General features: G+C 42.2%; 5 protein-coding genes across 8 annotated transcripts; 3 read left to right on the top strand and 2 right to left on the bottom strand.

Annotated features, from left to right (window-relative positions):
* The first annotated feature begins 87,825 nt into the window (after positions 1–87,825).
* On the top strand, positions 87,826–114,884 carry zhx2a (zinc fingers and homeoboxes 2a). Of its 2 annotated transcripts, none has more exons than XM_041942531.1 (13): positions 87,826–88,018; positions 103,036–103,552; positions 103,763–104,461; positions 105,919–106,131; positions 106,856–107,119; positions 107,496–107,711; positions 107,882–107,966; positions 108,203–108,388; positions 109,006–109,415; positions 110,872–111,124; positions 111,252–111,411; positions 111,778–111,897; positions 113,164–114,884. In XM_041942531.1, the coding sequence occupies exons 2-12, from the start codon at positions 103,454–103,456 to the stop codon at positions 111,893–111,895; spliced, it is 2,703 nt and encodes a 900-aa protein (XP_041798465.1). In that variant the 5' UTR covers positions 87,826–88,018; positions 103,036–103,453; the 3' UTR covers positions 111,896–111,897; positions 113,164–114,884. The 2 variants fall into 2 exon arrangements, with proteins under 2 accessions (XP_041798465.1, XP_041798464.1); XM_041942530.1 differs by having other exon boundaries at positions 87,826–88,026.
* Positions 114,885–115,913: 1,029 nt separating this feature from the next.
* derl1 (derlin 1) lies at positions 115,914–122,754 on the bottom strand. The gene is made up of 8 exons (XM_041942532.1): positions 122,449–122,754; positions 120,118–120,229; positions 119,936–120,000; positions 118,903–118,929; positions 117,847–117,942; positions 117,582–117,634; positions 117,389–117,499; positions 115,914–116,646 (listed from the first exon to the last, which is right to left on the bottom strand). Exons 1-8 carry the CDS (start codon positions 122,599–122,601, stop codon positions 116,502–116,504), a joined length of 762 nt encoding a protein of 253 aa, XP_041798466.1. The 5' UTR covers positions 122,602–122,754; the 3' UTR covers positions 115,914–116,501.
* Positions 122,755–124,939: 2,185 nt separating this feature from the next.
* tbc1d31 (TBC1 domain family, member 31) lies at positions 124,940–133,697 on the top strand. Of its 3 annotated transcripts, none has more exons than XM_041942603.1 (23): positions 124,940–125,278; positions 126,143–126,283; positions 126,916–127,031; positions 127,165–127,343; positions 127,586–127,737; positions 127,908–128,067; positions 128,208–128,408; positions 128,513–128,674; positions 128,850–128,929; positions 129,054–129,200; positions 129,563–129,696; positions 129,805–129,938; positions 130,049–130,228; positions 130,344–130,576; positions 130,726–130,798; positions 130,931–131,007; positions 131,113–131,248; positions 131,448–131,540; positions 131,864–131,992; positions 132,217–132,411; positions 132,631–132,700; positions 132,779–132,967; positions 133,127–133,697. In XM_041942603.1, exons 1-23 carry the CDS (start codon positions 125,208–125,210, stop codon positions 133,279–133,281), a joined length of 3,207 nt encoding a protein of 1,068 aa, XP_041798537.1. In that variant the 5' UTR covers positions 124,940–125,207; the 3' UTR covers positions 133,282–133,697. The 3 variants fall into 3 exon arrangements, with proteins under 3 accessions (XP_041798537.1, XP_041798538.1, XP_041798536.1); XM_041942604.1 differs by having other exon boundaries at positions 130,928–131,007; positions 132,785–132,967; XM_041942602.1 differs by having other exon boundaries at positions 130,928–131,007.
* A 1,006-nt stretch (positions 133,698–134,703) lies between these two features.
* LOC121610326 (protein FAM83A) lies at positions 134,704–137,704 on the top strand. Its single transcript, XM_041942362.1, has 7 exons — positions 134,704–134,983; positions 135,142–135,282; positions 135,505–135,623; positions 135,822–135,989; positions 136,900–137,024; positions 137,208–137,346; positions 137,624–137,704. Exons 1-7 carry the CDS (start codon positions 134,704–134,706, stop codon positions 137,702–137,704), a joined length of 1,053 nt encoding a protein of 350 aa, XP_041798296.1.
* Positions 137,705–139,474: 1,770 nt separating this feature from the next.
* On the bottom strand, positions 139,475–143,848 carry zgc:101716 (uncharacterized protein LOC492784 homolog). The gene is made up of 8 exons (XM_041942564.1): positions 143,669–143,848; positions 143,283–143,384; positions 142,300–142,443; positions 141,796–141,846; positions 141,515–141,659; positions 141,231–141,366; positions 140,990–141,122; positions 139,475–140,855 (listed from the first exon to the last, which is right to left on the bottom strand). The coding sequence occupies exons 1-8, from the start codon at positions 143,771–143,773 to the stop codon at positions 140,679–140,681; spliced, it is 993 nt and encodes a 330-aa protein (XP_041798498.1). The 5' UTR covers positions 143,774–143,848; the 3' UTR covers positions 139,475–140,678.
* Positions 143,849–144,179: the final 331 nt, after the last annotated feature.

The raw sequence follows: 144,179 nt of genomic DNA, 5'->3' as shown, positions 1-144,179 counted from the left end.
GATGCGGTGCAGTGATAGCAGACGATGAACCAGTTTTAATTTCCTGAAGCAAAGATGCTCATCATTTGAAAATACCCACAAGCAACATCTGTTGACATTGCTGGAGAACAAGTGAGCAATGATGCGCCAGAGAGGCGTTTTGTCTTCCAGCCTTACCGTGTGCTATTGCCTTACCAAACGAAGGTGTTGATCAGGTATCACAGAATAGGACATTTAGTCTTTAATGGAACAATCTGAAATGCATATAGCATTTTCCTGCCTTGTGGACTTTGTTGTCACAAGAATGGTGGTTTTCATTTAATGTAATATGAGTTAAAACTAATATATCACTAGAACGCAGAAGTCAGAATTAAGCTTGTGAATGTAACGAAATAATACGTGCTAGTCATCCAATAAAATATCCCTCAGTGCTCCATACATTCAGTGCCTGCCATGAGATATGCACAGGGCCCTGCAAGAGAAGCATCAAACAGCAGAGGTCCTTCAAGATTTGATTACTTCCTCTTTCATGTTTGGTGTAGAAGAATGAGAATAGTCATTGTATTACAACAGTTTAGCCTATGATTTTTTTTGGAATCCTCCATAATATTGGGGCTGAATGAAAGACACATTGTGAGAGAATCGCAGATATTATGTAAGTGTGTGTGTGTGTTTGTGTCTTCCAGTAACTGCCAGTAATTCATGGAAGCCGCTGCTTCGCTGCCATGAAATCCACAGAAATCCACAAACTTGGATGCTTCTATTGTATACATCCAGCCAACTCACAAGCAAATTACTACACAGATGCAGGCATGCATGGATGCACAGACCCACGTGCACGCACCCACAGCTGTGCAAGTTTAATTTGGGTTTCAGTTTTCCATGAAAATACAGCAGCGGTTGGGCGCCTATCTCCCCTCTCTGCAGGAGAGGGCATCAGCCAAAACCAACACACTGGCTGTGTGTGTGTGTGTGCATGTGTGTGTGAGTGAGAGAGAAAGAGAGAGAGAGAGAGAGAGAGAGAGAACGAGGGATAGGTGCACAGAGAATACAGAACAAGAGTGTGTATTTACACACGCAGTCATGCACGTGAGCACATGTGTGTCTGTCATAAAGATGGCAACTTCTCAAACCCCCACAGATGTAAAACATGACTAATGCAACTGGGGATCATCTCTTTTTTTTCTCCTTACAGATTGCTCCTTCTCTGCCTCTCTCCTTCCACTCTGCTGGCAGGATATTGTAATTCAGTAATTACCTTAGTTTGAGATGTATGAGGAGTGGCTTACACTAACTGTGATGTTTGTGAAGATCATGGGGGAGGGAAGGAGACTCATGTTTCACAGCATGGTTCCACTTAACGCCACTATGCATCACTGGGAAAAGTCTCACATTGACCAAAGGATATTAATGTTGCTTCTCATTTGCCTGCACCAGGTGAGAGGCGGCAAGATCACCAATACTGCCCATATTGCTCACTTTTGATCTGCAGTAGCGACAGGTCAAAATCATGTAGTATATGGGTAGTATTAAAATGATGATAATAGAGAATGGCAGTCAGAGCAAGAAAAGGATATCCCTGCAAGTTATGTCACAAGAGTTGTCACCTTTATTCTCTAAACTTTTGTCTTGCCTTTTAGGGCTGCTACATTTCTAATAGCAACGGGTCAAATGAACAAGTTGTTTGTACTGATGAACCCATAGATGATTGTCACCTGATCCTGCAGTTCCCCTCAGAGCATCTACAGAGCATCTCGGCATCCTTCAGCTCATTCGCTCAAACGTTTTGGTTTTCCAGCCTGCAACTTTTGGTTCACTTTCACTGTTCTCATCAGGGTAATTTTCCACCACAGCAGGCAACTGTTTTCAGTGAAAACAGTATGCTACCATCACAGCCTTAAACATCAGACTAGATTAGCAACTAATTGATGAAATTAGTGGAGAATTTAGTAGCAGAACACCCAGATGTTTCCCTCAGAAGCTGATGTGAACTACAACAGATCCAAGGAGGAGTGAATATTGGACTGACTGTTGGGTGGCCAGAAAAACAACTCCAAATGAATGCTGGAGTCCACCAATCATAGGTGGCCAACTAAAAAGGGCCAAGGGAAGCCAAACCCAAACCAGCATTTGGTGGGTGGACTCTGGACAGGTCCATCACAGGGCTGACACATAGAGACCGGCAACTTCTCATACTCACATTCACACCTAAAGACAATTTACAGTAGCCAATTAACCTACATGTCTTTAGATTGTGGGACAGAGCCTGACAGCAGGAGTCTCACACCAAATGTATGAGACATGGCGGCCCTGATGCTTAATGGGCAACTGTCTGAGTGGTCTCAATCTTCTCATCTAATGCTCAGCAAAACGGTGAACTCTTCCTTTAATATAGAGTCGCCAAGTAGACACTGTGCGGAATCTTAGTAGGTACTCTAAGACTAAAGGTCTTATAAAAAGGGGGAAAAAGCAAAGGTTTGAGGAAAAACAATGGACACCATTAAGTAAAAGTCTGACATGGTGATAGCTGAACTTTAGTTGGAAAAGAAATGACAAAGGTGTCTCCACTGGTTACTGTTGTTGATCATATTCACCATGATGTCACTGAGCTTAAGACAGTCACACACAGTAAGTTCAATACAATAATGTTCTTGTCTTTTGTTCCCGCCTGTTGCATGTGTAGGTGGGTTGGCATGTCTGTTTATGTTTGTTTGTTTGTTATTGTGTGTGGTGGGGCTAATGAAGTCATACTATAATGCAGTTTGCATCATCCAGCAACAACAGAACACATCGTGTTCATCAGTGTTTCCAGGCCTCTGTCTTTTCTTTGGTGTAGTGTTGAAGTTTGTGAACAGACGCAGCTCTGACTCAAAGGACCCAGATGGTGAGCAGAGAAGGCCATCAGTGGATCAGTGTTTATAAGAGCGAGAGCTTGACCTTGAGCCGTGCACTGTCTGTTATGGTGGAGTCCCTGCACAGCTTTGTCCAAACAGCTTCCTCAGCGTGCTTATATCCACAACACTCTCACTCACACCGCATCCTTTCATCACGATGGATGATATAAAGACGGCCTTGGATGGTGTGACTTTGCCCCACTGCTTCGCATTAATCTTTTATTTATATATTTTTCTTCTTATCTTTCTGTGTATTTATTTTAACTGAGGCCAAATCCTTTTAGAAGTTTAGAATGAACAACACAAGGGTCCTGGATGTCTTCATAGTAGTGATGGGAGGTATTGAAGTGTATTTCAGAGAATGACTGTGATCTTTGGAGGAGGGGAACAGTGGAGCAGAAATGTCAAAGCTTGGATTTTACAGAAAATAAACCATCCACATCACAGATTTGAGCTTGGTGTACTAGAACTTTCACTCAATATTTGTATTAACATGTTTTCAAGCTCTACTCCACTACACAGCTTGGGATCATTTTTTGATATTTTTTGTCATTTAGCTGTTATTTGTGAAGGAGAGGCTTGGAGGTGTACAAAAAACCTGCACCTGCTTCCCTGCAAGTGAGGCAAACTGACCTAACGAGATCACTGCTATTAAAACATGATATTTCATACACCACTGTTGTGATTGGAGGGACTTGTGCATGGAAATTGCCAAAGCAAAAACCAGTGCCTCTATGCATCTGTAAATCATCTGTAAATGCCTCAACCACATAACATTCAATTATTCATCAATCATTCACAAATGTTCATAATTAATTCTGATTGCTTTTAAATTGCCTATAATCTATTAATGATAACAACAACATTCTTTGATCTGTTACTAAAGTCTATAAATGAGTAGTTCATCATTAATAGGTTTTCATGTACAACAAGTACAACAGATGTACAACAGATGTAATTTCATCATTACTCATTAAGTGTAAAGAGGGTAAAAGGCACTTCAGTTGGTTTTCTTATTACAGTAAGGCAACATTAAAGCACATGGGCACTGTTACTGTTCTCTTACAGCTACATCCTTACATTATCATGACTGTGTCAGTGGTTGACAGCAGTAGAAATTGTCCTTATACTATATTCCAGGCATAAACACCATACATTATTCCTTACATGACCACTTGTGTTTTGCTTATGCTCGCCCCTGGCCTGCTTTTCGGTTCACTCCCCACACACAGCTCTTTGGTAATATCAGTTTTCACAGATCTGCTTAAAAGCACGTCCAACAATACAAATCAGTAATGGGGATCAATAAAAACCTAATGGGAGTATATGCAGAAATAGCCAAACACTCAGTGACAAATTGCGCAATCCTTGTGTGCTCACAGCTCGCATCCACCCAACTGTAAGATTATGGACATACATATACACTTGGACACACGCGCACACACATACACATGGTTGATTACCTGAAGACTTAATATGACCTAACCCAAATCCTTAAGATAATCTAAACTCTTAAAATAAGTCTTTAAGTAAATGAACAGTTGAACATTTCAAGAAACACACAAAAAATTTGAGTTTGACAATAAGATCAGTACCACTTTCATGACTGCCTATGAATATGAAGCTAAAGCCAGGAGACAGTTACCTTAGCTGAAGTCCATGCATCATTGCCAGGTTGCCAAGCAACAAGCGGAGACTCAAGGAAGCTACTGCTCCAAATAGTCCAGCACGTATTCCACGTAAAACCCTAACACTAACCCTAGAAGTGCCAGTAAGCAGTTTTTGTTACCTTTGGAGAGAGCCAAGCTAGCTGTTTCCCTCTGTATCCAGTCTTTAAGCTAAGCTAAGCTAACCAACTGCTGGCTCTAGCTTCATAATCAGCGTAGACACATGAGAGTGGAATCAATCTTCTCGTCTGACTCTCAGCAGGAAAGCGTATTTTCCCCAAATGCCTAACTATTACTATATGCTTAACTCTATGGGGACCTGTGTTTGTCTTTAAATGGACGGCGAGTCTGCATAATGACTGTGAACAAGTTCTTGCATCTGCATCAGGGCAGAGTAGGTGCAAAAGCTTAAATAAAACAACACTATAACTCTATTTGCGGTTTTGTAATGGAGGTAGCTGTGAGGAGTTTTAAACACAGAATGTGTTCATTGGAAATGTTTTCATCCTAAATCATTCAATACATATATGTATAATCAAAGGATTTGTCTGATTTTTGCCACACCCCAACCCATCCAAGAGATTATCATGTCTAGCCACCAACTAAAAGTCCCTCAAATCATGTGGATCAGTTACAAAAAAGGTGTTACGCAAGCTATCATGAGGTCCAAGCCTTGCTCTTCAACCGGCCTGAGTGTCCGCCCTGCTGAAGTGACCTTGAGTACCATTCCCATGTAAATCAAACCCTGGATAACAGCAGAAGCAGTCAGAGCCTGGGTCTCGACCTGACCCGCAGTTTGAGAAAGACTGTCTCTCTCCAGCCTTTTTGATTTTCTCACAGTCATCCAGGAGGAACACCCTGGTGAGTATCTCTCTGCCAGACCTCTACATATGTTGGCCAGACAGCAACACACACACACACTCACACACACACATGCATTTGGTCCAGGTCGTGGAAGCAGTAGCACCACACCCTGCAAGACGACCAGCTTGTCAATAAATATGCCAGATACATTTATACGCAGCTTATTGTGCAAATATTTCCTTTATTCTCTCTGCTTTTTGGGGGGATTTTTCAATTAACTGAGCAAAGGCAAAATCTGTTTTTTACAGAAAATGCTGATGCACCAAGTGGAGGGTGTGTGCAGAAGGAGGGGGGAGGCGACACTGTAGGTGGAGGTTCCACAGTGACCTCTTGAAGTTTTAACCTGCTTCCAGTAGACTGGCAGATGTAGGTTAGGATGACAGCAGCAGACAACAGAGAGTGGTTTAGCGAGGTCAGACCGGGGTTAAAGACAGGCAGGGTGGGTCTGTTTTTCCCTGCCAGGGAAATAAAGCTGACATCTGGAAATCCTCCCCCACAACACAGCACAGCAATTCGTTTGCAATAGTTTTTAATAACTTGTCAATATTACCTCTGTCCTGGTTGACTGTGTCATTTGAAAGCCTTGTTGAGGGGCACTTTGACGTTCTGTCATTTGGGGGCTTATTTTGAGGGTCTGTCTAATCAGAATGCAAATGATTCATCCAGCTTTCACAGGGAGAAACTAATAATAATGAGGCCGTTCACATCACCTACTGAGAACATGATACAGATGTTAGAAAAACACACAAATGATGTGTAAAACAAACTTATGATTAAACAATGTGATCACAGACCAGGGGTGGCCTGTCGGAAAAACAGTTTCATCAGCAGGGCCAGCTGTGAGGCGAGCAGTCGGAGCGAGCAGTCAGCCAATGATAGGGAGAGTCGCAGGAGATAAAGAGCTTTAAACTGTTTGGTCTGGCCTGGCTCTGGGCCGGGCTGCTAAAATAGGGTTAAGAGAAAAGAGCCAGAGATAAATGCTTGTGAGAAAGAGAGATGAGACAGAGGGACTGATATTGACCAGAGGTGACAACAACACACACAAACACATTGCGGAGACAGAGTGTCAGTAGCCTGTTGGCCTTTTGGTGTTTTAGAGTCCCACTGAACACAGTTTTACAGACTTCCCTTTGAAAAGTACTCTGACCACAACCTCTGTGTGTGTCTGTGTGGTTTATGATCAGTATCTGGTCAGCAATCACTCTCCTCTCTCCGGGGAAGCAAAACCAGCTCATGAATCTCTGGAGGACTGAAATAAAAAAAATAAAAAAAACCAACAACAACACTCACTGATTGAATGCATCATAAATTCACAAAATCCAGTTTTCACCGTTCACTTTTAAAAACAGTACATGAAGCAGATGAATCTCGCAAGAGATATTCAGAACTATTCAGACCTGTAGCTCATATCCCACCCACCTCTTGTGGGAAACCAGTCCATACTGGTTCACTCAGCCTGGCAACCAGCCCAAAATAACAGTCTGGATTGAGGATTAGGAAATTGTGTGAGATTTAAAAAGAAGTCTGCAACTCAGTTCCGCAACTGGACCAGTGATAGAGTTGTGGTTACTGTAAATCGGCCCTTTGGACATCGTGTTGATTGTGGTTCCAGGGCAGGTCCCGTGAACGGTATGTTTCCGTACTACAGTAAGTGAAATTAGGATAAAATAGTCCTTTGCAATGGTGCGATGATCTCCAAAAGGGTGGAGAGATGATGTGTTGCACTTTGTGAGAGGGGTAGAGATTAATTAAGTGGAGTGGCTGTGGCTCAGGAGATAGAGCAGCTCTATTAATTGCGGGGTTAGTTGTTGGAAATCCCGGCTCCTCCTGACCACAATTGCTCCCGATGGCCAGGCGAGCTCCGCTGCCATTGGTGTGTGAGTGTGTGTGGGAACGGGTGAATCAGAGGCAAAGTTTAGAGCACTTAATCCTGTGAGGTACAAAAGTTGTTTAAGTGTAGTCCATTTAACATACACAGCTTAACAAAACTTTATAAAAAGGTCAAAAAAGGTACGCAAAAGGTCTTAATTCTATTTGGTTCACTTTATTTATGTTTAATATGTGTAATAAAGTTATTATGACCATGTGATTTTACCTTTGGGCCTAAAAAATCCTTTTACAAATCCTAATACAAAAATATTAAACAAATAGAAAAATCTGCCATCAGAACACATCAGCTGTCATCATTTGATGTTGGTCAGCAGAGGCACAACACTCAACTCAGAGATTCCTGTGCGTGAAACCAGAATCCTGCAGAGTCAAGCCCTGACTCCGCCATGAGACGACCTAATCCTTTGACCTCTTCTGAGGCTTCTGCTCCTCGCCTTCACCCTCGCAACACTTATTACTCCGGACCCTCCGCCTGACCGCAATCTGCAGACTTGATTTGGTTGGCTGGCTTTTTTGGACACCGGCTACATATCGTTGCTTGGCTTGCTTATTTGAACAGTGAGTAGTCATTGTTAGGTAGTTAGAAATGCTTAAGGGCAGTTAGGCAGATGATGTCTGACACAGTTTCACGCTCTGAGCAGATTTCACACTTGATGAAAGCTGACCGTGGAAGAGCCGTGGACACACATTAAAGGACTTTTTAACAGGACTTAGCGGTGTCAGTGTGGGTCTGTCAGGAATACTTCCCTTACATGGGATTGTTCACGCTTGTTAGACTTAAACCGCAAATTTTCTTGAACTGTATCCAAGTTTGCTGCAGGCCAAATCTAATATATTATGTTATATATATATATACGGTGTGAGGTGAGGCTTTTTCAGAGCGATAAAAGGGATTTTTCATGCTATCATTTTACACGAAACTATTTGACCTACATTATCAGCATCAGAGCCCTTAAGGTAACCTTTTCTGTACTTATGGTCCACACAGAAGATTGATTTCTCATTTGATATGACTTTATTATTTCATATTCTGCGAATGCATCTTATTCATATTGCATGCATCAGTCCACTCAAGAGAAAGCTCAGAGCAGAGTGAATCAGTATTCATCATATGTGTGGAATAAACATTTCCCATGTCAGCAGAGTGCCATTTCTTGGAGAGAAGTTGGTCAGCTTAATTGAAAAATCCCACAGGATTCTGTAGACGCATGGGAGAATCAAATGAGCTGTGTGGTCTGAAATGTCTGATAGTCACATTTACACATTTATTTCTGCACACACAGAAATATATGCATGTGTCTACAACCTAGAATATGACCAAAAGTGAGTCATTGAAAGAGAGTGTCATGGTTATGTGATCGCCATAACAGCTTCTTAAGGACAGAAATAACCCAAACCTCCAGGCCTGCTCCCCCGCAACTGTAACCTGGTTCAGCGTGATGACATTTGAGAGGAATTACCTTCCTCCTTGTCACGGTGAAATCAATTATCCTCAACATCTCTGTAACATAGGCCATGTTTATGAAAATCAAAGTCAAGCCGTCTGGCTCGACTTCCATCACAGAACTTAGCACAGACATAGAGAGCAGAGAGAGAGCTGGAAGTCCCACTTAATGTGACATAGAGACTGATGAAGAAACGGCGAGAGGCAGACTGTATGAAAGAGAAGAGGACGGTAGTAAGTGTTCAGTAAATGTGGTGCACCACGAAACATAGACACAACAGTGCAACAGTATTTTGAGAAGGCAGCCTTGTAATGAATCCCATGGTTTCACCAGTGAAATTAAATCATTATGTTAGCCAGAGGGAGAGACAAAATACTGATGTGAAAGGAAAGTTAGGTTGTTTTTAACCCTGGTTATTTTTCAATTAGTTGAACTCAAAAATCAAATTCATTTGTGTTTGTGTCAACTTTTGTAGTTATTCAGTCAAAACTGTAATTACCAAAAACACAGGAAGAAATCTAAGTTTTATTGATCTTTCAACTGTGATAGCGTCCCATACATTAGCGTTCTCTGACATGTTCAGTATCTGGAACTAGAAATAGTTGGTAATATCACCAACAGACACACAGGTAGTTATCGAGCTGAGAGCCGACAGCGTAATCCATTACTTCTCTATGATTTGAGAACTCCCTACATTAGACCATGACTCAGCAAGTTAGCTACTCCGTGTCATGTCATGATTCGGATCACAGGGAACAGAGCGCTGAGGTTAAAGGACAACCTGCTGCTCTGACCTTTGACAGTGTTGACATTTGTTCTCACCACAACTGGACCTCAAAGTGCAACGTGGGACGAACACACAACACGCTGTGTAAGAGCTGCTGATGACTCAGTGTGACTAAAAAGCAGTTTGATGCTAATGTTACCAAGCTAAGCTAACTGTCTTTAACTTTCTGAGTTCGGGAAGCTAGCTAGCCTAGCTTGCTAACTTTCACTGTTCGAGTGGAATAGAAAATTAGCAGCGCTGTGAGTCTCACCAAATGTTGAATGTTCTTCAGGGGGAAATGTATTAAATCACTATCAAGGGAGAAAAAGCATTTAATGTCAATGTTCATAAGCTATACAGAGCAATGACACGCTCCAGCCTATAGCACACCACAGAAGCCGACAGCAGTTTGCCGCAAATGTCAGTCATCCTAAGGCCTGAGGTTTTAGACGCTGTTTCCACAAGTCTATCCAAAATGGTTTGTCCTCTTTTGAAGAATAGAAAAATTACTTGCAATATTTGTAGTATCTACACCTCCTTACACAAAGAATGAGGTGAATTCAAATTTTTGTTGTTCGTGGTCGTCATAGTTTCCCAAGAAACAACAAGGGAGCGGTTTTAAAGCCTACACAATTGTCCATCCATCACCGCTTACTCCTCTGCAGGGTCACGGGGGGGGGGGGCTGGAGCCTATCCCAGCCGTCTAAGGCAGGGGACACCCTCGCCAGCCTACCACAGGGCTACACATAGAGACACCTCTCATTCACACCTACGGACAATTTAGAATCAGAACGGGCATGTTTTTGGACTGTGGGAGGAAGCCGGAGAACCCGGTGAAAACCCACGCTGCACAGGGAGAACATGCAAACTCCACTCCAGACAGAAAGATCCCAGGCGTCCTTACTGGGACGCGAGCCACCGAGCCACCGTGCAGCCCCCTACACAATTGTATCCGTCTAAAATAGTTATCGCCGTCCCCTGATCCTGAGGGCCACGGAAGCTGTGTTGTTAAGAAAAGTGTGCCGATATTCAAGGATAAATAATCAGAGAACAACGATGTCGATCACTGGAGCCACTGTTGCTTCTGAGACAGACCTCCATGTTCAGCACAACCTGCTGTTGACTGAGGCCCAGTGGACCGCAGGTGACCTTGTGTTACATAACGTACGCAGACAGGCCCAGCTTTGTATCATGTGGCGCAGAATATCCATTTCACTTTGGGGACTCGGCTCTTCTCATTTTCCCCTTCTTCATATCGAACTGTCAGATCGCACTTTCTCCCTGCAGGTCTGCATCGGCCCGCCTGAAGGATAATAATATTAGTGTATGTGGGTTCTATAATAACCCCGCTACGCTCCCAAATATGACCTAGTTTTTTCCTGTCGTATCGCTCTGTCGATCTGAGGGGCTGCCTGTATTGAGTTAGCGAGATTGACGGGTTGGTGTATTTGGGAGGCCTAAGCTGCCTTCTGTGTTACCACACACTGTCAGGCCTGGCTTACATATCCCATTAAGAGAGATAGGCAAAGAGGGGATGAAGGAGACTGGAGGGCCGGTAAGAGTCACCAGAGAACGATGAGGGGATGGATAGATGAATTAAAGTGGACGGGGTCAGAAAGGAAGGAGAAAATTGGAAGCAGGGAGAGGCCCAAGGATAGGAAAGATGGCGATGTGGTACGGAACAAAGATGGGGATTAGAAGAAAACTGGTTATTCTGATTATAATTCTAGCTTTTCCAATCATCTTTTAACTCCCACTGTTCTGTAATTTGTTTCCATCGGCTGATGTCTCTCATTTTTCTGTGACTGACTCTGTATTGAGTGTTTTGTCAGACTGGTGGTTACTTTGGGTACTTTAGCTGTGCGCTCTCTCTCACATGCTGAGCTGTTTTCTCTCTTGCTTTGCTCTCCGCTGGACTGCTGCAGTGCGTAAGCATCATCTCTGCTTCTCACAGCAGAAGGCTTTATGTGGTTTTCCAGTTTCATTCCCTCATGGTGAATATTATTTTTACTGTCTCTGTGCACATGATGTGCCACTGTGCTGTGACGCATGGTGAGGTATGGACTCGTTATTGATTTCTTGTGAAGTGGGTGTTTGTTTGCGATCATGGGTACTGGACGGACACAGTGGGGCATGGACCGCATCCTGCTTCGTCCTTGTCCCACTGGCGATAGCCTTAGTCTATATGAAATGAAGAAAAGCTGTTTTTGGAGAACAGTTTCCCCAGTCAGATAGCATATTTATCATTACTAATTCCAGATCGAATGTTAAAGCAGCCTGTTTGATGTGGCCAACACAGCCAAGCCTGCTCCTTGTAGAATAAATAACAATGGAAATAAAATGACTATATGCAAAACTTGTTGAACCTGTCATAATAGTTATATATAGTAATAACAGATGCTACTCAGCATCCGAATGGGCGCAAGTTTTCACCACCTCTTGCATTTGCCTTTAATGTTTTAGCGCATCCACAGCTGTTTTTTCATCCTTTTCTTTTCTTTTCTTTTTGGTAAACAAGACCAGCAGCATCACACACAAAGCTTCTGTCAGTTCATTTGACAGTTGCTTCACCCGCCTCCTGGATAATGTCTGATCTTGTGTGTGAAAATAATACGTGCTGTGATTGGACGGGGTCATACATGTAGTCTTTTGCCAGACACACAAGATCTTATAGTGCTGTTGTCATAAGATCTGACACAGCAATGACAAAAAAAATCGTGTAGACTGATCCCGGCATAACTCAACCGCCGACTCACTCATTCACTCACTCATAAATCACAGACTTTGGCATTTCTAGTGCTGGACCCAACTTTGCTGCAGTCCAGCCAGAAAGTAAACGTAAATAACTTGTGCTTATCTGTCATGTGGAGGGCAGAGGTAAATGAGAAATGAAGTTAATATTCATAGGGCAGACATGTGACCATGATTGTCAAAGATCATACCACCACTTTTCAGCTGTGGCCAGCAGCTCTATAGCTCACTCTGTGAGTTGGTCCACAAAACTTCCCCTCCCCCCTTCCTTTGGCCGCAGTTTTCACCCTAGGGTGGATTCACATAATATGACCAAGCTTTGTAAAAACACACACACAGGCACATGACATACATAAACACACTATTTTGCCACATCCCCTTTCATAATTCATGAAGCGGTTGTTGTAGACACTTGTGTGAAGCATCATTGAGTTAAAGCAGAGTTCCTTAATCATTGCTGTGAGTTTGCCCCAGTCCCTGTAGTTTAGTCCCGCACCCCTTTCATAACTCATCAACCGCCTTGCAGGAGGTGTCATTGGACCCAGCAGCCCCACAGAAGTCTTTCCCTTCAGTGGTCCATAAAGCTGTGTCCACCCTACAGCAACCACAGCTTTCTATGTATGAGGTTGAAATTTGCCGTGGAGGTGTGTGAATGCATGAATGCATGTGTGTACGAGGTTACGGCTACTGCAAATTTGCGTCCCTGCTGCGCCTAATCTGTGTCAGATTAGGATATGATCACATGGGTCATTTTGAAAGGCAGTGATAAACTACTGTATTTTGTTTTTAAGTTTGGTGGGTTGTTAAAGACAATGAAGGGAAAATATTGGGTTAGATGATAAGTACAGGGAAAGGTCGAGTAGCAGAAAGAAGCAAGAGTAACAAGGTGACACAGGGAAGACAAACAGGACTGGAGGGAGGGAGGGATGGGAAATAGGGCAAAGTCGAAAAAGAGAGGGTAGTGGGCTAAAGAGGAAGGGGAAATGGAAACCATGTGCAGGCACATAAAATTTGTGTCAACCTCTCACTGAGAGAAAGAATAGGATGGGAGAAAGGAGAGAAGGGGTGTTGAATGAAAGCGAGATATCAGCAGGGTCAGTGTTGTGGTTCCTCTTATCCTCAAAGGCCCTCTTTCTCTCTCAGTGAGATACCACCATCTCAAAGTGAGCCAAGGGGGGGAAACACACATGGAGTTAATGCCTTTAATGATAAATAGTGCTTGTAGGCTGCTCTGGTTTTCATTTCTGAAAGTAAAAACACACCCCAATAAAGACCAAGGGGCCAAAAAAATGTTTCTATATTTTCAGTCAATCACTCTCTTAAACCTTAAAACTGATTCTGAGATGCCCCAAAATTAATTTCATGTGTAACTTACTGATTTGCTGAGGGGAGGTTAAATAATTCAAGTCATAAAAGGCGTGATGGGCTTATTCAAAAAAAATTCAAGTACTGCAAGAAAAAATGCTAAAAATACATTAATAAATCAAGAAAACAATACAAGTCAACCACACCATGTTTTCCACAGTTGTAAATGATTTTGCCTTTTCTGTTCAAAGCAGTATTAGTATTTTCTATTAATTCATGCTCTGCAGGAAATGCAGCAGAGGAGGTGCCTGGGGACGTGGATCAGAAAACCTCCCGCATGGAGGGATTAGAAAGATCACAAATAGCTAAGATATTGAACTAAAATCACATAAAATTCAGCTTACCTTCGTTTGAACGTCGTAGCTGGGGTCCATATTTCACAGGGATTGTCATGGTTAATTTCACTGATGATGTGCATTTACTGGACTTTATTTCTCTTTTTACATTGTTTAAAGCACATTTTTTCAGACCTGGGATTAAATATGTGGATGTAGGTGTGCTGTTAAGTGCTCAGAGTTAGTTAAGGCTCTGGAATAATCATGGTTTTGACAAATAAAGTGGCAGCACTGCCCACAAGGTCCAAGGCTCAAACCCACACTCCCAAGAACCATCACACCGCCCCCACCCCTTTACTTTTCCCTGCATTTTATGAAATTCATTCCTACTTCCTATTAAACATTGCCTGTAAATGTACTGTCAACCGCTAATGTAGAATTGCTGTATATTGCCAAGTCATATAGGAAGCAGGGAAGGTCAGTTGCCGAGCTCCTGTCTTGGCCACCTGCATACAGTATACTGCAACTTGCAACTGGCTGCCTTGTGTTCCTGATCATGGCGCTGAGGGCTTGAGCGCGGGATTTTCAGTCGGAAAGCCGTCTGTTCACGCATGTTAACCCGTGGCACTGTCAAAGCGGCGCATTAAGCACACAATGATCTGCTCTAACCCTTTGACCTCTGAGTGACCTGCACAAGGATCTGACTCAACCGTGAAGAGTCCTGCTGAGTCACTTCCACATGCTTGACACGGACACCACTTCCAAGAATGAGCCACATGTGCCAGCTGTGCCATCTGAAATCAAGCATTTTCCACACAAGAGATAATGTTCTCCAAGTGAGTCTCAGTAGATTTAGCAGACAGTGTTAGCAAACAGTTGAGCCATGCACATTTTTACTGACCAATTCTTAGCCCAGCTAGCTTTCGAGTGAGCTGTCAAAGCAGTGTATTTGATCACAAGGCTTATATCATTCCTGCTGGACCATCTGCTCCTTTTTGATGCCCCAGACGCTGGCGGGCCATAAAGAGTACACATATACACACAAGACATAAATTTTCCTATAGGTACTGAGAAAATGATAGAAACCGGCCATTGTTAAGATTGATTGCATATGTCACCCACTCCCCTTCCCAGTTACAGTGGGTGCTGTGTAGGGGAGCAACAGTTTGCACTTGAGAACACTAAAAAGAAACATTTTAAATAGAAATTTGGCCACTGAGTCAAGTCCGTTGACTAATGTGCAAGTGGTTAGTGATGTTATGTCTGTGCATAACCCCTGCTGACTCGTGCTAGTTAAAAAAAATCAAAGTTACAGGAAGAAAAGGATGGCGATGAAGCCGGTGTAAAAATGCTTTACACACGCCGTCTCAATTTCAACGACTGAAAAATTCATCAAAGTCCGACCACTGCTGGGAGGTGAGATGTGGACATTGATCACTCAGACTCCTGCTGGCTTAACCTGGTGCCCTCATTTCATGATTCACGAACAGGGTCTATTTAAGTTCAGTTTGGCCACCGTTTCAACTTCTCTGTTTTGCCAAAAGGCCCATACATAATACAGCATACACTGAACTTGGTCTTACATAAGAAGCTTTGAAATATAATATAGTATTGCCAATTAGACCCATGCTGTTATTGTTCAGTGGCTTTGACACTAGAGGAACAAAGAGAACAGATTTTGGATGCTCTTAAGAAGAAGAAAATTTGGGGTGTGCCTATTTGCGCCCTGACAATATTTGTTCCAAATTGCTCTTGTTGTTAGCAGTAGTGTTATTCCTGGAAATACTTAGTGTTACTCAATTTCACTGGGAAACCACTCAAGGCTTCCTTGAAATATTTGTCCTCTAATGTGCGGCTCCTTAGCTCAGAACCCTCATTGAATGTATTGAGCCTCATCTCAGGATCAGGTCTAATGAAACTGTCCAACCTCTCTTATCATCCAGAAACAGTTAAAATGATTTAACATAATATTACTTTTCATTTGCTGACGCGCAGCCCAACGCTCCACAGACAAACTTTTGTCTTCAGCAGTGGTTCAGGAAGCCAGCGGATCCAAAACATTTTGAATCAATTAATAACTGGGGTGGGGGTCACAGTGTGACGTCGCACTATAATACAATACAGCACATCTGCTGGTGTGTGTGCTTGTAGCTCTACATCTGCCTGTGTGTGTGAATGAGTTTCTCCCAGCATTTATGTCCCTTTCTGTGTGTGTGTGTGTGTGTGTGTGTGTCTACATCTGTGTGCATACATACATGTTACTTTATATGTTTTTGTAAAAAGCTGCTTTGATGCTATAACTCTCTCTTAATCCTGTCTAACATAAATAGAGAAACAGCTGAATTTCTCAGAAATAACAAAGATCTTCTGATAAGAGCTAAAAAGTTGCTCACCAGCTCTTATGTATCTGTAGATGTGGCATTTTGTGCGTGGCACAAGGCTTTTCCAAAAAACTATTAAAGACAGAAACATCTCAACTGTTATCATGAGAAAATAATGTTTCTCACATCATGTCAGAAAGTGGAAAAGATCCACACTCACAACACTGGGCCAGAACAGAACAGCTCCTGAAACATTATTCTCAAATTGGCAAAAGTAAAACTTGGTGCAAAAACATCTGGGTTTGTCTTCGTTTACCCTTTGTTTCAAAAAATGTCAAAATTATTGGAATCCTTCAGAAGAAACCTTCCTAGCTGAACCAAAGCAGCTGCTAAAAATGTCGTTATCATGTTTTGTGTTCTTCCTCTCTAAGTCCATTAGACTGTAACTGTTCTTCACTAAAATCATTTCTTATTATCTTCATGTCGTGATATAGGTGCTTTTATAAATAGACTTTGTTCCCCTTTTACCTGAGGATGGATTCCTACAGACAGGTTTTCAACCATGAACAATGATTCAGCGTATCACAGATGCTGAAAATGTATTGCGAATATTTCAGTGATGATTGACTCTTTTTTTTATCTGAAGCGATCAATCCTCCCATTTATCCACACAGCAGCCAATCAGTGATCACAGTTCTACTAATCAGTGGAATTAGCCGCACCGGTGCCAAGCTGCTTCCAGCTCCAGACACTGACGCCATGCAGCCTCAACTTTCTCCACCAGCACCGATGCATCAGGACTCTGCAGAGAATCACAGTGGCAGTGCTCATTGATCCTAAAGTAGATGAAGTCTAAGTCTTTTTATCAACGCTTTATAAACTGGTCTCGTCTGACTGAAATATTGCCAGGTGTAAAGTTTGAACACGCCGCTCAACTAGATTCTACATGGCCAAAATGGATCTAAGATAAATGGAAGCGAACCGAGCCCAGTTTCTGTTAGCACCACTCTCCTGTCCCCAGGCAGCCTGTAGTAAACTGTGAGTGTGGTGGATGGATGCTTGGAAACAGATACATCAGCCGCAGCTCACCTCATTAACCCCCTCGTGCCTCTGATGTCCTCATTCAGCCTGACCTCCCTCAAACATGAGGTTAACTACCACAGCTTTTTGAGAGGCAACGTTGGTTAATTTAGGGACTCACAGCGTGGTAATGTCAACCTTTTGACCCTACACCTTTTTAAATTTAGATGGAAAGCACGGCTGATTGAGAAAACCTGAGCACAGCTTAAAAAAATACAGCATTTACAGAGCTGAGTCCTTCTCTTTCCGCAGTGTTTGAATCTGTCATCAAAGTGGCCAATCTGTGTTGACTTTTTTAACAGCTGCGAGGAGGAAGGTTTCAGAAATGTCAGATCTAAACAACCCGTCATCACTGGAGACGTTACCATCCACGTGTCCTTGTTTGTGAACCAGAAATATATACATACATATATAATAGAAATATTTGTGTTCAGTAATTGCATTGGAGAATTAAGCAGTTCAGAAGATTATTTGCCCTGGCTCTGCAACTCCCAAATGTGTCCAATTCCAGTTTCCATTTCTCATTTGTTCACAGGTCACACATAAATGTGGATGAATTTAACAGAGATCTTGCACAGTAAGACCTTGTATTGTGAGTTCAGCCAATCCTTGAGCGAGAGATAAAAATAAATACTCAACAACATCCATTTCAAGTGATCAGAGCCACCCAGGACCGGAGAGCTACAAGCATGCAGATACAAATATCCACAGTAGCACTGGTTGTAATTATGGCTGTGCTTTATGGTTGAGCTGCCATGTGTTGTCCTATTTATCGCAAAGGAAACCACAACTTGCTATAAATGCTGTGGGCATATTAGTTTGACTTTGAATTAAAGAGTCAATAATGTGGTTTCGACTCATTATCACCAAATGCTGTAAGATTTCCCATTCCATCTGTGGCAAAACATTTTGCCAGAACATAAATATTTGCTTGTTATTGTTCTGGTAAAAAAAAAAAAAAAAAAAAGAGTGTGTCGGATTCAGTGGCATCTAGTGCTGAGGCTGCGGATTGCGACCAGCTGGGTACCCCTCGCCTCACCCCTCCCTTTCCAGCCATGTAAGAGAACCTAGGGTGGCTGTGAAATTGGTTTGTCCACTCTGGGCTACTGTAGAAACATGGCGGACTCCATTAGAGCTCATTTGAAGGTAACAAAAACACAACAATTCTTATTTTCAGTGGATTGTACACTCATGAAAACATACAATCATATCATAGTCCATTTCTCTCAATAGAGCTCCCTAATTCTTACACAATGGTCCTTCAATAATGGAATGCCTATGTGCCTGTATTTATGTTTGTGTGCATAGAGTTCATGCATTCAAATTCAGGGAATTACCACCCCCCAGCAAGAAAATGCTGTGAACAGATCAAGTTTTGTTTCTGTGAAATTGTGTGTTTAAATCTCCCAGGTCGGAGATTACTGTTGTGCTAAAAATGGAGCTGGCTCATCAAATGCCAGAAAAGAAAATTTCCCAACTCCAGTGCACAAAAAACACCACAGGCCTCTCTGAACTGGATAAAACCAAAGCTCCATTTGCTGACTTCATGGGAGTGACTGTGGCTTAAACAGACATCAATCATGGTTAAAACCTCAAAAGTCTGCAATCAAAGCCAGTTAAAAGCTCTGCCTCACCTTTAAGCCTCAGACAGCCATGTGAGTGCTGACCCTTCAATCAGATTGGTTTTCAGAGACGTTTAGAGATTTTAAAACTGCTTCCTGCCTTAGAACACTACGCCATTGACTTATAATAAGTTCTCATAACCAAGGCTGCATTTAACTCATTTCAGATTTTGCTTCATCGAAACACATTCAATTTTAAATTGTGTTGCCAATGACAGATTCTTAAAGTCAACCTTAAATAAACTGATATAAACAATCGGTGTATGTAGGCTATTTTTTGCTGTTATGTGAGCTTGTTCAAAAGGGGGAAAACATGTCTTGTTTTAACATTCATAGGTAATCAGAGCTATGATATGCTCGATTTAACAGACCGCCACAGAGGTTGACAGCATGTGTTGCAGCGTCGCTCCTCAAACACTCTGTATGCTGTATGAAGGCTTGATCCTGAGGATGAAAAGTGCAAGAATATGCGAATTGAGGTATCGTTCTACTTAATATTTTCTTGGACTAACATTCGGAGGATTCAGATTTCAGTGCCAGTAAAATGATTTACTCTTGCTGCTGACTGCCTCTTCTTATTGCATGTGACAAAGCCACTATGTCCAAGCAGGCATCCTTCTCTAAACCTCTGACAGAGAACTGTGGCTCAGTGAAGGGTTTAAAAGTTGCCAAAGCACTGAAAATTTCCAGGAGCCCAGGATGTCTCAACATTTGAAACCCCTGTGACTCTTCCTAGAGCTAATTACTGTGTGCCAACAGAAATAACCCCCGCCGCCTCTGTGCCAGCCTACACGCACACCATTGTTCACACTCGCTTACGCACAAACACGGCGTCCAATTTTGTCCCTTTAGCATTCAAGTGGTATATCAGCTAAGGGTCACTGCTGCCGCTCCTGCCGCCTACTGCACCTGATAACCACCCTGGGAGCAAAACACGAGCACACACACAGAAACGTCACCGTATCTCATTGTCTGACACACCAGATAGAGAGCAGCCGCTTTTCCATTGGGCTGGTCGCCGAGTGTGTTTACCTCTTGTCTGCCACACGCACAAACATCTACTGTACAACGAGAGCCAGGTGACTGGTAGCTGTGATAATTAAAGAACACAACGGTCATGTGTTTTCCTTGTTCTTGGTGTTTCCTTTCCAGCCAGAGGTCTTAACAACGTCCTTTCCAAACGTAACAGGAACCAACAGGAACCGTTGCTTTAGGTGCTCTAGTCAATGCTGTATATCGAATATAAGTTTATTAATAGTGTCAGGCTCCAGGCTAATAAGCAACAGGGTCAGAGAGAATTTTTCAAGCTCTGTCCCTAAGGATGATCACACCTTTAAATGCATTTATACCTTAATACACTGGAGGCTGAATACAGGAGATAAATGCAAAAAGCTGCAGCTGACAAGTGCACCAAAGGCACAGAGGAAGTAGCCTTTTAATAACTGATGTCAAATTAGGTGGGAGCAACATAAAAACTTCAGGGAATTTGTTATTAATAAATAAACGAGATGAGCAATTTCATCAGTCAATCAAAAGCTGAAAAACTCCCTTGAAAGCTACTCTGTCAACCCATAAATCATGTGCTATGAGCAAAAGTTGCAGTTTATTTGATCACTTTTCTTTTGATTAGCTTCAAATTGGCAGTGGGATTTGTGGCCCTTATGAATACAGCCATTGATTTAAATTGATTGGCCATAGTTTCAGCGAAAAAGTGATGTGTGTTTCTAGTTATATGAAGGATACAGACATATTACTGTGTTTGGTAATGTAGCCACTGTTATTGTGGAACCTTTTTTAAATACCTGGTTAAAATCATTAACTCACTCTCGTTCCAGTCTAGTGGACTGTAATGTGACTATTATCACTATTATTATTCTTTAAAGTTAAGTTAGAGGAGTGTTGTGCACATTTTCTGAGAACTGAATGGCTTTTTTCTCAGAAGAATCTCTCCCAAAAGGCCACCCACCCAAAATTATATCATTAAGTTCGGTGACTTGTGAACTAAGTTGACATTAGTCAGGTGAAATGGTGAAAACGCATGTCTACATCCTATCCTACATCCTACAGCCATAATGACTACAGCCTGATTCTACAGATCCCTCTTTAACTTTCATGGCTGCAATTTTGTGTGTGATTACTTCCTCTCCTCTAAAGATGAAAATGGCTTTCATACACACCAAAATGTCATTTCATTATGAGGAGTGGAGCTCCCAGGCTGGAGGGCCCTGGTATGTGGGCATATATGTGTGTATGCATGCATGCAGGTTGACGGTTTGTTTGTGTGTTTGTGTGCATTTGTGTCCATTAATGTGTGTGTGTGTGTGCGTAACAGCTGGTTCTCAGATCCATCTGTTTGAGCTCCCTCTGCCTTCGGGCACTGCAGCTCAGTCAGGGTCAAGTGTCTTTTCGAGGTTAACATTCGAACTTTTCACTTTTCACAGTGCGCAGTTGAAACTGGAGGTGCGTATCTGACACAATAACCTCAAGACAATTCCCTGGTTGCTGATTTATAATCTGTTATACATTAGAAATATTTGAAAGTTACAGATGAGAAGCGGTGACGTCCAGGTAAGGTTCAAGCCAGATTCAAAACACTCAAAACCATACAAATTCACTAATTCAGACTGTATTACTGATATCTTGAAAATGAGGATGAGAAATTAAGTACTACTACTGGTCCCCGCAGATTTTTCATCTATTTCTTCCTCGTCATCACCATGTAAATGTACAGCAGATACATAATAATACTGTATACCTAAAAAAAAACTCTATTGTATGATTACTTGTATTGAAGTACAGCATCTTATAAATCAGGCACAGCAGGAGCTTGAGAAAAACACTGATTTTTTGACTATTAGGACACTGGCACGGCAGACCTTGGCCCGTGCTGCCTGTGGGATTAGCTAGGTTTCGGGCTGCAGAGCTGCTGATTTGTGCTGAGAATCAGCTCAGCATTTAGTAGAAAATATTAGTAATTTTAAGCGAGCGAGCATGTAGCATCCAAATGTAGAGCAGAGAAGTGAAATATAGTACAGATGTTTCTGAAAAGTCACAGTGCTGTTTTTTTTTTTTTTTGCTGTGACACAGGGTCATCATTGCATCTGACAAGAATTTAATTACCAAGAATTAAAAGCAATAGTTCGACCTGTTTGAACTATTGCTTGGCCGGGGCCAGTTGCCCGGCAACCAACGAAGGCTCCAGCCAAGAAATAGTCCCTCTCACAACCCCCACTAAACAACCACTTTTTTTTGGACACATTTAACAAAGATATAGAGTGTTAATAAATTATCTTAAGTGGTGCTGGAAGGTTGTGCTTCCAGTATCTCATTAATTTTTACTCTCAGCAAGAAAACAAATGAGCCTATTTCCCACTTCTCCTTAAGATGACCACAGGCATAAAGGACAAAACTGGCAACTTTTAACACCCACCTTGCAAGCCTACAGGGATTAGTTGACACTAAGAAGCATTTTGGGTGGGGTACAGTTTTAATGTTGTTGGAACTTTTGCCATGCTTGTGAAAGGATATGTCACCGTTTTTTGAAAAGCCGGTTTCAGCCAAGGTTTTACAGCCGAAGAGAACTAAGATCTCTTGTCAATTAGCACACAAAGGTTACAAAAGGTTAAAAAAGGAGAGATAATGTTGATCATTGTGAAAGGAGACAGATGCAAAAGAGCGACCCAGAGAGAGACGGCAAAGGAAAGGTGAGGGGGTTCCTGTGACCAAACCTGAGATTAGTTTTGGAATAGTTCCTGTAGTAATTTTAAGGGGATTTCCCCTCTGAGCTGTACAGCTGATTACAGGAGGGCTTTAAACTTTAAAGGGCGATTGAGGAGAGAGAGAAGGACAGTGAAGAAACTGATACTGACGGCGTAAGAGAGGATGATGTTTGGATTACAACCATGGAGGTAGTGGTAGATGATGGAGATGAACATGAACAACAGCCTAAGATGAAGGAGGAACAGGGAAAGGCTTTGAATACTGATGATGTGGATATGAAGACAATATTAAAAATAATGATGAGGATCACTGATGCACTGATCAAAGAGGAAATCGCGCAGAGGTCGATCCTAAAGTAAACAGTCCCATGACCCACAGCAAGACTCATATGTTAAGACTTAGACTGCGTATTAGCTTGAGGCAAGTTAGCAACATCTAGTCTACCTGTCTGTCTATTTCTGCTTAAGGCTAAGATTAGAATGGCGCCAGTCATATGGATGCTCCAGGTGTGTGTGGTACAGGTACTGCTTTTCTAGGATAAAGGCAGGAATCCCCTTTTAGTGTGTTCGTGTGTGTTCCTCTGTTAATTCATAGAGTCAGAGTTAATGGGTCGCAGATCTGGCAGCCGACCTTCGCCTCCACCACCTCCAGCTCTGACACACACACACACACTCACATGCATTCACATAATGCAGGGCCACCCCTTATATAGCAGCTGCTCCGCAGCTCCAGTCCCTGGCATTGTTGGCCGTGGCCCTTGTACCATGACAGAGAATGTCAACAGCGAAGGTTCGCTCCAATTGGACAACTGCTGTCCAACCGGCACAACGCCGGCCAACACTGGTTGTGCTGTTCCCAATGTTTGTAAAGTGTGAAATTGAGCCCAGATGATCAATAAAGCAGTGGGAACAAGGATATTATGTTTGTGTGTGTGTGCTTGTAGACCACAGAGTCCCGGCACAGGATTATTCATGCCAGAGTCGAAACAATCGCATCAGTCAGCCGTGTTTTCAGTACATTGTTTCTTAAAATCAATGTTGAATCACAACACAAACCAGAGAACATCTTGCAGTGGGATCAAACTCCAGCGTCTGACCTTCCAACACTTGAGTACTCACATTATGACATGAGTGCTTAGTGCTCATGGGTTGCTCATAGTTTGATCTCAGCACAAGGATCTGGTCTCCAGGACCACATTGTGCCATGATGGCACACACACGCCCCACTGACACAGAGGGCAAACACACTTATCACATAAGACGCAATCGATGTGTAAAAAATATGTGTGAGCAAGCTCAAAATCAACCCTCCTCTCCTCTCACCCTCTCTGGCATGTACTTGACTACATTATTTCCGATCTCGTCACTCACCCTTAATTTTCCGTCTGATCTGGACCGGAGAGGGGTCAGAGACACGCAGAGGAAGTGCTTCCACTGGAAAATCAGCTCACGAGACGAGGAGAGAGCACGTTAAGACGCTCCAAACATCTGCTAATCACCAGTTAGAAAGGAGTCACATTGGTTGCCTATCTGTGTGTGTGTGTGTGTGTGTGTGTGTTTGTGTGTGTGTGTGTGTGTGTGTGTGTGAGTGTTATCCACTTCCTTCTGTATTGTAATTTTAGAAGGAGCCAGGATGGTTTCCGTCACTCAATGGCCTACACACCACACACACACACACACATTTAGATACTCATACTTAAGTGGACTCCCCTGTTTTTTGTCTTGGACGTGATTAAAGGGCCTCACTTTCTCCAACTTCACCTGTTTTCATCTCACCCTCACATGCAGTATGTTTCCAGCTCCTATCTGCCCCCCATTTTAATTGAACGCACCACCGAATGAAGACCTCAGAACTGATTCTGAATCATGAGACTGCAGCCATTTCAACTGCTTCTGGTCATTCTCACATACAAAGACCCCTCAAAGGAACAACGCTCACTCCACTTCACACCGATTTGTGATATATAATTGTTTACACTGGTGGGCGCCAGCTATCACTGGTCTGACTGGGCTTCTTATCCCCAACCAACATGTGCACCCTCAAGATCACTCCTGTTCCACTAGAGGAGACAGAGAGTCTTATCCAGTCTTATCTGGCTGACCGCTGCCCACTGAGATACAGCTGCCAGGCAACATAGACCGTTTCTGTACAGCACATCAATACGAGGTGTGTTTCTCCAGTATACAGGACAGAATTAAACTATCCTTTAGTGAGGGTAGACATAAAAAGCCTCTTGCGGTGTTAGAATAAAATTAGACAACTGTGACATTTAAAATTTGGGTCATAACCTCTTTAAGCAGATTTGATAGGTGGTCAACTTTTCTGCACATGCATCATGAGACTATGACGCAAGTCCAGCTTATATCAACAAATAAATGATGTAATCATGAGTCATATAATCTAAACCTTATCTTTATCTTGGTGGTGGAGTATGTCAAGGGTAAGATGAGAATATAATATATTATAGTATATATTAATATATAGAATATATTCAAATGTCTGTCCTTTATACAGCTAGCAAAGATCTGCCAACCAACGGCTCTAAAGCTCACCAATGACTAAGACACATTTAATCAGTCCATAACGGAAACATAAAAATAACAAGTTGTGGTTTTATGGGGAGGTCCATGTTGTAACTGTTTCATATAAGGGAAAGCCTGAAGCCTTGTTGTCACTAAGCAGTCTCCTGATTGGGAGAGATCCACAGCTGACTGTTCACCAGCTGTGTACTGGACGTAGAAATCACTGCTCCCTGGTGGAGCATCCATCCACTGTGAGGACAGCACTGTCAATAGATGAGCCTACATTTCCTGCCATGCAGCATTTTTCAATGTGTTGAATTCCCCAGTCAAGAGCCATTCAGATGTTTAAGTGCAGCTACGCATGTCAAAGCTCAATCGATTTATTAATGTGCTCTTTGTGATGTGGATGACTTTCACCGTGTTTTAGTGTATGTTAAAGGATGCGCATTTTTATCTGATTTTGGCTGTTTAACTTGACTAAATTGGGAAACATGCAAGCAGCAAACACATATGCTGGCTTGTGAATGTGTGTGTGCACGCGTGAAGGGGGGGAGAGATAAATTGAAAAACAACTTTGCAACCAGCATGACTTCACCACGGGGTGTGAGCCCGCCTTCAGTTCCACTTCCAGTCGTGGCACGCATCCCATCCGCTGCGCGGGCCAATCGCAACTGAGTAATCATCGCCGTGGAAACATGCTGACAAATAGGCTGATGTAGTGGGAGCGACTGTGATTAACTAAGGTCAAAACAATTAGCTGGGACAGCCTGACAGTTTATTGTGCTCAGTGAAACAACGTATGCATTGGGACAATCTTCATTTATAATGTAAGGCAGGTTGTCCATGGAGTCAACACTCAGTGAGGCCAGCACAGAGCGCTCAGCTGCAGCACATACACTCCACAAAAACACTCTCATGGCCAAGTAAGCTGAAACTTTATGTCTTGTAATTCTGTCTCTGTAGAGTTGGGTATTACACTGTGTGTTGTAATGGAGTTGGGCTGGTTTTATATACATGTATTGTATTCCACGTGTTGCTACCCAAGTTCTTAATACTCTACGCCGGCATCTGATGCCAAAGACACCAATGTTAGGGAGCAGCAAGGGCGATTGGACTTGACTCAGACCCATCCAGCAGAGTGAAACACTACCAAATGTCACAGAAATTAGTTGGGACAGACAAAGCCACATGGCTAACAAGTGGAGGGGAGTCATAGTGCCTGAGAGCTTCAGCAGTTGGCATCGTAAATGTTTTTAAAATGACTGAACTGTGAGATATAAACGTGTGGCTTCAAACACGGAGAGCTATGCCAGTGTCATTTCAGTCGAATAATCATTAAATAAATAACTTTAAAGGTGGCGTCACACAGATTCATTGCAGTTGATGAAGACTCCCCTCAGTCCCACAGTGACGTCATAGATCTACAAGGACTTGCCAACCTGTCAGTCTGTATTGTGTGAATCAGTGTATAATGTGATTAGCATATTTCGTACCCGCTTGAAGTCATCAGTGTTATGTGGTGTTTGGCATATAAACATTACATTTCAAGCTCAGTTTGGTCTCCTGGTGATGTTTCTAAGAAGGGCCATCCTGTCATTCAAATGAAAAGGATTTATTGCCCTTGAGAATATTTCCGATGTACTCGGTAAACTAAATGGCAATCTCCCTGTTAGTGTGCAAACTCTTCTATGAAAAGATGACGTTTTGCATTCAAAATGAGGTTTCTTGGGGGTTCATCCTCTCTGAGCGTCAACATGAATGTGCTTTCATGAGAATCTGCACATCAGATATTGGTATTTTTTTCTGTGTGAGTGAAAGTTGGAGTCCGATTGTTGTGTTGTGTTGACTTGACGATGGTGTTAGAAGACCAAATTTCACATACAGTAGTCATTGAGAAATGTTGCTCTGGATCCAAGACCAACACCTGACCAACCAACATAAAACAAGGCTCTAAAACAGGAGTCTGCAGCCGTGCTAGCAGCTCTGTAAGGTTAAATGCTAACAACAGCATGTTAACATGCTCACAATGACAATGTTAACATGCCGATGTTAAGTAGGTATAATGTTAACACCACGTTCATGTTGAGCATTTTAGCATGTTAACATATGCTAATTAGCACTGAGCACAAATTGCAGGTGAGGCTGACGAGAGTGACATTTATTTTGCAGGTATTTGGATCACCAACGTAAGAACAAGTCATCCAGAGGGGGGCTTGACATGTGTTGCAAATGTAACAGCAATCCTCCTGACAGTTGTTGAGACATTTCACAAAAACCAACAAACGACAACCTCGCGGTGGCAGTGGAAGAAATAAGAAATCACCACAAATAACACTACCAAATATTTCACAGGATACATGGAAACTTTGGCCTGCTTGTGGCGCTAGAGGATCACCAAAGTCCATGAACACCTAATGGCGATCCATCTGATACTGTAATTGCTGCAATATCTCAGAAACTACATTTCGCCTACATTCTGGCTTCCCGTTCTTAAAGCTATTTTGGCAGCAGGGGAATTACGCTCGCCGTGAGCGTTTGAATCCACCCCTTGTCTGGCGGCACATGAGACTCTTTGGGGTAACCTCCCACAGACAAACACCCTCGCTCAGAAAAAGGCACACGTCAGCAGTCGTCATCAGCACTGTCACCTTGTGAGTCAGTGTGATGAAGAACACCCACACAGCAGATTCACAGGAGCCCTGCGAGTCTGTATCAGTGTGTGTGTGTGTGCCTTGAGTCTGTGGGGGGATTTTAGGGCTTGTCCAAACAGTTGAGCAACCTGATCATCAGGGAGGATTTGGTGATAGAGAGGAGCTTCTTTTACCTTGTTGCATGGATCATACGGATGTTTAGATTCAGAGCACCAAAGTCTAGACACAGAGCATTTCCCAACACGATACACTGTTGATCTGTGTCGCATTTACTTTATACAGAGAGGAGTTATTGTTTTCTTCCATTAATGACGGTAATTGATGAGCCCAGTGTTTCAGTCAGCCTATGACTCTGTGTTTCTGACTGTGACAGACCATCTGTTCACCTCCCCTAATTAGAAAGTTCAAGGGGTTTGTCTGCCACATATTTCACTACACTGTCACGGTTTCAATACTGTCGTCAGTTCAAGTGCCAATGTCACCACTCCCTCCATTCATTAAACCATCCTCTCATCCACGCGCATGCTTTCAATACTGACCATGTGAGTGTGTCCATGTTCACAAAACTCTTTGCACAGGGAATCTAAATCTTCTCATAGCCCCTTCATTATGATGAACGACGAGTTTACCAAAATAGCGTTGGTTTGTGGTTTCCTGAAACACGCAAGCCAACACTGTTTGGTAAACCTCACACAGCAAGTAAATATATAGAAACCACACAAATGGGAGGCTGTAAAATTGTCCAATAATTCAATGTATTTTTCAGTTTTCTATAAAATCCTTGGTTTTATTGCTGCTTCTCCCCTCTGTTTCATTCACAGTCCTGTTCATTCTCTGTAGCTCACTTGGTTGAGAAAACTCCTCTTTCGCAAGACACTTAACCTCATTCACTTTCCACACACTCCTGGACACATTTACATAAACAGCTGTAGAGGCAGTTACCATTGTTTTGTTGTGTGTGAAGGCAAAAACAAATAGTAACGGATGTTGTTTTTGGCTTTGATGCTTTTATGCCATATCACCACTGCATCATATTACTGGGAGCAAATGTTACTGGCTTGGACTTTCACATCATTACCATATCACTCCATCAGCGCCACCAGCAACTACTAATACATAACACATTCGTGGATAGAGAATAAATGTGGCTTTTCACTGTGTGCAGCTAGCAGCATGTGCAGCATTCAAGGAGTAATGGTCAAATGATCTCCACAAAGAGAACAGAGCACTCCAGCCTGTGTGGGATCAAAGAACGAAACATTTTTATTAATGATTATTGGAACAGTTTTGGTTATTTCACATTTGAGATTTCTGTCATTCCATTCTTTTTTCTCTCTATTCAGGAAAAGGTGATGTCCGAGCTTCAGCGCGCCAATCGGGATCGAGCAACATTTGAGGCGGAGCCTGATGACTGTTGGTGGATTTTTTGGTCAGTAAAATCTAATCACCCTGCACCCTCACAGTCCTGACAGAGTTCTACCAAAAAAGTAAATCTACTGAAATTTAGAGAGTAATAGTTTATCCTGTATGTACAAAAGCTGCCTGCAGGCAGTCATCAAACTGCACATACTTGAAATGGTACCAGCCTGCTAGACAACCAAAGCTTTTGGTAGATTTCATAGAAAATATCTGCACCAACAAACATAAATGCATTACTCGCTGGTGTTGCACACCACAGGTACAGCAAGCCGACAGTGATGGCCTGTGAAAAAAGTGTGAAAAATTCTGTAGCTGCAAGTGAGAGCGATTGCCTGACCTGTTACATCATCATCTGAACATTACTGTATATGCGTTTAACCATCTTGCCAGTTCTTCTAAGCAAACTCCAGATGAACCCTGTGCCTGGTACAAGCCCGAGGACTCCAGGCTGGCAGGACACACAGAGCATCCTCCATTCGATAATGCAGTGTACCTTGGATCTTTTGTTTGCTTTGTTTTCTAAACAAAACTGAAAAAAACTAGGTTGAACTGGGGCCGTGAAAATCAATACATCAGAAACATGTGGCGGGCTACAGCGAATGGAGGGGTGCAGTGGACAGACGAGGGACCCTCTGAGAGGAAATCAGATTTCATTACTTAGTAAAAAGCCTCAACATCCTGTCTGTCTGATAAGCATGACAAAATTCAGTGATGTTTGGTAATTCTTAGCAGAAATGTTGCCCTATATACTGTAGGGTAATGTTTTTTCTAAAGGACCCACATTTCCAAAATACTTCAGAGGCTCCACCTGAAAAAATATCTTTCAGGAATTCTCTTTGATCGCTATTTTGCAGGGTCTCATTTTGTTTGGGGAGTTGATTTAACATGGTGTCAGAGCTGATCTTCAGCTCATTCATGCCAAGGTGTAAAATTACCACCAAAAAAATGTATAAATAAAAAAGAAATCATCTTCATGTGACTCATTTTAGTTCTTTCATTTTCAAAGACAATTCTGTACATTTAAGTGCCCACAAACATGGTGCCCACTGTGGTTGAGTGATACTGTATAGCAATGGGGGGCTACACTGTAAGCATGATACACTGATTTTGTAAGTTGGAAGACAATGAGAAGTCTCTCAGGCGAGTGCATGAATGCAGCATAATACTAAAAGTCATGTGGTGCCATATTAAAAGGTTTGAAGAAAAGGGCTTGAACCTTATTCTTAACTGTGCTCCATGCGCTTTCCACATACACACTTCAAGGCCCATCCCTTCATACTACACATAATCTGAAACAGGTCTCAGAGGAGGAGAGCATTTTTTACCATAATTAGAATATAAAAATTAAAGGTTGTTATATCCAAAATTAACAGGAAATAACTCAGAATTAATGTCCTGTTCCAGCAAATAAATTGCCGTCTTTATGACCATTTGGAACTGAACGTTAAGTCCACACAACCTTCAGTTCAGTCAGGAATCACCAAACGGCTGAAGATTGTAGGTACACTCTCACATGTTGCGACAAACAGTGAACGTCTCTGCTTCTCTTAAAAAAAGCTGTCAATTGCTTTTATCTCCCTAAAATGCACAGATTAGATAGAATGGAGACTCCGCCTCACAGAATGTAGACAGCATCCCCATTGATCATTTTCATTCATTCATCTAAAACACAGAAACATGAAAAACAAAAACTGGAAGAAAATGTGTCTGCTGCTGTCAAGGTGATCCAGTTTTCTAGCATTTGTCCAGAAAGTTAAAAAAAAAAAAAAAAAAAAAGGATTCAGTCTTAATCCCCCAAAGAGACTGATTGGTAATGTGACACAGCTGGAGAGGCAGCAGCAGGTCACAGGAGCTGCTCAGGTAATGAGCCACAGGTGTGTGAAGGACATGGCAGCACTCCCGGTGGACAGGTGAGGAATGGAACCCCACCATACCAGACCATACTGATTTTTTGGTCAATTCTGTGTCCCAGTTCTAGCCTATAAATTGCTTGTTGCATGTTTTGGCAGTGATCAATAATCATAATGTGCCATTTTATACCAGGAAATGACAAAAGACATCAGGCACATCTGTCTGACTTCAGACCACAAATATAAAATGTTTCAAAATGTAATAATTTCTTCTTTTGTTTTCCATGATGTCTTCGTAGCTGTCTACATTTAGTTCATTAATTCCATTTTCATCGTGCATTACCTACCCATACGTTCCATCAAAACCACATTTAAAAAATCACACTAATTAAGAATTCAAGATACTAGACTATTTTATACTAACAGGAAATGACACGATACTTGTATGCATGAGATCAGACTTTAGAGTGCTGCTGCCAATCAAACTGAAGAAAGGGATCAAAATGCTTCTACAAACATATAATAGTTATTTTGGTGTCCCTGTTTCACTGTCATCCACAATTCATTTTCATTTCTTTGTGGGAGACTAGTGTCTGTCAAACAATTACTCAAAAGTGTTTTTTAATGAGTGTGCTGACTGTTTGGAGAACACTTTTCCAGTGAGTGTGAGCAACATTCTCCACACCTGAGTAAGTATACACTGTGGCTTTAGTTTGTATACTGACATCTTTGAGTTTACTTAATTTAGCCACTTTTCCAGTTTGAATGCACCACATTCAAAACCAAGTTAACTCCAGCATCTGGAGAAGAAGGTGTGTGAACGTCTGCATGTATATTACCCCAGTCCCCTGAGTCAGCTGTGATCGTATAAATAGGCATGATGGGGGTTGAATTTGGGCATACAGACCATTTGTTTTTGTACTGGCAGTGTCTCCCATGACAAATATAAATATGTATCATGTAAATGGAGGAAATCATACATATTAATTCATACGTTCTCATGTCAGGGATGTCAGCAAGCACATTCCTGCACTTCGAATAAAAACAAAACCTCAAAGTTTTCTAAGTTCATATTACCAGTTGACTTACAGACCAGGATCATTTCACAGGCAGAGGGGAAGAGGCTGAATCCCACTGGCAGATGTAATGTAGTTCTCACATGTAAGGCCTAATTCATTTACTCTGATGAAGCAGAGAGGAGAGGAACCACAATTGAAGGATTTGCAGTTGCAGACAGCCCTTTGTCGTGCAGTGACTTCTCTCCAGCACCACAAAATTGATATTTGTAGTTTTGAGTGAAATATCTTTGGTCTTCGGCCAAATACCTGCAAGCTAATGACACTCCCACCAGCTTCAGTTGATGCTAACATGCTAAACTATGATCATGTACATACACGTTAAATATTACTTGCTAAAGACCTGCATGTCGTCATTGTGAGCTTGTTAGCATGCTAACATTGGCTTCGAGCTCAAAGCACCGCTGATCCTGAGTAGAGCGGGCTCAACCCATAAATGCACATGTTTTTTCAAACGTTCCTTCATACTTCAGTACTTTAGCAACCTGGCACTTAAATAAGGCAGATTAAGCCATGAATTAAAGAGGAAACAGACAACTTTTCAAACCCCATAGCGTTTCCAAATGGTATTGTTGTTGGCGGCACTAACGCAATGACAACTGGATCACTTTCTGTTTTCCTAAGAGCCCAGCAACTACTAAAAACACAGGACACAACGCATTTGTTTCCAAATGTCCGTGAAGAAACAATCAACACCACTTTGGAAACAAGAGAGAAGAAAGGCATGTGCACTGGAGAGGTAAAGTGAAACTGTCATCATTTTACATGGAGTAACAACACTGAGTAACTCCAGCAGGGTTTGCTGTCCGGGTGAAGGGGGAGTAGAAGAAAAGCGTGAGTTTAACCATTCGTTCAGTCTACAATGGCGACATGGGAGCAGATAGAAATGGTGCCAGTCACATTGAATCACCAGGCGACCTTCATTTTCTGGAGAAATCTTACCTGGTGGAAGACAAAGCTGCATAGTGAAAGCCAGGCGTATAGGGAACCATTCAAAACGCTGATGGGGTCATTTTTCTATAGCCATTGCACTGTGCAATCAACTTTTACTTCATAATTATATGTTAATCCCAAAAATGTGTCTATCGCCAGTTTAAATTTCTTTAGCTTGTAAACATTTTAGAATGTATTAATAACAATTACAAATGCACAATAAATATATGCATTTTTTTCTTTTTTCTTTTTCTATCCTTTCTAGGCTAATCTGCATCCATCAGCTTTTGGAAGCTGATGGATGCAGATTAGCACCTGCAGCCACAGCCAAAACAGCTAGTGGCCAAGGTCTTCCAGGAAAGGGTGTCACTTGAGAGATATTCTGGCTTCCCATGTTGGAAGTTTGGCCAGGAAAACATACATTAACAGCAGCAAGGTTGAGGCAGTTCAGATAACTGTATATATACTGTACAGTTCCCCCATCAGTCCTAGCTTCTCTTGGGGCTGCTACTTGGACGGTATCTCGGCTGTTGTCACATTCAGAGCTTATATCGTCTGAACAAGTCTCGTCACTCGCGTGCTCCATTTCTATTTTTGAATGATCTGACTCTAAATGGCACGAGAATTAATTCATTATCAGTTGCCTCAGGTGCATCTCCTTTTTCTCAGTGTGACAGCAAGCTAATGTAAACAAAACTTTTTTCATCAGCATGTGTGTATTTATTGATAGTAACAGTGTGATGACAGCACTATCATGAGGCCAAACAGAAAAACATAGCATTACCTGCTATCACAGCCAACATACCAGGAATAAAACATGTATAACGCTTACATACCTCAGGTCTTGTGCAAAGCTAATCTTTTTTTTTTAACTATGTTTTTATCCTTTTTTTTACATTTTTACATGGACAAACAAATAGCTAAAGACTGGAAGTAGCCTCCAGGTCTGAAAAGTGAAGCCAGTGCAGAAGTGCATTAAACCTGCATTCTTTCTAATGGCCAGCAGGGGGCAACTCCACTGGCTGCAAAAAGAAGCACAATTATATGTAAGCTTAAGAGAAAATGACCCTACTTCTTACATGATTTATTACCTCAGTAAGTGTTTCCTAATGGGTTTACAGTCTTAATCACTAGGTTCAGGTCTTCTTCAGTAGTGAATAAATACCAACATTTTGTAAGTCACAGTCCCTGGATAGGTGTAGCAATGTGTATTTACCCCAGCTACCCTTCTCGTCCAAATATGGTCACTTCTGGCTCAAAAAGTTCAGGTGGTGACGGCCATGATGCCAGACTCAAGGCTTCAGAACGGTAATTCACAAACCAATGAGTGACGTCACTGTGGGTTTACTCTAGGACTAGGTAATACCAGGGAGTTAACAGCTTAATTGAAAGAAAATAATGAGTTCAACAGGGTGTAATGTAGTCATAGGTGGCTGAAGACCTGAGCTATGAAAACTCTTTTGTGCATTGAAGGGACCAATTCTTTCCATGCAGTGTCTGGTATTAGCCTGCCCATTGTTCAAGGTTTTTAAAATTTAATTGATCCAGTAAGTCATTTATTAAACATCTGAAATAAGGCTCCAGGGAAGCCATATGAAGATAGTTTCCCATCCGACCACCCTCTCTCAGCTTTAATCTATACTTATTTTCTCTTCTCTTTCTGTACTTCTAAGCTTTCTCCTCCACATCTTCTACCCAGTTCTTACTTTTTTACTTTTACCCTGTTTATGTTTTCTCCCTTTACACTCATCCATTTCTCTCTCCATTGCTTCCTCCCTGTGATTCTGTTTATTAGACTCTCTGTTTCCCCTATTTGTTCATTAGTTAAAGCTTTTGATTTACGGCCAGTAAAATATAAGCAAATCTTCACATTTGGACCTCTGTTGGACCTCTGTGTGCACACACATAAACATGAAACGCTCCTTTGCGCACACAAAACACAGAGGCTACAAGTTTACAAGTGCACAGCTGAATGCACATTCGCAGCAATAAAAGCATACAGATTTACTTGCAAATACAATCCACACACACACACACATATCAGAACCCTTACAACATGTAGTGCACACATCTTCATTTATTGCCATGACAACGATCAATAATATTCCCACCCTTTCTTCTTTGTAATCCCAGTGAAGTCAATCGCACACATGCACGCACACACATGTGTATTGTGGAGTCATGAAACAGACCACAGTGGACAGATCCAAGCGCTTGAGCAACAAAACATACTGAAGGTGTTGCCACACTGTGTTGACTCAGGTCACCGGACAGCCATGATTAAGTTTTCAGTGTTTATGTAGAGTCTCACACTCGCCCTGTTATTTACTGTAGCATCTGTAACGACCCCACTGATTGCTTTCCACCCATGTAAACTGTACAGTATATCTGTATGTGTAATCACAATATAGAGCAGAATTTCTGAGCCTGACAAAAGATTGAGCAGCAAACATTTTTTGTATTGTATTTTGTACTAGCCCTTTAATATTTCTGCCTCATCAAAGACCAGCTATGGTCATTCTTGCTGAGTCCACAGCATCTCTCCATGCGTCTCTCTGAGCCTGAAGCTAAATGCTAACATCAGCATGATCACACATTCATTCTACCCAATAGCAGCCGATGTGTTGCTCAAAACCACAAACGCCAACCTCACGGTGGCACTAGATGAAGAGTCAGGGGATCACCAAAGCCATACACTGGGATGCTGTGCTAAACATAATCTTTTTTTAAATATACTCAACTGAAAACAGTCCAAAGACAATATATTTAATGTTTGACCTCATCAACTTCATTGATTTTTGTAAATATCTGCTAATTCTGAATGTGCTGCAGCAACATGTTTCAAACAAGTTGGGACAGGAGCAACAAAAGACTGAGAAAGTTGTGGAAAGCTCCAAAAACACCTGTTTGGATCATTCCACAGTTGACAGGTTGATTGGTGACAGGTGATAGTATCATGATTGGATATGAAAGGAGCATCCTGGAAAGGATCAGTAGTACATGGACTCAGAAACACTTTGTAAAGTTGTTGTCAGTTCACATAGTTTGTTTGCAAATGACCGCATTTTGTTTTATTTACATTTAATACAGCGTCCACTTCTTTGAAATCAAGGTTGTGAATGCTGAATATGACTTTTAACTAAAACCATGATCTGTAATAGTAAACCTGCTGAATATGTAATGGTGTCCCCAAATCCCCCCTAGTTCCCCAGGTTTCATTCTACAGTTCACTGTGGATGTTGTAAAAATTGAACAGTGAAGTGTTTGTAGTTTGTAGTTACAGTGAACTGTATTAAGAGCGAAGACGTGAGCTAAGTGAAGATTTTGCAGAAATCTGTGGGGTACATCATTTTGAATTCATTTATATAATAATTCACATTCGATTCGCTTTTTTTCTTCAGTTTTCTGCTTGTAAGCAGTCTAAAGTTACTTCAAGTCAAGAATCTGTTTTGATTTAGTGAAGTCAAAAGTTAACAGATTTGTGACTAGAGTCCAAGTCATGTGAGTTCACGCCTCGGCTGTATGGTGTAAAGGAAGAAAACGCTCCTCATGGCTAAGACCGGGCGAAACTCTGCAAAATGTCCTAATGGCGACATGTACACAAACCTTTATCCTCTATTCCTCTATCAGCTTCTTTGTCATCTTTCCACATATCAAATGAAAAGTTCACCTGCTCACATGCTCGTAGTAAGGTCATGTGGAGGTATCACCTAGGCCGTGCAAAAACATCAGCTCAACTCAGCACAGCTTTTTGAAGGTGTTTGAAACACAGCTGACACGGGAGCAGCCCTCCTCCACCCTGCCACTCTCACTATTTAAACCCGTCTTTATCTCTTCACTTTCTCCGCGTGTCTGTCTTCATTTTCAGTGTTTCCCTGATGGCTTGGACTCAGCACTGCCATAACAAATACACTGTTGCCATGGTTACGTTTCTCAAAGTCCCAGGAAACACACAACAGCGCATCACTTCTGAGAAGGAGGACCTCTAAAAATCCCTGGGCTGCGAGTGTTGCTTAATGCTATATGTTTCCTAATGACTTTAAAAGACCTGATTATTTTCATTTTATTGTAGCTTGTTTCATAATGGTGGGGTTGAGGATTTAAAAAGTGATGGTTTTGTTACATTAATCATCTGTCAAGTGCCACAGAATGTGTTTTTTCAAGAGTAGAAGCCTTAATGTTTTTTCTGTTACGTCAAGCTGTCTCTGTATTATTTTCCCAGATGAGTTCACTCACTTTCTGCTCCCCGACACCACCTGACCGAGGCTGACGTCTGGCTAACGTAACATGTGTCAAGGGTGCGAAGGCTGTCGGTTTGCGAGGGATTTGGCATGGTGTGTGCATGCATGTGTGTGCGTGCATGCGTGCTGTGTCGGACATTTATTTTGCAGAATAGCCCTCGCTGATTTTTCCATGTACAAGTGCTCGATGCCTCTCGGCTTGGAAGTAACTGAGTGCGTGCTGCCTGCGTGTGATCATGCTGCGGGGTGTCTGCTGAGCCGAGGGAGTGAGGTGTGGCAGGGTTAAGAGGTTAAAGGTGGTCTCATATTCTAGACTCACTGGTCCTTCCCTGGAGATGAGAAAAACAAATGAAGCCTCGGCCAGATACGTTATGACTGGCTTCCCATTTTGCATCTATTTACAACGACATGTCAGACTGCAGCTTAACATGAGTTTACAGTGTTATTTCTACATTTTGAACTGCAGCTACTGTACATGTTGGAAACACTCCTCACCAAATGTTTCAGTGGTTGCAGATCTGGAACCAATAAGCAGTTTCTAAATTAATATAAAGCACTTTTTATATTGATTAACCTAATGCTTTTTGGTTACACCACACTACACAGTATGAAGGCTTCATAGTTCAGCAATGAAGCCAAAGGGTCTGGTGTCTTTTTATATTGACTCTTATTGTGCTTGTTGCTTGTGCAGTTTTTGTGGCAGGCCAACGAAAACTGGGTTCCTCAGACTTCATACTCTTGATAAGTTATCTTATCCTCCAACAGGAAACTAAAATAGACTGTGAGTCGACCAGAGTTCCCACAGATTCATTCTCGGAGATGACAAAACAAACTGATGTAACAGAAATACTGCAGCCTCACATTCTCACTGTCACTTTGCTTCCATAAAGTCTCAGGCTCCACTCAAGCCTAGTTTGGTCATTAGAGGAAAACTCACCGCTCACATGCTGTTGGGTATCACTGTCTGCTAGCGTTTACATAACCTTGCGTCAAATTCCTCCTACTGATTGCGGCATTACGTCGCAGCACTTCAGTTCACTGTTTTTGTGCGGTGAAGGTTAACTTTGCATGCTTCGAGTGTCAGCACACGTGTACGGATGTGCGGTTGTGAAAGTGCTGGTACTTAAGGCTTACTCTACTAGGTCCACATATACAAACATCTTAGGTGTGTTTGGGTCAGGAAGAGTGATGTGTGAGCTTGGTAATGTCTCCAGTTTGAAGTCCTTGGACCATCACTGTGGTTTTACAGACATTACGGTGGGGGGGAAATTCAATTCTTACCTTTTTTATACAGTACATTGAGTCAGTTTTTATCACCTCAAAGCCATCAGCATCATGAGTACCACCTCAACAGTACAGTACACTATGCTGTAAATGGTTTTCCTAAGATAAATCTTTTAGCAATGATACCATTGGCAACAATGTTAATTTGCTTAGTCTCCTCCAAGTTATTTTATGGACCTTATAGCTGACGTTTATTTGCATTTAATTTATTAATTTGGCTAAAACTTTTGTCCAGGCTTACTTGCAAAAGAGGTACAATCTGAACTAAAGCAGATTTAAGGAAAAGCCATTAAGAATGTAAGTGCCAAAACAAGGGCATAGATCTTCAAGCATATTTGGAAGACGGAAAGGGATTCTGCAGACCAGATGGAGCTCAGTAGCTCCTGAGGAAACCAGACAGGAGAAGAGTTTGGGTTGAGATTTGAGGCCACCAGGAATTGACTCTTAGAGAGACTGAATATGGGAGAGTGAGAGTTGAATGTGGCGTTCAGTGATTTTGAGATGTCAGTTAGAGGCAGCGATCCCTGCTGAGGAAGTAGGGCCGTCTTGCAGGAAAGACAGATAGAGGTGGGTATCATCATAGCAATGGTAAGAAAAAGTGGATCAACAGACTAACGGGGAACCAGGGTTTGATACCAGAGAGGGAGGCTGAGAAACAGCCCCCACATCCAAGGAAGGCAGCAGGCAGGCAAATTATAATTGGCGAAGGGGTCCAAGCACTGGTCCCTGTGGTATCCCAGAGGGAAGAAAGTGACACTTGGACTCCTTGAGATGCCACTTTGACTGACTGAACCGAAGTAGCACTGTACTCAAGATGCCTAGTTTGGAAAGGGTAGACAGGAGGACTTTAAATTACTGTGAGAGTCAGTCGTAACCTTTCATGCATTGTCACAGATACAGTGAGATAACCAGAAAGAGAACCAAGGGGGTGAGAAAACATAATCTGTCCCCACCCATGTTTTCCCCAGACCCCCTTCTCAGGACCCCTCTGTCTGAGGCTATCCAGGTTCAAACACACACGTACACACAGCCATGCTCAGATACAAACACATATACACTCATACACATAAGCACAACTGTGCTAATGCATATCTCTAAGTCCGCACGTGAACGTTTGGCCCTCTTGAGGATACAGTGAAAGCATACATGCACCTCTCTTAAGCCAGTGGAAATGATGTCACTTAAAGCATACAAACACTGCACAGAGCAAATCTCCTCTCTGGTCAAACCTATAAAATGTGATATGGCCTTTAAGACACTCAGCTGAAGTCACATTAAACGTAGAGAGTCAAAAGCTGTGCTTCCATCGGGACTTAAATAAAGATTTTACTGCAGGCGTGGGACAGTTTGAATTATTAACCTATTTCAACACCAGAGCTGCTTGAGTCTCATCAAAAACTTGCTCTCTTGGTTTTCGTGTTACTCAATTAAAACAAAACTCAAAATGAACAACAGCTAATTAGAGTGTTTAATAAACACAAAGTTGTATTTTCCGAATCCAGACTTTGAAATGACAGCGTAATGGTTGCAAGGAGCACAGTGGAAAGTGAACTTGTGCAGTGTTAGGAGGTTGACACGAGGTCCTGTATGTAATGGGTTTTGCTTCAAACATATCCTGGAAAGCCTGGTGAGCTCATGGAAAACCTTGATCTTTTACAAAGATCCCAGCTGGTTTTCTGGCTTCCTTTTAACGGCTGAATCACAGGATGGCAAAAGAAAAAAAAAACTATTGAAATGCTTTTGGGGGCAGCAGTAGCCAGATGATTAGTAGACGAGACATTTACGTGGAATGTAGTCGACTTAAATTCCAGGAACAGCTGGAAAGGTCTGTGGTAGATGTGAGCACAAAGTCCTTTCTAGACTGCTGACCTCACACAGATGTATGCTTTCTGTATTTGCATGGACAAATAAGAGTTAAACCATGTCCATCTTAGAATGTGCCACAGAGTATTGAAACATGAATGAATATTTAAACATCACCCATGTGAGTGACATTTATGAAACTTGAGGCCACTCCACATTATAAAAATAACTGTTTTCTTATTTTCTAAATGCTTTTCTCTTCAAAATCACTACCGGTCTGGCCATGTATGTTATTAAATCCAAATAAGGACATGAAAGGTTTCCGCATATTCAAAACCTTTTTCTGGGATTCTCACAGGTATTTACCCCCCTTCCCGTTGTCCTCCCATTTAAAAATTTTCCTGTAAATCTCCTATTATTAGCCTTTCTAAAAGGACAAAACAAACAAAGAAACAAAGATTAGCTATAACGCTGACAGGAGGCTTAAGTGCCTATTTGATGTGCTCGCTAACTTCCCCTGCAGTACAGCAGGTGGCAGCATGGAGAACGTAAGCTGTAGCATCTATTGATGAGGAGTCATTCGCTCAAATAGCATCCATCATCGAAGAAGAAGATGAAGAAGAAGGTGGAAGAACGTGAGAGGGATGAATTACCTGCCAAAAAGGGTTAAAAGTTTGTCTCTAAGTATCTCTCTAAGCCCATCTAAGAGGCGCATAAACATGCTCCACCAATGACTGTATTTATACTCTCTCTGACATTCATTTTAATAATCACTCTTTCCTACTAATTGTCTCTCTTGCTAGTAGCCTCAAAATTACAGCAGAAGCATAATGTGTGAGTGATACGTACATATCCTTCATTAATGAGCACGATGAAAGTGAACCAAATAATGTAAAAAAAAAAAAAAAAAGCATAGATCAGAAAAAACAAAACAGAGTTGTGCTAATGCCATGTTGGTCACAGACCCATTGTTGATATCTGGATTAGAAGACACTGTTGACCTCCAGTAATGAGAGTTAAGGGCGGATGTAAACACCCATGTGCAGCGCTTTCATATAAAAGACACAGCTTGTAATGATTATGTTTCCTCAGGAGCTTTGTTATAGAGAATAAGATGCTGCTGCAGACGTCTTTACTGTTGCCTTGTGGTTGTCAGTAAATCCAGGCTATTCTGTCCAAGCTCTCAGGAAGCAATTGAAATAAATTTGTAATCACTGTTTTACTAATTGACACTTAAAAGTCCTGTTGTTTAGCCTCAGGATTCGCCATGATAAATTATCATTGCATAAACTCTTTGAAGAGGTCATTGTAATTATTTCTGTCAAACGAGAATAATTGCATGTCTTGTCTCTTCTTGGAAAGGTCCTTTGCTTATGAGGTCAAAAAGGCAAATCCAAAGTATTTATTAGCTCTTCTTCAGATTTATATAGAGGAAGTGTGTTGTTTTTGAACTTAGACAAATGGGGGAGAAGTGTTTACTGAGTTCTTATCATTTATCATTAGAGCTTTGAAGTATGTTTTTGTAATTTTGAAGACAAATTGAAGGGAGTGTTTACTGCTCGGCACAATTTGGGGCCCTGACCCACTGACCCAGAGGAGAGGAGATGGGAAGAGGAGGAGAGGAATGATAAGGGGAGACTTAAGGAGATATGAAAAGGTGTTTGAAGGAGAAACTGGGAGTGATCTAATCAATTAATAGTCCATTACAACTAACTAATGTTCTGTAGCCACACAAAGCAGGGTCATACAAAACAGTATTAGTATTGTTTAGTCTCCCTGTACAGTACAGTAACCAACAAACAACTCAAATATGATGTCTTACATGCACTGATTTATAAGTACAGGTGCACCAAGGAGGTTTTTGTGAAATGTAAACATTTTTCATAAAAGTGTGGATCCAGCTTGATTTTTAAAGGAAATTTCTGAAATGAATACTTCATTATTTTAGAAAATACGCTTATTAATTAGACAGACGTGATATAAGGTGTTAATTAGGAAGCTCAAAGGTGCTGTTAGGTGGATTTTGTCACATGCGCTCACATGTGGCTTCACCTGTTTAAACTCTATTTGGGAGGTCCAGAAGTTCTTAGAAGGACAGTACAACACTGCTTCTAAGGACTTCAGTCTTCACAAAGGAACAAGCTGATTTAGGGTCAGTTTTAGGATTAGCACTGAGTTAGGGTCTGTATATGTTTCTGTCTGTGGCTATGTGTGAGTTTCCACTACTTCAAAGGCCGCCTGTGGCCCCCGAGGCCCTCATAGATACCACGCAGGTGTTTCCTTTGGGTAGACACATACTGTCAACATTTCAGCCATGAGCCAAAACTTCTATGACTATAAACCCTAGAAGGACACCCACACCTCACAGTATAAAGGGTCTTCATTCGCCAAGCACTTGTGCTTGTGCTTAAAGCGCTCAACATCTGCTGAAAATGATGTGCTAGATGTGGCTCCTGCTGATGCTATAACATGTCAAAAGCTTTAAAAAGTTCATTGCTGAAAGTTATTTACTTTCACAGCCTGTTGCTTTGAGAATAAAAGCATGCTCAGGTCACACAGACACACCTTCTAAATACTTAGCTAAGGAGAAATAACACCCGTGTTTTTATAGACCCTGGGGTAGACAGAGTTTAACACTTGTGAAATACTTCATGTCTACCAACCAAATAGTTTCTGAGCTGCAGAGTTTTCAGCTCAGAGAATGCTAACAAAATATTTTCGGTCCAGGCGAAGGACAGATCTTCAGACAGACAACAGTGACCCCTGTCACAACGCTGCAGCATCTGTTGCTCAGTCAGCAGCACAGTCCTCCAGATGCTCTTGCTCAGTAATTGTTTCTCTCCAGCAAAGTCTCTATGAAGCACACACTAACAGGACGAGGCCGCTGACCTCTTTCACCTGGAGGATGAACAGTAACAGGGCATGTTGTCTGTCTGGCCGTCGGGATGGATGATCGCATGGCTGGCTGCTTGGCAGACTGTTTGCCCACCTCTGACTCTCTTTCTCTCTGTCTTACTCTGTGTTCCTGTCTCTCTCATGGCTACACAATCGTAAACGTATAGGAATATTCAATTCCAATTCAAATATTGCTGTTATTGACACAGTAGTTCATTTAATATTGGCCCAACTCAGGTTAGTGGCTTAATTAAAATGAAATAAATGTGTGTTCTTGTCGATTGATCAACTTTGATTGAGGAATTTCTTGATTTTTGTAACTTGTCCACCAAGAATAGCTCATTTATTTTCAAGGTCAGAGGGTGAGCCTGGTCTTCTCGTTAGCCTGCCGAGGAAGGAAAAATCAAAAGGATGAGTCATGGGAGGCTCATTAACCATGTTTAGTCTGAAGTGTGGGAAGACATGACTGGGTCAAACAGTCAGCTCCAATCGCAGTCAAATGATGGCACACCTTGAAGATGAGAAGTGTTGCATAGAAAGCCATACAGTGGCAATATTGGAAAATGATTTCACGTCATGATACAGAAAAGAAAAACTGGGAGCATCTATGACGAAGCTTCTCAGATGGCATTGAGCTTATGGCACGTTTGTTTGGGTTTAAAATATACAGTCTATATTAGGCACCTGTTGATTCTACATTTAACATCACAGACACCTGAATGTCCCACAAGGACAGCAGACCTTTACAGGTGTGCGTACAGTGTAGTCTTATTATTTCTTAGCCTCGTCCTGCTGCAGGCCTGGAAGGGGAAGGCGAGCGCCTGGTGGTCAAACTTTGACCCAGAGGGGCCGTGCTAGACTGAACCTGGTAATGACAACTCCCTATTGGGCTCACCATTGAATGAAAGTATCTAATGCACCCAGCCAAGTAGCTTATACTGCTCACTGTATTTAGCTTCTCTGTATATTGAAAAATTAGGACCAAACATACACATTAGCCATAACATTGTGCTAAAGCTGCAGTTTTCCTTAAAATCATTGTCAGGAAACAGACTTTTACCACTAATATATGGGATGAAGGACATTGTCAAATGGCTCATACAACACAGTCACCACGCAGTTGGTAGTTTCATCCTAAAACAAAGCCTTGAGGCTGTGGTGCAAAACCCAAACAGTCCCCTTTTCCCACATCCTGGTGAAGCCCAACCGACATGACAAGCTCATGTTGGCATGGCCAGAGAAACCCTCTGTTTTGTTTTTTTTTTGTTTTTTTTTGTTTACCTTGAATACTTACAGACAATAAAAACTGCATTGATTTCTATATAAAGTCAATGGCAAAGCGTATAAACAATGACAACAGTGTATGTTTTACACCTGTGTATATGTGTGTGTGTTTATGGAAAAGCCATTTGACAAGCTCTTTTTTTTCTTTTTTTTTTTCTTTTTTTGCACTCATTTGGCCATGGTATGATGCAATATTCCCTTGGTAGCAAGTTTTTGGTCTAACATTCAAGTTTCACATTGGCTAAGTCAACACTGAGACCAGAACATAATCCCAAACAGGAATATGCCGTGTCCCAGAGGCACTTGTATCTGCAACCAGTAAACTTTTCAGTTTTTGCTTTTGACAGTTATTTTCTTTACAATGAATAATGGATGATTGTTAAGGATCAGGAAATATTTTCTACGTAAAACAAATTCCAAGCAGCTGGTTGCAGAACAGTGCAAAAGCTGATTTTTGTTTTTTTAGTAGCAAGGCATGCAGCTACCCTGCTGTAAATCCATTTGAACAAATTTCCTGTAGTCTGCAGAATGCTGACAAGAATATATTGAGCATGTGTTAAAACAAAAGCCTTCACGATCCTGTGCGCTTTGTCTCATAATGTCCATCATCTTCCTAAACTGACTTTTGTTTTAGCTTAATTCATCTATAAGTCTAGATAGAAGAAATCCACAGAGCCTCTTTGCATACATTTGTACTTAACAAGCAGTCTCCTATGGTGTCTCTGTATCTGCTCTACGTTTATTATGGTTGTAGAAACCTTTTCATTCATTGGCCTTGAGACATACAGGTACTTCTGCAACTGCTGTGCAATGAATGAAATCACTTAAATAACTTTCCCCAAAACAAACACACAAGACAAACATATGAAACACACGGTGCATGTCACACAGTGTGCTCATTCACGAAGCTGTCATCTGGGTTCTTACATTTACGTTTCACAGCACAACACGAACAGCTCTGTGCTTTGATCGTCGAGCACAATGTTTACCTTCAGTACCTCTTATCACGGCCAAAGTGAGTGAAACCATAGGGTGACCTCATGCTAAGATGTGGCCTATATTCCCGCTTTGGTTTACATCCAAACTTCCTGTCTTCTCGGCAGTGAATGCAACTCAGAGACCACGAAGAGATGGGGTGTGTGTATATAAGTCTGTGTGTGTGTGTGTGTGTGTGTGTGTGTGTGTGTGTGTGTGTGTGCAGGCAGCCATGAGAAAATTTGCTCTGTGGTTTTCAAGACTTAGCATTCATATTATTTGAGCCTGTGAGCCTGCAAGAGAATAGAATTGTGTACTATGTATGACTTATAGAAAGAGAGAAGGAGACAGAGGGAAAGAGGTTTCGTGGACAGACGACTCACGAGATATGACATATGGATTATACCCACATAAAGATAAAGAATGAAGCAGACGGGGGGGCAGACCATAGACACAGATAACATAAGGGTTTGATTCCACTCTTCAATGAATTATAACATTGTTTGGTTTCTCTACACAGAGAAATTATTCCCACACTGTAACCTGCTTCTCCTCTTTGCAGGGAACCCTGTGGATACATGTGCATGAGAGACAGAGTATCGACCCTGGAAAGGCCCGTCCTGCCGTGACGGCTATTGTGCACTCCAGAGTCTCAATATGTTTTTCACTACTGACAAGATCTGACCAACATCGGTTCATGACTGAAATCTTGGGCATAAATTCTCTTTTAAAGTATGTAAAAATGTAGCAGTATAGATTTTGACTAGCTGTGCCATGTTGCCACAAGCTGAGTGAGACAAAAACAAGGTCACTCTGGCTTTGGTTTGGTTACTTTCAATCCATGTCAGTAGAGATCAGTAACAGTACTATCTAGATTATAGCAGATAACCATTACCCCAGCCCAGCAGCGTAAGAATTACACCATATTGGATGATTGCCCACCTCACAATTTAGGTCCAATGCTAATAGTGAGCCCATTATGTAGCAGAAGGTGGAAAGTGTGGTGGTCAATTTGGTACGCAAGCATGCAGCATGTGTGACTGTTATGTGAAGATCACCTCTGGTCACAGAGATGCAAGTATCATTTGGCTTTTTATTAGCCATAACCTAGATTATTGCATAACTATGACCAAGTTCCCTTACCTTGACCCCTTGACCATTCTGAGTTGGCATGCTCAGATATTATAGAAATCAAGAGCTGTTGGCACTGAATGTAAAAAACATTGTAACTGAAAATGATGTTTGGGTTTTGCAGAATCCTCTAATATTAATGTTTCTGCTATGTTTCTGCTATATATATATATATATATATATATATATATATATATATATATATTTATTGCATAACATCTGCAAAAGCAAACCAGAAGATGCAAGACACAACAACTAGATGTAAAGAAAGGCAATGAACAGGGAAATGAGAAGCTCTCCTTCAAAGCAACACAAACAAACATGCAATTTTTGAGACCAGTCATACAGTGATGATTGATGTGCAATGTTTGCAGTTTTTTTGTGTGCAGACAGTGTGCACACTGCAGTCCAAAGCCAGCGCACAGCTTTGTGTTTTCCCTAGTTTTGTCCTTTAATTTCAAAATCTCTGCCAAGCTTTGTTCCCACAGTGAATCTATTGTTAGGTATCCAGTGCTTAAGTTTGACATTGTGTTTGTGTGTGTGTGTGTGTGTGTGTGTGTGTGTGTGTGTGTGTGTGTGTGTGTGTGTGTTTTTGTGTGTGTGTGTGTGTGTGTGTGTGTGTGTGTGTGTGTGTGTTTGAACATGTATTACTCATGTTGTGCGGACATCAAACTGTTTACACAGTCACATCGTGGGGACTTGCCTTCCTTAAGGGGACAAAACACAAGTCCCCATAAGGTCAATCATTGAATGCTAGAGTAAGGTTAGGTTTAGGGTTAAGCAAGTAGTGGTTATGGATATGATTAGCGTAATTCTTCAGGAAATGAATGCAAGTCAATGTAATGATCTCTGAAGTGATGGAAACTTGACAGTGTGTGTGTGTGTGTGTGTGTGTGTGTGCAGATAATTGCAACACTGAAGTAGAACATTAAAGCGTCTTTGAAGTCCCTGTCTAACCAGGTAGATCCCATAATGTGGTTCCCATCAGCCCTGAACGTTACTCTGCAGGGGGCAGAGAGCGAGAGCAGTGGAAACAGCGGTAGCTACAATAATTACAGTCAGTCACAGACACGACACGCAGACCAACATCACATTAATATCCCAGTTAAAGCAACGGAAAGGAGGCTGGAGATCAGAGTGCAAAGAGTGTGGAGGAGAGGGGTTTAAGAAAGACAGCGAGGGCGCACTTCCTCGGGGGTATGGAGAGCATACCTAGTGGCTGGAAATGATTAAGTGATTTAAGAATTTTATAAAATGCACTGTTTTTCTAACTCTGAGAGAAACAGGGTCAGCGCGGAGCAAACTGTTGGCCTTAATCAGTCCTGATCCGCTGGCACTGAGGGTTTCATGTGAGAAACATTCTGCCTAAATGAGCTGCCAGTGTGCAGCCCTGCTGTGTCATGGTATCACTGTCAATGTGTCCCAAAGAAGAAAATGTTTGTCTGTCGTCTGAAATCTAATTAAGAATTTAACTACTCAGACCTGATTTAACTGTCCCATTTCGCTTTCACATCTCCTCACTAAAGAATAGATTTTGTGCTCTCAAATCACCCAAAACAGAGCTTAATCCATTCCAAGAGGGTTTTTTTTTTTTTTGTAATTATTTGTCTTTCCCAGGAGAGGAAACCTCCACCACATTATCCTCTGCTTTAGTTAGCTCTTTCCTACATTTCCCACAGTGCTTTTCTTCATCCCGTGGGGGGAAGGAATTTGCCCAGACTTGTTGAATCCACAACACTGAAAAAACATTTGCAACAGACAGGAGTGAGTTTTTTGTGTGAAATGACTTTTGATTTATTATTCAATTTATTTCAAAGAGTGTTGTCTGTAATTGTCAGCGTAGTTCAGGGAACACAAAAAATTGTACCAATATATCAAAAAAACCAGGAATTGATGGATGATGTTACATTTCTCCTTTACTTGTCAATCTCCACCTTTTTCAAAAACACATAATTTCATGCATCACTTCCATTATGCTAATTACCTATTTTTCTCACAGGGATCCTTAACATTTTATCTATTAAAACCTGATCCTTTTTAACCTGACTGATACCCAAACTGAGTATTTACACTTAGCGCCAGACCAAATATCTTCTGAAAAGAATAGAAAAATGTTTCACTTGCGCAAAAGACCCAACCTAGAAAGGTCCGTGATGTATTCTGGACTCAGCATTCGAGAGCTGGTGCTGTATGACATCGATCATGACGGTAAAAGCAGCGATTTGAATTGGTCTGGAACTTTGGAGGAGATTCCCAAAGAATCTCCTCCAAAGTGGGGGATGGGGGATTTGGCTGCTGGGGATTTATTTGGAGTGGGAGTGAAAGAAGGATGTTGATCATTTAACCACTGATGGGTCTCCACGTGAGACAGTGTAGGTGCACGTGGTACAACTTCAAACAGTGTTTACAGTACTGTGAGCTCTAACCATAGAAAAGACGTAGAAACAACATACCTAGCAATGCAAGTACCGTGCTCCCCCGTTGACCTGAGTATGACTGGAAACTGCTCAGAACCTATTCAGACTTCATAATTATACACATTCATATTGCACCATACCTGCAAATCATCCAGTCACATTTAAAAATTACCTATTGCCTAAACTAACATCACCCGCTTGATTTGAACCTGCAGATTTTTTTTTTTGTGTTGTCACTGTGATGCATGAACCACATGCGTCATATGAGAAATGTGAGCGAGTGCAAGTGGAAATTAAATATAATTTCCTACCAACACCTGAAATGACCTTGCAGAGTTTATGGGCATTTGTCGGTGACAGAGGGAACAGTGTAACTTGATGACATACTTTGTGACTGTGACTGAAATTGAAAAATGTGTTAGTGACAGACTCTCTCTGTGTGTCGTGTTTCCTGCATAGCAGCTCTCTCCCTGATGATTCACTTTCTCTCCTCACTTGCATTAAAACACACCCCCGCGGCCTGACTTCACTCACGCTCTGACATGTGACATGTGTGCCTGTGTATGCACATGTGTGTGAGTGTGCGAGTGTGTTGTTGTGAAATCTGCAGAGATCCTGCTTGTGTGGTTGAAGACCCTGGTTGACCTGTCCGGCTGAAGGATTGCAAAGAAGGTTTAAATTCATGAAGAGCAGGAGGGGAAACATGAGGAGAGGCCAGCACGTAATTTGTGTGTGTGTATGCTTGTGCGTATGTATGCTTGTGCGTGTGTGTGCGTGTGTGTGTGTGTGTGATTTTGCACATACGTCACTGTATCTGTATTTGATTAACACGAGTGCATTTGTGACTACAAATGCAGATATGGATGTGAGTGAGTGAGTGAGTGTCATGGAACAAAGAGCAAACATATATGTTACCCATTACATATATACTGTACCATACTATACACACATGCCTTTTACATTGTCTTGGTCATAATAAAGATTATTTCTCTTTGTGGTCAGACTCTATAAGTGAAACAACATGGCCCTTGTTCTGCAGAAATATTTAGTTTATAGGATTTTGACAAATCTTTTGTATGTATTTCTAAACTATACTCTAATTTGCAATGTTTTGGTTTAATCCTTGGGAGACATCTAAGAAAAGTTTGACAAGGCACATGTGGCACATTTTGAAAGGTAAGGTGTTTTCAGCTTCTGTGCAAACATTTTAGAGCCTTTCAGAGCAAAAAGCATGCACACACACAAACTTGCACGCACAAGCTTTAATGAATGGTCGATGAAACCTTGAACACACGTTTTCTGCGTGTAATGTGTAACAATGTAATGTTTCTTGTCTTGAATAACATCATTTTCTGTGTATGTCAACCTTGAGGAATCAAAAGATAACATGTACTGTGTTTCCAGTCAAATATGTTGTGCACAAATCAGAGGTGGACAGATCAGTCACAGCTGGCTGCACAGCTCTTCATAGAGTTTGAGAGGAAAAAAACGCACAGATGACAACATCTTGATTAATTTTAACGATGCAACATGTGTGTGATTTGGGAACCCACAGTGCTGGAAATCCCCAGAATATAATACATCCCAATGAGCAAACATTTTGATGTAAATGACTCTGCTTCTGCTTTAACTGGTTTGTCTTTGACCGTTTTGGTCGATGTTTACATGAGCTGAATGCCCTGAAATCACTGATTTGGCCGCCTTGATTTGGATTTTGGATTTGGTTTTGTGTCCATTTATACTTAATAAAAGTAGGGTCTTTTCCTCATTTCGTCTTGTCTTTGATGCCCCCCCAAGTGCAGAAACATTTCTGTGATTCTCTGCAGGTGCCGCGGGTGCTTTTTGTGGGTCACTGATTTGTAACACATGACATGACTAGTATAAGTGATAATGACAGGATGGAGGTACCACTCACCTCCAGTGACCTAGAAAAATAAAAATACAACTTTACTTCTACAGCCATACTTGCAGCTGTGCGAGGCTGTATTTAGGCCCAGTGGTGCTGAGATAAATGCATAATTACAATGCCAACATATCGATGCTAAGCAGGTATAAATTGAACATGTTCACCATTTCACCATCACTTTTAGTTGAAACTGAAACTAAAGAGGCATTCATTCAATTTAGTGAGTCATTCTGGAGGCTGTGGTTTGTGGTGCTGTTGAGCTGTATTGCACTGAACTGAGAAGTGTTTCGAATATTTTGTCCTCCGTGTTTATGTCAGTCAGGGTAGACTAAATAATAGAAACACTTCTCATTATAATCCAGTTCAGTTCAACAGCACCACAAACCTCAAAAATGATCAGAAAGGTTTGACAAACACTGACCATTATAACCTTCATGAAGACAGAATTTATAGCATGACTGTTATATATACAGTATACCCTTGTTTTTCGCGGGGGTTACGTTCCAAAAAGAACCCGTGATAGGCAAAATCCGTGAAGTAGAAACCTTTATTTTTTTTTCCAATTATTATACAATTAAATACTCTATTATACATTAAAAAGAAAGAACAGACCATTTTACAGGCTTAAGCATTTGTTTCACAAATAAAAGTACTTTAGAAATGTTTTTTTCAGCAAATAACTTCTGTACTGTGCTGTCAAATAATAATTTTAATCATCGATGTGAACAGAAGGCTTCAAATTGGGGAGATTAGCACCGCCCACCGCGTCCCGAGTAATTGGATTAAACGGGAGAAAATTAAAAATGATTATGAAAAAAATACAAAGTACAGTCGGACAAATAGTGACTCAGGTGTATTTTACTGCTCTTTGGACTGAGCAGCTGCATCCTGACTCCGCTCTGCAGTGTTTTCTTCTTTTGAAGCCCGCAGTGCAGGTGTGTTTGTTCGGGAGAAGAACATAGTGATAGGCAAAACTCGAAATTGCAAGAGAATTTGCACGTACGTAATGTCAATTTGGCAAGCTGTTTTACGTACGTGTACATATTAAACTGCAACGTTATTGACGCACAGGTAGAGAAGAAGCGGAGTGACTTTTTAGCCAATCAGAATGCAGAACACAATGCACGATGCAAATCCGTGAAGTAGCGAAACCGTGAAAAGTACACCGCGTTATAGCGAGGAATCACTGTACCTGCGGAATGTTTCAAACAGGTGTTTTTAGAGCATTCCACAACTTTCCCAGACTTTTGTTGCTTCTGTCCCACATTTTACTCAAACTAACTACAAAATCTTGTGCCAATCCATCTAGTAGGTGTTGAGATATTTTACTGGATAAATGAAAACTTTGACTTGCTGGTGGCTCCTACAAGAAAAGTGAAAGGATCACCAGAGTCAGTAGGATTCGGTATCCAGAGACCATGGATGACCAAATTTCATTGATCCAAGATCAACCAATCACCACACCAACGTTTCCATCCCTAGAGCTATGCTACTAATGTGGCTAAAAATGTTCACAACTGTTACAAAGAAACAGTAATCATGGATTAAGTTCTTAGTGAATTTTCGCAAAATCAGTGGAATGATGCAATCTTGATGTAATAATGGGGATTTCTAGAGCAGAGTCTTTCCACTGCCTGTCCTGGAATAGGTCTGTTTGGCTTCATGTTATCTAACAAAGGGACTGAAATACAAATGAATGTGGCTGTGTGATTTATGACTGGGCTGGGTTTAAAGTCTTCTCATCTGAGACACCAGTGATTCAAAATCAGTGCATGAAAGCTGTTGTGTTTATTAACTGACCTGCAACCCTAAAATAACTGACTGTATACTGTGTGTGACTGAGCGACTGAGTTTAGTGAAAGACTGAACTTAAGAGTCACAGAACTACAGCAGCCAGTGTGCATGTATTCATAAATAAAAACATGTAGGTCTTCTCTTTCCTTTCTTTCCCCAGAATTTTAGCAACACGCCCAAATGTTCCACTACAACAACAGCCTGTTCGTCAACAAGCCAAACGTATGGCAGGTTGCAGCCTTCATATAATGGTGAAAACCTGCCCTGAAAATGAGGGCTAATTTGTCTGTTTACTTGGAAGATCACATTGGTTTACTTTACAGTGGAAGGAACATGTTGCCAGGTTTAGAGCTCACAGAGTTACAGTAGCCTGGTGGCTGGGATATTTACCAGCAACAGGTTTTTGTCTCATACTTCCAAATAATATGTTTTCTCTCCCATAGATTAATGTAGTGAATATGGATGGAGGGTAAAGTTCTCCCTGTGTCTCTTTGCCAGGAAACCGCACCAGACTCATGCAGGTCAGTCACAGTGTCCGTTTTAAAGGGTAAACGGGCGCTGAATCACTACGGGCAGATATGCAGACATCAGACCACACCTAGTTCAGTGTTGGGTTCCAGGTGTTTCCCATCAGCTCTTAAAGGAAAAACACCTGCTGTGACGTCACTGAAATGTGTTTAAAACTTTCAGCTCACAGCAGATGATTTCTGCAGTATGTGATTCACAGTTGAATTCTTCTAGAAACAGAAACAGCAGTTTGGGCAGATGTCTTACGCATATTGTCCTGTTCTTGTTATCTAATTGAATGGAAGTCAATGACAGTTTTTGAATGACATTTGCAGTAAATGTCAAATATTGCATTGTTTTCCAAACAGGTGCAAAACTACAGTATTTGTAGATTAATTGTAGATTATTAATTATTAATAAATAATGAAATAGTATTGAGTGTTCTCGGAGAGATCTTTGCTGTTCTCTTATCATTCATGTCTTAGACTTCAGTTTAGAAGTCTCTGATGGTGGTCCTTAATCAACCATGATCAACCCAAGTTTATCAGACAAGGAGAGCGTAACAACCCAGACCAACTGGCCAGCTAATGAGGTTTATTGTACTGTATGACGCTTGTCACACAATTCTCAGACTCTTACACATCTCAGAGATAACATCGGATATGGCTCACGGGCTGAATGAAGTCTAGATGTGTCATTATTCATCCTGGTATAACTAATAGCTATTCTGCTGGTAATCCGAGCTTCTCAACCTCTGACCCCTATTGCTCATCACAGGAATGGTGCGATAAAGACTCCAGTTAATGACCATGAAAGTTTAAAAAGCTTATCAGAGAAACAAGCCAGACCTGCTGACTAACTCCAGTGACTGCACAAGTGATGGACACCACAGACATTTTACAAGAAAGAGACATGCAGTCCAAATGGGTTTAAATATTATGCATTGATAATTGATTGAGATGTTGATACAAAAGAAGAGCAACAAAGATGTGCATTGTGCAAAATGTGTGTTTGGCAGGTGGTTCAACTGTTTTAAGCTTCTGGACTGACAGACCAGCTATATGCTATTTATCAGTAAGTGAATAATACAACAAGTATTTCTACTTTTCGGCGTGTGTGTGTGTGTGTGTGTGTGTGTGTGTGTGTGTGTGACAGAGCGAGAGAGAGAGAAAATTTGCAGTTTCGAAATAAAGCTTTATTGTTACATTCCCCAACAGCAGTCCTTTCAATCAGTAATTACAGGAGAGTTGGTGAAAAAATGTATAAACTGTGATGAAGTTTGATGAAGGTGACATGAAACAATGATGTGAAGTTTGTTCCAGCGAGGAAAAGAGATGTTCTACCATAAATCAAACCCGGCAAATCCTTGAGCAGCAGGGCCAATAACTTGGACAGTAATGATCTGTGTGGTTTGTTGTTTTAAGGACTGGCATCCTTTGTTTTGTCACTATGTTCTCCATCAGAGGGAAGGCCAAAGCTGGGTTGGATGCACATATGGAACTGCTATGTTCTCCCTGCGTGTTTATGTTGCTCAACATCTGCTGAAAGTAATACTGACCACAAAACTTTGTGCCAAAACATTGGCTCAATATTAGCATATGGGCCCATTCAAAAGCTGAGTGAAAGCCGTCGCAGGACATAAAAGCATCAATTCTGTCATATCTCAACAGTGTGTCACAGTTTTTCTTTTTAAGATAGATGGTTTCATATCTTATTGGTTCAAATGAGAAAGACTGAGGTGGGGAAAGAGCAATAAAGTGGATTTGAAACTAAACATTATTTTAAGAAATCCTGCTGGGCAACCACATGTCCATACTGTTCTGTAGCTCCATATGTTAGGCTGCTATGCAGAAGAAAGCAATTGCCCAAAGCATTTTGTGCACTATATGACTACATTATGCAGATTAATGCTGAACGTCTCCAACCTCTCAGTGGAATTCTTCAGAAAATCAGATTGTGATGTTTCAGCTAAAAACACACGACACAAGTAGCGGGCTGCAGAGGCCTCTGCATCGCTGATGGAAGCTGGAGAACTTCCACCAAGTTTGCTCGTGTGTAACCGAAGCGTTACTGTGAGCAGCTCTGATGCACAAGAGTGATAGCGCGGCAGCCGACTCAGTGACACAGACAGAGAGAGCGAAGGGAGAAAAGGGGCTTTCCATTGCCCTAGTTTCCATGACCCACTGAATGTGTGTGTGTGTGGGTGGGTGGGTGTGCATGTGTGTGTGTGATGGAGAGTGGGATTAGCTCTTTGACGAGAACTACAGCTTTAACTGGATCACGCTCAAGACAAGCGAGAGAGAAAATGTGAGAAACGGAAAAAAAAGAGATATGCAAAGGAAAAGACAGAAAAAGTGTAAAACCCTATGTGTGTGCGTGTGTGTGGTGTGTGTGTGTGTGCTCTCACAGGTGGGCCAAATGCATGTCATTCTTGTGAAGTTACTTTGCAACCACAAACTCTCTCCCGTTACTTCCAGCACTTACGCTGCAGTAAAAATCATGAAGCATCAAAGAGCCTTCCCATAACTACAGCAGTGACAGTGACTGATGCTGCAGAGGGAGGCAGACTGATGGAGACAAAAGAGTTGGGCTGAATATCTGCGGTGACTAGCAAGAGTTTTAAATTCCAAAGGGTCCACTAAGAACATAGTCTCATCTACCTAAGCCAAACAGTCGTGAATCACCAGTTATGCCCCACACCATGTACACTGTACTATGGTAGTTATGGTATCCCTTCAGTCTAATATAAACAAGCAGCCGTGCAAGCAGTTCTGTGAGGCTGTACTTGGGCACAGCTGTGCTTTGAGCGAAATGCTAATGCCAGCATGGCAACACGCTCAAAATCACAATGCTAACAATCTGACGTTTAGCAAGTATAATGTTTACCATGTTCACCATCTTAGTTTAGCGCGTTAGCATGCTACCACTCACACAATTAGCACAAAATGCAAAGCACAGCAGAGGCTGATGGGCATGCCGTTAGATGACAGCGAGATTGCGTGCGAGAAGAGGCAATCGCCACCGAACTCCTAGAAGCCCAAACACATCAGCAGACGCAAGACACAAGTTTGTTCTTCTGTGAAGAAATATCATTCACATCCTTAGCTTAGAGCTTTTTCTTTGAGCAAACCTAACACAGCAGCTGATACCTGCACTGGAAGCAGCGTGTATGTTGTGCAGCACATACCATTAACTATACATGTCAGAGAGCTCTCTTTTAGACTCTGAGTATCTTCATCTGCAGTGGTGGTTGTCTAACAATGAAGAGGCTCTCATGCTTCATTGAACAGCCCGGTCCGACCAAATTGCATACGAACAACAAAAAGTGGTGTGCTATTTGTACACCATCCCATGAAACCATGCTGCATCAGACTGCATCTTTTGTTATTGTTTTGCCTGAAAGACACCTAGTGGCAGGAATTACATACTGGGTGTTCAGTGTCGTAGTAGTGGGACAGTTTGTTATGAGCTACTATGTGTAACCGCAGTGTTACAGTGTCCTGCATTGAAACTTCAAGAGTCCTTACAAAGGTCGAGTCTCCTTCCCAGTATTTGTGCTTATCGATAATCATATTTCGGACCTGTTTGGCATGATCCTTCATTTTTCTGATCGAGCCTCTGTCTGGAACAGAAAACAATGGATCAAATTCCTCTTCAGATGGAGCATATCAGTGAATTGAATGACTGGAGTTAATACACCGTACGTGAAAAACAATTACGCAGCCAGCATATGGCATGCACACATGGATGCTCGTGGGTACATTGAGAGTCAGTACTATGGGAGGAAAAAGGACTGTTTTTACCCGCTGCAGCCTAACAGGCCATTTTCACATCACACACACTGTATCAGTGGGATAGAAAATAAAATACAAAACATGAAGGCAAACGTTCAGTGATTACAGTTAAATCTGTGATCTTTGTAACAAATGAAGTTAACATAACATTCTACATTGTAGTTGAGCCATTTACTATAATAATATCACAAGTTCATCCAATGAGGCCTCAGTAAAGAGTGCGTTCCAGCCAGCTGTCACTTTACATGAAGCGGTTTGTGTAGCAGCTGGCAGGCAGCCTGTCGCTCCACACATAACACTTGTTCCACATTCATCATGTGAACCTGCTCTACATTACTGAGGGTATTTTGCTTTTGTGCATCTTAGGGTGCAGACATGTAGTGAGTGGGGAATAACAAATGATTTGCTCTCGACCCCATCAGAAAACAGGCTGTTTGGCGTTAATTTGCTGTCAGTTTCCTGAAGGCTGTCAACAAAGAATCCATTTAGTCCAGTTCACTCCGGGTTTCTGTAATTAAGGGTCAAGCTCCCAAAATTGTGGTTCCCCACATGACACAGGGTCACAACTGATTTTCAGGAAAAAAAAAAAAAAAAAAAAGAAAAAAGATGTCATTCATAAACTTAAACAAAGAATGTTTTGAAGCTTAGATTTGGTGCTTACTGCAGACAGGAAGTAAAATTAGCAAAAGGGCCTCGGAAAATATTGACAAAAGAAAAGAAATGGATTTTCTTTGAACCATATTGCTGCCATGATGGGAACTACTTCTGTGGAATGAGATTCATCCATGGTGGCTGCTTCTTATGGCCCCCATCTATTAATTTGACCAACTAACAAGACTAAGAATTTACAGCCACACAGCTAAATGCTAACATCATTTGCTTTTTAGCACAAAGTGCATCAGAGGCTGATGAGAATGGACATATTTAAATTAACATCTGCGGCAAATTCCATAGCAAAGCATCCAATATTTGTGGAGACATTTGACTTTTTGTCAAGAGCGAGGCAGCAAAGGTTTCATGGCACCCAAACTTTTCTTACTTTTGATGTTATCTTTTAAAAGTGTGTGATTTTTGTCCTGCGTGGCCTCAGGATGAGCTGTTGATTTCTTATTAAACAAGTGTTATGACAAACATTGCTTCCACTAAAACCTGTGTCCCCATGTGTATCGTCACAACAACATCATATCTAAATAACACTCGTGGGTGTGTTGAAAGTGGCGGCACATGCAGGTACGAGGCTGTGCTCTGTTTGACATCAGTTTATCTCTCAGGCCAGTCCCACAGTGCGATGCTCACTCAGCACCTTCTAACCAAATCCAGATGTTGACAGGATGCTTTCCACTGCGAGAGTGACATCACTGCACAGAGCCAGGTCCATTGCTACTACACTGATTAAGTTAGAGCCTCCTCATTAATGCGAGTCTCCCTACACACACGCAATCACACACTACAAGAACTGCAAGGGCCAGCAAATTTCCAAACCACCCCACCCGCTCATGTCAAACGTGTATCGTGAAGGTTGTGGAGCCTGCAATAACGTGCATTTGTGTAATATTCTACTAAACTAAAAGATTACCCGCTGAGTTTAAAACAGGGAACTTCCTCCTTGAGAGCCTTTGCAACAGGATAATAAACGGCAAGAAATTGTATAATCAAAGACAAATTTGCTACTCAGAGAAGTCAGACAGTATTTAAACAACCTCAAGAGGTCACTTCTCAGGGCAACATAAACACAGATCGATGCTGTTGTTTCTCTGGTGAGGAGTCCCTGCTATGAGGGCCAGTGCAGGGGGAACTCTCCAGCCTTTTCTGGAAAGTTCAAGTTAATATAAAGTGGAATATTGAACTGAATTGTCCGCCACAGTGGATTTGGGGCATCGTCTGTGAACTGGTCCCAGTCTCTTTGTTTGTCCATCTGTCCATTATTTATCAAATTAATTACATCCGAAATATGATTGGCCTTTCAATCTAGCATTTCAAGGCTGAGTATGCTACATTTTTTAAGTCATGCATGTGTCACTTGGGACATCTGGAGCACTTGTGTTCCACTTTCGACAAAAAGTCAGAAATAATCTACTGAATTCCAGCATTAAAAATGGCCCAAAAGCAAACTGCTATTACTGTACAGCTCACAGCAAAGATACCATATTAGTGGCCCAGATAAAGACTTCATCGCTGAATGAGACAGCACTGTTGCATAAATTTGCCAAATTTTATACAGAACTGATTGTCCAGGTTTGGTAAACTTGCCCATGCACAACAGTCATATTGCAAAATTCAACCCCGTATTTAATCTCAGCAAATGAAGTGGTTCTGCTCATATGTGATATTTTAGGGAGGCGCCAACTTTCTCTCTCTTTGTTTGTCAAGCAACCATCTCCATAGTAATAAATGGAATATTGTCCAAATCCAGAGCTGATGTTGCAACACTTAATCCTCTGATTGAATTACCAGGGAGGAGCAGACAGAGAGGGGGAGAGAGGAGTAACGTTACTATACTTTTCTCAACATTTACTCTGCTGAGGCTGTATCTCATAGTGCAGAGGCTCCAGTCGTCACTAAGGCGGGTGTGCCTTCATTAACTACCGCTGAGAGGTTCAGCTCGGCTCTCACTGTTAATGGAGCCTTTTTATTGCCACACCGTCCCTCCTCGGTCCCATCCAAACTGAAACTCCTCATGAGAGTTTTTCTCAGAAAACTGAAATAGGAGGAAGTTGTATGTTGCAAAAGTATCTTCAGGGGCTGTATATTCTGCAAAATTAAGGCCTTTAAGTTTTCTTCAGTATGAAAATATAACCACCACCATATGACTGAGGTGTCTTTTTGAATATAGTGGAGTATCTGGCAGCTAAGAGTCATGTTGTTGGTAGGTGGAGACTAAAATAGATATTGTACTCACATTATTAACATGAATGCAATTCCAAATGCATGCAAAGGCGCCTTGTAAATAGGCAATTGTCTTCATCTAAAAACCGTTGAAAAATGTTAATAAGTCTGTTTTTCAGAATGTTCTGCTGCCCTGAAGTGGTCAAAAAATGTTTCAGCTGAAGCAGCTTTAGGTTAACTCATTATATAGCTTATATCAGGTATTGACTCCAGAACAACTGAGCGGAACATATTTATCCTATTCTGGCTTCACGGATGTTAAAGGGAGAGTTAACGTGTTGGAACAAATCCCCAAAATCTAAATACCAAATCACATCAATGTTAAAAATCAAATGATAATGAGGAATGAACACAACACTATACCAAAATCTGTAAACAAAACTTAAAAGTTATCAAGCAGATCAAGATATCTGAGTAGTTGTAGTTGAAGTAATTGGTGCGAGCATGCAATATAACTTCCCTCCCGAGGTGTTGCAGATTCATAAATGTTATGTTGGATGGAAATTGATGGTTTATAGGTACCACTATGAAAGCACCTTTGCCTTATTTGGCTGAATGACTTCTGTTATTGTAACCATTAAACTCTCCTTTTCATATGCACACATATTTTTCCGGCCCCCTCATTACCCACTGCTGTCTCTTTCTCATTTGCCTCACACTCATCAACCCCACCACTCTCTGCAAGTGGGCTGTATACACAATGTGGTTACCATCTCCTCAGCACATTAAACTATATACAACCAGTGTGAGTCCCTGTATGGTTGGTAGTGAATGCCAGTCCTCCGAGGGCCCTGTTGTGCGCTATTGCACAAAGTCGTCGCTATTAGGCAATCAGGGCAGAGCACTCCAGTGCGGTTTGAATACAGACTGAGAGGAGCAGCTAGGAGGAGAGTGTGTGTACTTAAGTGTGTATGTGAGCGGGTTACGATTGTAAGAGTTAAGTTGAAGTTATGTGTTAGGAAATTCACTTAGGAAATAATGAAGCTATGGTGCAAAATATTACATTACACAGCCAGCAAGCAGTCATTACAAATGACCCAAAAAGAAAAGACTGTATGATGCATGCCTGTATATATATATGCATCAAACAGTACGCACAACCTAACTACCATTATGTGCAGAGGACACAATACAAAAACTGCTAAGCAGACTCTCCAGAGCTGTAACTGCTAATGCAAATTTGATTAAACGACCAGTTGACAGATTGTGGCTGTAACAAAATGACCAACAGAGACACTTTTTGTCTCGATTCCATGTGGTGAGGAAATGCTTGGCTCATGGAGACTGTAAGAGTAATCCACAGCAGCGTGCCAGGGCCTTTTCAGTGGCACAACAGCTCATACAAATGTGGGAACGTGGATTAGATGACATGAAAATCAATTAGAAATTTGAATTAAACAAGCTCACTGAGTACACAGTTACTTCTTCTCATTTTGGCCACAGGGCCAGCAGGCAGCTAGCTTAGCTTATCTTAAAGAGAAGGGGCAAACATGTAAAAATTGCCATTGCTGGTGACGATGTGTGAAAGTCATTTTTACTTTTTAAATTAAAAAAAGTGATCCATATCCAAAAAGCCGACCTGTGAATAAAAAGGGTGTAAGATGAATAAGACGACTACTTTCAGCACTTTCACCACCTTGTTCAGATTTTGTAAGTGCGTGACAACACAATGATTAAAAAAAAGAAATTGAGCTGTAACCTCCGATGTTGCTAGGAAGCCGCGCTGTTACCACACTCTGTAACTGCTCACTTTACCCATCCCATCATCTCCGCCCTGGCTCGCTCCCTCTCTCATGGCTGCATACAGTGGACTCGGCTTCCATTCAGATCTATTTAATGGTCCACAATGCTGCACCACACACACACACACACACACACACATAAACACAGAGAGCATGAGAAAATAAGACAGCATTTTAATGCATTCTGCCAAGTAGGTTGCTTATTTTGTGCAAATGCACCTATTTACCTCTGTATTAAAGTCATTCCCACTGACATTATCTTAATTGTTTGTTTCTGCAGCAACCTCATAGAACCAGAGTTGCATGTTTTATTTTTTTTATTTTTCATTTAGCATTATTAGTGTTCCTCTACTGCCTCTGCTTGTCAAACACATTACACAAAATGTTTCATTGCATCACATACATCACATGCTCTGATTTAACTTATTTATTAATTCATTTAACAAGACATAGATACTGATACCAGTACTGACCTTACAATGGCTGATTGTCTGTTGTCTGGCTGCTGATGACCCCTGTCGCCTGGAGAAAGTAGACCACACACACAGAAACACACATGCACAAATAAACACATAAACAGAGATGGAAAAACCCCTAACTAAGACTTCCCCTCATGGGAAACCAAGCAAACCAAGTGGTGGAGATTAGTAACATGTTACCACAGCCAACTTTCTTCTGTGAAAGTAACACACATAAGCTGCCATTGTTAGCATGTCCGGCTACCTTGCTTACTATTTAGAGTTGTAACCAAAGCCAAGGAGCCTTTCATTAACCAGATCAGGGAGAGACAGAGCTTGAAAGAAGGTGTTTCACACCAAAGACAGTGTCTGAGTAGAATAACTCATTTAAGAACAGGTTTTATTAAATGAAGAGCACATATTATATTTTACATAGGTACCTCCCGGGCTCCGTACACTGTGTTACAGCAGGCTAGGTGTTTCAGCTGTGAGAATCGTCTGGTGTATATATGCATGATCAAAATGCTGAGGCAGCCAGATCACGCTGAACAGGACTAAACTATTATCACTCAGTATGCAACACGTAGTGGGACCATACACTAAGGTGTGGATTTTGATGTTTTCTTACCTGTGTTTTGGGGTTTTGCAACAAGGTGCGTTACTACAAATCTAAGCAGGTTAAGATGAGCTAATGAGAAGGTGGACATTAGGGTCAGAGGGTTTGGTTTAGGGGTTTGGCAAGGGGCCAATTTATGTGTATGGAATTTGTGATTTGAGTTACTCACTCACAAAGCCACACAACAAATCTGCAGTTAATGAGTGTGGATTTTTTTTTTTTTTTTTTTTTTTTTTTTTGTGACATTTTATTAGAAGTTTAAAACATGTTATTTGTTCACTCACAAAGCTGACATAGGTCTGGTGCAAACATTCAGCACTATCTAAGAGTATAATTAATATGGGTAATATTGATACAAATTGTTAATACAAGTGATGACAATTATCTTTTTTATTGAGGCAGGCAATACTGCAATGCAGTGAAAATACTGAGGAAAGACAGATGTGAATTTAAGCATTTATATACATTTGTTATTATATGTATGCATTATTTGATGTATCTTTTCAGTTGCAGCGGACAGGTAAGAACTTGACTCATCATTTCCGAACAAGCACACGTCTGATTTATAATCTAACATAAGTGTCACAACAAAAGCTATTTAAGGGAAACAGTCAAATTCTGATTTCATGTTGAATTTTGAACCTTGAAGCAACGCAAGTTATTGCACAAAATGAGTGACTTGCCACTGAAGTGTCTGTGTGGCTGCAGTCCTTATGACTGGACTGGAGAATGAACGCATGTAATCACGAATGAACAGGATCTCTGGGCTAACAGTGATGACAACATTGCCGTTTTCCATGACAATGTTGACAACGGTGATGAAGTTCAGCAAGTCGAAGATGCTTATGCTCAACTGTAAGATCCCCTGCCATGGATCCATTAGGGGGCCAAGAGAGGAATGATGGTGGTGACGAGAAGAGCAGGAAGCGGTTCAGGTGCTGGAATGAATGAATCTCTGAGAGCGACACCAGCGGCGACACTGAAGAAGAAAAGCCCGTGTCAGCAGCCTCCTTTGCAGCTTTGTGGCGACAGACTGAGAGGCAGAGCTTGAAAGCAGCTGTCTCCAACCAAAAACAACATAAAATCAAAAGTACAAGTAAATAATTTAAGAGCACAAATAATTCAACTGAGTGCACAAATGACTTTTTTTAGTCATTATACCTATAATAGTAAAACTAACTACTTTTACTTTAATATGACGTTTTCTGTATGGATCATCAGCCGGTGAGGATGCTAACTTTCTACTGACTTTCTAACAACAAGCAGTTTTAGCTTCAGTCTCTGAGCATGATATTACGTGTGTAGCCATCAGGTGAAAATTTAAGACCCCCTTTACAAGATTATTGTTTAGAAACGGTCCAGCTGGAAAAATTAAAAAAGGGTGTACAGCCGATCAGCTCTGCTAGCATTTCAGCCAACAAAACAGACGGCTGCTCTTCTCCTACTCTGTCGGGAACCAAGGATCCATGTTTTTCAAACATTATCATCCGGGGCTGCAAAAGCGTGAAACACATGCTCTCAGGCTGCCCAAACAAATCTCACCGCAAATAAGTCTCGGAGCAGTGTTGGACCCCATCGGCTGTCATCTGACAACAATTTAGACTCTGGGGGACTTTCAGCGTTTTTAGGACTTCCGGTGTGGCCAGTGGAAATCTCTATAATGGTTATCATGGCCAAGAGACCTCGCCTTCCACACGCCAGTCACAGCAACTTGAGACAACATTTCGGCTAATCTCTATGAAGATATTACAATATCTGCATATGAATGAAGATTCATTTTTTAAAAATCAAACAAAAAGTTCAATCATCATCAGATCATAACGGATTGGTTATTAAAGATTGCATTTCGGCCAATCTGCTCAGCTCTCCACATGGGCTGTTTACCTGCATGCAACCAAAGCCCGCTGCGGCGTGATTGGTCAATACAAGTCCTACTACAAACAGACTACAAATGGAAACCACAACGCTTACCAAAATCCTGGCAACAGATTCTGCACTCATATGCAGATATCTGTTGATAGAGATTTGTGTCAAAGCCACTCCTTCATGAAAATGATATAGACATTTAGGTCAAGTAGGCTTTCTGTGCACAGATGCTGAATGTTTTTTTTCCACATTTCAGCACCAATATTGGTCCATAAACATGACAGAGAGAACAAAAGACGCAGCTAGCCTGGCTTTAGTTGACGGAGACACAGCCCATCATCATGCCCATTCAAGTTAGGGGAGCATGTTCCCGGCCAGATTTTTATATTCTTACTTTATTTTATATATGTTATTGCTATTATTTTTTTAGGTCATAGTTAGCAAAACACTGAATTCAGTCAAGATGCTAAGGAAAATCTCATTATTTTATTTAAAAAAAACCAGCACTGTCCATATTTTTCCATCATGGAAACGTACGTATGTTTAATTCAAAGATGTGTTCCCCCTTTCATGTGACCATTTCAGACCAATCAGAGGAGGATGATGATGATGATGATGGGTGAAGCAGACAAGATTTCATGCTTTTTCAAAGAAAAGTAGCAGCAGTGTGAGTGACCCCCATGCCCTCATGAGAGAGAGTTGCTGTGAACATGTGTGCATCTGACAGCAGCAGTGGTAACTTTATTAATCGTCCCTTGCACAGAGACAGGATGGGGCAGGATCTAACAGTAAATCAGCAAACGGCATTCAGTATTTTTCTGCACTTCACACAAGTAAGCTGATATGCAAAGACTCCATGTTTGTAGGCGACAGTCAAAATACTTATTACACAGCAGCTGTCCTCAGGTGGAGTCCTGACCTCCATCAGAGCTGACGTTTTTATTTTACAAAAATGTAAATGTAAAAGTTTAATCATTAACTCTGGAAGTTTCAAAGTCAAAGTCACACAGTATTAGCAGTAATATCGTTATTGTGCTCACACAGCAATGAAATGAAACACATTTTATTCTTTCATAAGTTACTGTACTTAGATCAATCATCATAAGGCATGGACAGGATTGTTTAAAATCACAGATTCAGCTACTAAAAACACTTTGTCAACAGCACAGACAGCTTACTTCAGATGATGAATTTTAATTATTTGGGATATTGTGGGAAGTCATGCTTCATAGAGATTCATTTTTATCCATTTTGTATTACAGTGGTCTCTCTCCTCCCTGGCTATTTAAAGGGTCAGCTCGCTCAAAATTACTCCAAGAGTTTGGAGATGAACAGAATTTCATTTGTGATGCTCACAGCAATGAAAAAAAAGCTCCTTTTTTCAGAATCACTGAGATCCTCCTCCCACACACCCACCAACAAAAGAAAAAAAAACTCCACTCACTCCAGCTGGTGGTTGAAATTTATCAATCCTGCATTACTCCAAACTTTTAGGGGTAAACCTGCCAGCGTTATTACATATGTGCTGTGCAAGAATAAAAAATGGCATAAGAACAGTAAGACTAAGTGGGGGCGGGGATTTGCCGCCAGTTAGTAGAATACAATAGAGCTTTTTAGCAAGACTTAATTTTAGATTTATGCCATGGATGTACCCAGACCCTCACTCTCTCTATCACATACACACCCACACACAGCCCTCTCTGTCTACGTCTGTGACCACCCACCCATTCCCCTGATCTCTGCAGGAAGTTGCTAATCCGTTGGTCAGACTTGATCATGATGTAAACACAGGCGGTGTACCCCCTCTTCCAAAACCTCACGCTCCCATTTCTTCCTTTTAACAATTCATTTGCCTGTCCAACTACTTAGCTGCAATTTACTGGCATCAAGGAATTATCTGACCCCCCAGCCCTAGCTGCATCATTAACTATGATCATTAGTGGCTTATCCACAGCGGGGCTTAGTGAGACTTGCTATAACCAAGACTAGTTTAACAAATAAGAACACAGAACAAATGCGTTTGTGAAGTCCAACTAAACCATGCTGGAAATGAATTGCATTTTAAACCGCAGGGGTTTTTCAAACAGCATCATTATGCATGACATCCTAAAAGAGCATGTTAAGGCAGGCCAAAAAAGCAGTTTCTGTTCAAATACATTGAATCTTTCATTCTCGAGAAATTCTCCTGATGCTTTAAGTGCACTGATGGTGTGTAGTCAGTGGCACCAGTGATGTTTCCAAAAGCCTCCAGCACAATGACTTCTGTCTTAAATTGTGCATCACTGTCTCACCACTAGACTGACTTTGGTGCCTGTGCTCATTAGCATATTCCCACAACATCCCTCATCTCACCCGTCATAGGAAAATGTTGGATGCAGTGAGACTTTATCAAAGCCAGCACCAGTAAGTACATAAGTACATTGTTTCCCCATTGTTTGCCCCTTACCCACTATCCACCCCGATACAACCTGGCACTTATATAATGCAGAGTCATACACCAAAATTATATTGCTTGTAAACTTCAGAATGTATTATTTATTTATTTTAATAGCAACACACACAAAAAAACAATTTTGCAATTTACTGATTTTTTATATTGCATCATTTATAGATTAATTAAATTTCAGATGAGCCTGTTTTTACACACAGCTTCCTGTAAATTCTCACTGCCTTGACACCTACCAAACCCAAATAAATCTGCACGCTAATCACAAATCACAGTCGACTGTGGTCATTGTAACATGGTTGTGCACACTGCACGCGCTGCACCATTATTTAGCGGTTGAGCGTGGATGGGCAGATGCGGCATCTCCAGCATTTTTGTGGGAGTTCCTCAGATAAAGCGGTTTAAGAGCATCCGTCAGCTGTAGGCACCACTTTCCCTTTCCTGCAGCCGCAACAGCTGGAGTACAAGCTTTTCCAGATTTTCTGACTTCCCAAGTTGGAAATTTGGCCAGGAAAACTATTGCATTCATAGCAGCAGGTCAAGGTAGTTGGGGAAACTTTATTAAGGTTCCCTCATCAGTGCTAACTTCTCTGGCTAATTTTGAATATTTTGATATTTTCGTCGGTTGCTGAAGACCTGAGGATTAAGAGTTAACAAACTAGATTGTCTTTTAGACAAGAGATCATTGTTGGATGTGACCTTATTTGGAACCGAGTTGAGCAAGAGGACCGAGTTCAAACTAGAGAGTTTTTTAGTGGGAAATTAGAAATTCAAAACAAAAGGGATTAACACAATTGAGCGCCATGAATTTTCTCTTCTTTGTTGACTATGAGACTTTGCAGCAAACAGCTCTGCAGTGGTGAAGCTTTTAGTATGTACACAAGGCCAAGATCATTTGTATTCAGTAATAGTCTAACAATTTCATTGTGGACACACCCAAGTCAATGGCACATTTGCAGTGGTCCAAAACTCCTTTCCTGCCTGGTCCAAAACCCAGCTCTTGACTGTCAGATCATGTTTTACATCAGAGCAGTGATACATAGAAACACTTATTTAAGGTCAGGGTTATAGATGTAAACTGGTAGCAGATGTTGCTATTTGCTGTTTGTTTATGACTTCTCCTGAACTGACCCTGATGCCCTAAAGCTGACAGGATGGCCAGTCTTAAAAGTATTGGGAGGAGGCTTGCAGGTTCTGAATAGCCAGAGTCAGAAATTTATTGCAGTGGGTGATAGGTGGTTATATTACTGCTAATGTACAATGTCACTGCCATTCACTTCACTTTTGAATCAAAGTATTTCGTGACCACAGACTGAGAATTTTGAGTATTTAACTTGATTTATTAAACTTCCTCGACGGGCTGCATCTCTGTTTCAAAGTCAAGGAGCATGTAATTGGCTTAAATGTCCTGGATGTTTTCTTAGAGACACTGGGGGAAGAAAGGCAGTCATGCATCCTTACACATCAAAGGAGAGAATGAAAAAGAGATAGAAAGGGAGAGATAGAGGAAGAAAAGCCATTGGACTCACCATCATCAGAATTTAGATTATTGTTTCTTTGCGGTAAAAATGTCTTGGTGGTGTCCAGCCATAATTGAGATTGCGTGTGAAGCTCAGGGCTGACAGCACAAACAATGACTGCTGTGGGACTTACTCATCAAATACACACAAACGTAGTTGTGCACCGTCATGTTTTCTCATCTCAAATGACTATGTGGAAGTGTCGGAGAAGAGATGGTGACAGGGAGAACGGTTAAAAAACTGATCATCAGAGAATTTAGAATAAGCGATTTTATTTTGCTACTTCTGCTGCAGAGGGATTTCACTGTGCTTACAGTCAGCGCTGTGCAGCCTTTAACCACTAAAATCCAGCACCATCTGCGAACAGCTGAACTAATGTGATATATTTTGTTTCATAAAATGCTCAAAGTGAAAATGCATCCACTAAAGGACTGGCACCGTCGCTAATGATCTCCCTGTAGAGGCAATGTGGCCTCAGTGAACTCTGAGGGGAGTTTTAGCCAAGTGAAGCACACAAGTGCAGCGTGAATTGTTGGATAGAACAGTCCAGTGCGTCTTAAAGGGTCAGTTCTCCCAAATCACTCCTAAAGAACATATTTTATCACTTGTCCCTGGAGGTATTTGACCATGCACTTAGTTTTGGGGACTATTTCTTCAGTTGAAAACAGTTCCCATAAAAACTGTTGACAGTGAGGTCTGTGGAGGATCCAGACTAACTGGGACATTGTTTCTGGAAAGACGTGGTACAGTTTTTCAAATGTTTATTCTCCGTGCATTGAGCAACATACATAATTCCACTCGCCTCAGTTGTTTTGAGATACCGCAAGACATAAGTGGGTAAATGTATGGATTTTGTTGTGACTTGTGCAAACGGATCCTTTAAATCACACAAACTGCTTCAGAGTAGCATTTAATCATAGCGCTGGTGTCTCACTGCAACCACCTGCCTGCTGAGAAGTGGGACGTGTGAGGTCAGAGTTCAGGACTTAACAAGCAGTGTTGGAACTGCTAAATATTACCAGGCAACAGTCATATATTTGCACACAATGCTCCGTCATGTATTTCCTTGCGGGAAAATTGGCTCCCTCATCAATGCCTCAGCTGAAATGACTGGTGTGACACCAGAATGTTACGGTTAGTGTTGGATTTAAGACTGCAAAGTATTGACAGAACAGTCAGTTACAATTTAAAAAGTTATTTCATGTTATTATTCACGTTACAAGGTGCAGAAACAGAAGGCGAAAACCAAGTTTAAAAAGGATATTTCTGAATACTTGCTGCTTCTCCAGGTGATGAGATAAAAATGTGCCGCAAGTACACATAATCAAGTAAACCTTGATTATGCTTTTATTGTGTGTGTCACAAAATATATAATCCATCTGCCGAAAACTGCTGTTATTGGCTTGCTAAAAGCCAAAACTATTGCGAGATCAATAGGTGTCGCAGCGCAGCGCGCAGTCACAGGGGCATATAACCACAAATACACAGACAGACACATGTACATCTGTTTTGTTTTCTCAGCACTGATCAATCACTTAGAAGCTTTCAAGACGTTTCCCCACAAGACGTCGACCCTGCCAGAAACACTCAACATCTAACTTGGCTTCGCTGTCTGAATGATCGCACATTTTTATTTCTGATTTATATGACAGAGTCTGTCATGACCTCAGCATTCAGGAGGTTAGCAGCTGGAAAACAATAGATGCTCTGTTTGACAAAGCCCAAAGAATCTTTAAGATCAATGAATTATTTAACGTTTTATACACTGCATGTCAGGAGATATTAGAAGAACTGTTTTATAATTCATGTCAAAGCAAAGGTAAGGAGTTCATCCCATGTGCTGAAGTTTAATCCAGCTGCTGCAGTGCTGAGCCTGTTCAGAGGATGTACGTGTTTATATTAGAGTTAGATCGGCTCTGACGAGCTAAAGCGAGCACTGAATTTACTTCTTTATTTTTTCCTGGAGGCTATCTATGAAAAGAAATCCACCCTGACTGACGCTGTAATTAACCAATTAATTTATCATATCAGTTTCAGTACAAATATGAGAAGCAGGCAAACAACATCACCTAACATGTGACAGTAACTTCATTTAAGAATTTAATTAGGATTATCTGCTTTCACACTCTCGCACACACAGACAAGGTCAGTTGCTTTTATTAAGTTTTGACGTTTTTCGTTGAGCCGCAGTGGGGTATTTTGTATAGATGTTCTGTTTGATTTGGTGGCTGCACTACGCTGTTCACCTTGATCATCAAATCAAGCATTAACAGGTGGATTATGCGTGCTTCTCAGAGATCACACAGTATTCACCTGCTGTGTGTGCACACTTACCGCTTCCAGTGTGTCCGTCTCGGTGCAGGAGGAAGTGTGTCTGTTGTCTGACTGTGTGCGTGTACTGCCGCCTTTTTCTTCCCCATCACACAGAGCCCGCCAGAACTAAAAGCTAGCAGGCTAATTAGTATTTGGCCTTTGGTTTTCATCTAACGACCCCATGGCGTTCTGTGTCCTGATTGGCTCTGACACTGCAGGTCAGCAGCTAATTGGATCAGCACAATTACTTACATTCTTACCGTGTTCGGGGTTCTTCCTGAAAACACACAAACACTGACATGCAGTCAAACACTGCACAGCTTTACGTACGCACGCGCAAATATTGCATACTGCTGCTTGTGCTTTTGGTTGATGATACAGTTCTGTAAGCGCTTTGCAGATGTAATTTCATTATGTTTTGTAAGAAATTTAAGGGGAGTTGCGACAAAGAGTCAGCTAAGTGGCTTGCTGACAGCCGGAGCTTATGGGAAATCCTATTTCAACTCGCGCTTCATAACTGGGCAACCAACAAGCCAAATATTTCACCACCTCTCTGATTTGCCTGTTTTTACAACCTCTTACTTACGTCTTGTATTTAGCAGCCTTTCACCCCGTCTTCCCATTTTTTTTCCTCCCCTCTGCATGTTCATGCTTTTGTATTTACTCTTCCTTGATTTCTTTCACTTGAACAAACACGTCTCTTTCTTGCCCTGTCGGCGTTGCTTTGCTCTGTGTGCTTTAGGAATTCTTATTCTAAAATCAGCAAACAGATTAGGGAGTATTTGAAAATCACATTTACATGTTGCTTCTTGTAAAATCTAAATATTTCAGCTGCTGTTTTCTCCCTCTTTATTAGCGGCTTGCAGACATTTTTTAGGGATTCAGAATTCAACAATTACTTTAACATCCTAACCTACTTCATCCGTATTTTGAAACATATGTGGCGATATACTGTTGCATAAAAAGCAACTTTAAAATGACAGTATTAATTCATCCAAAGCAAACCACCTGGCTTAGCTATTAAACTTTGAATTGATAAAATAATCACGCAATTAAAGTTTAAGTTTAAGTTTTAAGTTTAAATTCATTTACTTTATTGATCCCAAGACTGGGAAATTATTCATGTTTTCAATTATAAAACCAAACTGTTAACGGTCAATTCACAATATTCACAGTAATTCACAGTCGTAGTTAAAGCTGCAGTAATCAATATATTTATACTACCTTGTTATTAATGTGATGTGAAAGGTGAGGCTCTTAGATGAGCCCGTACTGACATATCACCCCCACTCTGTGGTTGGACTGAGCTCTTTTAGCTTCTTTCAGCTCATCATTTTGGTTGGACTGTTTTGATTCACTGTCACCACTTTCATCTTGTTGCTTTAGAGTCACAGCAAGCAGCTGATAAACCGGCTGTGTGCTACCTGCCCAGCAGCAAAAGACAAAAGCTGGTGTCTAGCTGGTGGACATAGGGGAGCATATTAGCAGCTAAACAGCCAAACATTTTCCTCTGGAGTTAGTGCAGAAGGAAAGTAATGTAGGATGAAAAAAACAACAACAAAATGCCGATTTAGATGCGTGTCTGTTTGCTAACATATTCCTCATATAAGTTTAATATGGCGATAATATGTTGTTGTTGTGTTGACAGCTTGGTGCCCTGCCCCTCAAAATATCTGTTTCAGCATGTGTTCAGTGACTTAGACTGAGCCCAGGCTGAAGTCGTTTAATGCTGCTGTGATATACTGCAGGCCAGTACATCACAGGTGGACAGAGAACGAAAAAGGAAACGTAGATAAAAAGCACAAACTAATTACACATGAATATATTGGAAAAGACAGACAGAGAAGGAGCAATGAAGAAAGAGTGTGTGTGTGAGAGAGAGAGAGAGAGAGTGAGTGTCCTGGCTGCATAACAAACCACTTCAGTTCATCTGCTGTCCATTTGGCTCCAATTAGTATGCAGCCCCCTCTAGCTCCAGCTCTCTTTCTCTACCTCCCTCCTTTCCTGCCTGCTCTGTTCTCCCGCTGCAGCCTTATTCACTCTGCTTTCCAACACCATACATCTCTGACACAATTACCTCCAGTAGCCTCTCTGATCAGGCGGCCTGTGTGTAAGAGCAAAAAGTCAGTACGTGTGTGCAGGGGTGCACATGTGTATCTGCGTCCACTTTGAGGTGTGTGTGTGCGTGTGTGTGTGTGTACCTAGCCTCCTGCTGCCTTTTTCCCAAAACAGGCCACCACCAAGGCAGACAACCCCCCCATGCCTGTTTTAAGACATAAGCACACACACTCACAGGCGGAACAAAGCCCCCACAGTTAGTCAGTCAGTCCACTGAGCTGCACAGAGGTTGGGTTTTGAAAATGGTTATATTCCCGCAGCTGCATGGGCATAATGAGGACTTATGGGGATTTTCAACATGTTAGTTCAAAAGATGGCTCAATGGTGATCCATTTTCACATGAAACAAACGGCACCACACTTTGTCTTTCTGTGCAGTTGCAGAATCCAACATCCAACTACCTCAATCACAAACGCGTCATTGGCAGTATTACTTTCCTTCATTTGACACCAACGTAGCTTTGTGTAAGCCATCGTTGAAAAGCTTGCAGGTTCAGTACAATAATGTCACGTGTTCAGTCATCATGTCATCATGCTCAGCTGAAATATCAAATACCTTTCCCCATGTGAGTGTTTGGGAGTGTTTGTGTTACAGAACGTGACTTCGTAAACGACACGTTAATTGCTTGTTTGAACTGCTGAGACCTTTCGTATCAAGATGACATCACCCTGCACACACACACACACACACATCCATGGTCAAGTTATTAATTCAGGTTCTCACTTGGTTGCTGGTGTTTGCACTTACTCTGATTGGCCGGGGGTCCCCTCAGGATGAGCTCCTATTATGTCATTTGTAATCCACCACCCAAGGATGAATACTGCACATGACCTCTGACTCCTGCTGTACGTCACACCCTTTCTCTCCCTGGTATCTCTCCCCCAATCAATATTTAATATCAACAGAAAAGGTCATGAAAACATGAAAGAAGAATGCAGTGGAGAATATTGAGCCACAGTAAGTGGTTGTTCAATCTGCTGGCTGTGTCTGTTAAGGTAAACAGGGATTACTTTGTAGAGTCTCAGAAGGGCTAAGCAAGGCCAGTGTCCCTTTCACACATGCACTGCAACCCTGAACTTATCTAGACATTACCGGGACGAGTTGTACGTGTGAATGCAGATGTCAAAATAAGTTGAACAAGACATTAACAGGACTTCACCCTGCCAGCTCCCCTGTACAAAGTCTGTGTAATGTCAGATTGAGCCCATGTGTGAATAGAGCACATGGGCTCAATCGCAGTGCGCGAGTGGACATGTTGATGACACTAAGACTAGTGAGTGTAGCCTTTTTCTTTTCTGCCTGCCTGTAAATTGCTTTCCGCTCTTTCACTGATGTTGCAGATACATTCAAATGCATGTACGTAGCAGTGATCATTGCAGATCAGTCCTCCTCCTCCTGCACGCTCCACCCAGGCACCACCCCTCACCTGAACCACAAGTCCAGAAGCTGTTGAGTTGTTGTTTCAGTCTGGACCAAATTGGTGGACCGACCAACACACCATCATTGCCATCCCGAGGTCACACTAGTAGCATGGCTAGAAATCATTATCAAATAATCTTAGTTAATTGAAAGAAGCTAATAGCTATTTGTAGTTAAGCATGTTCTGCATCTGGTGAATAGGCTAAACATGCCTCATTTTGGCAGCTGCTGATCTTAGACCGGGGTTAGATTAAAGGACTTTGTGGCAGCATCAGGCCTCAAGGGTGAACAGGATGTTGCTGTGCTGTGCAGATGTTCTATGAAACATCCCACCTCTGTTCACCTTCGTCCACGTTAATGTCTTCCTTTCTGACTGTGCTGACACCCTTAATATACTGTGTGGACTTATATACGATATGCATTCATATCAAATCAGACTCTCTCTGTACATGGTGTGATATGGGTGCCTCCATTAAATTTCTTATGATAGAATACAGATGAGGTTAATTGCATCGTTTTATACGTGAACACTGTAGGGCTTTTTTTATAACTGCAGAGTTTTCCCTCAGTTCAAATGGTTGCAATGTGTTGAGTCACTGTGTATTACTGTTCAGTTACAAAGTGTTTGTCTCGTGTGTTTGGTTTGGGAATTTGGGTCTAATAATGTCTTTACTTATCTCTTGTTTGGGACAGAACAGCTGTGGAGGAAGTTAAGGAGGTCAGCAGCATCCAACCACAAGATGAACAGTCGCCAAACAAAACCCAGCTTTCGATGGTATGACACAGGTGGGACTTACAGTCTCACTAGATTCCAAGCCATGTCCAGAGTTCTCATTAGGACTGGACAGAAAGTTGATTATGAGTCCAGCTGATACATTTTGCACACTTAATTTACATATTTAAAACATTAAAACAAACCATATTGCAACCAGCCTTTTTCAAACAATGTCTGTCCCAGACAACAATGCCTCAAGTAGAAATGATGGTATACAAACAGGAAACTGATAGCCTTCATGCGATGAGAGCTACGTCCATTTTGCTATACACTGACGTCATTTGATTTTGACAAGAAATAAGTCTGGATTACATGTGTTTAGCAATGAGCACAATGGCCAAAAGATATCCAGAGGATAAACGTGGTGGTTTTTACCAAATACGGATGTGAATCACTCTTCATTGTAATGCTCAGTCTCTGTTGCAACATTCAGAAACTGCAGTATCGCCTGTGGACAAGGTTAACTCAATGTTGAGAAAGCACTTTGGATCAAAGAAACCACCAAACGGCATTAAATGCTCCGCCTGCAGATGGTGAAGGTACAGCAGTGCGGTTCACCTTCTCAAAGCTGGTACAGATGTCCAGTGGTTTTTATTTCGGGTTACAGTGGGGACAGAGGCTAACCAACTGACAGTTAACAAATGGTCTCCCAGCTTTTATAGAGCTGGGGAAAGGAAACCAGAATGCCACTCAACTCCCTCTGGCTGCCACACACACAGTGGCTCACATACATGCCACTAAAAAGTGATGAGGAGGGGACTGACTGCGGTCACATTTACAAGAAGACTACTCAACAGCAGCCTACAGTTGAAGTTTCCCAGGCAGCTTTAGGAGGGATTATTTTTCAGGTTTCGGTTAGCGAATTTCCTGCTAAGAACAACTATTCAGATTTTATCAGCTACGAACACAGATTTCGTGATTGTGCTATCTAAGGCAAAACAGATGAAAGATACAGGAAGAAGCAGCCTGTGACAGTAATGTGTTCTGATCAGTGTGTCAGGCCGATACTAAAAGGAGGACTCAGATGCAGAGTTACACAGCAGCAGAATTTATTTATTCACCAGTTCACCAGAGCACTCCTCGACAAGCGTGAAACAATTCGCTATGAAAATTACTCTCTAGGAATGAAGACGAGGACCTGACTGTAGTCAAGGAAACAAAGACAAAGACAGGAGTAACTCAAGGCGCTCGGCGGAGGGGAAAAGAGGCTGTAAAACTTTAGAAATAAAAATCGCTCCAAAGGAGGAAAAGAAACACGGCTATGAAAATTAACCTGGCAGGGAATAAGCTACGAGGGAGAACAAAATACGCTCCGCTCTAAACTGACGGAGGATAAACACAACTATCTCTGGGAGGGTGGAACATAAAGCGCCCGATAGAAGGGGAAGGAAGGGACTGAGTAGAATAATACGAATTTGCTGTACGGTCAATTAATAACAAAAAACGCTCACACGGAGGATAAGAAATATTCAAGAAAACGAAACAAAAGACTCAGTAACGTGGAAAACAAAACCGCTCTTAAGGAGGGCTATGGAAGAACTAGGGATTAACTAAAGACACAATACTCTGAACAAGACTATGAAATTTAACAAACACAAAACGCTCATGAGGAGGAACAAAGGCTTACGATGACTTGAGCTGTGGCTGTGATCTATGGCTTGCACGGGTGAGACGACCATTAGGACAAAACACACTGGCACGAGACAAGGGAGACGCAGACAATTTAAACACATGGAGGGTAATAGGTAACAGGTGGAGACAATGGGTGATCAGGCTGACGCACCGGTGACACATGAGGAGGGGCAAGTGATCTGAAACGAGAGGAGAGCTAGGTTCACAAAAATAAAAACACAAGACAACCCAAGACAAGACAAACCTCACCGCGGTGTGACACAGTGGTGCTGTTGGAGGGGGCCTTCAGTGACTGGAACTGGACAGGGAGCCTGAAACATGTCAGGGATTAATGACATATTATGTTGCAAGTGTTGTTGAGATGTTTTCACAGGGCCAAAGATTTCTAGTGCCCATATCTCCACCAAGGCCACACAATCATGGATGAATTTTGCAGATTTCTTGTGAAGAGTGTAATGTTACGATATTACTAACAAATTTTGCAGTATCAGTCAGTAGCTATATGCACCCATCTTCTAAATTTGGCTGCAGCTGCACAGTGCAGAGTAATGGCATTTTATGTCATAAAGCCCCAATTAGAGGAATTTGGCAATTACATTATTATCATTATTGCATATCAAAAAACGATTAAAAAAAATTTTTCAGGGTCATCCAAATACATTACTTATGCAAAGAAATTCATAAATAAAGGAAATATAGAAAGGAGCACTTACTGGCATGTTTTTGAGATTCTGATTGTTTCACGCAGTTTTCATCGGCAGATGAAATTAGCTCAGTTGTCATAAACCTGTAGATGCTGAAATCTTCCATTATGTTGCACACTTTTAGTTAGGCTTCACAGTTCATTCTTGATACTCTTAAACAGTGGACAAAACAATCTCCAATCAAGGTCCACTTAATCATTTGTTCTGAGGCTTTTGACCATATTTTGACCATGTGTTTTGGTCAACTACCACCGAAACATGAGAGTTTATGCTGCGTTTCTGTTACTGCCTCTTGCACTCAGCTCTTATGGGCTATACTCAGTGTGCCCTATATGAAGAGTACATGAGTACGTTACAGTCTCATCACATGTCTAGAAAATCAAGCAAATTTATTCAGGACTGCTCTAACAGGATCAAATCAAGACATCAAGATTTAAAAGCTGACCATCATAATAATAATAATTACACAGGCATGCCACACTCAGAGAGTGCACACCTTTAAGCCCAACTTCAGTATAATAGAGGTGTACAGTATAGAGTAGCCACCCCTCTAAGCACTGTGGTGACCTCTTAAATGACCAGCTAATACTGAAGCTGTTACAAAACACCAAGCGGAAACAGCATGAAATCAGGTAGCACTCCAGATCCCATACTGGACATCAAACAGTGTTCTCAGAGTTCAAACAATTTTCCCCTTCAGCGACCACATATCCATTCACTCCTGTTCCTGTCCATTATGCAAGGAAGCTATTTAACCCGTGTCCATGACCATGGGTCAGTTAGTCAATTAAACCAGTAAATCTGAGTGAATCAAGCTGGAATAAATCCTGCTTCCCAGGTGAGTCCAATTCAAGTTGACCGGCTCAGGCTGCAGTCACAGCAGTGCCCCCGTCCACTCGTTTGCTGGGCTCGGTTCGCTTGGCTGTAAACGGACACCATTAGCTGGTAGGGCTGTTAAGCCACATTAGGCCAATTAACTCTCCTTTACACGCAACGCACCCAGCTGGAAGGCGCATGTTTGGGTTTTTGCAAAGGGAAAAGGAGAGGAAGACAGAGATGTGGAAATATTTTTTACACATCTGTACGTCCTTTCATCTTGTATTTAGAACAGAGTTTACTGTGTGGTGTTGGTGCACTAATTAAAGACTGGCATGACCATCTCTGGAGCAGAGGTTACCACGGTGAGTGTCTTGATGGGGATGAGAAAGACGTAACGAGTGAAAGGAAGGAAAAGGGAAATGAGAAGAAACAGAGAAGCGGAAAGGTCAGTTGAGGTGAGATCAGAAAAGTTAGGAGTGGGAAAGGAACAGGAGAGGAAGTGAGGCGGTGAAACAGAACTTCAGTGGTGTTTTCGTTCAGTATCCCACACTAATTTGCAATATTATTTGCAAGGATTTTTCAGCATCCTTGCATGCCTAAAATGAATAAATGCTCACCTACAGTGTTCATTCAATATCTACAAGACACAAGGGGAGTGGAGAAGCAAAATGAAGCTGGTTTAGAAATTACAGGCAGCAGAGAGAGATGTGTAGCTGGCATTTCCTGATAGATCTTCCTAGTAACACCGTAGGTGGATGTTTCTCCTGCCTGGAGTGCAGCGAGGTCGCTGACATAGAAGAGTTGATATTGTGAAGTAGAGCTGAGATCTGTAATCGAGGACCAAAATGATAACACAGACAAACAGATAAAGGACTAAAAAATGAGGTGGCTTCCAAATAAGAGAGGAGAGAGAACGGCAGACAGAGCGAACGAGGGAAACACTTTAATGACCCATTGAGAAATATATACAATAACAGGCAGAAACAGCCAGACAGGGAAATGCTGTGACGATGTAGTGCTCTTCTGGAGATTATAGCCTTACTCCCAAGCCTTGCAATAAAACTTAATCTAAACTATTTACTAAATGTATCCACAGCACTGTTTACAGCCCTGTCTTAAATCTACTGCTGGATGCATGTTAAGTTCCAGACAAGCCAGAAGAAGTTTTCTGAAACGCTATATACACAGAAATGAAAGGGGAGACATACTTCATAATAGCCAGCACATTGCTACAGATAACACGCTGTTGGTCTTGTATACTTTGATTACAGAGCAACAGCCCATGTGCATCATGCATATGTAAACCTGGCAGATATACAGTGAAAGATGCATTTATGGTGGTACAGAGAACTGGGGGCAGGAAACAAAGTATCAGTGACAAAGCTGCACAACAGAATCATGGTGATTATGATTTGATATAACGCAGTAACTGTTTGCGTCTGTAACTTCTCAAAAACCGACATCCATGCATTGGTGGAGGTGAGAAAGCGGGCAGGGTTTGAACTCTCAGGCTCTCTTTGTTCACACAGCAGCTTTTCAGATATACAAACAAAAGTAGCACTATGAATGCCTTCCAGGGGAGACGAAAGCGTGCGCCTTTTTTGAATGATTGCTGTGTCTCGTCTCTCTCTGTGAACGTTTGAGTGTGGCTGTTCTTAACATGACAGAAACTAATGTCAGGTGCATCTAACTGGAATCTCAATCTTTCGGTCTGACCATTGGGGAGGTTTGGAAAGAAGATCGACTGGTAAATCGCGAGCGTCATCTTGAGGCTCAGCTGCATCTTTATCCCCACAGTCCTGTACGCTGTCTGCACATTGCCGATGAGCCACCAATCCACTGGTCAATCTGAAATACCATCTTACCTTCACTTGTGAGCAAGACCCCCAGAATGCTTCACTCCTTCACTTGGGGGCAGTGACTTGCTGGTCTCATTCCCCACCATAGCAGTGTTCTCTACACTACATTTAATTCTGCCTGTAAAAATCACAACTACAACTCGTGCCAATGCACAGCTTTGGTGGAGCATGGCGCCCCTTGAGAAGGCGCTTAACTTCCTGCCAAGAACACAGACCAGTTGACGTGATAGCAATATATGCAGGTAAGCAAAGCAGGAGCAATGGGCGAAATCTTAAACCTAGCCATGTATATGTGCACACTCACACTACAGGTGCCACAGTTAGAAGATGATGAGTAAATGGAGCAGATCTTGACACTTTATTGCCAAAACCTGAAAGCAGATAGAGGATTTAAAAGAGAAGCTGCCCGGTAGCACCCTCTCGTTTTCTCTCCAACTTCCCCTGTCCTTCTCATTTCCATTCTCTGCTTGTGTACTCTGCCTGTTTCATTTTATCTTTCCATCTCAACTCCAATGCCTCCATCTTTACCGCTTCATTTTTCTTTCTTTCCCTCTCTCCCTTCCCCCCTTTTCCTCCCTCTACTTACCTCTCTCCCCCTAACTTCACCTTATTTGTTTTGCCTCTATCATCTCTCTCTCCCTCTTTCCTCGTTTTCCTTTTCTCTCTCCTTCCGTTACTTAAAGCCATATGGTTGAATTGTAACCATGTGTGTGGTTGATGATTACAGTGAAAGCTGTCGGGCCCAGAGAAACTTTCGTATGACACATAAAGGTGGCACCAGCGAGCGCGCACATTCACATACGTACATTTGGGTCGCGCCAGGAAGCGGATGCAGTTTCAAAGTACGTCCTCTCAAATTATGTCATCGTGGTAAATATCAGATCATGGTTTTGTGAAGTGACATACCATAAACCACAAGTGCTTCACAGAGATGCAAATGGAGTGATAAATTGTCTGGTATGGCCCTCTTCCTCTTTTCACGTAGCCTGGGAAAACATAATAGTGCCAAGCTTTGTGCATTGTGTTGCTGCCTTCCTCAATTAGGCAGAATGCAGTTTTTTTCTTGCAAAACAAAAGAATTACGTAGATTTGAAATGAAAAAAGTCTGAGTTAAACAAAGAAGAGTGGTACATGTGGAGGGAGTGGAAGAACAGGAACAACAGTGATCTGGTTTCCTCCTTGTAATGACTTATAGGATTTTTCAGGCTAAACAACACATTTTAAACTCATTAAGTTAATGGAAGGAGATGGGATGCTTCAAAAACACTATGTAATGGTGTTTTTGTATTTTCTCACATTATATGAAATGATTTTGCAATCCAAGGAAATCATCTGAGAACCACTGCTCTTTGAACAGCGTACAGTAGAGACATGAGCCGAAGAGTTTAGAGTTGGATTTGACCCGAGCCAACAAGACAATCTTCAGTATTGTTTCAACAGCAGAACTCCACTATAAAATAGCTTAATCCAGCACAAGCCTGGGTCCTTTTCTGTGAAACTAGCCTGTAGCGATTCTGTGGATTTAAATCTACCAGCACAGCAAACTTAATTGGCCTCCAGAATCCCTGGACTTAATTAAGTGCTCCTTTCCTGTGGCTGAAAGAGGGTTTGTGCAGCAGTCTTTTCCAAAAAAATGTAGTCAGCTGTATGATTGTAGTCAACATTTTCTGCTGTTTGTTGTCTCACTCTCAGACACTTCAGTGAGTCACTATGCCAGGACACACTGTATTGTTAGAAGTCACAATCATTTGATCATTTGTGTCCCTGATGCTAATCCTACTCTCCTACTCTCAGGGCTCAGTCCTCATACCTCTCCTACTCTCATGTTGCTCTTCTTCCTTCCCTGCAGTTTCCTCACTGTCTTTCTCCTCCTCTTCATTTGCTGTATCATGATTGCATCAACAGCTGTGTCATGGTTGAACCTGAACGTGGGAAGGGAAGTCGGTTTGAGGTTGCAGTGGTGATAACAGGATTTATAAACTCCCACTGGATGAGCTGTTTGTGAATGCATCATTACCAAACAGCTTCTTGACTACAGTCTGTCTGAATGAGCCAAATCTGCTCACCGGGGACGTACACACACGCACACACACACACACACACACACACACACACACACACACACACACACACACACAAACACATAAGTACATTAACAAAAAGAAACTTTAAATTGTGATCCCAGACTTCTCATTTTTTTTACTTGCCATCACTGTAGGATTTTTATTAGATGTAGCTAGCTGACCGATTAACATGAATGCTGTGAGAAGGTCAAAAATACTGTCTTCAGCTGATTTTATATAGTTTCCAACTGACTCATTTGAAAATGAAAACCCTGAAAGAGGTTCTCAAATATACTTTCGTTAGCTACATACAGCATGCTTGTTCTCTGAGACTGAGACTAAGGCTAACAATTACCAGGCAAAGAGTCAACATGTTCATCAGTTAATGGTAAAAATTCACTTGTATCCTTTTACATCTGTATGAGACGCACCAGGTGTTCAACAAACTCCAGAATGAACCCATCCTCAGCAATAATAGACGCCAGTGTTGTGTCAGTTGCGAACGGTTCGTTCAAAAGAACGAATCTTCTTCGTGAACGAAGTGAACTGAATCACTTTCTGAAAGTGATTCATTCATTAGTTCAGCTGAGCTCTGATCCAGTTGCGAGCGGATTCAAGTCATTCAACTATTTCGTTCGCAGGACAAATGGGGTGTGTTCAAGACAGTAAGTGCACAGCTGATCGGAGTTGCTGCCATTCAGCAGCAATGATTCAACAACACTGGTGTTGGACTGCAATCCAGATATATGACATTATGTACATTGATATTATATACATAGGCTAACATTTAACGTTACTGTGTGCAGTGCTGCACGTGCATACATGTGATGAACTCAATGAACAGAGCATATTAGTGTAGTTTACAACACGTGGTGAAACCTGCAGTGTGAAAAGGAATGTATAAAGAGAAAACAGGAGAGGACAAAACAATGATCTTTTCCAGCACAGTGCTGGTTCCTACAGGCCCTTTCAGACCATGCAACAACAGCACTACTGCTCGCTGAGACCCGTCATTTCCATTGCCACAGCACGTTGGACAAAGCGGCACGTGCAGCCCAGCATGCAGCTCAGCAAGCTCGTGCCGAAAGTTGAAGAAATTAAACACATAATGAACTAACAAATGAATCAACAAATAAAGAGAAGGAAAGCTCTCCACTGGAGTCATCATGGGGACAAATAATGGAGAGAAGTTTTAGAAGGCCTCCACACCAAATTCCTTATGACCACACACTGACACCTTACCTCTTAATAAAGTTTTTAGACAAAGTCTTCTCCAATTGAATCACTCTTCTTTGATTCTACCTCCCTCTGGGGTTGAAGTCTTCTGGTTAAAATTTCTGCTGTAAATGATATGAATTACCCACAGTAACAGCAGTTATATGAGTGTGTCAAGTTGGTATAATTAAAAGTAAAGTTATTATTAGATGCACTGACAGTTAGTAGCACTTCCACCATATATAGACCTCAAATAAGAAGTTTACTACTGCCACTCAGTCCCTTTCACGAGGTTTAGGAAGTCTACACAGGAGTGATTGTGCAGCCATTTGGCACCATCTAGTGTTCTATCAATTAAATCACATCACATTTATTCTTTTGATCTTGACAGAGAATTTACTGCTGATGTGTTTATAAAGCTTACACGATATGTGTTTCTGTTGTCATCATCAGCGTCGCTGTGGGGCGTGAGACAATGGAAGGAGTGGTGAGAAATGGCAAATGGTGACCTCGTCCATTTTAAATTCAAGGATTATGGTCCTGTTGGAAAATAGCCCAGATCGTTTTTACACAGAATTCACTGTTAGTATGTTTCATCAAGGAAATTCAAAGTAGCCTATTTGCATTATGGTATACGTACAACTTAATCGGCTATGTGCCTTTGTTCAATTCAAGTTATTAATGTTTTAAACTGCAGCCAGCCTTTGTTTTTCTCATGTCATAATAATCAGTTAGCTACTTTACTATATGTAACAGTTCATTCTGATGTATGTGAACACTGATTTCCATACAAGACACCGTTCTACTGGATAATGTTTGTAGTACAGAGGTATATGCTTCAGAATCTGACAAAAGGTAACCTTAAGCTTTGGCTCGCCGCTGGGAGATAATTTTCAGCTTGGTGATGGTGATGTTTCATACCAAGCAGTCAAATTTCTCTCCTTTGTCTCCATGTTTTTTTTTTTTATCTATATCTAGGCTAGTATCTTTCACTTTTCATCAAAGAACCAGATGTTTTCTAACAGTCGCTCATCTCTTGTAGGGATGATTTAACCTGGAGAGTTTCATGCCTTGAAAGTGCTCTGACTGCCATGTCACCTAACACTGCCTGTGAAGAAAAACGAGGGAGGCTTTCACTTCAAGTGCTTTAGAGCGCTTCTTTTTTTAAAGAAAAGAAAAAAAGGCACTTATGCTGTGTAATTTCAATATTTGGGTGTATTACAGGCTGAAGCTGATGTACTCTGGCACATCATGTCCTTGTGTGTTTGTTCTTTCAAGTGATCTTTAACGCTTTTTTCTCTAACTTTGTAAAGTGGAACACTGGGTGCAGGCCAACATTTTACTGATGTGGAAAAATGGAAAGAAGGTTTCCTGCACTCATTCCTAAAAAATGCTAGATTTATTGGAATGTTTCAAGTACGACAGCGAGTCCTGGTGTGATGTCAAGGAGAGGGTTTTCAGTTCTGCCCACACTTCACGATTAGTATTAAAGCCAAAGTGAAAGGCGCCAAAACTACTTCAGTTGCAATGTTATTATTTGATAAAGCATGTCAAGCCACAAATAAGAATTCCTTTATTAATCTCTCTTGGGGGGATTCATCTTTACACTCTAAGTAGTACTTTATTTTACACACAAACACAAGTACAGAGAGAAACTTTACATGCAATTCATGTCAGTGTGACAGGTCACAACAGCGCAGCACCCCCCAGCAGTTGGATGATGGGTGCCTTGCTCAGGGGCACCTCTCCAGACATCTGATCCCCTTTGTATTGGCTAGTCCATGCTGGACTCAAGCCGGCCACCTTGCAGTCCCAAACACAGGGCCTTATGGACTGAGCTACTGCCGCCCCCACATGGTAACGGCAGCAGTGGGAAGCTATTTCATATCTTCTTCATATCTATTCTGTACATGTGTTTGCAGGTGCAATAACACTGTCAGCATCCCTCAGTCAGCACAATGTTGGACCATGACCATGAAACTGACTAGTTTCAACTATTTTGGCTCACGCATACCTGTAAAAGAAAAGTCACATATAGTGCACCTCAAGTTTAGTGAGGAGAAGAAGACGTATACAGAGCCCTGGCCATGTGATCATCAAAGCAGGTGCCTCTGTGGATAAGATATCAGTCAGAGATAAGGTATCGAGATTCAACCAGTGCAAGAATAACTTAAATTGATTGAAAATAGTTTACAACCTAATTTTGTGGGGAAAGAATCAGATCAGACCGGTGGACAACTTCATAAACTCTTCAGAGAATATTAATCATTCTTCATTTTCACATGAGTTTTTGATGCCGGGACCAGAAGAGCTGTGAAAACCTGAATCAAAAGCATAGTAATACATTCTGCAGGTAAAACAGTCCTTCAAAACAAGCTCTTGATCTTTTTTCCCCCCTTCATAATATTGTTTGAGACATATAATTTATCAGATTTCTTTTTATATTTGTTTTTATCTAGCCAGGGGAATTTGTCTTGATGTTCTGGTCTGAGAGCGAGTAACAGCACAAAACATACCCAAGCAGAATGTCACCGACAATATCCTCACTTTAACTTGTGACATCAGGGAGAGCTACACTACATCTGGTCAATCAGACACTGAACAAGCAATACTAGATAAACAATAGCTAAAATTATATAAAGATAGGAACTCTGTTATTATTTATCACTTTTTAATCAGTTAGGAAACTTAGTTTTTGCCTGGACTCTATGTTTACATAAAGACACTCACAGAGACACATTCTTGACAGGCAGAAGCAGACTTTGTAAAATAGTTCTGTGGGGAAAAAATGTATGCAAATATTTACCAGTGATATTTAATTCAATCAACAAATGAGGTAATTCTCTGTTTTCGGTCATCCTCTGCATTTGAAGCATTCTGATTATTTAGGAGCAGTGCAGGAGCAGGGGACCAACTCCTGTTCTGAGGCCTGGGCTTTGCTCAGGGGCATAAATAAAAAAATACAACCCTACAAACATACTAAAATGACAAAAAGGCCCAAGTTGGGCTTAAAAGGCCTAAAGACAGATCCAGCATAATGTTTAATTCTCATGAGTATGGATCCAAGTGAACTTAAAGGGGCACTCCACCAATTTTACACACCAACGTCAATCAGATGAGGTCATCTGGGTTAGCTGGTGTTGGGGTTGGAAATTTGTAACAGAAAGCCTTTTTTATAAACCGAGACAAGAAGTTTGAAAGACCAGGGATGTATATCACTACTGATTTGCATCATGGGAATTGTAGGATCCAGTGTTGTGTAGAGCAGAATCTCAGCCATTCTTTCTAACTGCAACTTTCAACCCAAGTTGTGCAACACCAACTTCCTGCAGAACCTATTTAAGATAAGATAAAACCTTGCAAATAAAGAAAGCATCCTGTGTGAAATCAGTTAGCTTTTCTTTTTGTTTGTTCTGAACTGACATGCCTGCATTTGCAAAGCAATATTGATGCATTTGCATATTCCCTAAGGGCTACAAAGACAGTGTGTGAGTGCAGCCAAAGTTCAGGCCGCGCAGTGGTCGAGCCTGCAATCTGACATCTCTGTGCAGGATGGGAGGTGAAAACACACTTCATTAAAACATGCTGCATTACAAATGTTACGCCTCGTCTCCACCATAGCGACGCGGAGGCTGCGATGCGCCCACGGTGCCAAGGTCAGAATCAATTCTGAAGAGGATCCAGTGGAGGTCACTGTTGCGTGTGAGCTCACTGAGCCGCCTGTGCCACCTCAGGACAGTCTCCCTCGCCAACACAAACTGCGAGTAGCCCATCAGCTGACCTCAGACTCACCTCTGTGGATCCGGATGCGAGCGCGCTTTCTGTGTGGAGCGAGAGCGGCCCTGCGGTGTCCCCGCTGCAGACCGGCTTCCAGCGTGGAGAGCACTGCAGCAACTCCACACCTCACATGCACATGCATACGGGGAGATGGGGGGGGGCGAGAGAGGAAGAGGGGTGGGCGGGGAGAAAGAGGGGAGGTGGGACTTTAGGGGGAAACAAACGCCCCCTCTGATACTTTAATATTCAATTAGCTCGGAGCAAACAGGCAGGCAGGCATCAGCTCAGGGACAAGTTGACGGCAACAAAACGCGGTTCATTCATTGTTCCAGCGGCAGGCGCGCAGCACTCCTCCTCCTGCCGCCTGGACACAGAGTTGTTTCACTTCACTCCTCCTGTTTCTCAACTTTTCCCGGCTGTAACGCCATGGACCCGCTGTGGACGGACACCGGCGCTCCGGTACGGCATGCAAATACGTACTCTGACGTCGGCGATCATGTGGCTTTTGGCGTAGATCCTCCTTGTGATCGCCAATTTTTTCTTTCCTGTCGCCTGTTGTCTGCTCGGCTATCGGGCCGCCGCGAGAGTGTTTGAGACGCATTTGGCCATTTCCTCGCGAGGCAGTCGCTTCGGGATTGCGCCGCACTACCTGAGCATCGCGCCAAAACGGTGGGCAGGTAAGAAATGGCTAAAGTCTTCCTGTGTTTTTTTTTCCAAACGGCTCGCCGCGGCTCCCTCTCCCCTCCTTCAAAAGTCCCTCAAGTTAAAACGGCGTGCAGTTGTTTTTTCGTGCCTCTCTCTCGGCGTGCTCTGCCTTCTGCGTGGCTCCCAAACACCCACACGCCTCTGGATAAATATTTTAACTTGTCTCGCCGCATGAACTTTGCCTGCCCCTGCCGTTCACACCTGCGTGCTCAGACAACGTGTCCGCCAAGTTGTTAATTGGACGTTTTCTCCCCCGTGTTGAAGTTTCACTCCGATACGTCGCGACCGCGGTGGGAGACGGCGGAGGGGAGAGACACGGTGTCTACTTTTCCTCCTCCCCGTGTCGACATAACCAGCAAAACATGGCCGTCCTTTGCCGACATGTTGTTACGTCGATGGCGAGAGGGGGAACATTTGGGGAGAGTGTTTTTCTGCGCCCCTCTGTCACGTCTCGGCTTGGCCGGTGGAGACGGCCGTCACTCCGCGCACCGCCGTCGGCGTGCCCGCTCGCATTCGGCGGCACCGAGGCTCGAGTGCAACTTTTGGAGTCCGGCGTTGTTTATAGACTTTGATTTGCGCGACTGTGATGTAGGCGTAACGTTACCCCTGGTGATGCCTCCTCCCCTCCGAGACCACGGCTCTCACTGCACACACACACACACACACACACACACTCACTCACTCACAGAGGCAGTGCTGTGGCTCAGGAGCTCACTTGTATCCTGTCGTTGCAGCAGGCCTTTGACGGCTATGGAAAGTCAGGCGTGGTTGTTCTTATTCGCGATATTAACTTTGGTGATGAGGCGCTCCGGACTGAGTCTGTCCCCTGTGCACCCTGTGAACGGATGGTGGTTGTTTGATGCATGCTATGCATCCTTCATGTTGCCCTGCGCTGCATGAGACAGCGTATAAACATAAACAAGCAGGCAAACATAGCGCAGGCCACGATCAGGAAAACAGTCAAACACTCCAGTGCCAGAGTTCAAATGGGGAGATTCTGCTCGCTCTTAAGATGTAGGCCAACAGGCTTCATCTCCTACCCAGATTTCCAGTTTGTTTTTTTCCATCACTGTCATATAACCATAAATCTCACATAGAGTGCTATGTCACATAGGTTTATTGCTGGGAGACAATGCCATAAAGTTTCTTTAAAGTCACTGTAAACTCACTGGCTGTCCAACTAAGTTGGAGTCAGATTCTTCTCAGTTCATATACTAAGTGCTCTGCGTAATTTGGGTATCGGCCACAACTTTACTGATCCATGTTAAATACAGTTTGTCAATGTTAGAATAAAATTTAATGTTTCCTCTGAGTTGCATTCATTCAGCCGCAGAGTGCAGCCGACTCCACATGTGTCCTGGCCTCACGTCACCTTAAATTAAATTTATTCCGCTGAGTTCCACGCAGTATGGTGTACAGATGTTAACTTCAGGGGAAAAAAAACAGCGCCGGCATCCCAACAAACTGCCATACATGCAGCATACACTGCATGTCATTCCAGTCTATTCCGTCTGGCACGTGGAAATATGATGACGGTTTGATCTGAGTCTGTCATGAAGAATCTACAGACAAGTGTGGGTAATGATGAAGATGGTAATAATGAAAATAACACCTGACTGACATTTCCAAGAACAGAGGAAATCACACACGGTGGCACCACCTGGCTCCCAGTGGCAGTTACAACCAGATATCGACTCTGACAGCATTAAAGTAGCGTTTCATATCGTAGGCTACGACAAACAGTCCCTGACATAGATTTACTATGCTGTAATTCAATGCACCTGTTCAGCAGTGTACAGTCTCAGACCTCTGACAGCTCTGCACGCTCAGTCCCTACAGGTGGGCCAATTAATTGAAAAGCATTTAGTGTCTGTTGTGTATACTGCTTTTCTAAGTGAAGCCGTCACCCAGTAGGTCTGTATTCACATTCTTATGTCACGTCTGATGAAATATCTTCTTCATTAGACAATATTCCCTTCATACTGGCATGACCTGTAATGTTGTATCTCCAAACATTCCTTGATCAACAGTGGAGCCCAATCTGTAAAAGATGTGCAAGCTTGATCACAGCGTTGTACTTAACCCCCCCCTCTCAAATACCCGTAACCAGCGATTCCTCTGGGTATAAACTTGGCTTCGCTCACTAAGCCAAGCACTCTTGCTCTTTCCATGTGAATAAAAATGTGGCTCATGTTTGTTCTTCTCATGGGTTCCACTTGTGATCTGCCAAATCACACATAATGTTATATAATTTGGAATGACAACCAGCTCATTTTTACTGGTGTCTGAACAATCAAAGGGCCTCCGCTGATCAAAGTAAGCGGTCACATTTCAAACCGCACGCAGACAGTTGCTTGGCGTAATGTGCGGCGGAGCTTTCCTGCAGAACAGCGTTAACTGGGAATACAGCCAAAAATAGATGTCATTAATGTGTAATAAATTGATATATGCAATTGACCTGCCTAAATAAAATGAAACCTGTCTTAGCAAGTAAATAAGTGAGGAATATAAAGGATGTAAGTTTAAAAAATCCCTGTTGTTCAGTGTTAGGTATGTAGGACATTACGGAATTGTTTTTTACAGTTTGACAGATGCAAGATTAAGTCTGTGTTTAAATATTTTTTGGGGGAAATTGTTATTCTCAGTATTGCTCGAGGGATTAGAGAAATGCACAGATGTCACCACCCTACCTTGTCGTCCATAACGTCAGTGATTGTCCCACCATCGCCGCACTGTGACGGCAGCAGGGAGAGAGACAACATCTTAGTGAAGAGGGATTTTATGCACAGTCTGAAATCATTTGGTTTATTTACAGTCAGGAGTTTGGCAGCTATTTTTGAAGAAGTGGCATAAAAAATACATCTGCCCTCGTTGAATTGCCTATTTTTCCAGCCCTGCTCAACCATGCTGTGTTTATCAATGTATTGTGACCTCTCAGAATGTCACAGTGAAAACATCCAGCTGTGAGGTGGTCCGCTCTATTTGTTCCTGGAGGTGTTTAGTCATTTGCTGTAGTCAGATGGTGGAAAATGAAAAAGACTCCATCCATCAAATTCATTTAAGTGGGAACCTTAAATATCAGATATCATTTGTATAAACGACATGCGAGATCTAATTGTTGACAGTCATCATGCCGCCAGATGTTGCATCTGTCAGACATGCCAGCAAATTGAAATTGTCTGACGCAGTTTCTGATGGCTGCCTGGAACTAACCTGCAGCAGAAGATTGACAGCGAGACACCAAGATATTGTGTTTGTTTTTGAGAAAGTGGTGGCAGGTACTCCTCTTTTCAGTCAAGTATATGCTGTGTCTGTGTGTGTGTGTGTGGTGCTAATGTTATAGCTGTCCAGTGTTTGAGCCAGGCTTGTCTCAGATGAGGGCCCAATGGGCCAATTATTCCTTTTCTTATAATAAACAATTCTTTCAAAGCTGAAAACCCAGTGAGGGCTTAAAACTAATAATACAATTAACAGACGAGCATTTCCAACATATTACAAAACCATGTGTGTGAATAAATGGGTGTTCTCCTTTCTTAACTGTGCCACTGACAAATACTTTAATCAGTATTTTACTGGCAGTCAACTTTAAAGTTCATCTGTGTGTGGAAAACCAGACCAGTTTGTTGTAGTTCATAGTGAGTGCTAAGAACTCCGCTATAATTATTCTAATCATTACATGCAGAAGTGTCATGTTAAGTGATGACTGCTACGTAGTGTTCCACTTATGGTAATTATGACAAACTGCTGGTAAGTTATGTCTGACAATTACAGCTGACGGTATCAGATATCATCCCCTTCAGCCATAAAATGATGTGTGCAAGCAGATAACGCTAGATTGTTTATGGACCAACAGACTCACCACTCTGTTCTTTGTGAACAGCAAAAACAAGTGCTGGCTTGTGATGCAGGTTCACCAGGTAACAGCCCACAATTCATTTACTATAATACTAGTATAATATATCTTGTAAAATCTGATGCATGCTAGCAGAGTTGATCCTGCCCTTGGTTTTTATGGGGACAGTTGGGCACAGAGAGGTTGTAATGATGGGACATTTCATGTTTAAAGGAGTCATTGTGGCAGTGGCACACTCTTGCTCAAACTCAGGCTGATGATAATGGGTTTGTGCTTGATTTTATAGGAGTATATCCCTGTGAGCTATCAGCCCATGTGCCTTTTTTTTAAATTCTTGTTCAGGCTTTGCTGACAGAAATACTGTATGCTGCATGTGAGCAAAGGTAAACAGAGAAATTAAGGACAAGTAAGTTGATGCTTTTGGGATATGATGAGCTATATGATATTTTGCTGTTGTTTTTAGAGTTGTGCTCTGCTGACCTGTGGTGCTTTTCAACAAGTTTGTGTTTTTCACATTCATTAGGAACACCCAGCATTTCCCGAGTGTACATCACACTTCCACATCCACTCCCGAGCTATATACCGTCTGTCCATTCTCTCTGAAACACTGGAATGAGTCATCACGGGTTGGAGGACGGAGGTTGTTGTCATCACGACCTGTCGTGCTCAGCCTGGCTCTGTGATGACATCACCAACATCTACGCTGTGCTTTGTTCCAGTGTTGTTTTTTTTTTCGGCTCAGGTCCTCTCCCCGCCGTGCCTCTGCCGGCTTCTCAGACGTGTTGTTAGGTGACTAAGGCAACCACAGAAATGAGCTCATCACCTGTAGGTGGGGCTGAGAGGGAGATCGTGATGGAAGGAAGGAGACAATTAGGGAGGCAGAGCTGAGGAGTCACATAGGGACAGAAGGAGAGGGAGCATGAAATCAACACTGTACGAGAGGGTACGTGTGATGTCTGAGAGAGACAGAGTGATACAGAGGAAGAGACAGTTGAGTGACACTGAATGAGAGTGATGAAAGAGGGAGAGAGAAGGGTTGGAAACTAAAGCCCCGCATGCACCTTAACCAGTAAAAGCAGTTTTCCATGTTGGTGTCAGGTCAGTTTTTGGTGTAAAAGGCTGCAATTTGCTGGGTCAGGCCTTGGTTGTATTCCTGGAAATCTTCAACCACAGCCCAAGTGCAATCCAACGCTGAAACATTTCCAGGTAAAGCACACAAAAGGTCACTGCAGTCTTAAATATGATGGTTTAATGTGAGCACTAAGGCAGTCCCCCTCTCTGGTGTTTCAGTGGACAGAACAGAAAATTGCCTCGGAGTGTTAAGAATCGACGGTCCTTCTGTTGTGCTCAACATGTAGGAAATTCAACCAAACTAGAGGTGTCACAAAGGGAGCCGGTGACGCTGAGAGAGCCAGTGAGCGACAAAGAAAAAAAAACACGAGAGACAGAATGTCTGAGTGGTGTGAATGAGAAACAAGAGACAACCTTGGAGTGAGAGACTGCAAGATAAGTGTGTTTGTGAGCTTGTGCGGAGATACTACTGGTTGGGCCCAGTGTACCTGCTCTTTCTCCCAGTCAGTCATTTCAGAAGTATTTTATTAAGGACTTGACTGCTTCATTGCTGCATTGATTATTATTTAAGTCTATGGGTGCACAGCAGTTTGTGCAGCGGCATGTTTCTGCCTGTGTAAGCATCTCCATGTACATCATCCACCAATCAGAGGGCTCATGTCTTGTTGCCGCTGCAGTCTTTTAGAACTTGACAGTACTTCTGTGGTTGACAAATCCGCTGAACATAACAACCGCTTCGTGCAACTGTTAGAAGTTAAAAGTTTCATACCCTTGCACACCATCAGTGTCTGTATGTCATGTGCATCATTTAGGCCTGTGTGAGCATGCGTGTGGACTGGCTCCCCTTCTCCCATCCCTCTGTGTCCTCCAAATTTTAAGTTAGGGGGGAAAAAGGAAAGGGGACGAAAGGAGAGAGAGAGAGAGAGAGCTTATAAAAGGCCTTCTGCACTGCACCACGTCAGCTGCTGGCAGAGCACAGACACGCCCCTCCTGCCAACACCAGACCAATCCAGAGAGGCTGGAGACAATTCACAAGCCACACCCACTGCAGCGAAGGCAGAGATTGACAGGTTGGAAATCTGGCCGCACTGGAGCATTTACTGCTTGCTGAGACTCTCGCAAACACAAAATAAAAGGCGCCAACGTCTCAAGCCTTTCTCATTTGGACTCCGCAAGACATAAATCTATCTTTCCCTCCCATGCATGCCACAAGTAAAAGGCGTGCTGTATACAACAACATGAATATTTCCCCTAAACGTAACCTAACATTGCATTATATTATATATCAGATATCATTTGCAGTGATAACAGTGTGGTAAACATTGGACTGAAGTATTAAAGAACGCCTCCCACATCCCTGTCACTGTTGACCTAATTTGCAGGCTGCTGGTTGGGTGCAAGATGACCCTTGCCTTACTCCACTTATGTCCCACAGTGCATTTACTGTAACTAGAAACTCACACTTTTACCCTGCCCAAGGAAAAAAAAAATCAAGCGCATTTTTAACAGCGGTCTAAGGTCTTAAAAGTTGACATTGTAGAGTATTTCCGTGGGAGAGTAATGCACCATTATCAGTGTGGCTGTCTGTCTGTGCATGAGGCCATTAGGGAGAGTGAAAGAGAGGAGCACAGAGCTGGACAGGGAGAGCGCAAATAGGACAGCAAAATCAAGTCGAGGGGGGGCCATTATCATGTAAGCTAAATACAAATGTTCAATTGGGATAGTTTACCCCTGTATTACTCCGTTTGCTGTAATGAAACCCTGCCCAGCACCCCATCTGCTTTTCATTTTACTTGCAGCTCTTGGATCAAGTGACCGCTTGCTGACGTGCTCGCCTTCGTCATCGGGGTCACTTTGTGTGAGTTTGTATGGGGTTGGAGCAACAAACTGAATTGAGACAGCCTTAGATGTTCCATGGCAGTATGTGCTTCGGGTACACATCGGTTCCTGGTGTTAAGAAGGCACGCAGAAAAAGCTCACCATGTTTGCTGCAAACTGTAAAACAGCTTCTTTTGAGTCCACTGGTGGGCTAAAGCAGTGACTGTTATTTGGAAATGCATTCAGATGATGGTACAGTCAATGTTTTACATGTACGCCGCCGCGCACAAGGTCAGACACACGGTTTCCCGCCTCTGAATATGTCCTTCTGACGTACGGATAATGTAGAATATTTGTGTGCGTGTGCAGAGTTAGTTAAATACGTGCAGAAAAAGTGAAGTTGAGCTGGATTTTAAACATAGCTGCCATCGTGACTGATTGACCTCTGCTGGGTTTCTGCTCCTTGATGCAAGCACACACTAGCACACGCGCTCTGTTGGTTACAGTGTTACCATAGTAACACAACCATCAGCCGCAGAGTGGGTGACACTTGGATATTTTTATAGCTTGCCCTTTGTGTGTGACGGTGTGCCTGTGTGTATTCAGTGAGGAGACAGGTCTGGCAGTGTGAGGCCGGTGTATGTGTACATTGTTCAGGTGAAGCAGAAGAAGTGGAAGACTGGATTCTTGATTGAATGCAGTGCCTCCTGCTTGACAGTGTTTCTGTCAAACAGTATATAGGCCACTGTGTCTCTCACAATGTTTGTAGACTGAATAAGGTCACATCAGCAATGACCAGTCTAGCTTTCTATAACTTCCATATGAAAGTTTTGCCATTTATCACAAAAGCTGGTGGTTGTGTGATACGGCGGAAGCAGCCCCTACAACACTAGTGGCTTGACTTTAAACGACGTGGAGGAAAGTCAGTCTAAAAAAAGTGAAAACATGCAATGTCAGCAATTTATAGCATTAAGAATTTTGCTTATGTGACCAAATCTTGTTAGAATTCAGCGTGCATGTGATAAAATCCACTGTGTATACTGCATGTCAGCCAGTAAGTAAAAAGAAATTACAAAAATTGACATAAATGCCAAAGACATGTTGGAGGTCATTTGCAAGCATTTGTTTGTCCATTAGAGAAACCTGACAAGATTTGTCAATCATCAAAAGTCCCGCTCAGTACTTGATAACCCAAATTTAGAGGAGTCATGGAACATTTTGGGAAATGCACTTCTTGGCTTTCATGCAGAGAGTTAAGGAGAAGATTGATACAACTTTCATATCTATACCCTAAAAATGTATCTAAGCATAAAGACTGGAAGTGGGGAATAAGCTAGCCTGGCTCTATCCAAAGGCAGCAAAATCAGCACCAAAACAACAGTTATGGAACTATACAGGAATTATGTGGGGGAGCAGTTGTATCACGGTGGCCATGGCCCCCTGTCCCTCCTTGGCAGCACCTCTGGCCTTACTAAATTATTGAACACATGTATCACACTAACCTCTGCGATGGCTGGAACTGCCTCTCTTTGGTGAGGCGTCTGATGTCAGATGGTGGTGATGATGATGATGATGCTACAGACGGCTGGTTTTCCAGGTTTGGTCAGTCAGTGTTCAGCAGTTTTGAAAAGAACTGCTTGTCGGTCCTTGCTTTGCAGCTCAGTGATTTCATGTCGTTGGTTATCAGGCACATCAGATGGTCCCACTTTAAACTGCTGAGCGAATACGTATCTTTTGTTTACTTTTCATGTCCTGAAACCTCTCACCAAATACCTGAAGTTGTTTTCAGATGTCATAGGAGGCTTTTGTTCTTGCAGAGTAGGACATTACACAGTGTTGCCACAGCTTTAATTTCACTTGAAGATGATTGCACATTTTGAAAGCAGAGAGTTCAGAAGCTGCTGGGGCTCTGGGTTCAGCTCTGAGAGAAACTTGGTCCACCATGAATTATCACTGAGTTTCCATTTCCGGTTTTCCTTCATCTCCGAATTATTCCAGACAAACAGACACTCTGGTTCTACTCTGTCTGGTGCTTGCCGCTCCACAGCAGTAACAAGGCTCTCATCCGCAAATTCTCCTTCTGAAAGAGGTTTCAGCTTCTTAGCTATTAGCTCGCTCACCACAAGACTTGAATGTGGTCTTGTGAAAACTGCTTGTTGGGTACCCAGAGAACTTTATTCAAGAGCATTTGTCTTTGCAGCTCATCCAGTTTAGCATGTTTCAAGCAGTAATGACTAATGAGATTGGCCTTTTCCCTCACTTTGAGCGTGTCCCTACAAACTAACTTAGACACGCTGGCTTGCCAACAAAACACAAACAACAACAAAAAAAGATTCATTTGTCAATTTCTCTTGCAAAGTGTATACGGTATACTGTTTTAAGAGATCCTTGCTTTAAATGTTTGTTATTTCTTTATGTATAAAAAGAAAGAAAATCGTCCAGTATGCTCAGTATTACCATTGGCCTCAGGAATCCAGTCTAGGTTTGGCTCAAGAGACAAAACAACTGTTTTCATCACTTATCTACGCTTAGTCTTTATCCCAGCTAAGCAAAAGTAGCGCTGCTCTGTTGCTATGCAGAACATACCAAGCACTCCAACACAGTGCAGCACTGCTTTGCTCCAGAGGAGCCGTGTGATGAGATTTAAATTAATTCTGCGACGGTCCGAAATTCTGCCTGTGCCACCCCTGCTGGGACAAGTTGTATTAATGGCGGTGGTGCTTCTCCTCACCCACACAATTGAGACGCACACATTTTCCTCCTCACTGCAGTGGCTGACTTGTGGAACAAGCAGTCAGGAGGGAGAACACAGTCAAAACAGACAGACTGAGAGAAACACACCCCACACAGCAGTGCCAACAATGCCATGTGTGCACTCCCTCGGTGCAATATGTTTTTGTTACTTGTGATATAAAATGTGTGGTGGAGGTTGAAACTTTTAGTTAATGTAACAGCACAGGCGTGTCAGTGTTACAGTCAGCGTTTCTGCAGCTTCTGGTTTCTATGCTGCTTTCTTGTCTTGTGCTTGTTATTTTAGAGCTCCAGTCTAACTGGCTGGTTTGTACTTCATGCATGGCTTCAAGTGCGGAAGCTGCAGAGGTTGCCATTCATATGCCTTTGTGTTTGTGATGACTGCATGCCTGACAACTCTGGCACTCGGTTGGCTATGTATCTACATTCATTTCTCCTCCTTTCTTCAGCAACAACAATGAACCCCACCAGAATCTGCCAGTTGTTCAGCTAGATCTTTGTTCAGCCTGTTCAGGAGAGAGCTGTGGCACAAGACACATTATTTCACATTTCGGGCAGTGCGTGGCCTTGCAAGGGTGCACCTGATCAACCTGGCTGCATTATATAATGTAATATTTACTGTATATCATATCAGCAGTGTGCAATGGTTGCCCTACATTTCTCTGTTAAGCAAGGGCCAGCGTTGAACCTCACGTGTGCTTTCCTTATTATTGCCTCACTGAACCTGCAACCTTTTACCTCAACCTCTGAGCCAGGCAGTGCAGCTACCACAGTGATCCATAAGAGCAGTTGTTTCCCAATAATGACATTGTTATAAACCTCAGGTATGACAGGTTTAGCCACAGATATATGCATCTACAAGTTGGCATGGGAATAATTTGGTGCACACGCTGCTTCTCCAAAATTCCAGATTCTGGGAGCACAGTCTGAGCTTCCCCCCCACTACACTTTGAGATTACATTAATGATACACAGAAATAGAAGCCGAGTCCAGTGCGCTGCTGTGACTCATCTGTTCAGTGTCGTTCTCTTCTCACTGCTGTTTGGATAGATATCCTTCCTATAGCACCACTGTGGTTCTGCTGTATTAGATCATCTGTCTTCATACATTACGCAGGCTCTGTGGTACGGGGTATTTGTATTGATTTCCACCATGTTCTCTCCAGCATGTATGCCAGTGTGTAGCCTAAACTGATTACTGCCAGGGCTGATAAATGTATTTGCTGCCTGGCAGCATTAATGGTAACTCCTTCAGAAAGATGGCTCCACTAATATAATGCACCAATCAGACAGACAGACAGCCAGACAACAGGCAAGTACAGACAGACGGGCTGGCAAGGGGATGCCAGGCTGAGCATTCATACAAGTTTAATGAGCATCCAGACAGTAGGGAGTTTGTGGCTCCAGCACAGAGCTCACTCAGCACACAGAAGCTGACTGGCTGACTAGGTTACACCCGGCAACGAAAAGGTGGGAGACCGACTGACTGACCTGGGTTATGAAAGCAGCCGAGACGTCCACGTTTAGTTAATTAGTTTTCCTACTGGAAATAAAGTGAAAGTCATCATGTGAACAGCTCAGACGGCTTATTCCCAAGTAGCCCGTTAAGGCAGTAGGAGAGCTGGCCTTCCCTCCTCCACTGTAAATGCTTTTGGTGCCAGCGTACCCTCAGTGTTCAGCACTCTTTACACAGGCTTTTCTCTTTGTTTGAGACAGTCAGTGCACACAAGTTTCACTCACCTGCAACATCTCAAACTGCAGCGCTGCTTGTGTGTATAGTGTAAGATAATGCTCCTTTTTCTCACTCAGCCTCTGCTCAAAGTCTGTCACGCTGTCAACGCTTTTTCTATAAATGACTCAATAGGCACATATTTAATATGCAAAGCAGCGTCTGATGTCATCCGGTGACTTGTAGCAAATGTTTGAGGAGCCACTGGCATTATAAAGCTATGTAGCAGGTGTGTTTACAGACTACTAATATAGATGCTGCATACGTGGAACTGCTCATCCTCTCTCCCTCTGCTTGTGTGGGTTCAACACACCAGTGGGAGGTAACACAGTCCAGCTACAGCTTGGTGCTTTCTCTCCTCCCTTCTGTTCACAGTCAGATCCTCATCCAGAAAGTGTTGAGGCTGTGTCAGCAGAGAGGCAGCAGAAGTTCAGCAGGTCGTGTAGAGTGGCACTTCAGATGCAGCTGACAGATGCATCTCTGGCTCCTTCTTACCAGATGTTGGCCACATTGCTGAATTTTGGTCAAACTTGGATGGACCGAGTGACAGTGAGTGGAAAACTGAAGTACGGACACATGCAGTGTTTCCACCATGTGTGCTCTTAGAAGGTATTCATCTATCTAGCACAAAACAGGGTTAGTAGGATAATGAGGAAGCTTTTAATCTGTTTCTGCTACCTGAGAAATATTTCCTGTGTGCTGTTCATGACTATCTCGGGTTATTCTGGGAAGTGGAGTCTCTCCTTCTCCTTGTGACTGTTCCTTTCTGACTTTGAGTGAGTGAAGCTGGAGAAACCTCACAAATGCACCACGCCACCCTGCAAGAATGGGGTTTTCCGGGATGTCAAGGCACACGGCCCTGTCAGTTATTCCTGCAAGATTTCTGTTTTCCTGAGGATTTCTGGGTTTGTTCTCTGTCTCCAAATCCTCCAAAACACAGCCCCACATGCAGCTGGGTCACCCCCGTACATACAGTCTCTGTCAGTGACACGGATGTAGCAGCTACTTCGCTACATCTCTACGTCCACGGTTGCTATAGCGACACCATGGTAATGAGCCTGCATCCTAATGATGCCTGGGTGGGTTGTTTGAGGAGTTGAGATATCTCAGGACAATGAGTCGACTGGCGAATGACAGCCTTCGAGGGTGCAATGCCATGTGATTAATGCGCAGAGGCCCAAATTAAGTATGTGACACTTTGGCGTGATTATAAAGTAGAGTCCTAACCTGCTGAGCTGAGTCTGAAGTCATACTTCACACATTCACTGTTGCCCCACCTTTTCGCACTGTCCTTGCACAGGCTGCTTAAATATGATATTGCTAAACAGGATCTTTGTGAGGTGAGGTTAAACCTATTTCTTCTGTCAATATTTACTCATGTTCATCACATATTTGATTAGTGTTGTATACAGGAGATTTTAATTTACACTTTGCCTCCTCCTCTGTGCTGACTTGGTTTTATGGAACCTCGTTACGTCCTGATAGAAGAGCCCCGCTGCTGCATCGACTCATTTGATTTTTACTCATGTGAATATGAGTATGAAGCTTCTGCATGAGGCCTCCAGAATATCAATAGACTTTTTCACTCAGATAAGCTCCTCTCTCACTCCCTCTCGCCTCTCATTATAATATTACCCTAGGAAAGTTTCCCCCGCTCAGCTTTTTTGAAACCGCTTTTTCTTGATGGAGGTGTCATTTCATGGAACCCAAATAAAGCTACTCTTCCTTTTTAAGATATGTATCTGAGGCTGCTTTGTCTCTGCTTCTCATCCTATTCACACGGCGCAGCACGATGTGATTTATGATTAGTCAATATTTCTCAGGTCTTACTGACAGCCACAGACCTGTCAACTGCATATATTTGCATACCAGCTGTGTTATCAAACAACTGTTCTCAGACTGTTGATGAAAGTTTGTACTCTCCGTAAATAGACGCTGGAGGAGTTCTTCTGTAAAACTTGTCTGACCAAAAAGGCTTGTTGTCAAGCTAAGTATGTTTTCATTTTCAGCCAAGTCGAGTGACGCTGCAAAATACAGCGTGATGTTTGGCATTTTTGATTAATTTTAATTTGGATTTTCTTTAGATCAGCAGTTTCAGCCACTTCCTCTTCCTCGAGTTTTGATTCTTTTGTGTCATACATACATGAGACACATGCGATGACAACACAAGGATCATTCAGAACACTGTCTTTTTCTCTTTACCACCAGATTTACCTCCCAGTTTTTGCTGGTCCAAGGAGGAGATGCATGTCCTCTGGATTTCCCCCACACTGTTCCTTCCCTCCATCAGTGTGAAACATGCTCATTTAGCAGGGCCATGCTTTTCAAGACCTCTGGTGTCCACTGATTTTGCTCCTTAGCCCACTGCCATTACTGTCTAATTGCTAAGGGGGTTGTCTACAAAACCTTTTCTTTTCGGTGTTGCACTTGTCTGGCAGTCGACCACCTGTAGACCGTCTGCTCTCCTGCACTCTTTGTTTGTCAGCTTCCTTTGACCTTTTTCATTTTGAGCCATTTTAGCTCTCTGGCTGAATGTTGACTCTACATCTTAGGTGGCTGCTCGCTGCAGATCCGCTCAGGACACTGCTGAGCTTAAGTAACCCAGCACGCTGTATTTCTTGATGTGCTCAGACCCGCCTGTTTGGTGCCCCTGAATAGGTCATCTGTGTTTTTTTTCTCACGTGTTTCATTTTTGTTCATTCCCCCTTTGTGTAAAATCCAATACAGTATACCCTTGTTTTTTGCGGGGGTTACGTTCCAAAAACGTTCCCGTGATAGGTAAAATCAGTGAAGTAGAAACCTTTTTTTTTTTTTTACAATTATCATACAATTAAATACTCTATTATACATTGAAAAGAAGGAACAAACCATTTTACAGGCTCAAGCATTTGTTTCACAAATAAAAGTACTTTAGAAACGTGTTTTTTTTTTAACAAATAACTTCTGTACTGTACTGTCAAATAATAATTTTAATCATCGATGTGAACAGAAGGCTTCAAATTGGGGAGATTAGCACCGCCCACCGCGACCCGAGTAATTGGATTAAACGGGAGAAAATTAAAAATGATTATGAAAAACATACAAAGTACAGTCGGACAAATAGTGACTCAGGTGCATTTCACTGCTCTTCAGACTGAGCCGCTGCATCCTGACTCCGCTCTGCAGTGTTTTCTTCTTTTGAAGCCCGCGGTGCAGGTGTGTTTGTTCGGGAGAAGAACATAGTGATAGGCAGCTGTTGTCGCTCTTTTTTTTTCGCATCTTCCGCTGCCTTTTGGGCCCTGCCGCAGGTGCTTTTGTCGGTCCAGAGCGTTTTGTCGACATTATGGGTTTTAGCCACGTAAGAAGAAGCGGAGTGACTTTTTAGCCAATCAGAATGCAGAACACAATGCACGATGCAAATCCGTGAAGTAGCGAAACCGTGAAAAGTAAACCGCGTTATAGCGAGGGATCACTGTACCTCAGTTGTAGTTTTGACCAAATTCTACACATAAATCCACATTGTGTGGAAACTGTTGATGGATCAAAGCTTTTATATTTGATTTATCTTTATTTATTTATCTATTTTTATTTATTTTCCCTGACTTGTATTCAGTGACCATGTCAATCCAGATGAGATCTTTGACTTAAATGCACTCCAATCATAAATAGCAGAAGTAGAGGAAATGAGGGACATGGGGAAAAGGCGCATTTAATATGATGTGTAATGTCTGATGTTTATATTAATCAGTTTTCCTGCTGTGGCTCTTCTTTTTCCGTCCAGGTATCATCTTGTCATGCAGTTCCAGGAGGTCGGCCAGCACTGGAGCTGACACTGTCAGCGAGCACAGCCTACGCCACACTACAGCAGTCCCATCTCTACCAGACCTTCACCTTGCACTGCCCTCCTCTTTCTACAGCCACTAATCTTACCCCAGGGGAAGACTGTTTTCCAGACTCCTTGGCTGCTCCTTCCTATCCCAGAGACTGTCTCCTAATACAAGAGAGAGCTCAGGCCTGTATCTGGATCCTAGTGCAAGCCGGTCCTCCTGACTACTCTTGAGTACCGTAGAGTGTCTTTTCACCCACCACTCCGTGACAGTAGTCCTGCATCCTGGGCACGTCAGCCTCCTTATATCACCACTGGCCAAGCACAGGCACCAAGTGAGGGCAGCTGTCTACCCAGACAAACTACCATCATCATGTCCAGTCGACGGAAGGCCTCCACTCCCTGTATGATCCGGCCAGACCAGACCATGGTGGAGCTGGATGATGAGGCAGAGGAATCACATGACATGGAGGTGAGAGAAATATAATTCAGTGGATTATTCGGTGGAGTGATGATGCATTTTTTTAATGTACGGAGTCATGTGCACTGATTCCTGAAAGATTAAATTCATAAATCTGTGAGATGATGTAAACACAACTAATATAGTGATGTGTGTATGATATGCACAGGGTTGAGAATGCAATTTTCTCTAAATCTGATCACTGCCTTCTTCCTCTGTCAGACAACAACGGATAACCATACTGAGGAGGGACCTATGGAGACAGATCTTTCCACAGAGACAGAGCCTTCTGTGGAATTAGACCCTCCCACAGCTCCAGACAAACCATCTACAGAGCCCCCAGACCTTTCCAAGCCTCAGCGTAAGCAGCAGGGGGGGTACGAGTGTAAATACTGCCCCTTCTCCACACAGAACCTCAACACTTTCAAAGAACACGTCGATGCTAACCACCCTAACGTCATCCTCAACCCCCTGTACCTGTGCGCCGTCTGTAACTTCAACACAAAGAAGTTCGACACCCTGACGGAACACAACGAGAGGTGTCACCCAGGGGAGAGCAACTTTAAGTTCAAGCGCATCAAAATGAACAATCAGACAATCTTGGAACAGACAATAGAGGGGTGCAGTAACAGTGCGGTCATTTACAACACATCCAGTGCCATTTCTGGCAAAGGGGACGAACTAGGCGCTCTGCCACTCAGCAAACCCACCACAGTCAAGATCGGTAAACCAAAAATAATGTTGTCGGATAATAAACGGACAGAGTCTCACTTGGGAAAACTCACCCCAGACCTGGCCAAGAAACCAATCACGGCGCTTAATGTGAATGGGACGGTCATCATCCCCGAGTCGACTCTGCTCAAAGCAGACAGCCTTTCTCACATCATGCCTTCCCTACAGCGGCCTCTAAACTATACCCAGGTAGGACACACAGTTTTTTTCTTAAATTCACTATTCCTGTGCAGTTTGACATTTTAGAGGAGAAATTGATACCACTGGCATGTCTGTATGTTGAAACAGGCAGTTACAGCCAGCAGGCAGTTAGCTAACCCCTGAATAAATGTTGGAGGCAGGGAGAAACAGCCAGCCTGGCTCTGTCCACTACTCATCAACACATTACATCACGTTTGTTTAGTTACAGGTATTTCATAAAATGTTGCATCGTTAATGCTAAAGGGAAACGTTTTTATATCTCTATATAGTCTAAACAAACAAGATATGACGTGCTCATTAAAGAGCTTTTGATGTGGAAAGCAGACACTTTTTTTAATGCTTCAGCGCCACCGACAGCCACAGCTGGAGGCATCGTGTTTTCTAGAAATTTAGCACAAATGTTCAGTTGGACTCGAGGATGAACTGATCAGAATTTGGGTCACAAAACACGTTTTTGGCCACAATTCAAGAATTTATTTGGTAATTGTGACAAAAGTCTCATAGGATAAAATGATATGACATTTTATATCCAAAAGGTCAAAGGTCAACTTCATTGTGACATCATAATGTTTTGCAGAAACACTTTCTTGGCCATTATTCGACACCATAACTCAGGAACAGAAAAAGAGATTGCGACCATATTTCACATTTGGTCAGATACTAAAGCTGTTTTGTTGTTTTCCCCCTGTTTCCAGTCTTTATGCTAAGCTAAACTACCTGTCTCTAGCTACATGCTTATCCTACAAACCTGAGAGCGGTGTTCTCATCTTACTCATTACAAGAAAAAGCAAGTGCCCATAATGTCTTAAGTGTCCCTTTAAATTCTAGCACTGGATTGAAACTTAGCTTTTAAAAGAGGAAAAGTTGGCAATTTGACAAATTAACTTTTAAATGTTTTGTTTGCAGCGTGTTATTTTATGGGTTTGTAATGGTCTAATAATTTCCTTGGAAGTTTCCTGCAAAGAACTAATCTAATTCAGTGCTAATTATAAGGAAAAAAGACCTACACTTGTTCATTTGGTGTACTTCAATTAATTAATTCCAAATTAATTGCAAGTGGAACCAAGACAGTCTGTTAGCCGGTGCATTGCAGCTCAGCTAAATATGCTAAAATCTAAAATTTGTGTGCAAAGCAAGCATACAAATTACCATATATGGAGAATTAAGTTATCAATAATTGATTAATTATGGAAGAATATTTACTCTGGTTTAATTTGAGCTTTTTTTCCAAAGGAATTTCAAATTTTGCCTGTAAATGGTGCCAAATTGCATAGTTCTTTTCAGGATTTTCAGAGGACGTGATTTGGAAATTACAGACCCGTAAAATAAAGTTTTACCTTTCGGTTTTCAGTTTTTGATATCCACCATGCTAAATCTTATGCCTTTTTTGTGAATATAAGAACTGAAAATTCATCGATTCACCATCGCTTACCGTATTATTTCAGGTGCCGAAGATCGCAGTGCCCCTCAACACAACCAAATACAACCCCTCCCTGGACGACAACCTGACACTCATCTCTTCCTTCAACAAGTTCCCCTACCCAACACAGGCCGAGCTCTCCTGGCTCACCGCCGCCTCCAAACATCCAGAGGAGCAAATCAAAGTCTGGTTCACCACACAGAGGCTCAAACAGGGCATTAGCTGGTCTCCTGAGGAGGTAGGAATTATAGTAATAAAAACATCTTTGGCACTCTCTGAATACCCTCAAGTGTGGTTTTGGGTATTTTTACCAGGGCTTTAAAAAAACCTATTAAAAAAATAAATAAATAAATATCGGTGATAGAAACTGTATTTCAAGCACCTTATGTTCCAAATGCTCTAAATTAACTCGCATTTAGATTCCAAATAATGAGAACAATTAGCCTGGGCTGTTGGCAAAGGTCATTATCACTCTAAAGCAGATTATAGCTCAAAGCACAAGTCCACAAATTGTCTGGTGTAGTAGCCACCGATTCGGATGTGGGCTGTTGTTTGGTTACTAATCCGTATTGTTAAATTCTACACAGTTTTCAATTTTTATTTCGCTTTACATGAACAAACAACAAACTAGCAATCTTAGATCTCTCAGATTACAGTGTGAATTTTTATTTTAGCTAATAAGTAGAAATAAAGTTAATTAAAAAAATAGCACGTTCTCCATCTTGAAACATGCAAGTTCAGCCTTTTGATTATCTGGTGTAATTGAAAATACTCAAAATATTAAAAGGAATATGGCTAAAATAATTTTGATAATAAGATAGTAGCCACTTAAATAAATAAAAACTTTTCAGCTTGGCAGTCACACCTACAGAGGAGAGATTCAAGAGTTTTAGGATTTTATTTTTTTTATTTTTAGTTGTTTTAAACGCACAGGTGTAAAAAGTACTTTCCTTCTGTGACAGGTGGAGGAAGCCCGGAAGAAAATGTTCAACGGTACGATCTCCTCTGTGCCTCAGACCTTCACCGTGGTAGCTCCTCAGCTCAACTCCCAATCATCCACCAACTTGTCTGCCTCCACCGCAGCCTCCAAAGCCATGCAGCCAGGAGCCTCTGTCCTGCAGTCCCTCCCCTGTCAGCTGCTGGGACAGACCAGCCTGGTGCTGACTCCCGTAGCTAATGGCTCCACCGTCTCTTGTGCGCCGCTGGCACTCACCGTGGCTAACCAGGTACAAAACATTTGGGCAGAAATATTAACTTGTGCAGGCGCAGGAACATAAATTATATCCAGCTGTGGGCCACAGCATTGGCAAGAGCAGAGAGGTGGATCTGTGATAAGAATGTAGTTTGAATCCTGAACCTGTCCTCGTATGAACTGGTTAAGAGTCTGAACACGTCTCTCTTCTCCTCATGTGAATGTTGATGTAAAACTGTGAATTTTGCCAGTGGAGTATGGCAGAAAAGTGTTACCAATTCACTGAATGGTGAAAAATAAATCAGCTATTAAGGAAGATATTTAAAAAAGGTTGAACGTGGGCCATGCTTGATTTAACGTGACAGACGCATGATCTGAAGTAGTCAAATCTTCCACCGTGTTCACCACAGGTGGCGCAGTCGCTCAAACGGCCCCTGGCCTCCCCTGTGATCGCCACAGAGAGCAAACGACCCTCCATCATTCAGACCATCTCGGCGCCCATGGCCACATCCAAGCAGGTGTCGCCCAAAGTGCTGAGTTTCACAGTTGACCCCAATAAAACAGCTGAGCAGCTCTCAGTGCTGAGGTCCAGCTACACACAGTGTCCTTTCCCTGAGGAAGATGAGGTAAGAATAAGTGAGTGAAATGACATTATTTTGAGACATAAGGATTTTTGGCACCACTCTTTCTACTTTAGTGCTGCTGTCTTTTTTTTTTAATTTTTTTGAAAAACACAGTACTGTCACTGATAAACACCTTATTGTTTCATTTAATGTTGCATCTTGTCACGTGACAGATCTACAGGCTGATAGAGACCACTGGGCTGTCCAGAGGGGAGATAAAGAAGTGGTTCAGTGAACAAAGGCTCCTTAATCTCAAAGGTATGTGGTGTGATCAGTGTCAAACAGAAAAGATGATAAAACATCCCGACTGCCATTCATCCCTGTAGGGTTTAAACAAGCTGGTTTTGGTTCAGATGTGGGTTTGAATTCCCAAAACTTTCAAAACAAATGTAAACTGAGAACGCGAATTGTGCTTAATCATAGTCAGTAATCTGTAAATAATCTGTTTCCTTTAGTAATAGCTAATAAACTCCCTCTGTGTGTCTCTCTTGAAGGCGTTCCTCCACCTCCAGTGCTGGTGAAAGCAGAGGTGACACCAGCACCCAAAGATGGTCCCGTAAAGAAAGCAGTCCCCAGCCAGTTCCCCCTGCTGGAGAGGGTGAAGGGGAAATCATCAGAGCAGCTGAAGGCGCTGGAGGAGAGTTTCCAGAGAAGCAGCTCTCCAACAGAGGCAGATATAGGTAAAAAAACCAAACAAACAAACACTGCCATGTACTAGATGTAAAATCTGTACAATTAAACAAATGTTATTTTACTTGCTTATTTGCTGGTGGTCCCAACCCAAGTCCTAAATTCAGATGCCTGATGTGAGAACATTATATTTGCCTACAGAAATGCAACACAGCCCACCTGTAGGTTGGTGGCTAATGAGGCGCAAAATTGGCCCTGGATCATATCTATTTTTAGGATCTGTTTACGTTGTGAAGTTCCTGAGGAAAAAATATTGCAGAACTTTTAACTGCTTTTTAAAAACTTTGTCTCTGAGGTAGGATAAATCGGGTTAGAATCAGGTTGTCCGATTAACAGTGGAAGCTTAAATTATTTTTAAAAGTCCAGTAGTGTTTTCTTCTATTTATACTAGTTCACAGCATGTGACTTAATTTTCTTTCACCCCAAAGGAGCTGCTGGCCCGTCTCAGGTGGGTGCCTGCATGACAGGAATAGCAGAAATGTTTTTAATGAGCCCATTTTTAAGTCCCCTGGAGGGAGACTGAATTCTCAGGTTTCCATAAAAAAACCACCCTTCCACTTCAAGGTAACACAGCTCATCTGATCCACTGAACTCTGCTCTGCTACAGACCATCTGGCCCAGGAGACCAGGCTGTCCAAGACGGAGGTGGACTGCTGGTTTTCAGAGCGCAGGGGGCTGAGGGACAACATGGAGAAGGCGTTACTCACCATGGCGTCAAAGAACACAGAGGACAGAGGAGACCGGCCAGGAGCGCTGCTGAACGGGGCCTCGCATCATCGGGAGCAGGACGGAAAATCTCTGCGCACCTCTCCTCATCCTCCTGTCCTGTCCTCTTCCTCCTCCTCGTCCTCCCCTCCCGTGCTCGCAGTCTCCTCCCCTCACCCACCGACCCTCTCCTCCTCTGCGTCACCTCCCATCCTCACTTCGTCCTCCTCCTCTTCTCCCCATCCTCCCATCCTGTCGGCCTCCACCAGCCCGGCCCCCATCAACAGCCGCTCCCTCACCCTGCTCAGAGAGGTGAGGGAAGGAAAACACATCAGCACCGACACCGATCAGATGACAACATATTCAAAGTTATAACTTAATTCAAGCTGCTATAGTGACATAAAGATGAATGCCCTTTTAATTGCTGATGGGCTGCTAAAGGTAGGAGACACTGATGAGTTTTGACTTTCAGAGATTAGTTGATGAGAGTGCACCATTTTAATACAATCTGAAGTGAGATGTTTTGTGAAGTTGATTCATCTTGAGAAGGAATTGTACCAGCGCCCGAGGAAAAGCTGCGTGATTGACACTCCATGATGAGATTTGCTGATAATTTAATATTAGAAGTGAGATAAGACGGCAGGAGACTACAAGGTCAGATCTGACAAACTAAAGAGAAGCCGCTGGAGTAGTGTTGTGTTTAGAAAACAGCAGTATCCCATAGGATTACAAGGCCTATAAATGGAACATATATCCATGAGATGTCGCTTGTTTTATGCTCTGCACCACATTTCACAGACACAGGCTGTCAGTTAATGATGACCCATATATTTCAACTACCGATGGCTGATTTTAAAATCTGTCAAAAAAAGGTCCATTAACCATATATTAAGCTGTCAAAGCCAGTGCATGTGTAGGATTTTAAACATGAGTCTCAACTGAGTTGTGAAAGGTGGCAGCTGACAACCCTCCTGTGAGCTGCTGCCACGTTGTACTGCCAGAGAGAGTCTGATAAGAATTGACACACTGGAGCAAAACGTATGTAAAGTAAAGGAGGATTTAGCAAAATGCTAGCAACAGCATGCTAGCATGCAGTCAATGACACATATACCGTGCAGATGTTTAGCAAGTATTATGTTCACCATCTTCATTTGCCGTGCTCAATAGTGGAGGAGGTATTTAAGTTAAAGTAGAAATACTGCTATTTGAAAATACTTCACTGAATACTTCACTGAACAGGTATTACCAACAAAATACACTTGAAGCATCGAAAGTAAAAGTGCTCACGATTCCTAAAAAATGACCCCTTTGACTGTTCTATTATTATCTATTATTTTATTGAAATATAATTATTGTGTAAGTAGACTTTGGCTGTTGCGGTTAGCTGAAGTGGAGCTAAATTTAACTGCTTTACATACTGATTTAATCTACAACAATGCCTCATATTTTATCAGCTCACTGTGTATTTTGTACGTAAAATCTTCATCTGCAAAGTAACTAGTAGCTAAAGCCATCAAATAAATATAGAGCACTAAAAAGTACAAATTTTCTCTGAATTGTAGTAAATGTACGTCACGTTTGTACCGTCTGAGTAAATGTATTAACTGTACTTATTGCGCAGTACAGCTGAGACTGATGGGAATGTCATTAGTTCAAGTTTATTATACAGGTCCAGTCAAGTATTTTGTTTTTGCTATTAAGCAGTGAAATTAATATATATTTTTGTCATAAAATGTTTTGTGCTTGATCACATAATCTGTCTTGACAGATGTTCTGTCGGACTCAGTGGCCGTCTCCTGAAGAGTACAGCCAGCTGGAGGTCCAAACAAGCCTGGGACGCACCGACATTGTCCGCTGGTTCAAGGACCACCGCTCGGCGCTGAAGAACGGTGACACTCTGGACTGGATGGAAGGTTTCCAAAACCAAAACCCTGCAGAGCAGCAGAAAGCAGGCCAGGAACAGAACGGCCAGAGTTCAGAGAAAAACCAGAGTGTTTCCTCAGAAGTCAAGGCTGTGAAAGGTGAGTTTTGGAGGAGAACATTGAGTCTACTTTTGTTTCAGCCTGTTTGAACGTGTTTCATACCCCTGTTTGACTTGGTGTTTTATCTGCTGTTGTGGACATTTTAATTCTACAACCTCTGGTGCAGTGGAGGAGGCTGGGGAAAACGCAGCAGCTACAGAAGAGCACTCCAAGCTGTCCGACCAAGACAAAGTCCAGTGGCTGACTGACAGATTAGCCCACAGCGTGACGGACCTGAGCCGGGCCAGACCGGACCAGACCAGCTCTAGCACTGCTGACAAAGGGAGGTGGGTGGAGAGACGGGAAACGATCTTTTATCCTATATTTATTTTCTGCAGTGAGATTCATGTTATAAAGACAAAAAAAGACCAGCTCACTGCCAGTGTTCGATTTTTTTAGAGGAATATCTGAGGAGTTATTTTAAGGTTTTGGTTTTTTTTTTTGTGAACAGTCTAAAAATACAGCCCTGTACAAGGAGCGCAATGTGTGGATGCTGAATTACTCCATCCCCTGCACCTGTTATTTGTTGCATCAACTTTCAAACTTACTTTATGGCATTTGTTGCAATGTGCAAATAAAAATCTTCCATTGATTTTTGTCTCTAATTCGCCGAAGCAATCCGTGTTGAGGCTTTTTGTCTGTTTCCTTGGCAGGTGGGTAAAGGTGACCGTGGCTGTGGGGGACGAGAGTGAAGAAGCAGTGGAAAGACAGAGGCTGGCAACAGATGCAGACATTCTGACCTTGGAGCAGCCTGGGAGGGTCACTGGTTGATGGTAAGTTGAACTGGTGAAATATCCCAATCAAGAAAACTTGTATGTGATTTGTGAGGGTGAGAAAAGAATCAGAGGATGTACAAAATATTAGAGACATTTTCTCTTTGTACAAAGAACACTGAGATTAATCCAGTTTAAAGAGGGATTAAAAGCATAATTAATTCTTTTTAGCTAAAAATCACACGTCTCATGTTAAGGCCTGTGTGTTAGAAATGTATTGCCTGTTTATACATTCAGCAAACAGGAAGAAACATTAGAATTCATTCAAAGTTTTGTTTCCAGGCACCTGATGAATGTCCAGAGAAACATACCCAGCTCTTCAGCTTGCAGGTCGTGGCCCACAATGGGTTTATAAGAGCTTTTTGGCTGAACACAACTGCCTGCTGTGGCTGAAAATGAGCTGAAAGATGCTAAAACGCCACAGAGTCGAGGGATAGTTCCCTGTGGGTTCGTCTCCATGAGCAACTCCTTTCACATTACACCTAGTCTTTTGACTTATTGTTGATAAGAAAATATTTATTAGTGCAGCTTTAAAGTCTGTAAGAAGATTTTACTGCGTCTGTACTGATCAGAAAAGGGTTCATTGTGGGCGACGAGATGTAGGACATGGCTGCTGCTCTACAGGCTGTGGCGTTTTCCTGCCACTCAATGCATGCTGGAACATGCTCCAGCCCTCTATGACCCCGAAAGGGAGTAGTTGGCATGGAATGGATGGATGGATATTGGATATGGATATTGGATATGGATTTTGAAAGTATCGCTGTGTGACCAATAAATGGATAAATAAATGGTGAACTGTTCCTTTAAGATGCCACAGCTGCAGCCTCCAGCAACCCAGGAAGTTATTAGGGTGTAATTACCTCTGATTGGTCCTTCAAAAAGATGGCATACTGGGATGGCAGGATGATATTTGGACTACACCATCATTAGCATTGAAGATGCAGACACACACACACACACAATGTTGCTGTCAGGAAGGCAGAATGAAGAGTGCAAGTGGTGTTAGATTTTCAGACTTTGATAATAATTAGCACTTTTGTAAGCAAAGAATAGTTTCATGTCATGTGCCTAGTATTTTTGTCATTTGATGATTTCTAAATTTCTCAGTGCCCATTGCAATCAATTGTAATCTGGAAACAATGTTAACAAATCAATAAAGTGCATTTCCTTTTGAAGGGAGAGCTGTGATTTCCACTTGAAAAAATGCGTGAAGAGGAATTGGCCAGCATGTTAATTTCGGTCCGTTTCTGTCTGATTCTGTTCCAGGTCGAGTAAATCATTGACTGCTGAGTCACCGGCCATCAGGCGGTGGCTCCAGATGACCAAACGTGGAACCAGTGATGTAACTGTCTGCCTGTGTGATGTCATCACAAAACGCCGGGGCCCACAGTTAAAGCACTGATGTGTGGTGCAGAGGCTGACGTTAAGAGGAGTGCCAAAGCTGGACTTGATGCATTGTTCTTATTACTACTACACTTTACAAAAGATGCACCCTTGTAAATATTTTTCTGTATTGCAAAAAAAAAAGTTTGTACAGTTTTACTGGGAGGCCAAGTTTTGTTACATTTTTAAGAAAAAGTCTGACTGATACTGCAAAACCTGGAATGTTTTTTGTGTTGTTGTTTCAAGATCAAAGTGTATAATAGTCTGTTATTTGCTGAAAATCATTCTTTTTTTTTTTTCTTTCTTTCTTGAGAATCATACCTGCGCACTACTTATCATGAGTAGTCTTTGATGGCACTTGCGTATATGCCCGTGGTAGTGACATATATCTACATGCTAGGCCACTTCATCTCAAACTGTTAGGAAACTTTTCCTTTTTCTCCTGCGCCGTCACCTTGATTCAACCTTATAGAATTACGCTTGTGATGGTGGAAATCACTCAAAAGTGCTAAAGGGGCTGTTTAGGAGGAGTGACGGTGGTCCTGGGGAATCTAAACACAGCTACGGCCGCACTGCTGAGAGGCCAGAGAACAACAGCCACATGAGTCAACCAAGCAAAAACACATTAGGGCGAACGGACGGTCGGATGAATGAATGAATGCACTGTACGTCCCAAGTTCCAGCATCTTTTCTCGTCATCTGTTTCATGCATCAGTACCCGAGGCATGTTTAAGAGGCTTGAACAGCACAGAATGTTCCTTTTCCTGATATAGAAATGATTAATCACATAGGGAAGAGAGTGGAGTGTCCGTGTGATCGCACCACGCTGCCTTTTCAGCTCTCTTATCTGACATTTGGTGTCTGCCTCAGAACTGGGTACAGTGCAGACTGGTAATGATGACTTCAGCATTTCACTTCTTTGTTTGAAAAACTTGAAATATTCGTGACTGAACTCGCCAAGAACATGTGAACAAGAGTTTCACGCATGACAAAATAACCGAAGCTCCTTTATTTGAGCCGTGTCAGATATCCATTTTGCTCAGCTGTGATCTGTGAACACGTCTTTTGTCTTCTCTCTGGGCTCTCTGTCTTTAGGAAGGTCCTTCTATTCAAAGCCGGATTGGGTTTTGTTGATGTCTGTACAGTCAGTTAAGAACACCTGAAACACATCATCTCCAAGTAAAAAGAGATGAGCAAACCTGTGCGGATTTTCTGAAAAATGTCAGAAAGCATTTGGAATATCACAACAGCCAAAACAGTCATGAACTGCTTGCATGTGCTTCAATTTTCATTTTTAACAGCTGACTTTCAAAAATAATTTAAAGGGATATCTGTGATTTATGGGTCAGATTGCAAGCGCTTGCAGTATTTGTGCAAGCAAAAACAATTAAGTTGAACTGTCATTTAAAACTGGTTTGAACAGCGAGTGTATGGCTGTTTGCTGGCTGAATGTGTGTTGCTGCTGCCGATGCTTTAGTTTCATGTTCAGACAAGTATCTGGGATACTGTACGTTTGTTTGGCTATAATGGAAAACCGCTTGCATTTTCATTTTCTACTTTAAGTCTGCTGTAACTCAGTAAATACAAAACCAACTGTAAAACCGCCTTGGTCTTCCAGTGTTGATTGTGTACATCAGAAACCTGAGGCTGGACAAGTTTTTTTTTTTTTTTTTTCATCTTTGAGGTAATGCATTTGTTCTAACCCATTTTAATCAAACACATGTAAGAAGCTTGTTATTCTAGCTCAGGATTTGTTAGCCATGGCTCCCTAATAGGACACATTTTTGGGGGTCACTGTACACCTTTGAGTATGCAGCTATTTGCAGATTAAGTGGCAACTCCAAAACTGTCAGTGAAATAACATAAAGCAAAAACCTTCCTGCGAGCAGCCCACTGACTATATAAATTATTGCAGTTTGCATACATCAACTTTTAACCTTTTCAGGCACAAATATTAGTTTTTGACTGCCAGACCAACGGAGTAAGCTCAGCTGCATTTGCGTGGCAGTTTCTTTTATGCTTGTATGTATTTTTCCTTTTCTCTTGGATTTCCAGCAGGAGATGGTAGCCTACGGTTAGCCTGAACACCTTTCTATTCATAGCTTCACAGATGTATAAATCCAGCCTTATGTGCACATTGTTCAAATGCCATTAAATTTAAGCAAAACTGACAGCATTTGCATAAAAAACCCTGTGAACTGCCCATAAACTGGAGAATAAAGCTACACATAGTATGCATATAAAGCGGAAACAATTAGTTGATAAATCGATTGACACAAAAAGAATCTGCACTTGGATAATTGTTCAATTCATTCTAGTTGTTGTGAGGAGTTGCAGCTTCTCTTTGTTGTATGTCATCATAAAATCTTTGAGTTTTGGACCAAAGAAGCAAAGCGTTTATCATTTTCTGATGTTTATAGAACAAATGATTAATCACAAAAACAATAGGCAGACTGATCATGGGAATGATCGTGACAGTTCTAATTGTATATTGTACCTGCAGTCACACTTATTCTCAACCAGCCGTGCTGGCAGGTAATTGGCTCAGCTCTCCTGACGCTTTATCCAAACGTTGCCTCGGTGTTGCATAAAGGAAACATTGACGGTGTGATAATTACACACAGACTCACTCAGCCTTTCAATAAACAAGTTATATTTACAAAAAAAAGCAAAATCCCATCTTCACCTTATTTTGGTTACGATTGGATCTTAAGACAGAGGAAGACCAAGTCTGTGCCACAGAGGCTTGAAAAACATTTTACACCCATGTAAATTCAGACCTGGAAACAGTGCTCTCTAAATAGCTTTGCCCGTGTTCTGTGGAGGGGTGGCTGAGAGCACACTCCCAGTGCGTTGGTAATTACAATGTAATCTGATATGGCATCATAGAGAGAGGACGGGAACACGAGAATCAAAATCAACAGCGTGCTGGTGTGCAGCTGCAACATCTCCTGTCTTGACAGTCCGATGGCAGGGTGTGGAGAGAGGGCGGTTGGGAAGGAGGGTGAAAAGAAGAGGACAGAGAGGAAGAAGAGGAGGGGAGGGAGGAAAAATCATCACATTAAAAAAATCAGTTTATTCAGATTTTCTTCTATCTGCTTCACATGGACACATCCGCAGTAGTAGTAGTAGTAGTAATAGCAGAGCTGGCTTTACGTGGTGAACTGAGCCTATAGCCAGAGTCTGAAGGGGGGGGTAGCTCTCTCTGCTCTCGTCTCCCCTCATTCACCCCCCAGACGGAAGCCTTGGCCCCAGTTGTGACGTCCTCCCCCACCTCCTCCCGCCTGCTCCTGGACAGCTGGTCTCCTGGTGGGAGGGACGCCAAAGCCAGACACCCCCCCTCTCCTGTTAGGGAAGTACCGATACCTGGAGAGAGGAGGAGGGAAGGTGTTAAAATCTAATCTGTACAGCAGATGATATTACAACGAATTCAACCCACATCTGTGAGCAGGTGATTACGCAACACATCTTATGAGAAGAAAACTCAGTGCTTTGTTATAAATAAAGGAAAATTGTGAAGCTTTATGCTGAGATCAGATTAAACTGCAAGGAAGGTACCCGCATCTTTAGAACAAATAAGTCCAAAAACACAAGCAGTCACACAAATAAACATGTTGATTTCGTGGCCCGATGAGCTCCTGAGCAACTCTAATGTGCTCTCAGTATATCTGTTAGTTGGTTGGGGCAGGATGTGGACTGACCTGAGTCTCTAGTTATGTGTCACTGTGCAAGGGTGATCAAACCAGTTTCCCCTATGAGGATTAATACAGTTTTACTTGATTATCAGAAATACTTTAGAAAGTGAAACCAAAAGTGAATGCAAATCATCATTCATTTCTTTGTGACCGCAGGAACAACTGCACAAAGTACAGATGGCTCAAGCTGAACCAAAAAGTAGCTCTGCGAGATCTAATATGACATTTACAACAACAGCACAAACAACACAGCACAAACACAAGTTTGGGTAATTTCTCTTCAGAACAAGTGGTTTAGGTGTAAACGCTGAAACATAGTGTTAAAGTCGTGCAAATGATCAACATTTATCATACATTAGCCACAATAAGCTCAGCTCCAAAATAAAAACCCAGGGTGGGGAAAAAAAACTTACAAGAACTCTGGTGTGGAGAGAAAGGTGCGTCCTCCCAAGTCCATGGGGTATTTGAACATGAGGAAGAAGTAGAGATGACCCACCAGGTTCCCTATTAGTTCATTCACAAACCTGCACGATAAGAGTTAAGAGAAGATGATTATTTAAACCTCACACAAATATTTGAGTCATCTCATTAATAATGGTCACTTACGAGCCTCCCATGATGAAGTTAAAGCCCAGGATGACCCAAGGTAGATAATGTGCCTAGGACAGAAAATATGAAGAATAGCATTAGCATGACGATTAGAATGATCTCTGTATCTCTTATAAGAAGGCTTAACATGCAGGTAGTAAATGTTATGTTGAATAATGATGGCAGTCCCTACCATATGCTATGCATCCTGACGTCACTGTGAAATATATCAAAAATAAGACTAGATTATACTGTATCACATAATGATAAAAGATGAAGGTACCTTGAATCTTGTTCCGAACCAGAAGGACATAACGATGTCTTTGTTGAACTGAGCCCAGACGTAGAGCACTGACATGATCAGTGGGATCATCAGCAGCTGAGAACAACATAAACAACAACATATGATCCCAGCCAAACGACATCAACAACACAGCTGTGTAAATCTTTGCTCAAAACCAAGATTAAGTGGTTTCATAAAACCAATTTAGCGCTAATGTGATCAGACAAAGTCAAGCCTGGATTAAGAGCTGCTTGTTTTTGTGTAATATGTAAAGCAACATGAACAGTAATATCAATATTAATTCAATTGTAAGTGCTGAAAATGAATGTACAAGACATTTAAACATCTTTGACATATCAAACAGGAACCCAACAAGGTGAATTTTTGAAAGGTCAGATTTCCAGTTGTCTATTTAAATTTGTGAGAGATGTCAGATAAAACAAGCAATGAACATGGTACTAAGTGAGCCACAGGACAAAGATATTCATGAGCTTACTTAGACTGAAGTGCCTTTAAAAGCACAAATGTTGCCTGAAATTCTGTGCAGGTACTTAAGGATGAAAAAGATCTGAGCTCAAATTTTAAGTGCGCCATAAGTGCAGCCCATGTTAAATTTAACATGGGCTGCACTTATGCCTCTTATGGTACTGCAAACCTATGCATGTATGCATGTTTAAGAAAACTGATTGTTAAGTCGATGAGGTGAAGCTAAAATAAGCCTGATTTACTTAGAGGAATAGTTGTGTAATAATTTTCTGAAAAATGCTTATTCACTCTCTGGCAGAGTTCATGATAGCTAATGTTAGATGAGAGGATTGACACGACGCCAGAAGCAACAATCTTCTCATCTAGCTCTCGGCCAGAAAGTGAAAAAGCGTATCCCCCAAAATGTCGGACTTTTCCTTTTTGAAAGGCAGCTTTAAGTGCTTCTTGCATTATGAAACACCCCTAAAATCTCAAGTTAATAACTGCAAACAAATGCTATATGCTTTATGCACAGTATACATGGTCATTTCATGTTGTGGTATAAATACAGAGAGAGAGGAGGATTCTCACCTGCATGTTCATCAGCAGCCCGGTTATCTACAGCTAGAGTCAAGGACAACAAGCTGGTGGCCCAGCACAATCACAGCCGGAGCCATTAGATTAGAGCAGCCTATTCCCCTTGAGCAAGACATCTGACATTGGCAGATCGGACCTCGACTAACCTCACACAACTCACTTTCTCCCCCCTGCCCATTCACACAATCTGCCTGTGGTAGCAAAAACTGAACACTTGATTTAGATCAGGAAAAAGGAGCACAAGATTTGGCTCATATTTGTCTTCTAAACACGAAGGCCTGGGAAAAGTCAGAGAAGCTGACAATCAGAGCTCAATTCCTGACAAAACGGCACAGTGTCGAGATGTGGGCCGGGCTGCACTGCTGGTGCTGCATGCGACCTAGATTAGGTTTCTCAGCTCTGCAGGGGTAGACTGACACTGGGCCACTGGCACAGAGCCACCCTGACATGGCACAGCGTTGCAGAGAGAGAGGGAGCGGGAGAGAGAGGGAGAGAGAGAGAGAGAGAGAAGATACAGATGAGAGAGAGAGAGAAGATACAGATGAGAGAGAGAGAGAAGATACAGATGAGAGAGAGAGAGAAGATACAGATGAGAGAGAGAGAGAAGATACAGATGAGAGAGAGAGAGGAGATACAGATGAGAGAGAGAGAGAAGATACAGATGAGAGAGAGAGAGGAGATACAGATGAGAGAGAGAGGAGATACAGATGAGAGAGAGAGAGGATACAGATGAGAGAGAGAGAAGATACAGATGAGAGAGAGAGAGGAGATACAGATGAGAGAGAGAGAGGATACAGATGAGAGAGAGAGAGAAGATACAGATGAGAGAGAGAGAGAGAGGATACAGATGACAGAGTGATGCAGAGGGGCAAAGAACACAGCAGAGAGCTAGAATCAATGGTGGAGAGGAAAACTGTTTAACTCAGACACAACCTTAGACATTGAAGGAATGATTCACTGTAGTTATATTGCAGTTTATCATTTAAACAGAGGGTGTAGGTATTTTGTGATGCCAGTCAGAGGATACAACAATACAGATCCAGTTGAAGAAGAGCATGAAAATATAATCTGCAGGTCTGTCACTGAACGGCCCTGGAAAACAAGACCAAGAAAGAGATTAGTGTGACAAAAAAACAGCATTCAGTGTGTGTGATTGTGTCTGTGTCTGTGTGTGTGTGTGTGTGTGTGTGTGTGTGTAAGCAGTCTCACCCGTCTCTAGCCGAGTGGAGTACTGGTAGAGGAAATAGAGGTTAATCAGGTACATGAATCCAGTATTAGGGGTTATTGGGTAATACAAGGCTGCTGTCACTGGCCTCCAGAGCTGAAACAAAGAGAGGAGATATTAACAGGAGTGTAGTAACACATCAGCGTAGCTGTGTTTGTGTCACAGATCCAGACGTTCAAAGCTGTGTGACTGTAACACACATGAAGTCTCATGTGGATTGTAAACGGGAGCTTCTAAGCACTGAAACAGACAGCTGGTGTTCCTCTGCGGAGTCTGTTACCTCTCAATTAGATTCAAAGATGTTGTTTGATTGCAACAGACATCAGATCAATAAAGCATTTAAGAGGTGACTTGAGGGGTGATGAGCGGTTTTTTTTGTGTGTGTTGAATTGCTATTAATCAATGAGAAAGTGAGTGGATACAATTATAACATACAATGCTGAAGTGGAGCAAATTGTAGCTGTGCCTAAATTATAACTAGATCTGCTGCAGCACCTTTGTTTCATTTTACATAGTACAATAAAATTAGAGCAGTTATCTCGTTGATTAATTACTCACTCAAAAGAAAATTTAAGGGCAACAATTTTGATATTCAGTTGATTTGTTCATATGTTTAATCAAGCAAAAATGACAACCCTTCATTGATCCTAGCCTCTCAAATCTGACCTTTGGCTCCCATAACTTGTGATAGGTATTTTTTCACTGTTTTTGACATTGCACAATGACCAAACAAATACTCAATTCACTGAAAAAATAATGAACAGATTCATCAGTAATGTAAAATAATCCTAATTTGAAAGCATAATCAACATATCAACAGCTACTAAATGAATATTCATTATTATTTACTGACACTGTATTTCAACAACAGGTGAATATGGATACTTCTTCACCTTTACAGCACTTGAATAAGGAATAATCTCCCACACACGGTTAGTCTAAAAAATAGATATAATGATTGTTACAGGGGTGCAAACTGGGGTGACTTTTAAACAGATCCTCTTTCATTTATCAGAGCAGGACTTGCCAGATATTGAAAATCAATGTATGGTGGAGGTAACTTCAAGAGTCTAGGATATTCCGGAGTTCATAACACTTGCACTGTCTGTATTGCCGTTTAGAAATTATTAATTTAATCATGGTTTTTATCTTCTTCTTTAAGATTGATAACCTATATTATGCCAAAGGGTTGAGATTCAATTTCGTACTTGGTTGCCAGGCAACAAAACAACTCCAAGTAAATGGAGTAATGCAATAATAAGCTATTCAGCTGCAGCACTGCCTGTGTTTCTCTATGATACCTGTAACCTAATGTAACAGTCACACCAACATGCTCTCTGGCAGGTTAAAAAGTTCACAGTCATGTAACTCCACAGAAAGTGTAATGATTGCTCACAAAAAGAGTTCAAACCCTTTACCTTATTAAAAGTAGTAATGCCACAGCACTGAAATAGCTCAATATATGAAAAAGTCCTGCAATCAAAATCTTACCTTAGTAAAAGTACAAAAGTATTAATAGACAAATGTCCTTTAACGTATCAAAATAAAAGCAGTAATTGTGCCATTATGTTCACAAGTGGCATGTGTGAATTTTATATTTAATATATATAATATGAATGGCCTATTGTTAATTTGTTTTCATCATTAAGTGTTAGTAACATTTTTACTGAAGTAACAAAAAGGCTAAATATTTCCTCTGACATAAGTCAATTGAGAAAAGAAAATCTCAAACTTGGATTTAAGTGCAGTACTTGAGTGTTTTTAGTTAGTTTACTTTTTAACACTCCAACTAACTATTTAACCACTATTAGGGGTATTTTGCCTTGAGGCAGATCTTTCAGGATACACATTCACATCCTGCCTCCAAACCTTGAACAACCTCACTGTTTAACAGGCAGTGAAGCTTGCTGCGGGCGGAGTGATACAAAGTAAACACGATGTCTAAGGTGTTGATTTCAGAGTAAGAAAATCCCTTCACAATTAGTCGAAATTACCTTCTCCGCCTTGTGGCAATGCTCAACAACTGCACCTCAAAACATTTCGGTCACGTTACCATTTCCACTTGAGATACTTTTTTCTGCACTGTTGTTAACTTATACCTTACTTCAGTGTTGCTAAATTAAGTAGGGTTTAGAAAGCAACCGGAAGTCGTAACCTCCTGCAGTTCGTTCTTCCATTGGATGTCAAACTGCTCAGGCCTTCTGTGAGCCTTGCTAGCTACCTGCTAACTAACAGACCACAACGAAAACACAACAACCATAGCGTTTATCAGCTACTCCAACTCACACAGGCGCACAGAGTCAACAAAAACTTACATGAAACCTGCTAAAGACCAGCTCCGGAAACAGCAAGAGGTTCCTGAAATCAACCAATCCTAGTTTCCCAATGAAGGGAACAGCAACCGAGGCAGCAAACCAGGATCGGGTGATGAAAGGGATGCTTCTGAAAAAGTCCGCGATGTCTGACATCTTTCCATACGTTTACTGCCAAGTTATAACTCTAAAACAAGAGCTTCTCTTTGATGAAATGAACTAATATCCCCCCAAAACACCGCAACCCCTTGCTGTCTTTACGTCAGAACTGCTCCACTCTGCTAGGTTTTCATGACGTGGCTAATCAGAGTGAGCTAGCTTGACTTAAGTTCCAGAGATCACATCAGACACTTCCGGTTCAGCTGTTCAAAGTAAAAACACGGACAACTAATACTGATACCACGATTAATTATGATAACAAATATAATAATTACAGTGCTGTTCAAGGAGACGAGAAAAAATCCCAAAGGTGTGTGTTGACAAAGAATAGAAATGGCAAATATTACTTATCAGACAATTGATATTGTAGGGAAATAATGTTTGTCCGAAGAAATAAACACTAAAATTACATTTAAAAGGAGAATAAAAACAAAAACACTTTTTTGTACGGTTGTGATATCATCACTCAATTCATGTCTAGATTAAATTTACAGGTACTTTTGTTTTTGGGCTTTTTACCTTCTCCTTATGCAACACATGTGATGATAATAATCGTGTTGTTCATACCATTAAGGATTTTGACAGTGAACTTGAAAATAGACGTCAACAATGCCAATGAAGGTAGATCTACTCGTTGTGGGCTCCTACACTTGGTTATTTACCTTATCATTTATCTATTTTAAAGATGGGCTATAACATGCTCTTAGTTTGAAGGAAAATGTTAGAACCGGATTTATTGTCTTACATGCCTGTTGCACAATGTCATTTTGCACAACTGCACTACTGGGCTCACATTTAGCCGACAGATGTCTATCTTGTATGGCTTAGTTCTGTATTTTTATCTAACTATTTCTTCTTATATCGTTAGTTTGCATTTTGTACTGTATTTTTGCCTCATTACTTGAAAATGACTGTTGCACAATGTCATTTTGCACAACTGCACTATTGGGCTCACATTTAACCGCCAGATGTTTATCTTGTATAGCGTAGTTCTACAACAGAAAGAGGCGTGCCAGACGGGACAGCAGGGACCTGTGTAGACCCGAGCCAATGAAGTAGACGAGGAAGCAGCTGGATGGCAGCGACTTAGAGAGGACAGCAATGACTGTTCACAAGAAGAAGCATGATGATTGCTGAGAAACAAAGCTAATGCAAATTATCCCGTTTAATGAAACCTCATGTTCTCACTTCACATCATAACTCAGATGTTTAGCTTTCAGGCTTTGAAGCCCATTTTGAATGAAGAGATGTGAAAAACGTGTCCAGCTAATTCGATAAACATCTTAGTACTTTGTGAAAATGCAAAACTGGAAAGATATTGTTGAGGGCATCTGCAGAACAATACAGTGCGATAACAGTAATATTATTAAAATACAAGTTTAAGGAAGATTAAACTATTGGCAACACATTGTTGTCAGCTGTCCGATGAGAATAAACAGTAAACGGGATTTTATGGTGCACCGATGACCTGCAATGATAACAAAAGAGGGAATAAAGAGGACGGCCACATGTTTATAGCTGCTGTGCACCTCTACCTACCATGTACCATGTACATTCACCCTACTTTACATGTTTGCTGTGTTAAGCCCATGAGGATTCACTGCCCCCCTCCTCCAGACCTGACTGTCACCCATAGTCATCATTGGCCATGCAAGCCTACCCTGTTAAATGGCTTTTGACTTGGAAACTGGGTTTCATAAACTTGAAAATGAGAAATTTCATGAGGACTCTACTTTGTATCATACAAACATACTTTAGAAAATTAACATGGAGAAAACTAAGGTAAATTTACTGTAAAATATTTTTTTGACATGTTAGTAATTACTTCTTCTAAAATAATATCTTCACATTGAAGCAAAAACAGTAGCACATGCGTATTTATCTAAACGGTACATTAAAAAAATGTGCAAAACTAAGCAAGAATTTAAACATAAGAATATAAAAAGGTCATTCCTACACATGGTACTGTCGGTGCTGTTGACATTCGTCTAGTAACACTGACTGTTTGTTTTGTTTGTGGAAATTTGGTGGCTTTAGCAAGATTGTGGCAGTTTACCTTCTACAATTAAAACTGTAGACATTGTGGCTGTCTTACAGACTGAACCCTGTATGTTGTGTGGGCTTTATAAAGAAGCTCATTGAGTACTATCAGCAAAATGATAAAGCATGATTCCTAATTAAAAGAGAAGAATCGTTTACTATATAAACAAAAAGAGGTAGAATCAGCAGCATTTGAACTACAACTCCTATAATGCTTAGTACCTAGTTGCCGCTGACGTCACCTTTGAGCGACAAAATAACCGTCCGCTAAACAAGTAACGAAAAAGAAAAAAACCTTCTGACACTGATGTTGAAGAAGAGTGTTAAACTTGACTGTAGAAATCTGAAGACTAAATGGCGCTGAGCTCTGCAGCTTCTCTGCTCGTCACTTCAAACTCAATACACTGAATGTTATTTCAAATTTCGCGCTGTTTGCTCCGCCTTTAAAGAGACTAGCCGGGCTAGCCAGTTATCCGGTTAGCTAGCCATATTAATGTAAACTGTGGCAGTGAGCATTTAATTATTTACAGAATTTATTCCGAGTTGGTACAGACGTGTTCAAAATGGAAGTGACGGACATCGGAAACAAAGAAGATGGGAAAGTCTGGCATCGAAAACCAACATTAGGCAAGAGGTAGGTCTCAAATGGTTAAAAATGATGCTTGGTTAGTTCATGTGCACCTGATAGTGACACATTTATCTGGATTATGTTGTAAGATCTCTCCGTGACACATGTGATTCTCAGATAACATTGCAAGGTAGCCAAGTGCTTACAGTTTAGTTATGTTGGGTCACACTTGTTGCACTCCTTGTACATCCATACAAGTACTTAGTACCAATACTAAACGTTTGAATGGCCCTCACTCCCATATAACGTTATACTGTTTACTCTCAATTGATCATGTTGCCGTTGTTCTTGTTGGCCAATAGAAGATTTTGTTTCTAAATCCCAGCTAGAGTACAGATATAACTGATTATGTTTTAAGTTGGAGGATAAAGATAGAAAATAAAGATACACTCCTCATTTTTAACACCAAGTTTGAGAACCACTCATCTGACAGTGTACTAAAATAATCTTTAGTATATGGGCTAAGATCTTGTTGGTCTTCAGATGCTTTTGGGATAAATGTCCCGGCCAAAGTTAATTGAATATAATATCAGAATTTATTCTAGTCCCTGCCTGCGTATCACTGTTGTGGTAATAGTTTTGGTATAACTGTCAGTGCTTTTATCACTTCTCATTTTTAAGACCAGGAGAATAAAAGCAAATCAAATCCCAGCCAGTGTGTTGTCTAACATCAGATTATTCGGAGTATCATCTCTGCAGCTGCGCCTTGCTGAGCAGCCTCAAAGTGTATTTGGTCACGAGAGAAGCTGTTTCAGGGTGTGTTCTAACCACTAGAGAGCAGCCATGATTCACTGAAATGTGTTTCTTTTCATCTGAGCCCTGTCTGAGTGATGTGTTTCCCCTTTAAGCTGTGTTGTCTGTCTCCCTCAGCATGTTAGTGAAGGTGGTCCGCACTGCTCAGCAGGCCAAGACGGTGCGTTTCCTCCATGTGGCCTTTGACGCCACAGGAGATTCCTTCCTGGCTGGGGATCACCATGGCAACATCTATGTCTTTGACATCAGTAGGAACAGGTCTGGCTGTGCTGAAAAGCCCCGAAATAATTTGCTGTTTTAAGTATTGCTTTGTTAAGAACTTGTATCATCATTTTAATGGTATGATTTTCTTAGCAACAGTTAGCTACATGGGATTTATCACATAACCACAAATATTGTTGTTCACTTACTGTCATCACTGTTCCAACATTTCCTATTAATGCTAGTGATAACAATTTAACATTGACGCTTTTCTTCTCTCATCTGAATATGTAGAGCAAAAAAAGATAAAAAAAACAAAAATACTTCTTTTTTTAACTCTTTAGTCTTTATTGCCTTTGTACATACACAGGTACAACAAAAACATGACATCGAAACATACAACTGCAAAGAGGGGCGTTGCAGTTTACAAATAGTAATTCAATTTACAGTACTGTTTGCTTATTCAAACTTTTATACAATAATGTACATATTTGTTAATGCAATTATACAGTGCAAATGTCTTTATTTCTTAGACCAAATATAATTTTCCCATGTTCTCTCAAACTCATCTTCTTTCACTCTTAGAGAATAACTTATTTTCCATCACAAAAATTTCCTTTACTATATAAACTCAGCATGCCCTCACATTTGTCCTGCCTTGTGTATTTCATTGCTTCTTTCTTCGGAAGATTTCGCCTGGTACAGAAGACAGGACAGGCCTGCACTGCCCTGGCATTCAGCCTCCGCAGGACTACAGAGTTCCTTGTGGCTCTGGCTGACCACACCATCAAGTGCTTTGACAAAGGTATTATGATGGACCCATCTACACATTATTCTTTAAATAGTCATTTTAATGGTGAACTTTTAGGTTCTCAGGACTTTTTCACAGAATTGAATCTCAAATGAAACTTGCTATTGTCTCAATTTCTTTCTTTCAGACACAAAGCAGCTGGTCAGTTGGATGCGGGGTCACGAGGGATCAGTTTCGTCCATCTCTGTCCACAGCTCAGGTCGCTACGCCATCAGCACGTCCTCGGACACGGCTCAGCTCTGGGACCTGGACACCTTCCAGAGGAAGAGGAAGCTCAACATCAGACAGTCTGTTGGCATTCAGAGGGTAAACATGCAGACATACCAAATGAAAACAACAGGACAGATTTTCATCAGCAGTGGTGGTTTTTTAACAATGAAGACAAAGACTCCCATGACTATGCCTCTTCTTTTCCTTGTTTTGATTGAGAGACCCCAGGGGCAGAAATTACATACCGTGCGTTTAACACTATATGTCCAGTAAATGTACGATAGTACTGAATTTGTTCTTTATTTTCGCTGTTGTCATGGTCCATGTCTGTTTTGCAGGTGTTTTTCCTGCCTCTCAGTAACACCATCCTCAGCTGTTTCAGTGATGACTCCATCTTTGCTTGGGAGAGCGACACACTGTTCTGCAAATATCAGCTCCCTGTCCCCGACTGTGGACCCAAAATCTCCTACAAGGCCTTCGCTGTCACACGGTGGGCCTCTCACATCACAACAGCTAACTAGCTAGCTGATTATGGAGCTTTTCGGTGTAATTCTTCATGACTGCCCCTCCCACCATGCTAAACACCATAATAAAGGTAAAGCAAATTGAAAGCAGAAGGCTCCATCAAACACTGATATACCTGACTTTTGTCATTGGCAGTGATGGTAAAAGCCTTGCAGCTGGTGGGCGCTCCAACCTGCTGCACCTGTGGTGTCTGGACAGCAAACAGCTGATCAGGGTGATTCAGATGCCCACGCAGGTTCGAACTGTGCGACAGCTGGAATTCCTGCCCGACAGCTTTGACGGAGGAGCCAGCCAGGTACATCAACAGCAGGACTACCCTGTTCTGCGGCTGTGGACTTTTGTTTCAATTTCAGAGTTTCTATATTTCTGTTTTAACATGTTAACTTTTCTCCACAGTAAGCATGTCTTTCTTTTTTTTTGTTTCTTTCTCTCTAGACACTAGGTGTGCTGAGCCAGGACGGCGTGATGCGCTTCATTAACATTCACACCTGCAAGCAGCTTTTCCACATGGGTTCCCAAGACGACGCCATCACCACAGTGGCAGTCAGCCCTAACGGCCGACACGTTGTGGCCATCATGGATAATGGCAGCATCAATGTTTACAGCGCTCAGAGTCTCACACAGGAATTAAACAAGGTGACAGTCAGTTGTGACAACAGTACAACGTAGTAAGATATTGTTCTGTATGTATATTCATACGTGTGTGTGTGTGTGTGTGTCTTGCCTTTACCCTCACCCAGCCTCCTCCCTCCCAGGTGGCAGTAGTCTCTGGTGGTGAAGCTGATCAGAAAATGTCTAACCTAAAGGTCAAAGTTAGGTCAGAGGTCGTTCAGAGACCAGCCAAGACCTCGGGTAGGCGGACACTTAGACCCCCTGCTGGGTCTACAGCAGAGGATAAAGAGGTGGGAACAACACACAGCCGAGACACATGTCCGAGTACATTGTTTCTTTTCTTCATTATCTGTAGGTGAAGTTTTATTTATCATAGAGGTGCTAAACCACAAATGCAAAGCATTTCCCACCTTCTGTCTAGATGCAATGAGTGCTTAATTTGATTAGTGTTCAATCTGTTAACAGAATGAACTACCTGCTGGACTGAATAAGAAGAGATTGGTGGCTCTGCTCAAGGCGTTTGGAGAGTATCCGGCTAAGTACAGGTAAAGATTACTTTCATGGGTGGAAGTATCATCATTTATCTGATGATTGTCAAATGTATGCAACCTTTTTAACACTTATTTGCGTTAAATATTTACATGATTAATTTGTGTATCCATGTTGCAGGATGTTTGTATGGCGGTCTTTGTTGTGTCTCCCAGAGAACCATGCAGCGTACAGCAGTCTGACTGATAAAGGCCTGCATCCAGCCTATGTCACGCTGCACGATAAATACCCCATCAAAAGTCACAAGCTACAGAGGGGACTGCAGAGGTACACACACACACACACACACAACAAAATTCATTCTAAGTACCAATGACTTAAACGTAAATAAAGATGTCTCCACTCCCTCCCACTGTAATATCCTGATAAGGGCGCTACCATCTCACGCTAGTGACATTATCTGGAGCCACACATGAGGGATTGGGGGATGGATACACAGTATCAAGGTCCCAACCATACAACCACCAAACTCAGTTTAGTTTGAAATTAATAGAAAAATTAACACTTAGCACATAGCACACTAAAATGACATAAATCATCTTGTGGAAAAACACACAACACACATTTTCCCATTTTATTTGCCGGATTTTGAGGTTTTAAAGAATTTAGCCATTTCCTCTGCCCCACAGGGTTTTGTCTGCCTTAGCTCACTGGGCAGCCATCTTTGGAGAGGTGGAGTACCTTCCCCTGGTGACCTTCCCTTTCGTCAAGCTCTTCCAGAACAACCCTATGCTCTGCTTCGAGGTGGTGGCCACTGTCATAGGTACTTAATGGTTGTTATTACGTAGAGCCATTTTCTCAGTTAACAAAACATTAATTGTTGGAGGGTTTTCTACACTGTTGCTCATGACAACATTGCTTGGTTGTCCAGTGAATTGGTGTCAGCATTGGTTCGAGTACTTCCCCAACCCTCCTCTGAACATCCTGAGCATGGCGGAGAACGTTCTGGCTCATCACGACAAGGAACTGCTGCAGCACCTGGTGGACTGTGGCATCACCTCACAGGTAAGACTAGCAGTGCACAGCTACACCCTCCTGGAGGAGAAGGCTGGCTAACTGGAACCCCCATTTGATCACATGACACATTTCATTGTGTGTCTCTGTATCTGTCGCAGCTCTATGTGTGGCCCCTGCTGGAGACCTTGTTCTCTGAGGTTTTGACTCGTGATGAGTGGCTCCGACTCTTTGACTCAATCTTCTCCAACCACCCGTCATTCCTGCTCATGACCTGCGTGGCCTACATCACCTGCTGCCGCGAGCCTCTGCTGCTCTGCTCCCAGAAACAGGACTTTGAGGTGACTACTTTCTCTTCTCCTCTGAAAATAAAGTCAGCCCTGTAGTTGGTAGACTTTTCTGTCTCTCACCCTCTGTGAAATCTTGTCTCTTCACTCCTGTTTCTTTTCCTTTCAGTATTTCTTCCACCACCGTAACAACCTGGATGTGGGATCCATGATAAAAGAGGCCTACCGGCTCATGAGCAACACACCAGCTGACATACATCCCAGGACTATGCTTTCTGACTTTACACCGCTCACCAAAGGCCAGTACCCCGTGTTCAACCACTACCCAGAATTCATAGTGGAGTACCAGAGCCGGGAGAGGGAGAAGATACGACTGCAGGAGATGGAGTATCTCCGTGAGAGGTGAGATGACAGATATTGCCTTGACGGTGTTAATAAGATACTCAGAAATGCATGTTTAATTAGCTAAAATGAATGTTCGATAATACATTCAGAGGTAATCTGTGACAAAAGGTGCAACAGGTGAAATGTGAGTGTGGTTGTCTCATCAGGCAGGAGGTGTCAGCCCTGCGTGCAGATTTTGTGCGTCGCCAAGCTGAAGAGGAGGCCTATCACGCACAACAGGTTGATGGGATTTTTCAACATTCATTTGAAGCAAAGAATTTGTTGTAATTTTGGCTTGCACATATAGTCGATGTATGCAACACAAGCAAATGGAAATGAAGCAAACTGAATCGTTGGATTTAAACACAGGAGCTGCTGCAGAAGGCAGAGGAGCAGCGCAGAAACATCTTGGCACAGGAAGAGGAAAAACTAACACAGCAGAGGGCAAAGTAACAAGCACAAGACACCTCACACCTCCATAGTTTAGCTGTCAGGAAAAAAATAAGGCTGCGAGTCAGCAGACTTGGTTGCTCACATTGCACCGTCCTCTGCAGGTTGGCAGCCATGAAGAGGGAGCTGAAGGTGAAGGAGTTGCAGCTGCTGGACGCAACTCGAAGACGATTCCTCAAACACCAGCAGGACCTGAGAGCCACACAGATCCGAGGACTAGACCAGGAAATCAGTAGAAAGGTAAGCCTAACCTAATGACAGAGATCTAAGGCCTTTTTATATAAACACATAAACACAAGCTTGTAATATCAGAGATCCTGAGCTGAAAACTGTGCTCCCCACAGTTTATCATAATTAATGTGCTTGTCTATATCTGTCATGGACTTAATAATCTTCATGCTTGAGTACTAGCCCAACAATAACCTTTGTCATGCCTCAGATGGATCTCCAGGAGCGAGAAAGAGCTGCTGCAGTCCAGGATCTAGAAGTCAGACAGATGGAGCTGGAGACTCAGAGGAGACAGCTTGAACAGGTGACAAACCTCAACCTTCCTCCCTCTCTCCCAGCCTCCTCTTTTGATTAATTTCTCCCTCCCTTCCTCTTGCTTTGTGACTCTGTGTTTTTCCATTTATCCACCAATGATGACTCGCATAAACCTAGGACACATTTGGCAATTAAAATATAATGGAGGCATGTAATGTTACTACTGCTTTCTCACTGGACAATTCTGCATAGGGTGGCCTGCATTTAGAGTCTTACAATCAAACACGGTTTGTGGTCAGTCAAAAAAGAAATATTACGTTGTAATAGTTGCAAGAGTCCGTTTTTTTCAATGTTTTTTTCCATTTCCCTCAGCACATGTTAAAGGAGCAGGAGCGCATGGGACGGAAGGTTGAGGAAGAGGTGGAGATGAGGATGCGGAGGGCAGAAAGAGAGGAGGAGAGCTTCGCAGAGTTGCTGCACAGCACCGAGACCAACATGCAGGTCAGTGGCACATTCCAGTATGGAGCCACTGTAATAATATTGACATGCTGTATGTCAGCGCGTGATCTCGATGCACTCGTACATCCGTCTGGCTTCACAAGAAACTATCAAAGCCACACAGTCATCCAAACACTGATTTTGGCACAGGTACTTGTGATCTTTTCCTCTTGTGTTTGTTAACTTTCTTTCGCTCTCTACACACACACACACACACACACACACAGGCGCTGGAGGAGTCCCTGGCGGGGGCGTGCCAGCTGGGCTTGGATTCAGACTGGCAGAGAGAGGTGGCGGAGCGCCTGCAGCAGGTGGATGCCGAGCAGGAGAGGAAGAGGGAGAGACTGGCAAAGCTTCACAGGCAAACCCTGGCAGAGGAGGAGAGAGTGGCTGACACCATGAGAGAGGTGGCAGGAAGGAAGGTGAGAAAAACAACAGTGTGTTTGTCAACACATCAGTTTACATGATGCATTGGCTTGTCTGTGTACAGTTACTATGACGTAATTTAGAGGCTTTTCTGTAAAAATCTGTTGTACAAATTATCTCGTAAGACAACAAAAAGATTGATATTTGTGTTCCTCACTAACCAACATCAAAGTGTTCCTTGTACGAGTAAATATATACTTGATGTTAATTTGCAGTGGGATGAAGTGATGAGTGCCAGAGCCCAGCTACAGGAGCAGCGGCAGCCCTTGCCTTCAGCAGACACAGGTATCACTCCACTTGTTAGTAGCCTGTGTGAGCTGTCTGTCATCCAGACATGGATCTGACATTACAGTGTTTGCTTTGTGCCAGACGGGCAGAGACAGACGGGGATAAGGTCACCGTGCTGGACCAGAGAACTCCCTCATAGACCCAGTGCCAGCACTAGTGCTCCCGTTAGAGCCAGACCCCACTCTGCCACCTCCCCAAAGCGGGCAGGGTCCAACATGGTGTGTCTGAACAGCAGCTCACCTTCGGAGAGCACCTCCACCAACTGTGAGTCATCGCAGACATTAAATTATTGCCAACTCGTTGAAAAATGACTTCAACTATGAATCAACGCTCCGTCAATCAACTAATGGTTTAATTGTTGCAGTTTTTCATAATATGACCGTGTTTATCTTGTTATATCTATCTGTGTTCGTTGTCTGTCAGTTTCCCTGGACCGAGGCCGGGCCCAGCTGGACAGCAGCGAGAGAGAACTGCTGAAGGAAATCAGAGAACTGAGACGGAAGCTGGCGGGCAGAGCCAGAGAGGGCAGCTCTGCCTCCTCACAGTCTGTCCACACACTGTCCTCTGTCTCTCAGTGACCGCATCTCCGTCTTCATGGTGTCAGAAAAACATCTTCTCCTCTCGAGGGAAATGCAACAACAGAAACAATGACTCAGACGGAGGAGCGCACCAGCAAACAGCTATCTGTTTACCTCTTTCCAAGTGCTCATATACCACCCTCCCCTCCCTCTAAAATGACAAATTATTAATGCAACCAGAGTCAAACAGTTAACTGCAAAAGCCACTGTCTCATGGAAACCCATGTCTTCCACCAGAACACCAGTTCTCAGCACAGGAACAGGTGAATCTTTGGGGTTGTGAATTTGTTGTCATCCAACTTTCCATTTAATGTTCAGTTGTGTATATTCATGCTTGTCATTTTTTAAATATTTGTGCCGCTGCTCCATTTTAAATTCTTATTTGGAGGAATTTTATGTAATTTGTCTTATTTAAAACCAGTTTTTGATAAATTGTTTTTCAAAATCCTGATTCGACCTTGTGTTTCAATGTGCCTTTTAACATATACATGCATCGCTTCAGTTTTTATGTTATCATTGATAACAGGGCTGCAACTAACAGTTATTTTCATTATCAATTAATCTGCAAAGTTTTGTCACGATTAATCGATGAATCATCTAGTCTGTAAAAATTTGAAAAAATAATGAAAAATGCTCATCACAATTTCACAGAGCCCAAAGCGATGTCTTCAAATCACTTAGTCCATCGCTATCATGACCAAGAAAAGCAGTAAATCCTTACATTCAAATAGCTGCAACCAACAAGTGTTTTTTCAACATTTCTGCTTGAAAAATGACTGTCATTGTCAAGACTAGTTTGGTTTATGAAAAGAGACGGCGGCTAAACACAGGCTGGACGGCAGCCAAGATGTCATAGTGGAATTGGTGTAAAACAGATAAGGAGCTGTGTGCTGGGCGTGTCTGTAACCTTGAAGCATCCAGGTGTTGCTAGACATGAGCTGAAATGACAGCCATCCTCATTCCTGCCACTCACTTTCTTTCCCTCCACTAGTCTTTTGTTTGAGCTCACTTGCTCTCATTTCATCTCAGGAAAACTAACCCTAACCTTGTAAACCAGCAAGCAGAAACACACACTTGGTGCCTCATAAAAATACGTCTTGAAAGCTAAACTTCACTAAATCTGAAATATTTCTATACATACCCAGACATATGTGCTTGTGTATTTTCTTTCTTTCCATCCTGCATGACTTTTGCTCTCACCTGTCACCTCTCATCACTTCTTCAATCATTTTGCCCTGAGCAGGGGCGGATCCACAGTTTTCTTTCTCTGTGCTTTTAACCTCAAGAGACTTGCAGGTAATCGTCTCATTCAGGCTGTGAGGATCATGCACAGCTGCAGCATCGGCCTGCTTGTGGTTCAACTAATGCACCGATAATCGTCTGATAAGTGAACAAGGCTTGAACTGAAATCAGCCATCATCCATGGAGTCCGCGCTGTGGTACAGGAGGTCAAAACCCCAGGGGAAGGTGAGGCGACGGCTTCAAGACCTCCGCGTCGCTTCCTGCTCGTACTACGACTTCATAGCCAGCAGACCCACGCTGGACCTGAGTCACAATGAGAGCACCCGGCTGGCAGCAGACTCCCTGCTCAGCCGCGGCTTGGAGGGATACCACGACGTGCTGAACGCAGAGGGAGAGGTGGACTTTCTGTCAGAGCTGGAGAAGAATTACATTCTGGAAAACGGGAGGGATGGCAGCACAGGTTGGAGAGCCCTTTTTTTTTTTTTTTTAACTCAGCCTGTTGTGTTGGAAAACAAGAGACATCAGAATGATTCACTGGATGAGGAAGAAAACACTGATTGCTGGTTGTATTACTTTTTATATACCATAGCTTGATGCATGGTTTTGTGCTTTCCGCAGCTGATCCTGGTGCATCTCATGATGATGACGACGAAGAGTTAGAGAGTTTGTTTGCTGGCTCTCAGTCTGCCACACGGTGTCCTGCCATGTCCACAGACAGTGATCCGACTGTGGCAGGTTTGGACCTAAGTGGGCAAAAAGGTATTACAGGAGTAGGAGTCTTGTATGGACAACAAAAACGACTTACTCTGTTAGTAGTGCTTAAGTTCAATCTTTCTGGTGTTGTACTCTCGATATTTGTGGTGTTAAAAATCCTCCAGAGACTTTTGTGAGTCAGCCACATGCACTTTCTCTGCAAACCAGTGTTTAACCCTTTCTGTCCTCGTTTGCTGCAACTTCTGGTCATGTTTTTGTTCCTTTCAGATGTGAAGAGGACTGATCGTGTCCAGGATGAGCCCAGAGTTGAAATTTATTTCCAGTCTGACAGCAGGGCAGCGGGCATGAAAGACATGGTCAGAGAGTTCATTAGAAAGGCTACAGAGGTAGGTGTGGCTGTCTGTGTGTGCGTGTGTGAGAGAGAGGAGAGCAGTTTGCATGTTTCTTCATGCGCCTGCACATGCATGTATTTGCATATGAACGGTACATGAGCGCGATGATCTTAAAATGTTGGTGCTGAAATGTTGGTCTTGTGTGCTGAAAAGTCGAACACACAGCGAGTGATACGCTGTATATCTGTGCAGGCTTTAGCCATAGTGATGGACAGCTTCAGCGACGTAGAGCTGCTGTGTGACCTCCTGGAGGCGAGCAAGAAGAGGAACGTGTCCGTCCATCTGCTGCTGGATCAGCTCAACCTGAACCTGTTCGTCAGCATGTGGCAGGACCTCAAACTCAACAGCCAAAACTTCCCTGTCAGTTTGTTCATCTTCTGTATTCTGTCTTTACCGAAACTTGTCAAAATTGTCGAGAATGTATTTTGCTGTCTGAAAACCTGTGCAAACTTTGAGGAGCCCTGGTCCATAAATGCCCTGCTTCAACTTCTATCCCTTGGATAAAACAATCAAACCAGGTTTTGTATCCAAGCACTGCGTCACATCTCCACCAGAAGGTCATTCAGGTGCAGTACCTGGCTTGCACTCCGAAAAAACAAACACACACCTGACAAATCCAAAGCCTTGAAAGGTAAAATATAACCCTGAGATCCAGAGACAATATATATTTGGACTTAAGATAAATTAAGATAGACTTTATTAATCCCCAGCCAGGGATGCTTTACATTTCTGTTAGTTGTTTTAACCTCACAGTGCTTTACTTTTTTGGGATGGGTGTGACATCGGCTACTTTGTCCTCTTTCACAAGTTGACCTTTGAGCTCCAGCATCCTGTTAAAAAGTCTGCACTTGGAAAATCTGGGGACTTTTTGTCACTAATGCATGAAACCAAAATACTGATGACATTCGGCGGGACCTTACCGTAGGCTGGTTACAAGCAAATGTGAAAAATCAGTTTTTTTCAACCATAGCTTGGGATCCAAATGTGTCACGGGACAATTCTGTTTTAAATAAATGCCAATGGATGGCTATTCATTGGATGGCTATGTCTATGGATTGTTTTGTGCAAAATAGCTACAACTTAAACCTGAGTGATAAAGATGATTAACATTTTATTTATGTAAATAATTTAAGAAAGCATCTGTCATCACAGCTTCTTAGCTAGTTAGTTTCTGCTTCCACAATTTAAATATATTAAATAATTGCTCTCTCTCTCTTTCTGTGTGTGTGTGTGTGTGTGCGCATGTGTGTGTGTGTGTGTGAGTATATAGAAACTGTCAGTACGCAGTGTCAATGGACAGACCTATTGTGCCAAGACAGGCAGGAAGCTGACTGGTCAGATTGCTGAGAGTTTTATTATCACTGATTGGACGGAGGTGCTGACTGGCTCGTACAGGTACACACGCACCAACGCACACACACACACACTGCATGTATGCACACGAAGACACATTCAAATAGCAAATCTTGCCATGTGATCGCTTGCGCTCTTCTCAGTGTATGTCTCGTGTATTAGTCCATTCTCCTTAGTTTTCAGCTCTTTCATTAGTGTGTGTGTGTGTGTGTTTTGCCTCCTCAGCTTCTCCTGGCTGTCCTGGCAGGTCCATCGTAGTATTGCTGTTCTTCTAAGGGGCAGCACGGCCGTATCCTTCCATAAGGAATTTCACAGGCTTCTCTCCAGCTCCAAACCAGTCCCCGGCTTTGTCACTTACATCACCGTGACTCTCCCTCAGCTCCCCACATTTCATGCAGCTCAAAACGCTAACGCTGATGTCAGTAAGTCAACACAGGCCAAAACAGTGTGCCGCAGAGCTTGGAATAAAGATGATCAAAACACCCAGACAAAAGGAAACATGTCGGTTTTGTCCAACCCACAGAGTTCAGAATTGGAGTGCAACAAAGGAAATATCCAGCCCCGACACAGAGCAGACACTGGTGAGCAAATGCCTGAAAAACCTTCACAACTGTACCCTAAACCTCTGGTTCAACCTGTAGCACTGCAGAGTGTATCTGTGGGAAAGCCAAAGCATGCAGTCTGCACCCAGGATGATGCACAAACCAATGTGGAACCTCTAGAGAAGAATCAAACCCACATCCAGAGCCACTTGAATCCTCTGTGTCAGACCCACATCTCATACATTCAGTCTCAGCTCACCAGTCTTACTGTCACCGCTACAACTGAGAAGAATGTGAGGGTTCAAGAGTCAAACCCTCTGCACACTGCTTCGCCCACACACAGACAGCACAGGACTGTCTGGTATCAATCACCTTTCAAGACCAATTCAAATCTTCAGCACCATAATGTGGTTACTGAAGGTTCTTTCTTCCAGCAGAGGAACAGAGACAGATCAATAACGCCTCTGGGGATCGCTGCTGGTCTGAACACACAACGACGACAATGGTACTGCTCACTAAATTTGAAAACAAAGGTGGACTTTCTGTCTGATCAAGCCCAAATCCTGTCTACTTCCACATCACAGCAAAAACAAGCAAAGACAGGCCTCCTGTTCCATGTAACCCACCCAAGAGGACACATATCTGGGCTACAAACCAGGAAGCAGGATCAGCCCCAGAGGCACCACCAACCCTTCCTCCAGTCACACCCAAGCACAGAGGCTTCAGGTTCAAAGTCAGCTCAGACAGCCATGGGAGCTCATCTTCAACCTCAGCTGCAGGTGGACTCCAAGCCTTTCTCACCAGGTACAGGAGCCAAACTACATCTACAGCCCCCTCCAAGACTAACCTGGATGCCCCAAGGTCACACTGCAATAACCAGACCTACGGCTCGCCACAGCTCCTTCAACACCACCTACGGGACAGGACAGCAGGCGGGCTGGAGGCCGTGTCGCGACAGCATGACCTCATCACTAGGAAGGAGTAAGAACATGCCTGATAGGCACCCAGGAGGCTACAAAGGAGCAGGTCTTAACTAAACGTCATACTCATCTGTTCATGCAAAATATACTGTATCATTCTGTGAAAATGTATGAAAAATGTGGATTTAATTCAGAAAAACAATGGCACACTTCATGTTTCCAAACGTGGAAAGGCTGTCAAATTTCATTAGAAAATGTGATTTGAAAAAGCAGAATAATCAGGTTCCTTTGCCAAAGTCCCTGCACACCCACACGGCTGTTTTCAGTGATTAGCTGATTAGACCTCTGCTCAGGCAGATGGTGTGCAATGTCACCAAACCAGAATTGTTCTGCCATCACAGATACAACAGAAATAACAGGGTGAGTGAGATGTCAGTCAAGTGCTGTCTGTACACACCTGCAGTGCTGAGGAGCTCTAATCCGGCAGTTATGTGAAACGCCTGCGCAGGTGTGCCATGCAGAAAGGCTTGTATTTCATCTGTGTATAATCAGAGAATAAAATCTGTGGTTACCAACTGCTCTGTAGGTGTTAATTCTTTCATAATTCACATTTCAATAGAAGAAATGTGATGTTTTATTGTTCCTGGCTCTGCTTCTGCCACAGTGGAAACTGTCCAGCTACTGAGAGGTGAAGAAAAGGGGGCCCGCTGCAGATTCTGCAAACAGCTGATGTCAGAGAATGACAACTCCTAAATAAATGCATCAATCGTAAGTGCAAGTGTCTGTTAATAATAATAATAATAGGCCTTTTTCATATCTTTCAGATATTTGGACTTGCAGAAGCAGACAAACAGGTGGAACTAATAACCTCAACAATGGCTGTTACGTTTAAGTGTTGTATGCTCGCATGCGCAATAGCGAGGCAAAGGAACCGGAACACATGGAGCTGTAATACCTGTGCTTCTCCCGCCATGACGCGTCAAAAACTCTGCTGGACTATCATTTGTCCCTAGCTACTTCTGCATGTAAGACAATATTTCAGAAAATACATGACGTAATTGTTTTATTAAAATCATTTTTAGGATGTGAACATGTTAAGGCATACGTTACATTTTAGACAGAGTGTCCTATCTCAAAGCAGAACAGAATCGCTGTCATAAATTATCGAACAGTTTCAGTGGATGAATCATTAATGGCTCTGTGTATGTCTGGCATGTTTGATACTACATTCACTGTGGAGTTCTCCCTGGGCTTGAATTAAAGGTATACTGTGTAGGGTTTCCCTAAGAAACAATGTATAGACTAAGACAAAAGTAGGTCCTCTCAATCATCACTTATGACCCACTAGAAGTGTGTGGTGGTGTATTTATCTGCAGAGACCCTGCCCTGTATTTTCTTATAGAGCTGTGCTATCTAAGTTTCTGGGTGTCAACCTTTGGGCAGTGGGTGTGCAGCCCTCAGCCAATAACAGCGCAGGAGAGGTCGAAATGTTTGAAAGACGTAGAAACCAGGCTGACACTGTAATTTGTGTCTGAAGCTTGGGAAGTTCAGCTAAAATCTCTTGTCTAGACACAAAAGCAATTAAGTACTGTTGCTGTTGGCTGCTGTCTATAACTCTGCAGACTACTTTGCATTGTAATTATTGTATCATCATGATATGTAATTACTGTCGACTACTATGCCTAACAGCGAGCAAGACTGAAGATGGCTAAACTTGCTGGCTAGTTAGAGCCAGTAATCCGAAGATTAGCAAAGCTGTTGGTTCATATACCAATAACAATACCATTGCACACAATATAACATTATTTGATCAAATGTTTTGCAAGATACCTCATCACTCAGTTTCCCACAGGCAGTCAGGTGCACTGCTCCTGAGTCACTGCCTTAGGAGCTGGGGGCCAGGGAGGAGGGGCCAAGTTTTTGGGGAATGTTGGGTTTTTAAACATTAGCTGATAATTCCTACATAGTATACCTTTAAGTGAGGAGGTGAACATGAAACATGAATGAGTTTCATGAATATTCTGATGTATTTTAGCATTTTTGAGACTCGTGATATCAATAAGAGCCAGCAGACCTCATGTCAACTTCTGTTTTAGGAGTTGGATTTAGCTTTCAGTTCGGTCCTGTTTCTTTCGCTCTTTGATGGGATCTACACAGTGACAGAACCATCTTCAGCACGTTCTTCAGTCTATTCCTGTCTGCCAGCTCCTCTGTACGCAGGCATCACTGGTACATCAGGACTTTGTGTCCATCTGTGCCACATGTTGACTGCCATCAGCCTCTAGTACTCCAGTCTGTAAGATCTTATTCCACCAGCGCTCTCTGAATGTCTGCACACACACACTGGCCAGACTCTCCCCATCCTGGTAGTCCTCCCTCATCTTCTCAGGGACCAGGTCCTCTGACATCACCTGGGAGATGGAAGAGAGGGATACTAAAAGCTTTTTGCTCTTTTAAAAAACTTCACGTCAACCTCAAACCTCGGCTAACTCTAAACTGCTTGAAATTCATGCATGCATACACAAATCCAGGAGCGTGTCCCCACCTCAGTGAGAGCCTGCAGGGTTGTTTCTTTGGGATTTAGCTGCTGTAATGCGTCATCCGTCGTCTGCAGGGTGTTTTCACTCCGCTGCAGCACAAAGGAGGACTGCTGCTGCCGAAGGATTCTCAACAGGAGTCTGACGGAGACAGAGGAGACAAGGAGACATTCAGACACTATGATTTACATTCAGGCTCTTCATGAATACATTAATAGGACACATTCAACTGTTGCAGCACAGATGTACCTTGTCCTGATGAAACAGGTGCAAGCTTTCAGCCAGACTCTGTCCTCATCGAGCTCTGCTGCCTCCTCCTGTTCTTCAGCAGTCTCTCCATCATTCTGCTCCTCTGCTGATTCACACCTCTGAGGGGAACACGGTCCTTGTAGAGGCAGATACAGCAGATCACATCGGACCATGAGGACAAACAGTTTGATTTTCATCTACGTCTTTGTTTAAAATAAAATAAAACACAAGAGCACAAGTGGTAAACTGGTGGGTGTTCAGACAGGAAATAAAGTCCATCCTACCTGTGGTTCTGTTGCTGTCCAGCAGCTGCAGACACGTCTGTCCCAGGTTGTACCAGTGCCAGGGGTTGAAGGGCAGCAGGCTACACAGCTGCTGCAGACACGACATCTTGGATCCTACGCCTCCAAAATGCTGGTAGATTGTGACCTTTCAGTAAAAGTTTACATTTCAATAAAATAATAATGTTATTACATATCCACAGAATGATTTGGAACCAAAAAAAAGGGAAGAAGGAGTTTGTTTGTTTTTTTTTTTGTGTGTGTGTGTGGGGGTTAATGCTGACCTTGAGCAGCAGGAGGCTGGTTAGGTGACAGGTGTTGGAGGCTTCTTTGCTCTGGAGAAAGACCATGTATACATAAACCAAATTACATACTGTGAATAAAAGCCAGTGGCTGCCTGTAAGGTAAGAATAAGTTATTCTGTACTTTGAGAAATGGTTAGGAGTTGTGTAAATTTTGTAGGATTTGTGTTTTAAATGTATATTTCCTGATATTCACAGTGTAGTGTAAGATGCTATATATATATATATATAAATACACACGGTAAAAAACATCTACTTTAGTGACTTACTGTTCATTTCCTACATCAGACAAAATATCTGGAATGGTGCACTATTGTTCTTGTCTTTGGTCTTGTGACATATATGCCAATTTCAGTGACGGTAAGAGACAAACATAACTGTTATTTAAATGAACAAAACACCATGTGGTATAAAAAGCATTTCACAATGACAGCATGTTGTTGCAGTCACTTGTATGGGACATTGTTCTGCATGGAAAACCCTTACCAGTAAGTCAGCAAAGTGCAGCGCCCTGTCTCTCTGTCCCAGTTTGGTGCAGCATCGGGCCATTCCCTCCAGTACATCTCTTCTGATGGTCATGTTGTTGTCAGCGATCCACTCCAGGCAGCTGCTGTATGCATCCAAGGCTTTCTGTACCCGCCACACCATGACAACAGAAGAAAACAACGAGGCTTTTTAACATTACACGCCTCATCATGGACAGTACAGAGTGGGATGAATGATAGCATGAAAAAAAAAGATCTCAGTTAGGTCAAACTAAGTGTTCCATGTGCCTTGGGTAGTGTTACTGTTAGTATGGCTACTGTAAATGTACTGAAACTAATTTATTTTCAGATAGTCAAGTGGGTGTATAATTACGAAGCATGACAGCATAAAGTATTATCATTACTAAACCTTTATTTAATCAGGCAAGTCCCATTGAGATCATAACATTTAGCTTTATCTGTTTATCTATCTTAAATTCTAAGATAGCATTACAGTGTGTCTAGCAGGAAACAGTAAAGAGACACAAACAAAACAGACAGCATCAACTCACAAAATCATCTGAACATGCTTTGATATCATAATATTTCAACAATTCAACCTGCTGTTGTTTCATGAGGCGTTTCGGTGGGATGCTCTAAATGTGTTTTCAGAAGGCATTTTTGTGTTGTCTGGAAATGTTGCTTTCGTGCTCACTTGTATACATGAATGCATTATTTACAGAAAATGTTAACGTGCGAGTAACAGGAATAAATAAAGTCCTGTATATTGTAATCTCAACAGAAACATTGAAACACTGGCCCATGATACCAGTGTTGCATAAAATGTCCCCGTGGACAAGCTAGCTAAAGTGAGAGCTTCCGCTTCTTTTCTGTAACTTGCCACCAACTTCACTGGTATTTAGTCAGCATCACTGGAAAAATCACAATGGCTCCTAAATAAGTACTAGAAATTAGAGATGAGTGCCTAAACTGAATGACTGTCACCTGATAGTTGCCCTGCCTCACAGCCAAGTCTCCTCTAAACTTGTAGACTTTCTGCTTCTCCAATGAATCATCCGTGTCGAGAGCAGCACTCTCACAAAACCACTGTAGAGACAAACAGGAGAAAAGATGACAGCTTTAAAAACACTCCATGGGTCCATTTAGTCAGCTCCACACACTGTGCTCTTCGTGCACTATTTACACACACATGCTATTTATTGTTTGCTTATTTTATGTCATCTCTTATTTTTGGTCTCTTTCTTGCAGAAGTGTAAAAATGTACGAGTCAAATCAAATTTAGCTAACAGCTAGTTAGCCAGCAGGGTTTTTTTATTCAGTTTCTTCCAGCATGTGAAGCTGTTAACCAAGTCATGACTGAACGGTCTCACCTCTGGCTCACACAGTTTGGCGTTGTAAGAGGACAGAGTCACGGAGACTCGGTCCCTCGCCTCCAAAAACACCGAGTCGTCAAACGTGCTGCCAAATATCTCCATTCGAGGACAAAAACTTCGATTAATCCCCAAACTTTAAAAAACGCGTGTCGACAGGCTAGCTTCCCGCTGCTCACGTTCTGTTTGTTTACAGCCTTGTGCTTACAGTCCTTACAACTAAAGTACACGACTAATACATTGTCCACGTTTAATAGTTCCGGGCAGAAAGGTTCCGCCAGAAGATGGAAAAGGGGGGTGTTCTGCATGCTGCACACCTCAACATGCAGTGAATAAAATCTTTCAAAAACATCTCAACTTTTAAATAGAGAAGTTTGCGTCTCCATGCCCCCCAACCCCCAACCTCCCCCCACCACCAAAAAAATACACATGGATCAAGGCAGCACAACTGTTTCTATCAGCAATGGTGCACGAAATAAATGTATATAAAAAGTATTTAATATGAATGCCA

This window comes from Chelmon rostratus, chromosome 8, assembly GCF_017976325.1.
Source record: "Chelmon rostratus isolate fCheRos1 chromosome 8, fCheRos1.pri, whole genome shotgun sequence".
NCBI lineage: Eukaryota > Metazoa > Chordata > Actinopteri > Chaetodontiformes > Chaetodontidae > Chelmon > Chelmon rostratus.
This window is presented reverse-complemented; position numbering and strand designations above follow the sequence as displayed.

What these genes read in the sequence shown, in the direction of transcription:
- zhx2a (XM_041942531.1), top strand. Translation starts at nt 103,454, where the DNA reads ATGTCCAGTCGACGGAAGGCCTCCACTCCCTGTATGATCCGGCCAGAC. An exon ending in TCCAACAGAGGCAGATATAG is followed by an intron (nt 108,389 to 109,005) that starts GTAAAAAAACCA and finishes GCTCTGCTACAG; the next exon opens with ACCATCTGGCCCAGGAGACC. An exon ending in AGCACTGCTGACAAAGGGAG is followed by an intron (nt 111,412 to 111,777) that starts GTGGGTGGAGAG and finishes TTTCCTTGGCAG; the next exon opens with GTGGGTAAAGGTGACCGTGG.
- derl1 (XM_041942532.1), bottom strand. Translation starts at nt 122,601, where the DNA reads ATGTCAGACATCGCGGACTTTTTCAGAAGCATCCCTTTCATCACCCGA. An exon ending in CTCCACTCGGCTAGAGACGG is followed by an intron (nt 120,001 to 120,117) that starts GTGAGACTGCTT and finishes CTTGTTTTCCAG; the next exon opens with GGCCGTTCAGTGACAGACCT. An exon ending in TCAACTGGATCTGTATTGTT is followed by an intron (nt 118,930 to 119,935) that starts GTATCCTCTGAC and finishes CTCTAGCTGTAG; the next exon opens with ATAACCGGGCTGCTGATGAA.
- tbc1d31 (XM_041942602.1), top strand. Translation starts at nt 125,208, where the DNA reads ATGGAAGTGACGGACATCGGAAACAAAGAAGATGGGAAAGTCTGGCAT. An exon ending in CTACAGAGGGGACTGCAGAG is followed by an intron (nt 129,201 to 129,562) that starts GTACACACACAC and finishes TCTGCCCCACAG; the next exon opens with GGTTTTGTCTGCCTTAGCTC. An exon ending in GCACCGAGACCAACATGCAG is followed by an intron (nt 131,993 to 132,216) that starts GTCAGTGGCACA and finishes ACACACACACAG; the next exon opens with GCGCTGGAGGAGTCCCTGGC.
- LOC121610326 (XM_041942362.1), top strand. Translation starts at nt 134,704, where the DNA reads ATGGAGTCCGCGCTGTGGTACAGGAGGTCAAAACCCCAGGGGAAGGTG. An exon ending in GGACCTAAGTGGGCAAAAAG is followed by an intron (nt 135,283 to 135,504) that starts GTATTACAGGAG and finishes TGTTCCTTTCAG; the next exon opens with ATGTGAAGAGGACTGATCGT. An exon ending in GCTTTGTCACTTACATCACC is followed by an intron (nt 137,347 to 137,623) that starts GTGACTCTCCCT and finishes TTCAACCTGTAG; the next exon opens with CACTGCAGAGTGTATCTGTG.
- zgc:101716 (XM_041942564.1), bottom strand. Translation starts at nt 143,773, where the DNA reads ATGGAGATATTTGGCAGCACGTTTGACGACTCGGTGTTTTTGGAGGCG. An exon ending in ACCTGTTTCATCAGGACAAG is followed by an intron (nt 141,123 to 141,230) that starts GTACATCTGTGC and finishes TGTCTCCGTCAG; the next exon opens with ACTCCTGTTGAGAATCCTTC. An exon ending in CCCTGCAGGCTCTCACTGAG is followed by an intron (nt 140,856 to 140,989) that starts GTGGGGACACGC and finishes TCCATCTCCCAG; the next exon opens with GTGATGTCAGAGGACCTGGT.